A 144,179-nucleotide genomic window follows, 5' to 3' on the forward strand; every position below is an offset into this window, starting at 1 on the left:
CTAAGACCAGGAAACTGAGGACAATTTTTGACTTTTCTTTCTACCTTATTCTCCTATACTTAATTAATCACGGAGTCCTGTTGACTGTACCTCCTAGACCATCATGATTAAAATAGTGTCTTACCAAATCCCCTGGCTACCATTTTGGCTTTCTCTAATTCACTCACTGAATGGTGCCAGCATGATCTTCCTGAAATTAAAATATGGCCATGACACTTTTCTGACTCAAATCCCCTAGGCTGCCTAAGATTGCACATATACTCACAGAATTTGTGAGACTTTTCTGCACTTGATCAGTGGTTTTCTCTTTACACTGTTCTCTGGACATTACTCTTCCTTCTGCCAAACTGTAAGCATAGAGAACTCAATCAGCTCTTCAGCTGTGTCAGCTCTGTCTCACTGCTGTGTCTTCCAACAGGCAATCCCTTTGTATGCCCAGAATATTTTTTGCTCTCCCTCTCCCTTCTTCCCATTCACTGGCTTAACTCTATGTTAAACATCTGTCTGTATGTATGTCAATTCCTCTAGAAGACTTGCTATGGCTTCTCCTAAAACCTCCTCTTCAAGTTCATGCAGAGGTCCCTTCATATAGAGCTCCCATTGAAATTCTTCTCAATACCCATCATATTTTACTGAAACTATTTCTTTAGTTGTTTACAAAATTAACTGTTATAGGTCACTCCCACTAGATTGTAATCTCCATTCAAAACTTTGTCAATCTTTTTTTTTAAGATTTTATTTATTTGAGAGAGCACAAGGGAGAGAGAGCACAAGAAGAGCACAAGCAGGGGGAGGGGCAGAGGGAGAGGGAGAAACAGAGTCCCTGCTGAGTCTGATGCAAGGCTTAGTCCCAGGTCCCTGAGATCATGACCTGAGCCGAAGGCAAACGCTTAGCTGACTGAGCCACACAGGCACCCCTGTCACTCTTTTTTTTAATATTATGTCTCCTTTGCCTAGGACAATGATCACATAGAGATGCTCAGTGAATATTTACTGAGTATATGAATGGTTGGATATTGGAATAGTGAATTTGGCTGATTATAATTGATGAACAGTTTTGCTAGAAACTGTTTATATATCCTGATACTTGCTTCTTTCTCAATTCTAAACAAAGTCTAATGAATTAAAATCAATTCAGAAATATTACATTTAAATATAACATGATTTTGATATTATGATTAAAAATATATTTAGGACCTAGCTGAAAACTTGCTACACAAATGCTAATAGATATCTTGTCAAATTGACCAAATAACATTATTTAAGTTCATTTATAGTTGAAAATTTGTTTAGTATGGTGACATATTCTTTTCTTTTTTTAAATTTAGGGCACATACCTCAGTGTCTTATATTTATTCCAAACATGATCATTCTTTTCTTATCAAGTTTTATTTGGGTGGGACAGTATTACCATTTACAACATCATAAGCAAAGAATGAAATTAATCAATTGGCTATTTTTCACAAAGCTCCAATTATTGAAGATTACCATTTTGCTTTTGTTAAAAACATTTCTCTCTGATGAATTTGCTCAGAGTAACAATTTTATATGGGATGATACAAATATATATTACCTACATTACTTATTTTCCTTTTACAAATTAAAAAAACCCTTTATTTTTGGGAGATGTCCAATTCTATCTTAGAAAGAGACTAATCTATGTTCATAAAATAAGTTCCAAGAAAGCAATGACAGCTTGAAAAATTGCTGCAAGAATTGTCCAAATGGAATTAGGTTTTGGGAGTGTTGGCATGTGTGTGTTAGAAAATGTTAGACAAGTTCTCATAATTTAACATTTCACACATATATAGGATATTTTCACCAAAGAGCTTTTTTCATCTTCCCTGAGGAACTAATGCATTAATTATCAAGATACTTCTAGACTGGAAGCAACCAGTGTAAAAATTAACTGCTGGTATGATGATATTTATTTTTGTCATGATATGAATAAGAAAGAATATACAAAGGAAAATGCAGGGTACTGTAATAATCTTGGCATTATGAAGTTCCAAACCCCAACTCAACCTTAATATTTACTGTTACTTTTATTTGTTTAAGTTTTTATTTTTCTCAGAATTCTTCCTTAACATGACCATTGGCAACCCACTGTCATTAATTTTCTAAACAACTAATTGTCTTATTTATATCTATTGCATGTGTCATTCATAAAGTTTATTTTTTTGAAGATGATATGGCCATTTATTTTATTTTTTTTTTAAAGATTTTATTTATTTATTTGACAGAGAGAGACACAGCGAGAGAGGGAACACAAGCAGGGGGAGTGGGAGAGGGAGAAGCAGGCTCCCCGCAGAGCAGGGAGCCTGATGTGGGACTTGATCCCAGGACCCTGGGATCATGACCTGAGCCGAAGGCAGTTGCTTAACCGACTGAGCCCCCCAGGGGCCCGATATGGCCATTTAAATTGAAAACTATGAAACAGGAAGATGAACAATCTATTAAAAAAATAATATATTTGGCTAAGTTAACAAAACACAATCAACATTTATTTTAAAAAAAGTAAGGAATTTTCCTTTACATTAATAATAAACTATTTAGTATTCAGTGTTTAGGAATTATCAAGGAATGCCACTAATCTACTGGGAAATACTTTAAAACTCTGTTAAAGGATGTAATAAAAAGGGGCGCCTCAGTGACTCAGTCTGCCTTCAGCTCAGGTCATGATTCCAGGATCTTGGGATCAAGCCCAGCATCAGTCTCCGTGCTCAGCAGAGGCCTGCTTCTCCCTCTCCCTCTGCCTGCCTATCTGCCTACTTGTAATCTCTCTCACTCTCTCTGTCAAATAAATAAATAAAATCTAAAAAAAAAATTAAAAAATAATATAATAAAAAGCATAAATATATGAGAAACTTGATAAAGTCCATGATAATAGTCATGAATGTAAAGACATTAATTTCCTTTTGACGAAAATATGAAATAAAAAAGGATACATGTATTTTACATATATTAAGATAGATTACAAAGCTATAGTTATTAAAAGTGTGACATTGATACCCAAATGCTCTAACAGACAAATAGAAGATTGAGCCTATATTTAGTGTACTGATGTAACCCCACAAATTTATATTAAAAAGTAGCTTATTTAGATGATTGCATTGAGAAAGTTAATTCACCATATGGGAAAAACTTCAGAATTTTTACATCACATATGCATATGTTAAAATAAAAATTCAGGTTATTTAATACCTAACTATAAAATGTTACAAACAATAAATCTAATAGAAGAAAATATAAGGGGTATCATCATGATTTTTAAACACCCCAAAAAGCCCATCTATAGGCACAAAAGGAAAGTAAATTGTCAAATTGGCAGGGGATATTTACAACATCAACAACTGCAAAAGATCAACAGGTAAAATATAGAAAAAAAAAACCCTTCTGCTAATCTGTTAAAAATTTAAAAAGTCAAATTGATATAAATATTAGCAAAAAATACGAACATCAGTTCACAAGAATGGAAACCTAAATGGCAAATATGCACATGGGAAAGATATATGTCTTTTATTTATTTATTCATTTTTTTGGAAAGATATACATCTTAACTAGTAATCACAAGAGCACAAGTTAATTCAGTGAAATATCATCTTATATCTTTATTTTTTAAATTTTTTAAATTTTATTATGTTATGTTAGTCATCATACAGTACATCATTAGTTTTTGATGTAGTGATCCATGATTCACTGTTTTCATATAACACCCAGTGCTCCATGCGGTACGTGCCCTCTTTAATACACATCACTGGGCTAACCCATCCCCCACCGCCCTCCCCTCTAAAACCCTCAGTTTGTTTCTCGGGGTCCATAGTCTCTCATGGTTCATCTCTCCCTCCGATCCCCCCCTTCATTTTTCTCTTCCTTCTCTTAATGTCCTCCATGCTATTCCTTATGTTCCACAAATAAGTGAAACCATATGATAATTAAATTTCTCTGCTTGACTTATTTCACTTAGCATAATCTCCTCCAGTCCCATCCATGTTGATGTAAAAGTTGGGTATTCATTTTTTCTGATGGCTGAGTAATGTTCCATTGCATATATGGACTACATCTTCTTTATGCCTTCGTCTGTTGAAGGGCATCTCGGCTCTTTCCACAGTTTGGCTATTGCAGACATTGCTGCTATGAACGTTGGGGTGCATATGGCCCTTCTTTCCACTACATCTGTGTCTTTGGGGTAAATACCCAGTAGTGCAATTGCTGGGTCATAGGGTAGCTCTATTTTTAATTTTTTGAGGCACCTCCACACTGCTTTCCAAACTGGCTGTATCAACTTGCATTCCCACCAATAGTATAAGAGGGTTCCCCTTTCTCTACAACCTCTCTAACATTTGTTGTTTCTTGCCTTGTCAATTTTTGCCATTCTAAGGTGGTGTAAAGTGGTATCTCAATGTGGTTTTGATTTGAATTTCCCTGATGGCTAATGATGATGAACATTTTTTCATGTGTCTGTTAGCCATTTGTATGTCTTCTTTGGAGAAGTGTCTGTTCCTTTCTTCTGTCCATTTTTTGACTTGATTATTTGTTTTTTGGGTATTGAGTTTGAGAAGTTCTTTATAGACCTTGGGTATCAGCCCTTTGTCTGCAATGTCATTTGCAAATATCTTCTCCCATTCCGTGGGTTGCCTCTTTGTCTTGTTGACTGTTTCCTTTGCTGTGCAGAAGCTTTTTATCTTGATGATGTCCCAAAAGTTCATTTTTCTTTTGTGTCACTTGCCTTTGGAGATGTATCTTGAAAGAAGTTGCCATGGCTGATGTCGAAGAGGTTACTGCCTATGTTCTCCTCTAGGATTTGGATGGATTCCTGTCTCACATTGAGGTCTTTCATCCATTTTGAGTTTATCTTTGTGAATGGTGTTAGAGAATGCTCGAGTTTCATTCTGTATATAGCTGTCCAGTTTTCCCAGCACCATTTATTGAAGAGACTGTCTTTTTTCCATTGCATAGTTTTTCCTGCTTTGTCAAAGATTATTTGACCATAGAGTTGAGGGTCCATATCTGGGCTCTATATTCTGTTCCATTGGTCTATATGTCTGTTTTTGTGCCAGTACCATGCTGTCTTGGTGATCACTGCTTTGTAATAGAGCTTGAAATCAGGCAACGTGATGCCCCCAGCTTTGTTTTTCTTTTTCAACATTTCCTTGGCAATTCAGGGTCTTTTCTGATTTCATACAAATTTTAGGATTGTTTGTTCCAGCACTTTGAAAAATGTCATTGGAATTTTGATCGGGATGGCATTAAAGGTATAGATTGCTCTGGGTAGCATAGACATTTTAACAATGTTTATTCTTCCAATCCATGAGCATGGGCTATTTTTCCATCTTTTTGTGTCTTCTTCAGTTTCTTTCATGAGTGTTCTGTAGTTCCTAGAGTATAGATCCTTTACCTCTTTGGTTAGGTTTATTCCGAGGTTTGGTGCTATTGTAAATGGAATCAATTCTCTAATTTCTCTTTCTATATTTGCATTGTTAGTATATAAGAAAGCAACTGATTTCTGTGCATTGATTTTGTATCCTGCCACATTGCTGAATTGCTGTATGAGTTCTAGTAATTTGGGGGTGGGGTCTTTTGGATTTTCCACATAAAGTATCATGTCATCTGTGAAGAAAGTTTGACTTCAAAAAATAGAAACAGAAGGAAAGCTTCCAGATTCATTCTATGAGGCTAACATTACCTTAATCCCCAAACCAGGCAAAGACCCTGTCAAAAAGGAGAATTTCAGACCCATATCCCTGATGAATATGGATTCCAAAATTCTCAACAAAATCCTAGCTAATAAGATCCAACAATACATTAAAATGATCATCCACCACCACCAAGTGGAATTTATCTCTGGGATGCAAGCGTGGTTCAACATTCACAAATCAATCATTGTGATAGAACACATTAATAAGAGGAGAGAGAAGAACCATATGGTCCTCTCAATTGATGCAGAAAAAAACATTTGACAAAATACAGCATCCTTTCCTGATTAAAACTCTTCAGAGTATAGGGATAGAGGGAACATTCCTCAAGTTCATAAAATCCATCTATGAAAAACCCACAGCGAATATCATCCTCAATGGAAAAAGCTAAGAGCCTTTCCCTTAAGATCAGGAACACGACAAGGATGCCCACTCTCGCCACTATTGTTCAACATAGTACTAGAAGTCCTAGCAACAGCAATCATACAACAAAAAGAAATAAAAAAATATTCAGATTGGCAAAGAAGAAGTCAAATTCTCTCTCTTCACTTTTTATCTTTAATTTGACCAAGTTAGAAAGTCAGATAGCATTAAGAGTTATAAGGATATGGGAATATATACTCATGTGAAATATATTTATAATATGTATGGTATATATGAAATGTATAATACATGTATAGTATATACAAAATATGAAATATATGAATATGAAATATATATAATGTGTATTACACACACACACATATATTTTAGTGTATGCTAATACATATTATAATATAAATTAGTATATATTACAGTATAATATAATATGTGTATTATCAACAATTCTATTCTGGATATATAGCCCAGAGAAATGTTCACACTGGTCTCCAAAGAGACATGAATGATATTATTCTAAACTGAACAGTTTTTGAAAGCAAAGAATTAGAGACAGCCCAAGTGTCACTAAGGATAACTATATTTAATGTATTATAAATTTACAATATGCACTAATACAAAGCAATCAAAAGAACTGTGTAAACAAGAGCAACAAGACTAAATATAAAAAAGAATGTTGAGGTAAAACATGAAAGAGAATATTATTTGTAATGCTATACCAGTTATGAAAATTTCATAGACACAAAGCATGTATTATTTGTTCTGGAATAACAACTATGAAAATAAATGACAGGCAGATAAATTGCAAGATGTGCATTAAATTCACTAAAGTTGGTGCCCTGGGACTCCTGGGTGGCTCAGTCAGTTGAGCGTCTGCCTTCTGCTCAGGGTCCTGGGATCGAGTGATCCCAGAATCCTGGGATTGAGTCCCACATTGGGCTCCTTGCTCGGCTGAGAGTCTGCTTCTCCCTCTACCTGCCGCTCCCCTCCACTTGTGCTTGGGCGCACGCTCTCTCTCTGACAAATAAATAAATAAAATCTTTAAAAAAAATTAAAAAATAAAGTTGGTGCCTCTTGGGAGAAAGAGAAGAAAATGGAATCAAGAGATAAAAGTGAACACATAGATTTGTGTAGGAATCAATGATAAGAACATAGCATGGGCTGAGGAATGTGATCAGTATGGTCCTCTGTACTTAGGATCTTAATTAAATGAATAACAGATAGAAAACCTATTTTTTTTAAATTTTAGGCTATATACTGGAAAGTTATTTTCATTCTTATTATTTACTAAATATTTCTACTAGGAAATAAAGCAAATGACCATATTTGGAGAAATTCAAATATAAAGATTTAATGCAATCAAATCAAAATAAAGAATTATACCTAGTCAAACACTAGTGCTTCTGGTAACAATACTTAGGTATCTTTGGCTGAGTAATATCTCTCTGATGAAAATATTAACTGTCTTTTATTAAACAACTTCTAATACTAATTACAATCATTATTAGAACAGAAAGTTTCGATTTATAGAAAGATAACAAGAATGCACTAAATAATAAAGCTTCAAAATGTAAAAAAGCTAAAGTTTACATAAATTCTATGGAGAAACTTGGAAATATCCATTGAAGTGGGAGATGTTAACACATATCTTACAATTTTTGATAGTTCAGTTAAAATTAGCAAAGTTTTTAAGAGATTTGAAATATGTACAAAGCTTGATTTATTGGAGATTATGTTCTTATAAAAATATCACTTACCAAAACGAATTAAAAAAGAAATAACATGACACCTAGGCCTAAACACAACTAAGCATGTATATATAAAAAAGTATAAAATTTTATTAAAACACATTATAATGTCTTAAGTGAGAAAATTCCATATCACATAGATGGCATTCTCTCCAATGATCAATAGATTTAATGTAATTCAAATGGGATTTTTGAGGATTAATAATACAGATACTCCTGAAAAAAGAAAAATAAGAATATGTTACAAAGTTCATTGAGGCCATGTGGCACTGGAACAGGAATAGACAAGTACTGATAGAATGAAAAAGATATATCAGAAACAAACCCCAGTTGTACATATAAGACAGGTGACTTTGAAGAGCACTTGGGAATAAATGTACCTGTAAATAAATGGAGCTTATTTATTATACACCATACATCAAAATTATTTCTTCATGAATGAAAATCTTTAATGGTTACATTAAAATGGAAAATTTTTAAAAAGGGAGCAAATTATTTGAAACAGTATTCCACGGAAGAAGCAATAGAAATGATCCAGACACATATGAAAGATATTAAACTTCATTAAGAATCAGTGAAGTAGTAAATATCACATTATACATTACTTAGCACACACTAGTTGGGCAAAATTTAAAAAGTCTGATAATTTCCAATATAGGATCAATGGAGACTCTTAGGCAATTCTGATGTGAGTTTAATTCGGCATAAAATTGATAACATCTTGAAAATATGGATCTTCCTATTATAATCTACAGCGATTTCACTACAAAGTGTGTACAAGAGATTCTAGAGCATGCACTAAAGAACATATGTAAGAATGACCATTGCTTATTGTACATAATAGCAAAATCTGAAAGCCCTAAATTTCCTCAATGGGAGATGGATAAATAACATTGTGTCTTTTTGAAGAATAAAATATTATAGAACAATGAGAGTAGATATATGCACCCATGTTAAAACTCTTAAAGAAAAAGGAGGAGAAAAACAATAAGGATCAGTAGAAAAGAAAGGGAATAAAAAAGAAAAGTTCAAATAGTAGTTACATCTTGAGAGGAAGCAGAGGGGATGGAATTGGGAATGAACTGTAGATTTTGGTAATTTTGATGGTATTCTGGTTCTTGGGTTGGATGGTAGGTTCAGAGGTTGTCCTTTTATTGTGAACTTTATAGTTTAGACATATAAGCTGTGCACTTTCCTTTGTATAAACAGACATTATTATGCAATGTGAACAATCTAAAAATAATGCAAAATGTAATTCACCTTCATATTTCCAACTCATAGACAGTACCAGCACATAACAGGTCCTTCATACATATTTGATAAACCAAAGCATGAACCATTAATTAAATTCACATTTTAAATATTTACAGTGGAAGGAGAAAGACTTCAAAATACATATGAAAAGAAGGAGGGCAAAGGAGTACAGAACAATGAAGCATTTTGATAGAGAATAAAGCCCAAGTTCGGACACAAAAGAAAGTCTATGACTGAGAGGCATTTCTTAAAACACTGAATCCAATTAACCAGATGTCATTTCACTTACAGTAAAAAGAGCTGTGGAGCCCTTTGTATTTATAATCTTAAAATCTTCTTCTTAGGGCCAGAAGACTAAGGCCAAACAGAAATAAGTATCATCAAAATCTAAGACGCAGAATTTATTTGTAAAACATGTTACAGGAAATTCAATTCATAAAACAACCTTTTCAGGTAGAGGTTATCAGAATTTTAAGATTCTTGACATTTATCAAATACCCTTTCAAGTTACTAAAGTGCTAAACTTGCTTTTAGGTAGAATGAAATTCTCAGTATCAAGATATCAATTACTCCACTTTTATGTTAGGTGGACAAAGGGAAATTAAAACTAATTACTGTGTTTGTGTGAGTGGTATGATTTGTTGAAGGTTTGTGAACAAATAACGTTCAACTGATAATTCAGAGAAAAAAAGTCTTTATCAAATGGATATATTTCTTCGGGTGGGTTAGCAAATATGTGATTGTTTTACACAAAACTTTTGGCTAAGCCACAGAAAGAGCTGTATTACAATCTAAAAATATAATTCTATGGCAAGGCTTTCTCATCATCACCCAGCAAGCCTTTGCTACATAATTTAGTGGTTAAGAGCCCTGCTTCAGAGCCAGGCTACCGTGGTCAAAATCTTGGCTCTAGAAGAACTAACAATCTGAATGATTTTGGGCAAATTTCTTAATTTTGCTTGTGCGTTCCTATCCTCATCTGAAAGTGGGAAATGATAATCACACTTAATTCATACGTATTTATGAGAATTGATGCATGACATATGGTAGAAAAATCAATAAATAATTTGTTCCTTAAATAGTTTCATGGTGTTATGTAAGTGATAATTTGTCAAATAGCATCATAGATCATCTTTGAGTCTTTATTCATATTGCCAGACACAGTGCTTGGTATATAGTGGACACTTAGTAAAGAACTACAGAATAAATATCTTGGGGGATGCTTTTCATCAATTTTTCAATGAAAGTCTTTCTTGACAAGCGACTAGCATTGATTATAAAGAAATAGCAGCATTGATTATAAAGAAATAGCAGCACTGAGAAATGGCTGGTCCTGGGAGTAGGGCGGAAGTCTAAGTGGAGGTGTACAGCGGAAGTGTTGCAAATATCCCCCCCTTTCTATCCTACTCTCATCTCTACATTTCACACTGATGAAAGCTAACAGGCTATTGAGAAGTTCACTCAAGTCTTGATTCATTCAAATAACATTGATCAAGAAAGTTCTAGACAACAGTCATTATACTGTGGTCAATGAACAAAATGTTCCACTTCTGGTGGAGTTGTTGAAGACGCAGGTGGGAAAATATGCAATCACAACAGTATTATTTTTTAATAATTTTTCTGAAAAATCAAAAAATTTTCATCCCCTGAAAGCAGGAAAGGAGCTGTTTATTTTTCTTCTATTACATGATATCTGGGCAGAGAAGCAAGTTACCTTATCTCAAAATTTATTTGTAATAGAGTGGCATGTGGTGGTGAGTCCAAGGGAAAATCCTTTCCTGGTAGAACTCTCGCTGCCAACATTTAGGACTTTCCTGGTAAAAGATATAATTCCTTTTTATCCTTTCTCTTTTTTCTAATTAGAAGTTATTCTCAGTTATTAGGACCAGGGACACTAGATTATAGAGCTTTAAGGTGTTTCTAGAAAAATGGCATCTTTTATGCCATCATAAAGGTTAATTTATTGGGGCACCTGGGTGGCTCATTTGGTTAAGTGTCGGACTCTTGATTTCACTCAGGTCATGATCTCGGGTTGTGAGATCAAGCTTTGTATTGGGCTCTGCGTGGAGCCTGCTTAGGATTCTCTCTCTCCTTCTCCCTGTTTCCCTCCCCCTGCTCTGTCTCAAATAAATAAATAAATCTTTGAAAAAAAAAGGTTAATTTGTTGAAGGAAGCTCTGTGAGAATTGGAAGTCACATAAACTCACTTTCTCTTCCACTTAGCGTGTACTATATAGGATGTGTACAAAATTAAACCTATGTGATATTCAAAATTAGTATGTGTATACACATCCACACTATATGGCTATTCATGGTATTGACTTTAATGGTGCACTTGGATGGATTAATTTTAGTGCAATGTGAATTTAATAGCTATGATTGCTTATGCTATTTCCTGAGGTTGAGCTAGTTTCTTTTGAGAGGGTCTGGCCACTGCAGATATTGAAATCAATGTTTGTTCACTTAATCAAGGTTTTATTACCTAGTCTTTAAAAAGCTATTCCACATGAAAATATCATTCCCTTTTCCCTTCTCAGCAGCCTCCAACCCAGGAAAAGGGGGATTTAAAGCTGTTTCCAGAAAAACACACAAAATATTATGATACAGCATGGTCTGGCTTTCGCATCTTAAAAGCTGAAACATGCTTTTGCTAACTTGCAGTAGGCCATGAAATAATTACGTTGTGTGCTAAATGGCACTTTTCACTTTTCATTTGTGCTTCAACACTCAGTTTTCAGTACATCATTCAGAGAGGATCAGCATTCTTTGGAAACTAAAAACACACCACAGGTCAGGGCTGCACCGCCTGATGGGAAAAGAATGCGGTCCACAAAGGTGGTCTTTGTGAGACATGACGACACGCCAGTATCTGTTACAGAATTGGCAGGCTCACCGCTTTCCCTAGTGTCTGCTTCTGAAACACTAAACTCATCTGGGTTTCAAGGCAAGACTCTAGAAAACAAGTAGGCTTTTAAGGCACCCAACCCTTTGCTCCAGAACAAGGATTAATTTCACACATTTAGGTGAAATCCTTCAGCAAAGGAGCTTGATGTTGTGCAGTGGTTTTTGGTAAAGGACCATTCAGTTTGTTGATTTTTTTTTTTTTTAATGGCACTCAGCTCCTAAGGTTCAAAGTGATCATTGGAATAATGGGAACATTGACAATTTCTAGAAATGTATTGAGTATCCTTATTGCCTTATTCTTTTCAAAGAGTCTTGAGCTGTTGTATCAACAGAGATAGCAACAACAATTACTAACATTTGATGCTGGGGGTTTTTTCTTCAGGGCTGTTTTGAAAATGAGGCACTTGGAAGTTCTATAAGCTACATTAAAAGTGACTTGATTAGTATATGAAAATATTTTCTATTTGAAAAAAATCTTTGGTGTTTATACTTTATCTGTGTACCAAATTGAATTCTCTTTTCCACTTCTAGCTCATGGAATCATCAGTCTGCCAACGATAGCACTGAAGTGATCTAAACTGTCACATCTGATTTTAAATAAGAGCCCAATTCCAATGGCTAGATAACCTGGCTTTCTAGTTCTTTTTCTTTTTAATTCAATGCTTGTGTCATTTGATTCTTTTTGTCATTTTAATATATTTTTTCTCTCAATTTATATTTACCACATTTTCAACCATGGTGGAATCTTTAGAAATTTTCTGTGTCAGATTTATGAGGAAGCACCTTATTTTTGAGACAATTCAAAGAGTTTAAAAGCACTGACTTATTATGCCATTACTATAAGAAAGACAGTATCATTTTTATTGACAGAAAGAATGAATTAAAGTTTTCTATAATTACATTATTAGTTGGAGACAATGCACATCACTTTGCTCTATAATTCCAAAGAAAACTTTGGCATTTTCTGAAATAATAATCCCAGTTATTTTCCCTTTTCCTCCATCTTTCATCATTACATGTAGTTTTTGTTTTGTTTTGTTTTAGTTTTTATTTAAATGCATGCCAATACTATTACATCTATCTTACTCTATACTCAATTTTTTAAATCTTTCTTTAATAATGATGTACTCTACAGTCAACATGTGTGTAGGACTTCATACTTCACAATTCTTTCAAGTGTATTATCACATTTGTTCCTCATTATCCCTTTAGGTAGTGAAGGACTTACCTAAGGTCACACCACTTCATGGCAGAATGGAGACCAGAATCAGGACTGCTGATTTTAAAGTTGCGTCCCTTTCCTCTTTCCATGACTTCCTTTTGTATGGAAAAACAAAGTCTTACTTTTCATGTATATATTTTTCCATCCCTAAAAAGGTGCATATTATTATTTTATGTTAGTTGGAAGGATATCCAAAATGTCCTTCCCAAAGGCACATATGCCCACAAAGGACAAATTTTTCTGCTCTTCTTTGTCATGAAGCCATTGATTATCAAAATTGATTGTAAATAGATGTATATCAAACCTTGTAAAGGGAGTATATATATTTTCAGGTTGAATGAGTTCAATGGAAATCCCAAAAGTGAGAAAAAGCAATAAGAATCCCAGCTAATATGACTGACAGTATAAAAGCTTTAACGTGGTTAAAATAAAAAGATATCACCTTATAACTGACTGGAAGTTGTTCTCCAATACTAACATCGTATGACTTTATATGGGTAGATTATATTCTATTTTTTCCTGTGGTTTTCTTCTCCTGTTTTCCCAATAACTAATGTAATAGAATTATAGAAAATTATAATGGAATATTATGTCAGCCTTTAATTATACTGTTAATACAATTTCCCTTTTTCTAAACTATATTCCATAGTTTTATTTGTGTTTACATTTTTGAAAACATTATGTATATTCTATTTGTCATCCTACCATTATTGCTTATTATATAGAAAAGACTATTCTGGTTAATAGCAAGTGGTTATATTTAATTTAATTTTATTTTATTTCTTGATATCATGTCCAGTTATTGTTTTCATACACTTTTCATACATTTGTTGTTTACTATATGAGTAGATTAAGAGCAAAAACCCAGTGTTTTTGTAGCTAGCAGCCCACTGTTGCTTTTGCAAAGAGCTACTATCTATGGCTACATTCTTTTTTTTTAGTTTATTTGGTTTGAGGATGAAATGGATGCTACTCATCTCTGGAAGGCCATAGGTTTCAAATGGTAGGACCATATAAATTATCTCCCACATAGGAATATTTTTGGTACTGAAAGAAGACACTAGAAGTAAATCATTCTGGGCAATAAGTTTTTTGAAGATTTATTTATTTGGGAGAAAGAGAGAGAGAGAGAAGGGGAGGGGCAGAGGGAGACGGAGAGAGAGAGTCCCAAGCAGACTCCACTCTGAGACTGATCGGGGACTTGAGGCGGGGCTCAGCTGCACACAGAAGAAAAGCCACATGAGGACACAAGGGGAAGGCCCAGCTATCTGCAAGCCAGGATGAGCTCTGCCAGACACTAATCCTGATGGTACTTTGGTCTTGAACATCTAGGCCCCAGAACTGTGGGAAAATAAATGTCTGCTGTTTAAGCTACCTTGTTATGACTGTCTAAATTAACTAAAACATCCCCCTTGTACTTCTCTGTATTGGGAGTTATAGTTAAAAGTTTACTCGTTATCAATCTATTTCTCCCCATTTCCAAATCCACCCATCATGACCTTGCTTATGATACTGGAACATATTTTCTCTTACAAGTGGGCATGATGTTTAGTTGTATCAGTAGAGGTTGCCAAAAGGATTCCAGAGGAGGAAAGGAATTCTGCCTCCTGGCTTGGTGTGCTTTTTTGGCTGTCTTCTGCAGTGCAAGAGACCTCCTGAGGATGACTTCCCTGCCAGCCCTTTGGGCATTTATTGCAGTAAGTTCCAGAATACAGCACCTTCTTGTGGGAAGAATTTCTCAACCACCCCACAGAGTGGTTTTCCAGTGAGTTCCTTTGGTGTGGAGTTTCCTCTTGGACAACTTCTCCTGGGACTCTAGAGGGAAGATTATCAGTAAACCCCTCCATGTGGCACCTCAGTAAATCTGCTCAGTGTCTTGGCCACACCCTCTCCTGTGAGATCTAGATCTCATCCCTGGTTGGTGGTCTCTGATTTCAAGATTCCTCTCTTGAGTGTTCTGTTTCAGCCTTTGGGCCAGTGGCTACTCTCTTTATCTGCCTCTCCTATATTATTCAGAATTCTCTCTACTCCATACTATCCAATCCCTTATTACACCAATCCTGAAGAATAGTTAAACTTTTCTTGTCCAAATTACTATATGGTTTCTGTCTCTTGGTTAGACCCAGACTGATATAAAAGACTTGATAGATCCAAATTCAGTTTTTGTGTTTGTTAAACTTTTGTAAGGCTACTTTATAGGCATTTATATATTCATCAGTAGATACATGATGCCTGGATTTCTGTCTCTGATATTAGCAGTCGTTGATGATTATCCATTTCATTAATTCATTGTAGTTTACAAAAGGTTTGAAAAATTGATATTTTTCTTATCTTTATTGAGATATAATTGACAAATAAAATGTAAGATATTTGAAGTGTACAACATAATGATTCAATATATATATTCTGAAAGGATTCCCACCATTGAATTAACACATCCATCACCTCACATATTTACCTTTTTGTGTTGTGTGTGAGAACATTTAAGTTCTTACTCTCTACCCTCAGCAAATTTCAGTTACACAATGCAGTGTTATCGAGATATTCTAATTTTACTATTCCTTTTTCTAACAAGTAACTGGAAAACTTCTATAAAATAGAAGCATCCCTTCATCAACTATTTTGTTACTCTGAGATACAAGTGATAAAGGAAAGATACAATAAATGCATAATTATGTCTGACTTTTCTTTCCCCTTTAACTTTTCAAATCATGGTTCATTTCATTTTCAAAGTAATAATTTTCACTTACTAGTATCTATCAATGTGTATTTTGGGGGGTCATTGCTGTGAACTCATGGAAATAAATATATTTGATATGATCACTGTGTTGTAGTTAGTATTCTAATTGTCCCAATTTTGTTTTTTTGTGTCTTTTCAAGGTGGTTTCCAAGCCCTTATTTTCTACCATTATGAGATAGTCCATGTTTATCTTTCCTCCATTAAGTCTAGAATCCACCATTTCTCTAATGAACATTTTTATCTTTGTTAGGGAATGATATTGAGATCCTCAAATATGGGTTCTTGGGATGCTTATTGCTTTAAGATTAGTCTAGATATGTTCAGGGTTCAGAAATAAGAAATAGGTATTTTTTAAGAGAAAACATATCAAATTTACACTGATATTTCCAGTTCAAAATGAAGATTAAAATTTTTACATTTTTAGAGTTATATGTATATCCCTCTTCTTTTACACTAAAGTCTTAAATCCTAAAGGACATGCATGCTTATTCTACTTTCTATACACTCCCCCCATTCATTCTCATTTGTTGATGGTTGTATTTTGTCTACCTTTCTAGGACATTTAACAATTTCTATTTTCCAGAGTGTTTTTTTTTAGGAATGGGTGTTGAATTTGGGCCAAGTTTTTTCAGCATCCATGGCATATACATATAATTTGTCTTTGTAGATTTATTATTATTATGTATTATATTAATGGATTTCCTAATATTGAACCAATTGTGCATTCTTGGAATGTCTGACTTATTATTTTGTTAATGTGCTATTGGATTCTTTTTTTTTTTTTTTAAAGATTTTATTTATTTATTTGAGACAGAGAGAATGAGAGAGACAGAGAGCACATGAGAGGGCGGAGGGTCAGAGGGAGAAGCAGGCTCCCCGCCGAGCAGGGAGCCTGATGCGGGACTCGATCCCGGGACTCCACGATCATGACCTGAGCGGAAGGCAGTCCCTTAACCAACTGAGCCACCCAGGCGCCCGTGCTATTGGATTCTGTTCATTATTTCACTTAGTACTTTTTAATTGATATTCATAAGTGGTATTAGTTTTTAATTTAATTTTTATACTATATCAGAATTATATATCAATGTTACACTTGCTCTACAAAAAGAATTTGAAAGTTTTCCTTCCTTTCTTATGCTTTGGAAGATTTCATGTAACATTGGGACCTTTGATATTTTTTTAGAATTCTACTGTGAAACCATCTGGACCTAGCTCTTTTTGGAGGGTCAGTTACACTGGTGTGCTTGAGCTTGCTCAAACCAGCTTTCAAGAGCAGATTGTTAAATTTTCAGGAATTTTATAAGCTCGTTGTTGAATACATCCATTATTAAATAATGTAGAATCAAACAATGTTTCAATCTCTGCAACTATGCAAAAAGATAAAGGAACGGTTAGCAAGAATGTAGTGAGTAGTAAATATACCCATCAAAAGTTTGTGTCTCTTTGTTATTCCTCCTTCCTTTCCCTCCCTATCCCCTATCTCCATATCTAGACAACCATGGCAGTATAATTTTTTTAGTATAATTATTTTGAGATTTGTCTATGTTGTTGCATGCACCAATAGTTCATTACTATTTATTGTTATATATTATCCATTCTATGGATATGCCCCAGTGTGTTTATCCACTTATATTTCAATAGGCATTAGGGTCATTTCTGGTTTTTGGCTGTTGCTGAATATTTTTCCATGAGCTTATTTGCCATCTGTATATCTTATTTGTTGGAGTATCTATTCAAATTTTTGGCTGTTTTTGATTGGGTTGTTTTTCATTGCAGAGTTTGACAGTTCCTTATATATTCTGGATGCATATTCTTTACCAGACATTTGCTTCACAAAATTGTTCTTATATTGTTCTTTTCATTTTTCTAATTGTGTTGGTGAAGTTCAATTTATCAAATTGTTTTATGGACTGCATTTTTACTGCAATATTTAAGAAATTTTGCCTAGGGCGCCTGGGTGGCTCAGTTGGTTAAGCAACTGCCTTCGGCTCAGGTCATGATCCTGGAGTCCCAGGATCGAGTCCCACATCGGGCTCCCTGCTCAGCAGGGGGTCTGCTTCTCCCTCTGCCCTCTTCCCTCCCGTGCTCTCTGTCTCTCATTCTCTCTCTCTCAAATAAATAAATAAAATCTTAAAAAAAAAAGAAATTTTGCCTAACCCAGGATCATAAAGATGTTATCTTCTGTTTTTTCTACAAGTTTTATATTTTTAATTTTTTTAGTTTCATATTTAGATCTATGATTATTTTGATTAAGTTTCTGTATATGGTGTAAAGTATGTGTCAAAGTTCATTTTTCTGCATGTGGGTTTCCAATTTTTCCAGCATCATTTGTTGAAAATGCTATCCTTTCTCCACTGAATTGCCTTTGCACCATTGTCAAAAGTCAGTTGTCCATTATATCATGATATATCTCTATGCTCTTTATTCTGTTGATCTATTTATGCCAATACCATATTGTCTTGATTACTCTTCGCCTTCCAGTTTTGTTCCTTTTCAAAGTTATTTTACCTATTCTAGGCCCTGTGCATTTCCAAATGAATTTTAGACATAGTGTTCAATTTCTGTAAGAAAACCTACTTAAATTTTTATCCCAGTTGTGTTGAACCTATGGAACAATTTGTGGAAAATTTGATGTTTTAACAATATTGAACTTTCCATCTCATAAACATGAATGTCTATCTCCATTTATTTAGCTCTTTATTTTTTCTCAGTGCCTTATAGTTTTCAATGCAAATGTTCTATACTTTTGCCTAAGAGCTTCATATATTGATGCAATTCAAAATGACACTGTTTCATTTATTTCAATTTCTGGTTGTTAGTTGTTATACAGAAATACACTTGACATTTGTGTGTGTGTGTGTGTGTGCACGCGTGCAAACACGTGCACATGTTCTACAATCTGTATAAACTTTCTTGTTAGTTCTGGTAGCTTTTTTTGTAGATTACATCAGATATCCTACATAGATGAGCATGTCATCTGTAAATATAAGCAGTTTATCCCTTTTTATAATAGGGACAACTTTTATTTCTCTCTCTTTTTAACTTCTTGGACCATGTTGTATATAAATGGCCAGAGCAGATATCCTTGACTTTCTTGATCTTAGGAGGAAACAGTGTGCATTTTCTTATCATTATATATGATGCTAACATACTAAACACTAGGTGTTTCACAGATACCCTTTATCAGGTCGATCAGGTGAGGACATTTCTCTTTTATCCATAGTTTGCTGAGAATTTTATCCAGAATGTATGTTAGGTTTGTCAAGTGCTTCTACTGAAATTTTTGTATGGTTCTCTTTCTTAATTTGTTAATATGGTGAGTTACATTGATTGATTTTCAAGTGTTAAAACACCTTGCATGCCTGGAAGAAACCCTTCTTTTTTGTATTGTTGGATTCAATTTGGCTAAAGTTTTGTTCAGAATTTTTGTGTTTTTGTTCATGAGGAATGTTGAGCTGTAGTTTTCAAATTTTTCTTGTAATGTCTTTGTATGGTTTTGGTTTCAAAGTAATCCTGAGCTCAATGAATACGTTGAAAAGTATTCTCTCCTCTTAAAGTTTCTGGAGGATTTCCTATTGAATTGGTAATATTTATTCCTTAAATGTTTGCTACAATTCAACAAGTTTTTGTTGTGAGAAGGTTTTTAATCACAAGTTCAATGTCTTCTTTAATAGAGAGCCATCCACATTATCTATTTCTCCTTGAGTTTGTTTTTATAATTGATATATCAAGGAATTTGTACATTTCAGGTCATTTTTTTAAATAGAAATTTTTGTATTCATTCTGACATTACTTTTCTCTTTGGGGATTGCTATTTTTTTTTTTTAAGATTTTATTTATTTATTTGAGAGAGAGAGAGAATGAGAAACAGAGAGCATGAGAGGAAGGAGGGCCAAAGGGAGAAACAGACTCCCTGCTGAGCAGGGAGCCCAAAGCAGGACTCGATCTTGGGACTCAAGGATCATGACCTGAGCAGAAGGCAGTTGCTTAACCAACTGAGCCACCCAGGCACCCCGTGAAAATATTTTTTAATTGAACTCTTTCTCCTTCTTTTTCTTCTTCTTCTTTTTTTTTTTTTTAAGAATCGTCATCCTTCTCCTATGATATTATCCATGGTATGTAGTTACTCTTATATTTCCTCTAGTTTGAGCATTTCTGACAGAATATTTTTCTTTTTTAAAAAAAAATTTGTCCCAGGGGCACCTGGGTGGCTCAGTCAGTTAAGCATCTGCCTTCAGCTCAGGTCATTATCCTGGGGTCCTGGGATCGAGTCCTGCATTGGGCTTCCTGCTCATCAGGGAGTCTACTTCTCCCTCTCCCTCTGCCCCTCCACCCTGACCATGCCCTCTCTCTCTTTCAAATAAATAAAATCTTAAAAATCAAAACAAATAAGAAAAATTTATCCTGATATCTGTGAGCTCCTTTTTCAAATCTACTTTTATTATAATTGTCTCATTCCTAAATTTTTCTGCTTCTGATCTATGCTTTTCTTTCATATTTTATATAACTGTCTTAATTTCCGTTAGCCCCTCTTAATTATCTTTTAGCTCTTCTTAAAATACAAGGTTTTAGGGTTTTTTCTCTTTTGTGGGCATGTCTTTCTGACTAATCATCCTTTTCTGTAGAGATAGTTTTTAAAATTATGATAGCACTTTTTATTATAATAGCTTCATATGTGATATAAATTACAATCCTGTGTTGCATATATTTAAGATGTGTTTTCCAGGTCTCTTAAAAAAGATAATAGACCAGAATATCTTTTCTAGTTATAGAACTTAGACTTATTAAGTATCTTAAAGGATAAGTAAGATAGGGGCACCTGGCTGGCTTAGTCCGTAGAGCATGTGCCTCTTGATCTCAGGGTCCTGAGTTCAAGCCCCACATTAGGCATAGAGCTTACTAAAAATAAAAAAAAAAAAAAAGTAGGTAGGATACACTCAAACAGATAAAGGTTTGTATTTATATCTCCTACCTCCCTTTCTGTCTATACCCTCTTCTTACTTGTAAGGGTCCCATTTCTATCTTCATGGTTCATATTATAATCTCTAACCCAGCCTTTTTTTAATGATTCATCAGACTCAAGATTTTGAATTCAACTTCTTATCAGTGTATGGAAATAGGAACCCTAGTGCTACGGTTGTTTTTTCAGTTGTTAGACCGGCCTCTTTGAACTTATCTTTAAATTTCCCCTCTTACAATAGTTCCCTGGGGGAGCTTCTCTTTCTCTTGTCTCTAGAATGTCTTCTGGCTCAGTTTAGATTTTATTCCCTGAAGTTTTTCTTCAGAGAGACTTTGTTCTGAAGAGGATTGTATTTTTCAGGATTCTCCAGAACTAAAAGATTTATGTATCTATCATCTATCATCTAGCTAAAGAGAGATATTGTAAGGAATTGGCTTACATTACTGTGGAGGCTGACAAATCCCAAGATCTACAGGGTGAATTGGCAAGCTGGAAACCCAAAAGAACTGATGGTGTGGTTCTAGTCTGCCACTGGTAAACTGGAGATCCAGGAAGAGCCATTGTTTCAGTTCAAGTCCAAAGGCAGAAAAAAGTTGATGTCCCAGATTGAAGCAGGCAGGAGGAACATTCTCTTCTTCAGGGGAAGGTCAGCCTTTTTGTTCTATTTGGGTCTTCAAGTATTGGGATGAGGCCCACTCACATTAGGGAGAGCAATTTGCTTTATTCAGTCTCCTGATTTAAATGTTAATCTCATCCAAAAACACCTTAACAGAAACACTCAGAATAATATTTGACCAAATATCTGGGCACCTCATGGTCCAGTCACATTGACACATAGAATTGACTATCATAGGTTCTTTGATTATTTTCTAGTGTTCTTTTAGGTCAGAACAACCTAGCTTTCCTGATGTCTCCTTTACCCTTATATCAGAGCCTGAGGTGTCCCCTCCTAATTTTGGCTCTGTTCTCATATTGGTTGACCAGACTTTGCACATAGAGTAAATAAGTAAGGAACAAGTATCTTATGGCAGTTTCTGGGTTCTCTGGCTTTCAGGGCTGCAGAAGTCCCTTTGCCTTCCCTTGGTTTCTTTCAGCAGTTGCTGATACCAGACAGATCTGTGCCAGCATAGGGCTACTCATATTTTGAAGATGGTAGGGGGATCACTTTTTACCCTACAAGTAACCTCCAAGTGCTGTATATACTGTGTGTGGACTTATGTTTTGCTATCTCATCTTGCTGTCCTGTTTTTATGGATTGAAACAGGGAAAAATCAAAGGTTATGCCTTTGCTTCTGGCCTATTTCTTCCTCTTGCCTGTAAATATATTGAGCACCAGCTTTCTGCTGTTCTTAGTGCTGGGGGAGCAGTGAAGGACAAGTGTCCTTATGAGCCAAATATCCTAGTGGGAAGAGAGGATAATTTGGTAGAAAATTAAATAAATAATAGCATTTCAGTTTCCACTCAGTGCTATGTGAAAAAGTAAAGTAAATAAGAAGAACAGAGAATCCAGGGAGAGGTTATGCTGGCTAAAGTAGGCAGATGGGGCTTCTCTGAACGCGCCCGATCTCGTCTGATCTTGGAAGCTAAGCAGGGTCGGGCCTGGTTAGTACTTGGATGGGAGACAGTGATATTTCAGCTGCGACCAAATCAAACAGAGATCTGAAGATTGAGCATTTCAGACATAGGGAGGATCTAGTTTAAAAGCTGTGAGATAGGATTATATTTGGCAGAACAAAGTCTAGAGTGCCTAGAGCATAGAAAAGGAGACTAAATATAACTCTTAAGTCTCTTATGAATTGGATTCACATGAACCAGTCCAAGGGAGACTGATTATCTCAGAATGTACTTACCGAATTGAGTTTCTAAATGTCTTAAGTAGAGAACTAGACCTTAGTTTTGGTGTTATCCAATTAAAGTATTACCCCTAGAAGACCCTGACTAAGCAGCTAGCCAAACGTCTGTAAACACATTCTTTCCTTGAGTCCATTTCAGGGACCCTGACTAAAAGCAACAGTAATGTTTTCATGGATTTTAAACTCTACATATAGACATGTAGCCATGTTATAAAACATTAGGCCTGTTGTATCCTAGAATTCCCTTGGAAGGAAATATTGGCTCTCTTTGGTGAAGAAAGGCTGGAGCCAAAACTAAAAAAGAGTATTTTCTATATAGATTATAACTTGGCTCTGATTTCTTCTGATAAAATGCTTGATCTTCAGAGTGAAAGATTATTAGAAATCTTGAACTTACTATCCAGCCCCCCAAGAATCAGTGCTAATTCAAACCAAGTTTAACTCTATTTTTCAAATTCAGAATGGGGTAAAAAATTCCTTATATATGCTTGGATAAGATTCCATTTGAAAGATAATTTGTCTATAATGTCTACTTTTTTTTCTTGATAACACACACTCACTTCCTTTCACACATATCTTTGTGGTTGTTCCATATGGTCTTTCTCAGAGAAAGATAATATCAGGTTTCAAAAAAAATAATCATGCAAGTGTATAATTCCTTTCCTAGTTCATCTATGAAAGAAGAAAAATACATTGTCAGAATTGGCAAATCTCTTTGGCTTATCATTCATGAACTTTTCCCCTTGAAATATGCTGACAGAGAGAATTAAAAACATTGATTCAATGGAAATCTCACTTTACATGCCAATTTAAGATTGTCCACAAGAGCAATCAAGGTAGTTTTATGTATAGAGTTGAATTTACTGTACTTGTGTCAGTTTAATTCATTATATTATATATGCTTTTGAAAATGTAATTCCTGGATTAAGCATTTTAAAACACCCCAGAAAATAACTTACTTTAATTCTGCCAAGACAACTAAATTTTATCTGTCTATAAAGGCCAAAGAGATTAAAATGGGAATAGAAAGTAATTTAAGAACCTGAGAAATGAAGAGAATTTTGATTGCCTGACATAAAAATTGAGATAATCTTTTCCTTGCCAAAAGAGGGATAATAAATAAACTTGATTTACAGTATTTTGAGTCTACTATGGTGATTGGGAACTTTGGAGATATATATATATTTATTTATTATTATTTTTTCTTTCTTCATGACCTTCTCCCCTCTCTGACTATAGATTGTAACATGCAACCCACAGAGGGCTTAGAGAATGGAAGAAGTTCAGAGCTACTTCTTTCAAGAACCCTGCTAAAGGAATTTACATTTTAATTAATTTATTTATAAATTCCACCACTACTTTTGTGAAAGTGAATCTGAAAACACAGAAAACTTTTATTTCCATCCTTTAATAATTTAACACTGATTCCTGGAACAGAAGCTAGTTTTGAAAATTGATTAAGAGAAAGCTGCCAACGACAGAAAATTCAATTGATCTGTGGGATAATTCAAGGCAATAAATATCTTCACACATAGGTGGGCTTGCTGATGTTCCACTCAGAATATTTTAGCTGTACATCAGAATTATGTCTGTGGTCCTTAGACGTAGGAAGGTTGCACAAGGCCAGTCCCATGCCTCTCTCTATTTTTCATTCCCCTCCCCCTGTCTATTTGTACTTTTAAAGGAACTTCTTGTTCCCATCAAATGAGTCAGACCAGATGGGAACACTAATTTATTTTTAATGAATGTGTGTCAATCCAAAACCGAAGGGGTTCTGCCATTCTGGAGAACATATATCCTAACAGGCTTAGCATTTTGGCAGGAAGCCCTCTGTCTTCAGACATTCCTAGTACCTAGTTTCCGATTTATTAGATTATTTTATTAAGGAACAGTGTCTTTTCAATCCACCACTGGAAATAAAGTCTAAAATCCAAATGTCCCTGGAACTATCAACATGCTAAGTTTAATAAACATAAGTAACCAAAATAACCAAAGTTGGTGCTTTCCTTCAGCTCAGATTTCAAAAGAGTAAGATAAGGGCACTCAAAATTTAACAGACACCTTCAGGATGCTAAACAAACCCAATGCTTCCCTCTTAGAGGTGACTTGAGATTTGTTCAACCCTAGCTGTTTGGGCAAGAAAGAAGTAAATTTTCATCTCCTGTATGCTATAAATAAAGATAGCCCATAGGGTCCTATCCAAGGTTCATGTTGATGAAGTTAGATGGAAAAAAACTAGACAAAGAGCCAGAAATTCTGTATTCTAGATTCAGTGTCTCCCTCTCCTTACCTTAATACCATTGGTAGTTGCTTAAGATTTCAGTGTTCCTCACCTATAGAATGAGTCTCAATTCTAACCTTTAGGCATGCAAGCAGTGAAACAAAACAGGGTCAACTTGCAGTTAATATTTGAAATTGCATATAGCTTGCAGTCTGTTATATCTATGGGACAATCTTAGTGAACTAATTTACAGATATAGCGTGTCACATAGATCAGATGCCCCATCTCCAGGTATGAGGCAGAAGAATGATGGGATCTACTCACTCTTTGCTTAGAATCAAATAAGAAATTACCAAGATTTTGTACCATAATTGAGTAAAGTAAACCATAATCGTGAAAATAATTCTTTGTTCTGTTTTCCCCCAATTGCTTCCGTGTGTTTCTTATATAAAATATTTTCTTCTAATTGACTTTTCCTTTAATTTTAACTAAGCATGTGTTGAATCCATGTAGAATTCTGTCCTTGTGTGCATTATGTGAATGTCCACTAGATAATAGATATGAAGCTAGGACGAAGTTTGGATGAAGCAATTATTTTTTTTAAATACAATTATGTAGACATTATAAATGCACAAGAGTGGTTGGAAAAAATTTCCCTTGGAAAGATTCTGTAACATTGAGAGGTTAAACTTGGATTCATCTTGAAAAACTGAATCCAAACAGTGCTGAGTACAGGATATAAAAAAAGTCCATCTGGCCACACTGAGGAGAAAAAAAAACAAAACAAAAAACACACAACTAAACAGTCTGGGAGGGAGTGAAGGAGAAGCCGGACTTCAGGCTCCATCATATTTTGGAAAGACGGCCATGACCTGACCTTCGAGCCTTCAGCCTGCCAAGCAGTAAAAAGGAGGAAAGAGAGCCAGATTTACTTAGACATGGTTCAGTTGGAGACAGCTTGACCTATTGTTTGTGTTAAAGCAAAGAAAAGCTGAGGGCCATTCTAAACTGCTTCAGTCTGGATAAAGTTTTCAAAGATTATTTAAATATATATTATTGATCTTAAATATATGAAGACTGATTGGAATAGAAGTTAAATAGAGGGAAACCTCATTTTGGGAAGAAGAAAATAAAAGGGAAATGTATAAGTCATCTATAAAATATATTACAGTTGTGAAGGGATGAACCATAATTGGCCAGCCCAGCAGGTTGTCAGGGGTTCTTTATTTCATGTGTTTTTAATGGGGTCATTTGAATATGGGCCCCACTGATTCATAGAGAAGGGAAAAAAAAAGAATCAAAGTAATATAACTGCCTCTGGAGAAATGGGGTTTGAGTCCTTGAGAAATGAGTGTATATTTTTCTCCAACTATGAAAAGAGCTTAAAAAAAAAAAAGAGTAACTGTATTGACCATCTCCAATGCCTACTACCTTCAGTGCCCGCCCCCCATACTGGCTTATGCCTCATAAGAAATCAAATTTTGTATCCATAAATAGATATGGCACCAGCCCCAGAGGCAATTCACCTACAGGCGGGCTAGGGAATATGGAATGGCCTGGTATGAGAACTCTACCCAAAGAGTGTGCTCTGCTCTAAGTAGTGATCAGTTAAGCCAATCAAATCACCTATTGAGAGATATGTCATTAATTAACAAATAGAGACAAATGGTTTAGTGTCCCATAAGTTACAAGACATAGAGAAATCAATAAGCAGAAGCTAACATGAATGAGAAGTTGGAAGACAACAGGAATAATGAGTAAGGAGAAATTATGAAGAAGAGAGGAGAAAGCAGAAAGCTCTTAGCAGTAGCAGTAGTATTCTGCTGAAATATATTAAATACCTGCTTTTATGGGTATAATACGGTAAAATATCAACAATTTTATATGATTTAATCTTAAACTACTTCTAATCAGAAAATAGTTGGATCACTGTAGTGGTTGAAAGTCCCGGCAAGATTGCTTCTAGAGTTGCCAAGGTACCACCCAAACTCCCAATACTGGGTTGTATCTGGTATTTTTATCCAAGACAGAGTAAAAGATGGCATTCTCTCCATTTGAGTGTCTTTGTCTAGCATAGTCATCTGAAGTAAATATGAAATCTGTTAATATTATCATGCCCCCACTACAATCAACAGAAAATAATCACTAAAGCAAAGAACATACCATTCCTTCAAGGTATACAATAGCCCTCTAATACCTTGAGTGTGGCACAGGTGGTATCCTAGACATAACAAGATTTCAAGAACCCAAGAAGAATTGGAAGAGAGTCCTGTTAACTCAGGATATATCTTCCAGCAATCAAAGAAGTAAATTGTATGAGGTCGTTCACAGTTCTCAAAGGTGAAATTTATTTGCCTGCAAGAGACCCAAATTCTGCAGCTAGGGATCATATGAGGACAGCATACTTTAGCCAAAGGAATCACCACAGTAATAACCTGTAAAGTCACTGAGAGCAGTGTTCCTGGGAAGAAAAGGCTCTGGGAGTGGAAATGTGAGTCAAGGCATACAGCGAAACACCAGGAACCAAGAGACAAAGGTGTAAAGAATTTTTTTTTCAAATTTTTATTTAAAATCTAGTTAGTTAACATAGAGTGTAATATTGGTTTCAGGAGTAGAATTTAGTGATTCATCACTTACATATAACACCCAGGGGTCAACACAACAAGTGCCATCCTTAATGCCCATCACCGATTTAGCCCATCCCCCACCTACCGCTCCTCCAGCAACCCTCCGTCTGTTCTCTATAGCTATGAGTCTCATGGTTAAAGGTATAAGGAATGGTATCTTGTTAATGGTATCTTGAGAAAGAAGGATGCTTGCCTGCAAGGGTCCTTTAATTTTACATATCAACTAGGGACAAAAGTACATTTTTTGACTTAAGTCATGGATGCTTGCTCCTGAGAAAGTACCACACTTTCAGGTGGATGTAAGAAATATATTTCCTATTATTTGTCAATGTTGAAATCGTAATCCAATGACATGTTCTTAGTCTTCTTTATAGCACCTGATACTTGTTTAATCATATTTGAAATGTTCTTATCCCTTTGGTTATATAAAACAGTGCCCTCTTGGATCTGCATCTATTGCTTGGCCTTTTTTATCTCTTGCTTTCAGTGCAAGGTGTGCACAAGGCTCTTTCCTTAAACCAAGGCATTATTAATTAGTGGGTGGAAAATCATAGACTTGATAGCATAAGCCTTTCTTCAAATTTCAGCTCTGCCTCTTTGTACTTGTGACACCTAGGATAATTCAATTTTACAGGTCATTTATGTGTAATAATTATTTCATAGGATTACCAGCCAAGCTTTTAAAGAGTACACAACAGCTTCAATCCCACCTGTTGACCTGTTGTCAAGGCCACTTTTTTCTGTCAAAGGCACATGGGGCATAGCCTACAAGTTTAGGTTTGGCTTGTAAGTTGCTGTTCTGGATTCACAGCTGCTGTTCTGGTGTCTCTGTTCCACTAGTTATGTTATACCTGGATGCTCCGCCTAGTTCACAATGGCATGATCGTTCCTGAATGCACTCACAGACTTTTTGTTGGTTTATAACCTCCTTGGGAGCTTCCCAAGTGTAGTCTGAAACTGGCCCCCATACGCAGAGGGCAGGGAGAGACAAAAGAAATAGGCAGAAAGTCAATTGGTCATATATGTCAGCACCTCTTTCTACATTCTATTCTATTCCATTGATTTATCATTCCACCTATATCACTGTATTGATTACTGAAGCTTCATAGGAAGACCTTAGTTAAAGTAGTGTAAGAATTCTATTGTGTTTTAAAATTGCTTCATCTATTCTAGAACATTTGCCTTTCCATATAAATTTTAGAATCAGTTTGTCAATTTATACCAAATGCTAGAATTTTTATTGGAATTGATTTGATTTTAAAATACATTTGGAAAAAAAATCAAACTCTAAAAGTATTGTTTGCCCCTCCAAGAAAAGAGAGAGACTGAGAGAGAAAAAGAGAGGAAAGGCAAACCAAGAAACAGACTCTGAACTCTAGAGAACAAAGTGAGGGTTATCAGAAGGGAGGTGGGTAGGGGGATGGGTTAAATAGGTGAAGGGGATTGTAATGAGCACTGGGTGATATATGGGAGTGTTGAATCACTATATTGTACACCTGAAACTAATATTACACTGTATGTTAACTAACTGGAATTTAAGTAAAAACAAAAAAATACTGTTTTCCAGTCTATAACATATTTCTCCATGTATTTGCATCTTTAGTTTTTCCCAGCAATGTTTTCAGTGTGAAGGTTTTGCATGTATTTTTAAGCACTTGCTAAATTTATTCCTAAGTATTTTGTTTGTGGCTTTATTATAAATGGGACTTCTAACCATTTAATTTATAAATATTTACTGCTAGAAAATAAAAATGCAATTGCTTTTTTGAAATTTTAAGCTTATTTCCTATGACCTCACTAAGTTCAGTTTTACCACTTCTTTTCTAATCAGTATGTCAGTTATGTTTTTTCTTGTCTTATCATAAATGTCTAGAACCGCCAGGACAATGTTTAATAGAAAAGAAGTGAGTGTGTAGACACCCTTGTCTTCTTCCCAAGCTTAAGAGGGAAGGGTATATTATTCCACATTTATGTATGCTGTTAGCCATAGTTTTTTCCATAAAGGTCTATTTTTAGGTTGAAAAAGTTTGTTTCTATTCCTAGTTTGTTGAGACATTTATTATAAATGGATATTGAGTTTTGTCAAATCCTTTTTCTGCATCTATTGAGATGATCATACAGTTTTTCCCCTATTCTGTTAATACAGAGAATTATATCAATTGATTTTGAATGAGAAGCTAATCTTGCAGGCCTGGAATAACTCCTGTCATTATGTGTTACTATTTTTATATACTGAATTTAATCTTCTGATGTTTTAAAAGGATTTTTGCTTCTCTATTTATGAAGTATATTGGTCTGTAATTTTATCTTCTCATAATGTCTCTATCTGGTTACAGTATCAGAATCATGGTCTCCTATTGAGTTGAGAAGGATTTCTACTTCTCCTGTTTTCTTTTTTCTTCTTTTTAAGATTTCATTTTTTTTATTTTTTATTATTATGGGGTTTTTTGTTTGTTTTTTAAGAGAGGGAAAGGGGGGGCAGGCAGGGATAGAGGGAAAGGGAAGAGAGAATCTTAAGCAGGTTCCACATCCAGTGTGGAATCTGACATGGGGTTTAATCTCATGATCCTGAGATTATGACCTGAGCTGAAATCAAGAGTTGGCTACTTAACTGACTGAGCCCTCCAGGTGCCCCTAATATTTTATTTTTAAGTAATGTCTACACCAAATGTGGGGCTTGAACTCACAATCTGGAGATCAAGAATCATATGCTCTACTGACTGAACCAGCTAGGTTCTGCTACTTCTCTTGTTTTCTAGAAGAGTTTGTGTGTAATAAATACTACCATATCTACCTTAAATATTTGGTAGAGTTTACTAGTAAAGTCATTTTAGCTCAGAGTTTTATTTGCAGGAGGATTTTTAATATATAAAATATAACGTCTTGTTTCTTCTCTTTATTTTTTAAGAGAAAAATATTTACTAAGTACATAATGTGTATATAATAAACTCCAAAATAGAATGGTCACTTGGATCACATGACTTCATCAGAACGTCCAGGTTGGTAACTGTATCTGGTCTCAATCAGCAGCCAGAAATGTTCATCTTTGTGAAGAATGCTTTGTTTCCTCCGAAGTTTAGATAAATTTTACTTACTGCAGAGTGGTACAATGTGTGAGCTTGGATCAGACAGCCCTCTCAACTGCCCCCAATACCAGCTATATTTGACTTTGTAAGCTTGTAATTTTTGAGCCTCAATTTCCTCTCTACAAATTGTAAGTAATGAAATATATACCGTACTGTTTTTTTTTTTTTATTTTAAGATTTATTTATTTAAGAAAAAGAGACAGTATGGGGAGGAGGCAGAGGGAGAGGGAATACTCAAGCAGACTCCACACTGAGCATTGAGCCCAATGTGGGGCTCCATCTCACAAGCCTAAGATTACAACCTGAGCTGCAATCAAGAGTCAGACTCTTTAAGAACTGTGCCACCCAGGCACCCCCTTACTGGGTTTTTATAAGGAATAGACAATAAAGGATATTCCTGGCACAATTCCTGGGGATATAAATTCAAAAAACAGTCATTTCTTTTACAATTTAAGTCATTTTGTTATATGGGAAGGGGATAGTACTGAAGTCTTAATGTACCTTAGATACTAAAATGTAAAGCTAAAACAGATGAAACTGTTTTGTGTGGGATTTATTGAGCATCAGTTGTCCTAGGATTGCTACAATATACAATGTTCTATGGTACTACTTTTTGCTACTTTCTCCTTGGAAAATAGAAAATAGAAAACTCCCTAACAGATGAAACATTGTCTTCTTGTTCATGCCCTCACTCATAGTGCTGGGCACCCAAACTTAGGGGATCACCTGAGGACCTGTCAAAATACTCTCACCAGGAGCAGAGCTCAGACGGGATGTCTTGAACCTTGTCTTTGCAGAATAGAATTTCCCACACTGTACCAAATTGCCTAATCTGGTTTCTACCAACTCCCCAACCAGACCTTCAGGGCTCCTGGCTCTCCGAACCCTTGTGATCTTCATATAGACCCTTCACAGGGTCAGACCTTTGTATTCTCACTCACTACAGGACCTTATGAAAGTCACTGAGTAATCGAAATTGGTTGATTGAACATATATTTCTTCTTCTCAAGTGTATTTTAGCATCACATGTAACTTCAGGAATTTTTTTCATTTATTTTATGCTGTTGAATTTGTTGGCATAAGGTTGTTAATAACTTCGTCTTATTCATCTTTTAATCTCTGTAATATTTGTGGTGATAGATTCTTTTATTTGTGATATTGGTGTTTTATGTCTTCCTTTCTTTATCTCGTCCATCTAGGGGGAGATTTATTGAATTTGTTGATCTTTCCAAAGAATTAGATTTTGGTTTATTTTCTCTATTATCTGTCTGTGTTCTGTTTTGTTGATCTGGGCTCTTAATTTTCCTTCTACTTGCGTTTGATTTGTTCTTCTTTTCTAGCTACTTGTAGGGGACTCATGATCACTGTTGTAGATTTCTATTCTTTTCTAATAAAAACATTTAAAGCTATCAGTTTTCCTCTAAGTGCAGCAGTTGAATATGTTGTGCTGTCATTTACACTCACTAACAATATTTTCTAGTTTCCTTGCCCTACACATGCATTATTTAGGTGTGTGGGGTTTTTTTATTTTTAATTTGCACATCTGTGTAGTTTTAAATATCTTACTGTTATTAGCTTCTAAATCAATTCTAATTTCTAATTTTGTGGTTATTGAACATGCTTTGTATGATTTTAATCCTTTTAAATTAATCAAGACTGTTTTTTTTTAATTGCCCAGTATATGGTTGATCATGTTAAATGCACTATGCTCATTTGAAAGGATGTGTATTTTGCAGTTGTTGGGAGTATGCTTTATAAATATCTCACTTAAGTTTAGTAAAAAATGATATTCAAATCTTCTGTGTCTTATTGCTTTGGTTCTAGTTTTATAAATTGATGAGTGAAAAGTATTAACAGCTACTACCATGATTATGGAAGTATCTGTTTTCTGTTATAATTCTTTCAAATATTGTTTCATGCATTTCAATGCCCTATAATCAGATGTGTACTTATTTATGATTTTTATGTCCTCCTGATAAAGTTTTCCCTTTATCATTATGAAATGCTTCATTATCTTTGGTAATACTCCTTGTATTGAAGTCTTTTTTATATGATTCATATAGCATCTCTGGCTTTCATTTGCTTGTTGTTTGAATAGAACATACTTTTCCATTCTTCTACTTTTATCTATCTGTGTCTGTATATTTAAAATATTTCCCTTGTGGGTGAAATATAGTTGGGTTTTGCTTATTTTATCTATTCTGATTATCTCTGACTTTTAATTAGAGCACACTGTCTTAATATTGAATGCAAGTTGGTATCTTCCAGTTCTATAGTTAGAAGTCTTTCATGGTTCTCACTGGCTAAAATTAAGTTGTTGGTAGGGTTGTGTTCCTTTTGGGAGTCTATAAGGGAGAATCCATTTAACTTGCCTTTTCTAGTTGCTAGAGGCTCTTCCATCTTCAAAACCAGCAACATAGCAACTCTCTGACCCAGATTCCATAGTCACATATCGTTCTCTGATTCTCTTCTTCCTCCCTCTTTCACTTTGAAGGAACCTGGTAAATTACATTGGGCCTACTCTGATAATCCAGGATCATCTCTTCATCATAAAGTCAGTTAGTTAGCAACTTTAATCTCAACTGCAGTTTCATTTCCTCTTTCCCATGTAGCCTATTATATCCACAAATTCTAGAGATCTGGACTTGGACATCTTTGGAAGGGGCCACTGGATAATTGCCTACTGCAGATCCTAAGGGGCAGAGTTTGCTGAGGCCTTACATCTGTTGGGATTAATGATCCCATAATCTACCCTTCTTTTTTCCTATTAGTAAAAGTCTTGTAATATAGTTAATTGTATCATGACAAAATTATATCTTATTATAGTGGAGGGAAACTTGGTTTCAGATTATTCTACTAATTCAAAGAGGATGTCTTCACTGCTAAGAGAAACAATGAGCTATGCTATTCACATTCCCAAGTTTATTGGACTTTTCTCTGGCATCCATCTCTACATCACTCATAGCTAAAAGAGGGAGCAATTGGGGAACACCAGCACCTTTTACCTATATTTATCAGTTCATAGAGAACTTATTGGTTTTTCTCCCTCAGAAAATTTTATTTTTCATATTTTGTTCTACCATATGTCTCTGAAGAAAGAAAAAAACAATGGAAAATAGTATGGAAAAATTTCTTCTAGATACTAATATCAAAATATAATTATCTTTTTTGGACTCTGCCTATATTATATTTTTTTATTAACTTTATTATGTCATGTTAGTCACCATACATTACATCATTAGTTTTTGATGTAGTGTTCCATGATTCATTGTTTGTGAATAACACCCAGTGCTCCATGCAATACGTGCCCTCCTTAATACCCATCATTGGGCTAAACCATCCCCCTACCCCCTCCCCTCTAAAACCCTCAGTTTGTTTCTCAGAGTCCATAGTCTCTCATGATTCATCTCCCCCTCCGAATATATTCAAAATGTAATTATCTTTAGATTGGCATGTATGCATTAAGAAAGTTTTTTAAGGATTTAACCTTTCATTTTTCACCTGAATACTCACTGGTTGGCTTAGAATTTTGAGAGATTTTAGTTAGAAACTGTAAAACCAAGCTGTGGAAAACTGTATAAAGCCAAATTTTATAAAACCAAAAACAACTAGGCCCTTTGGTTTAATTATTACTATTAATCATTGCTTCATTTAGCTTATTTTGTTATTATTGAGTTGGTATGTTGATTTTATATGGATACATTTTTAATTTCATTTAATTTAATTAGGTCATGTTTTAGATCTCATTCTACACTTTCTTTTATCAATCAACATTACATTTTTTTAATAGATTTTATTTATTTGACAGAGAAAGAGAGCACAAGCAGGGGGAGTGGCAGGTGAAGGGAAAAGCAGGGAGTCCAATGTGGGGCTTGATCCCAGGACCCTGGGATCATGACCTGAGCCTAAGGCAGACACTTAACTGACTGAGCCACCCAGGTGCCCCTCAACATTACATTTTAAAATGATACATCCGTATTTTTTATTTTTTTGATTACATGTAGTTCATTGATATAAACTGCTTCATAATTCTCCATGTTGCATCCATGACACCTTACTTATATAGCCCTCTGATGATGGGGAGAAGACTGGTTGTCTCCAAATCCTTGACATTAAATATGATGTAGCAGTGAACATTCTAGCGTGTGTCTCCTTAAGTACCTGTTTAAGAATTTGTTTGAGTCTATACCCAGGAGCAGAATATCTGAGTTATATGGTATGTACATTTTCAACTAAGTTCCCAAAGAGTGCTCTCCAGAATGGTCACACAAGCCTGTATTCCCAACAGCAGTGCATCATGGCTCCTATAGTCTACAGTTCTGCCAACAGCAAGTCATTATTCTAGGAAATTCCTAAACAAAAGGGAACTATTTAAACACAATGAGAGTATATAAATCAGAAATATAGATTGCATTTACTTTAGTTCACAAATCTTTTTTTTAATTTGAAGCAATTAATACTTGAAAATACCTTTTAAAAGATAAGTTCAGTAACTGCAAGTTAACTTATGAATTTCTATCAGTTCAAAATATATCATGTATTCTAGGTATTGAAGGGCAGATGTGATCATTTGTTTTTGAATGTCTGGTGTAGAGGAGTGGGGAAATGTAAACAAGGTGACATAGAGAAGATCCTAGAGTTATAGTACAGCAGTAAGAAATATTTTGACAGTGATGATTATTCAAAGTTATATTGTTAAACTGCATCACGTTCTGTGAACCAAGTAGTCTTATCTTTGTCTTTAAAAATGTTGTTTTATAACATAAGATGTTATATTTACTACTACATTTGGTAATTATTTTCTTTGCTTGTCCTCTTGGACAAGTTTAGGTTTGTATCAGTCTATAATTTATTGGATAATTTATTAGATAATTGGAAATTATCTAATAAGATCTGAAAGATTTTTTTTAAATGGTACTATAATTCAAAATACATTTTAATAAAAAAATTAGAAAAATATTTAGTATGTTGAGTGGTTTGGGGGCAATCTGCACATTAGTGGATTGACTGAAAACATTGAATTATAAAACAAGTAGACTTTGGCTTGATAACATCAGTTTAACTTTATTAACTGTGGTTCTAAGAAACATCAGCTCAGAGAAACTGCCTGTAAGATTAAAAGATTTTGACTTTTCTTTTTGTTTAATTAAAAGTTTCTTGGGTTAGTGTAAAATGGGGAAATCAGACATTGTGACCACTATTGGCTAAGTCAGAAATGAGGATATGTTGTTCTTTTAAGTTATTAAATCTCCTGAGAAGCACATCAATATGAAATATATGTGAATGATGAAGAAAACAATATGCCATTAATATCATTTAATATTTTGGCTTTTAAGGAAATGGCTTACTACATTTAAAAATTTATTTTCATTATTTTATTTTATTTTTTATCTTTAATTTATTTTTAATTTTAGCCATTTTGTAGGTATGAAATGGTATCACATGTGTGTTAATTTCCCTGATGAATAAAGGTGAACTTTGGCTTATTGGTTATTTGCATCTGTTATTTTATTAAATGTCTGTTCAAACTCTTTGCCCAATTAAAAACTGTGGTTGTACTAATTCAAAAAGGTATATGCACCCTTATGTTTATTGCAGCTTTATTTGTAATAGTCAAGATAGAGAAGCTACCCAAGTATATACAGAAGTTGTGGTATATATGTTAAAAAGGATCGTATGGTAGCTCTATTTTCAACTTTTTGAGGAACCTCCATACTGTTTTCCAGAGTGGCTGCACCAGCTTGCATTCCCACCAACGGAGCTACCATACGATCTAGCAATTCCACTACTGGGTATTTACCCCAAAGATACAAAAGTAGGGATCCGAAGGGGTACGTGCATCCCGATGTTTATAGCAGCAATGTCCACAATAGCCAAACTGTGGAAAGAGCCAAGATGTCCATCGGCAGATGAATGGATAAAGAAGATGTGGTATATATATACAATGGAATATTATGCAGCCATCAAAAGGAATGAGATCTTGCCATTTGCAACGACATGGAGGGAACTGGAGGGTATTATGCTGAGCGAAATAAGTCAAACAGAGAAGGACATGTATCATATGACCTCACTGATATGAGGAATTCTTAATCTCAGGAAACAAACTGAGGGTTGCTGGAGTGGGGGGTGGGGTGGGAGGGATGGGCTGACTGGGTGATAGACACTGGGGAGGGTATGTGCTCTGGTAAGTGCTGTGAATTGTGCAAGACTGTTGAATCCCAGATCTGTACCTCTGAAACAAATAATGCAATATATGTTAAGAGAGAAAAAAAAAAGAAGAAGGTAGCAGGAGGGGAAGAATAAAGGGGGGGAAATCGGAGGGGTAGACAAACCATGAGAGATGATGGACTCTGAAAAACAAACTGAGGGTTCTAGATGCGGGGGTGGGAGGATGGGTTAGCCTGGTGATGGGTATTGAGGAGGGCACATTCTGCATGGAGCACTGGGTGTTATGCACAAACAATGAATCATGAAACACTAAAACTAATGATGTAATGTATGGGGATTAACATAACAATAAAAAAATTTAAAAAAAATCCAGTGGAAAAAAGGACAGGTACCTCAATAATAATTAAAGATATGTAAATTAAACAATGAAATTTCCATATTGATAAAATTTTTTAAATTGATGTTATCCAATATGAAGAAATTTTAAAAAAAGGAATATTACTCAGTCATAAAAAAAGAATGAAATCTTGCCATTTGCAACAACATGGATGTTTCTAGAGGGTCTCATGCTAAGTAAAGTCAGTCAGAGAAAGACAAATACAACATAATTTCACTCATGTGGAATTAAAAAAAATGAAACAAACAAATGAAAAAGAGATAAAAAAGACTCTTAAATATAGAGAAGAAACTGGTGGTTGCTAGAGGGGAGGTGGGTGGGAGGATGGGTAAAATAGGTGAAGGGGATTAAGAGTACATTTATCATGATGAGTACTGAGTCATGCATAGAATTGTTAAATCATTGTATTGTACACCCAAAATTAAAGATAAAAAATAAAATAAAATAATGAAAATAAATTTTTAAATGTAGTTGTTTTCTTTTTGGTATTGATTTGTTGGAGTTTTTTCTATATTCCGGATCAAACTTTTTGTTAGATATATGTGTTGTAAATATTTTCTTCTAAATTTTTTTTTTAAGATTTTATTTATTTGACAGAGAGAGACACAGCAAGAGAGGGAACACAAGCAGGGGGAGTGGGAGAGGGAGAAGCAGGCTTCCCATGGAGCAGGGAGCCCGATGCGGGGCTCGATCCCAGGACCCTGGGATCATGAACTGAGCCGAAGGCAGACACTCAATGACTGAGCCACCCAGGCGCCCCAAATATTTTCTTCTAGGCTGTGACTTGCTTTTTCATCTTCTTAATGGTGACTTTCGATTGGCAGTTTAACATCCTTTTATTCATCTACATTTACTTTCAATTGCTGCTGTAGCAAATTGCCTAAATTTAGCAGTTTCAGCAACACAAATTTACAATCTTAAAGTTCTGTAAATCTCACATGGGTCTCAAGGAGCTAAAACCAAGAGGTCAGCAGGCTACATTCCTTGCTGGGGGCTCCAAGGGAGAGATCTTATCCTTGTTCATTAGCATTGTTGGCAGAATTCAGTTCCTTGCAATTGTAAAGACTGAGATCCTATTCTTTTGCTGGCTGCCCACCAAAGGTTGTTCCCAGATTCCAGAGGTTTCCTGAATTCTTTGGCTCATGACTCCTTCCTTCATCTTCAGAGCCAGAAATGATGGACTGAGTCCCTCTAATATTTTGAATCTGTCTTTCCTCATTCTTCTGTCTCACTTCTTTATGACCCAGTTGCTTTTAAGGATTCATGTGGTTAGATTGGGACTACCAGATAATCTCCCTACTCAAGGTCCATACTCTTTATCACATCTGCAAAGTACCTTTTCACATGTAAGGTAACATATTCACAGATTCTGGAGATTAAGGCATGGACCATTATTATGCCTACAAATCATCAATTTTGTTATTTCATGATTAGTGCCTTTTATGTTCTGAGAACTGTTTGCTTTCTTTATTAGCACAGTTTTTTTTATGATACCTTCAATAAGCTTTATAGTTTTAGCTTTGTTTATGATCCATCTCAAACTAACTTCGGTGTGTGGTGAGAGGTTTGAAGTTGAGATTCATTTTTCATTCATTTATCCACTTGTAACAGTGCCATTTGTTAAATTCGGAGTCACTGGTTCTGAATTTACAGATAATTCTGATTTCCAGGACCTTTTTTCTCTACTTATGCCTAAAATGTTTACTCTGTCCTGAATTGTTACCATGCATCTTAAAAAACAAGTTTTAACTTCTTCTTATTAATTTGCCTTTTTCTTTGAATATTTGAGGGTTTTTCTCTGAATATAAAATATGTATATGCAGATGATCATAGTGCATGTCATTGACTTAATGTTAAATGTTTTAAATTGTTTTTTAAAAAGCTGTGTTTTTGTGTGTGTGTATATATGTATATGTATATATACATATATAAAACAAACTAGCAGATGAAAAAAAAGATATTTCCCCCCACTTCTTAAAAGGAAAGCAGATTAGACTTCATATTCCTGAGTTGCAGGGCTACATTTGTTTAGATGTACTAATAGCACTTCTTTTTAGATGTGTATTTTGGCCAAGTAGGGAAAGATTGTCCTAGAGAATAACCTCCTGCACACATACAGACCCAGAACATGGGTTTGTTCTGAAAACTTCCTGTCCCCCAAAGGATTTGGTCAGATTTCCTGGAAGAAGAGGTGATTTGATGGTATTGTTTCAAGAGGACAGAGGAATTGACTCATTGCTGGAGAATAACTTCCCCAGGATTGGGACTGACAGACTAGACTTTCCGATTTCTTGGAAAGGTAGAGACTCTGCCCTATTCACACAGAGTAGCATGGACAGGGCCGCTGTATTGTATCAACCCAGGGGTTTCTATTTACATAGCAAAGAAAAGTGAAAATGCCCCCTGTAGTTTTGTATCTCAGTGTCTGGCACATGAAGCGGGCAAAACCTTGTAAGAAGGTGGTTACAGAAATGCCTGTACAAATTTGCTACTAAGACTATGGCCTTAACAGAAATGGAGAGAGTTGAAAGGCTAATCTGCAGTCAGATGAATGAAGATCATCTACATAGCCTGTCTAGACAACATTATCAGATACAGTAATTGACAGTGTCATTATTTAGCAAAAATACTGATAATGGTCAGAACGTTTTGACTGTAAGAGACTCTTCTTGCAATCAAGGTGTTTAGCCTTAGATTATGAACCAAGGAAGGGGGAAGGAGCCATGCAAAACAGGTAATCTAGAACTTACTGCTTTCATAGGAAGTGAGAACTAGAATTAGATTGATTTAATTAATAAAAAGCTATTGATGTCAAATATATATGTATTTACATCATATGATTCATATTGTAGGGGGTTTTTAATTTTGCTTTGTCCTTAATTCTATATTGTTAGTTTTTTTTCCTATTCATTAAATTTTCTTAAAACCATGATCTGAAATTCTAAAGCATATTCCATAATATGGATGTACCATATTTATTTTATCATTTCTGATTAATTTTTAAAAGTTGTCAAATTATCTCTAAGAAAGAGTTTATCAGATTATTCTCATTCATCAGTGTTTGGCTGTGGTGCCTATATTATATCGCTCAGAGCTGAGTTCATCTTGTGTCTGTTTAATAGGTAAAAATGTCAATGATTGCTTTTCCCTTTATTTTTTTAAGAAAACTTTTAGAAAACTTTTTTCCTAGAAAACTATTTGTCCAAATCATTGGAATCATTTTGCATAGTTTTTCCAAATATTTATTAAAAATCTCAATTCAAATGAGAGCTTATTAAGATACTTATAGAATATCAACTGTTATTAGCAGTAACCCACTTACAAATACTCTATAAACATTGTTTTGGCTTAAAGACCTGAGAATCCAGCAGATTTATTCTCATTTTAGATTATTTTATTAATTTATATTCTATGAATAATTTAGAATTCAATTATTTCAATCCATTAAGCACAAATAGATTTTGCCCAAAGTGCATTTTCATATCATCCTGCTTATCTATCTGGAGTAATCTGTACTAGGTTTTGAAGTCAACAGATGATGATGATATGCCTAGTTCCTAGGTATTCCAAGTATCTTGACTATAGCCTTAGCCTGGACTGAAGTTTCCTGAATGTTTTCTTTTTCTTTTTTTAAAGTATTTTATTTGTTTATTTGACAGAGAGAGACACAGCGAGAGAGGGAACACAAGCAGAGGGAGTGGGAGAGAGAGAAGCAGGCCTTACGCTGAGCAGGGAGTCCAATGCGGGGCTTGATCCCAGGACCCTGGGATCATGACCTGAGCTGAAGGCAGATGCTTAATGACTGAGCCACCCAGGCGCCCCCTGAATATTTTTCTTGTTCTATAAACTTGTATGTAAGATAACCCGTAAAAGTTTGGGTCTGCTTCATGTAATGTTGAAGCCAGGCTTAGTATAAGTTACACTGAATGCAATTCAAATACAACAATCAAAATAAACTGGAAAGAAATGTAAAATTTACTTAAAATCTCTTAATGCTAAAAAGGATGTTCCATTCAAAACACACATCAAATATTTTTGCAATCACTTTCTTGTGCCTGTTCTCTCTCTAATGACAGCTAGCTCCAGAATCTTTCTCCATCTCTGGTCTACCTCCCTTTAAATTGTCTTAAACTTAGATGTTCAAGCTGTGTATCAGTTATCTATTGTTATGATAATATTGCCAAGCAATACACAGCAAACCCCAGGCATAAACAAATATTTTTTAGCTCACAAAACTGAAGGGTTCATTTGATTTATGCTGGGCTCACATATGTATCTATCCTCAACTCCAGGCCAGTTAGGCAGCTCTACTGATCTTGGCCAGGTTTATTCACATACTGGAATTAGCTGCCTATTGATTGATCTAGAATGATCTGGATTGGGATGGTTGAGGGCATTTGGGCTTGTTGCTTGTGTCTCATCCTTTAGCGGTTTCACTCAGACATGTTCTTTGAGAGAGCTTGTTTGGAGGTTCTAGCAGGGGAGCGCAGCTACTCGTATACCCTTGACCGAAGAACGGTCCTCCTCTATCGGGGAAGGTCGTCCTCTTCGACCGAGCGCGCAGCTTCGGGAGGGACGCACATGGAGCGGTGAGGGAGGAAGGGGACACCCGCCTAGCCAGCCAGATCAGCCGAATCAACCCTGGCGATCAATGGGGTGACAGATGTCGCAGCCACATCGCCCTCACATCCCAGACATGTTCTTTGAATGGTGATGTCAGAAGGCAACGAGCATCAAGCCAATTGCCCACGTGCTTTTCAAGTCTCTGCTTTCATTACATACACTAACACCTTATTGGCCAGAATATGTCACATGGCAGAACAAAATCCAGAGTGGAAATTAAGAGTTAAATATAATGAGCCTCAATGCAGTGTAGGTAGTAGAGAAGAATCAGGGCCATTAATGCAAGGCAGTTTTGTTTCTCTCATTGTGTGTGCGTGTGTGTGTATGTATGTGTTTCTCTACCCTTTTCCAATACAACTTTAGGTAGCCCCTTAGGCTACCTCAATTTTGCCCTCCAAATTTACTTTGGATTGTATAATTAAAATGAAGGAATAAAGTAGAACTAACATCAGTGTGGTTCTGTGAATTAAGCGTAAGTGGAGGGGAAATAAAATGTGTAATGTTTGGGAAAAGAGAAAGAGGCTGTGAATTTTTCAAGTTAGTGTTTTTATCTTGTTACCAAAAAGAGTAAAGTTCGAAAAGAATATGTCCTAAGAGCATGTTCTTCCACTGCAGAAGCTACCCCCCAGAGAAAACCTCAGACTTTGCTCTTAGCTATTAGGGAATCATTGCTCTTTGGCCTGCTCATCTGAATGCAATATTATTCAAAATCAGATATCCCACTGGAGCCATACTATGGCCCAGATGGTCAAATTATAACATCAACTATTCCATTTTTTCCGGCTCAAATAATTTCTCTCAAGATTAATGGTGAATAACTGTGGGGGTGAAAACTAATATTTTATCAAGTGCTTAAATAGATCCAAATTTTCCTCAGAGGTACTTCAGTGGTCCATGACATTTGTAAAACTGGCATATGGGGAATAAGACAAGTCAAATTCTCAATTTTTAAAATAAAATGTATTTTCCCTCAGGAGTGTCTGATATTCAAAGTATGAATCATGAACTATGGGTTATAGAAACAGAGAGAAATGATTTTGTTTTCTGTCCCCACTTCTTACTAATTTTATATTCTTTGGAATTTTAATGAGTAGCATTATGTTTCAATTTCCTTCTCAGTATAATGGAGGCAGTAAGATTTTTTTTAAATAAATGTACTAAAATGAAAACATTTAATGCAATACCTTGTGACATTGTATAAGAGTATCAGTACTCGGCTCCTTGGTTCCTATCAAAAGTCCAACCAATGTATACTCTGGAGAAAATGACTAAAAGGAATGATATCCATTTTTTCCACTATGACAATGATTCTCAGCCTTGGCTGCATATTAAAATTGCCTGGGGAGTTCATGAAAAACTGTATGTCTGGGATCTACTATGGATGAATTAAGTCAGTATCTGTAAAGGGATGGAGCTTAGGTATTAATGTTTTTTGGCAAAATTCCCTAGGTGATTATGATGAACAGTGAGCATTCAGAACTATTGCTCTCAGCTAGTGGTTCTCAGTGGGCCTCCCAGAGGATCCACGGCAGCAGGGGCAGCCCCTGGAGCTTGTCCAAAATGCAAATTCTCAGGCTCTTCCCCAGATCTGATTAATCAGAAATGGTGGGGGTGGAGAACAGCAGGGTTGTGTCTTAATAAGCCCTCCAGGTGATTCTGATGCACAATAAAGTTTGAGAACCACTGATGTAATCAACGGTGATCAAATTTAACAGATAAAAACTCATCTAAAGTACTTGCTCAACATGTGGATTTTGTCAATACTCTCAGAACTTTCTACTAAAAACAGTTAATTTTACTGTTGTTTACTATAATTTAATCTGAAAATGACGCCAAAGGGTCAATTTGAGTTCTATCCTTAGAGATTTGGAATAATGTGTTGGGGTTGGAGTTTAGCAAACTACACTTTTAAAGATTATTTATTTATTTATTTATTTGAGAGAGAGAGAATGAGAGAGAGAGCACATGAGAGGGGGGAGGGTCAGAGGGAGGAGCAGACTCCCTGCAGAGCAGGGAGCCCGATGCGGGACTCGATCCCGGGACTCCAGGATCATGACCTGAGTCGAAGGCAGTCGCTTAACCAACTGAGCCACCCAGGCGCCCGAGCAAACTACACTTTTAAAGCATCCGGAAGATCCTGTTCCAGAGGACCAACCTCTGATCTGGGTAGTATGATCTGTAGTCCTCTATCACTGTAGAACACAGAATATGTGTATATGTCCATGTCTATGTCCATGTCAGTACTTTTAAGCAATAACCCATCTGCTCTTTCCCCATATCCTTACAGAAATGCTTTCATGAAAATATACTTTCAGGCTACTTTTGGCATAATATTCTTAAGGATTAAAACAAGAAATGGCTTCATGTCAAAATGTTCTGCGTGTTCTCCATAAATGTTTTCACTGTTCAGTAGTTCTCTTTATAAAACCAGTATAATGTATTGTAATAATATACTATACTTTATATATACAAATGTATATTTATATATATACTATATATAGTTATATATAAAAACTATATTTTATAAGGATAAAGTTCATTTCCAAGTAAATTATCTTCTATATTGATTACTGAAACAAATTTTCTTATTCAAACAATTAAAATAGTATTTATATTTCATTTTTGCTATAGCTGCCAGATAATTTATAGCCACATTTAGTATCGATTACAATAACTATGCTGACTTAAGTGTTTGATATTTTTTCCCTTGTAGTATTTTTTGTATTGACAATTTTCTTGAATGTATCCTTTATTATGTCACCTTAAACTCTTGATGAATGTAGTAACAAGATGAGAAATACTGCAATAAATATTAACCTTCAAGGTAATTTAAACCCCATTTAGGACATTTAATTATCCTGAGATAGTGAATGTAATCCCCTGGTTTAAAAACTTCTAAGAAGAGGAATATCAAGTACTGGGCAGTTTTTAAAAAGACAGCTGGAAATAATTTTTAATACAAAAATATGTTAGTTTAGTTAAAACTCATAGCACATCTGTCAATTGTCTAAATGCATTAGACTATATAGATAAGACTGTTCTGAGAACTCAATTTCTGGGTTTTGGTGAGAAAAAAATGTATTCTATAGCTTATATAAATCTATATGGAGAAATACATGACCTGTTCACCTGAATGCTCCTGAGCCCAAACCTATGGCTCTGAAAAACTCTCGCTGTGTGGCTCACACCTACAGATTTTGCAAGTCTGGTTGTTTTTCTGTCTTTGAGTGGAATTGTTCTCAACACATCCCTGTGGCCTAACAATCAAATTTTAAATCTCCATTTGGAATTTGCAATGTAAATATCAGAATACCCACAGTTCTTAATAGGTGAATTGGGCTCACAGCCATGGTGTACCTAAAAAAAAAAAAAAAGTAAAGACAAAAGCAGTTAACTTGGGAATATATCAAACTATAGACTTATAAAAGGATTTCATTTTGTTTTTAAAGGCAGTCAAGTTTATGAATACTTCCTTAGAAATTCTCTAAGAGATAGTAAATCAACATATTTTACATATTTTCCACACTGCACTAGGCTTTTATTAAACCAAAGATTCCAATAGTGCATGTAAAACTTCATATTTCTTTATCCATAGAAGTCCATGGACTAGTCTCTTCATGTATAATAATGAAAAAAAATACCACTGAACAGACAGATGTTTATGATTATCTTTTTCTAGAGAACGTGTGCCTCTGAGTGTGCCACATGCAAGGGAGAGTCTCAGCACACAAAGTGGCCTGATTTCTATGTCTAAGCAAGGAATTTTATTTTCAAAATATTAGAAATATTTTTTAAATTTAAACACATTATAAATTTTGTTTTAAAAAAAATTAACTATGTCTTATCAGGCAAAGAGTTTTTGCAATGCTAACCACTGAAAAGTTGCTGAATTTTTAGCCTAACTAACCCTTTTTAAGCAGTATGTACACATTTTACATATTTTTAAAAATTTTTATTTATTTATTTGACAGAGAGAGACACAGCGAGAGAGGGAACACAAGCAGGGGGAGTGGGAGAGAGAGAAGCAGGCTTCCCACTGAGCAGGGAGCCCCATGCGGGTCTCGATCCCAGGACCCTGGGATCATGACTGGACCCAAAGGCAGACACCTAAAGACTGAGCCACCCAGGCACCCCACATTTTACATTTTTTTTTTAAAGATTTTATTTATTTATTTGAGACAGAGAGAATGAGAGAGAGAGAGCACATGAGAGCGGGGAGGGTCAGAGGCAGAAGCAGGCTCCCTGCTGAGCAGGGAGCCCGATGCGGGACTCGATCCAGGGACTCCAGGATCATGACCTGAGCCGAAGGCAGTCGCTTAACCAACTGAGCCACCCAGGCGCCCCCACATTTTACATTTTTAAACGTTCAAGTTTAACAAGTAAATTCAAGCATGGGATACCTTAAACAAATTGCTTAATGAATCAGCTATATTGCCATTTTTTTCTTAATAAAAAGCATGATGTGAATAAATCATTAGGTTGCTAAAGGGCCTGAGCGTTCAGCAACACTCTCATGAATAAATTTCAACCACCTCAAGAAGAACAGTCTAGAAGGTGGCTGGTTTGGCACTGATGAAGCAAAGTCCCTGGTCTGTAAGCTTGTAATAAAGAGTCTGACTCCATTTTTGATGTTTGGCTGCTGACAGCTTTCAAGGGCCACCACTCCCCCTTCTCCTATTGCCCCATATCTGAGCAAGCCAAGAAAGTCCAAGTGCTCCCTCCTTTGGCACACGTGGGAAGTTCAGACTTTGCAGTGCTGGTTCACATGGGAATTCTCATTCTAACCTCACCCCTTAACTACCATAAAACCCCAAACAAGTTTTTCCTTTCTGCCCTCTTAGTCATTTTCAAGCCTGATGGAGAGACAAGCACACTCTCCCCAGGAATCCCCATCTTGTGAGTAATAAACCTTTTAGTACCCTCTTGGCTCATGTGTGGCTTCATCAGTCTGAAAAGCTGAACCAGGTTTGTGAATGAGGGTCCACTCCTCCTCTGTGGGGTGATTCCAACAATGTTGAATTACATATTAAGTCCCTGATTTGGAAACTAAATTTTATAGCTTAAATGAATTTCGTCTTTGTTTTAAGAGAAAACTGATGCTCAGGCAGCTTGGCTAACAGCACACACGTGATTTACAGAAGGACTTAGATGAGATCTAGATTCCACCATGGTGACATTTTTCTAACTCACATCCTTTACTTGAACAGAATGCTTAAAAGTGAATGTACAAATGTTAATGGTATAGAAGGAGTATTAACACGTTATAAAAGGAATTTAGTTTGCATGCACATTTTAATATCACTGTCCTCACCTTTAAGTAACTTCTATTCCTCCTGTGAACCTCAAACTCCCATCATGTTATTGATCAATTTATTAAATTTGTTGGCTATTTTTTCAGGTAGTTCATCCTCCTCACTTTAAATTGTTACATTTATAGTTATTATTATAGCTTTTCCTGCAATCTTCTCTTTCTTATTTAAGATACTAAATCTATATTAATTCAGGAGTCATTAGACTAATAGTTCTTTGAGGGCACAGCAATTCTGTCTTCTTTGATCATTGTTATCTCCAGTGCCAAGAAAAATAAAAGGGATTATCATGTATAAATATTCAATAAAGATTTTGAATGTATGGATGAATGCATCAATAAAAACATCTCTGAAAAAGCATAATACAGCCTTCACAAACTTGAAGACTCACATTTTGCAGTAGCAACTTAAAGTCATTCAAGTCAAATTATTTGCTGCTTTTATCAATGACACCAATTGCTGATTAAGCACTTATCTTTCCCAGCACTGGGCTAATTTCTTTGATTGCATTATTTAACTTACTTTCCTCAAGAATCAGTAGAGTAGGTTTTATTTCCATTTTACAGCTACAAAATATCTCTTCTAGAGGATAATTAACGTGCCAAATATTTTGCTCATTTCTTCCTTTTTGTATAGCTTGGTGAACAAGACTAGTAGAGATTTGGACTCTGCCCCTTTCTGAATGGTGGAACAGTAGTTAACAGTAAAGTTGGAGCATTTCTGGTAATCCCAGATTTTAGTTGAGACTGGGGAAGAACTAAAACATACCAGCTGACCTGGAATCTAGGTCCTTCCTGTTCAAATTGTCTTGAAGAAGTAAGGCATTTTCATCCACAGTCCTTCCCTGCATGATTTAGTTGTATACATTGTTTCATTCATGTGTTATTCACACATAGTTATTAGGTTCCTACTCTATGCCAGATACCATAGTATTCAATGGCAACCAGTTATGATCCCTCTGTATGTGCAACTTCAACCTAGTGGGGAGGAGGGAAGAAACAGATAAGGATCAGGTTAAAAAGAGTAAAATAGTTTATTCTAAATGAAAAAGAGTTTATATTATATAAACAAAATTTATTCTATGACCCCCCGCCCCCACGCACATACACAGACAAGGAGTTGTCATAAAGAAAGAGTGAATGCAGTGTGGGCTACTTGATAAGAAAAGTTGACCAGGCTAAACCCTTTCCCAGAACATTCTGCCTCAGAGGACTGTACTGAGCTGAGATTCTTCAAAGGGAAGCTATGTTATGAAGAACAGTAATACTTTCAAATCCCAGCCCTAAGATGGTCATAGGAGCATCCATGAACCATGCACCTGCAAGTACAGGTCAGCTCAGTCGACTGCTAGTTATAGTACTCAATGTCCTATATTCGAGGAACTCCTTCAGTTCCAGGCAAAACCTTAGGTAGATCATTTTAGTTGGATTATTAGTGTTTTTCATTGTTAGAAAGTTTCCTAAATTGCAGATACAAGTAGTGTTCTCCAGTATCAGCCTTCATCTTTAATGAAGCTAATTGGCTCCTCATCTGTTTGTGTTAGCTTTCAACTGGCTTTAAAGTCAGGAATAGAAGAATAGTGATATTTATTGGATTCCCCTAGATTTCCAATCATCACATTCACCATCAAAGTTTTAAACCCAGCTGGTCTGCTTTTCATCCTAGGCATTTCTTTTTTTATTCTCCCTCTCACTCTTTTAAACCTGTGTTGTTTTAAACCTATGTTCTAGCACATAACACATAGGCAAAAGTCTTTTTTAGTGATCTTGAGTTTTTGGATCATACAGTCTGAGGAAAATTATGGCAGGGAACGAAGCTATTTGGTTTACTTTTGTATTCCTAGGAATTAGAACTTTACCTAAACAGTTACTAAGCAATAAAAATATTTCTTGACTGTTAAATTCTCTTCTCTTGAGCCACATGCTTTTTAAAGAGGCCTCATAGTTATCCTCTATCAATTCATTTTACAATTATTTGTCTGATTTCTTAGATTTGTCCATGACCAGGATTATGTCACAGATAGGTGTGAACTCAACTCAAATCCTAGGAAGTACAATGACAGAGGCCTGTTTGTATGCATTCCTGTTTACTTTCTGCTCAAAATGTGCCCCTCACAAAGATGTTCATGTATTTTTCTTCATGATATTTTAAAATCTCATATAAACAACATATCTAACTAACATTTATATCTAAATATGTGAATTATTCTTACTCTCACAGTGATATTTGGTCCATTTGCAAGACACTGAGATGTCTAACATAGTGTTGCTTATGCTATTATCATTTGCCTTTTTATATGTATATAATTGAGTAAGATTAACAATATATTTTATTTTACTTTATTTTTAGAGAGAGAACAAGAAAGCACACAATTCAGGATCGGGGGAGAGAGAGAATCTCAATCTCTGACATGGGGCTTGATCTCACAACCCTGAGATCATGACCTGAGCTGAAATCAAGAGTTGGATTCGTAACTGACTAAGCCACCCAGGCACCCCATGTAAGATTAACAATATAAACTACTGTGAGTCCCAAAGGCTGTTATTCTTGTGTGCCCACCACTGAAAATACCTCTCTTGAACTAATTCTTAGAAATAGAGTTCAAGTATAGTTTTATATCACCTAACTTAAAAAAGGTTTTATTTCATAAAATTGACATATATGCCATTGAATAGAGATTTTGCTTTATTACTTTTAACAATATGAAATATGGGTCTTTTGTATATCAGATGTATATTACCTCCAGGAAATTTCAACTTTTGTGCTATATGAATCACTAACTTAACTAACTAGTACTTTTTAAGCTCTTCTTATGTGCCAGAAATTATACAGGCTCTTCAGATGTTTACACAATGCAGTTTATGGTCTCCAAGTACATGTGCACATGTTGTCTAGCAGCAAAGACCAACATATAAATAAATAATTATACAATGGAGGTATGCAGGGAGGAAAGAGAAATATCTGGTATTTATTTATAGACATGTCTTGTAGGAAGTTTTATTAAATATCAGTTCATTAGATCAGAACCATTTTCTCTTTCAACAGATAAGGAGACTAAGTATCAGAGAGGTCATCCCACTTGTCCAAGGTCACAGTGATTTGAGAACACATATTGAGGCTGATTCAACTCTTGCTAGTATATTTTCATTTTTATTCAGCTTCTTAGAAGGAATATCTATAAAAAAAACAAGATAACAACTCATTCTTTTCCTCTAATTTTTTATCCTCAATGGTGACTTTTTTTTAGAGTTATGTCTTTCTTTTTTTTTTTTTTAAAGATTTTATTTATTTATTTGACAGAGAGATACACAGCGAGAGAGGGAACACAAGCAGGGGGAGTGGGAGAGGGAGAAGCAGGCTTCCCGCCGAGCAGGGAGCCCGATGTGGGACTCGATCCCAGGACCCTGGGATCATGACCTGAGCCGAAGGCAGACGCTTAACGACTGAGCCACCCAGGCGCCCCTTAGAGTTATGTCTTTCTATGGAGATGTAGTTACTTTGCAAGTGAAAATACATCTTTCAAAATAAATCTAAAACCATAACTATGGGCTTGGGATCTCAGAGAATCTCCCATTCTAACTTAGCTCATAGTTGTTGCAGCCTTTAGTTAAAGCTTACTTACTTGTAAAAGTGATGAGTTACTCTCTGTTTCTTGACTTTATATATACCATTTCTCTTGCCTCACTTGTTAGTAACCTACTTTAGAACAGTGATTGGATATTTCTTTGGTTTAGTCTGTCCATTTGGTATGTGAGTCAAATGTTAATATGTTAATATATTATGTACATTATTTGAAAGAAATGGTATTTTGATGATTTCAAATATATTTCCTTATATATTCTATCATACTCCCAACTTTTACGAAGAGAGTAGTAGCTAGTTTATTCTTCCTTTCCACACCCATGCCTACCATTAATCTTTCTAGTGTTTATATAAAGTAAGAAAACTAAATTAGAAAATTAGCAATATTGCTCCTACGGAAGAATGCTAAACTTGGCATCAAGAATGACATTACAAGTTTCATAAAAATATAACTCTAATTTTTTTTTAAGATTTTATTTATTTATTTATTGGAGAGCGAGCGAGAGAGAAACAGCATGAGAGAGGAGAGGGTCAGAGGGAGAAGCAGGCTCCCTGCCGAGCTGGGAGCCCGATGCGGGACTTGATCCCGGGACTCCAGGATCATGACCTGAGCCGAAGGCAGTCGCTTAACCAACTGAGCCACCCAGGCGCCCCTATAACTCTAATTTTTAATATAATTTTTTCAAGGGCAAATTTGGCATTTTGTCATATGTTAGAGCAGACCAATATGACTGTATCATTTTGGGATGATGCACTCAGATATAATTATCTCATATTATAACATAGCAAATCATCCAAAGAGTTATTTATCTATAATTATGACAAGTTAATTTGTTCCCCTTTGAATTTATAGGACATGAAATATTTCCAAAGGTTTGTGTGTGTTTCCAACACAGTGCCAGAAACATCAACTGGTGTCTCTTGACAAAATTTGCATTAGAAAACAATACACAAATATGCTAAACAGTTGATGATTGGGTTATCCTTGAACCGCAATAATGACTATCCTTGAGGAAATCCTAAGCAGTCATTTTCCAGCATATTATGGTGTGGGAGGGTAAGAGGGGGAGGTAGGATTAAGCTGATCTGGTCAGGGCACAGCTGAATGGTTGATATCTTTCTTTAAGTTTTGTTCCATAAGAAGTACAATGGAAGTTCCTATTTAAGACATCATGGGGCAGCGAGGAGCACGGCATGAGGCAGTCAAATCAGAGTCTTTGGGGAAAATCCAGAAGTTAAGAAGTTTGATGTTATGGCTGAGAAGTGGGGATGAGAAAAGAACAGATCAGGAACAAATGTGAAAGATTTTGAGTAATCCTTGTAAATAAAGTTTTGCAGTTTGGGCTGGTGGCTGCAAGGCTGTTCATTGGTTTGGAATGGCTAGAATTGTAAATGGATACAAGTTGTATTGTAATAGTGTAGCTTTTGGATAAGGCTACCTAAATCTAGATGTGTCTTCTGCTACCAAGACACTTGGGCCCTTTATCTGTTGCTAGGAGACCACCTGAGTCCCCCCTCCCCCTCCCATCACCCCTATATTGAAATGCAAGGCTCCCTCCCTCCAAAAACGAGAAATGCAAGACTCCAAACAAAGACTAAGAGAGCTTATTGTGCATGGTGTTCCACTACTGCTAAACCTTAGGATGATAGGGGCGCCTGGGTGGCTCAGTTGGTTAAGCGACTGCCTTCGGCTCAGGTCATGATTCCGGGGTCCTGGGATCGAGTCCCGCATTGGGCTCCCTGCTCTGCGGGGAGCCTGCTTCTCCCCTCTCCCACTCGCCCTGCTTGTGTTCCCTCTCTCGCTGTGTCTCTCTCTGTCAAATAAATAAATAAAATCTTTAAAAAAAATTAAAAAAAAAAAACCTTAGGATGATAAACACCGCTTTCAACCTTTGGGCATGTATAATCTCTAATGTAGTCATGATGTCTGTTTGTATTAGTTGATTACTGACCTCTTTTCTCTCACATAATCATCATTACAGAATTCATATAGAAAACTGCCAATAATTGGAAATGCTTTTCCTATGGCTAATTTTTGCCCCTTCTTGTGCATTTCTATATTTAAATCCACTCCTGTTTTTTATTTTCTCTTTCCTGCTGGAAACTTCACATTCACCTCGAGAATACTATAAAAGTTTAGTGACATCAACTTCACATTTTAATCATAATATGGTTATGAAATTGGTGTAGAAATGAACTGAGATTATAATAATTTCTGTTTTGTTCAAATTTGTACATAGTGTCTGATAAGGACAACACACAAAATTTTAAGTAGTTTGTCTTAATCAAGTAAAATAAATGAGAATAGTTGAATATATTCTTATAAAAATATTCTGTCAAAGTCAAATTTTCATGATTCAAAAATGACTGAATAACTACTTCAGATGTTTTTACTACTCTGAAGTTTTTCCCTGAAGTACATGAAATATTACAAAATAATTTATAATATTTTACATAGAAGAAAAAACATAAATCACTATTACATAAATGTAAAGTTGGAGAAACTACCTTTGGGTACCATAAAAGCCCTTGAAATATGGAAGGACTCCTCTGGATATATTTGTTAGAAAGTGCCAGAGCTTTCATATGGCAGGTCTGGTGGGAACATCAATGGAATGCTACTCAGAAGAAATCCAGGAAACACCCCAAACAGTGCCTGCTGTAAGAATAACTGCACCTAGATCCCATTTCTTCATAAACTTTTGGGATGATTCATCATTAAGTTCCTAAAATATGATGAGAATGGCAAAACCAGCCAGTGGTAAATTTATTAAGCAAGGGAAAGTTGCCTGTATTCTTCCAGTTGATTTTGGATATTGAAGTGAATTTGCAAGCTCTCAATTTCCCACTACATGGCTTTTAAGGACCAATCCCTCTGTAGATCATTCTGTTAATGTCTTTCTCAGTGACAGTCATCTGATATCAGAAACGTGGAAAGTGCTAAATGTATCTAGTTGCCTCCTCATTAGAGAGTAAATGTCCGAACTCTTCCTACAATTTCAAGCCATCTTATGGGGATCCACGGGTTCAAGTTCATCAGGGACCTGTACACAGGGTCTCCTGGAATTTGAGCCTCACAAAGATCGATGCTTGACTCTACTGGAAGATTCTATGGGATAGTAAGGATGGAACTGGCACTGATAGAAAGTGTTGAGAATGTTTCATTGGAAGTGCCTGTATTTTAGAATATGGTAGGACAAAGGTGTCAAATTTTCCTTGGAATTAAATGGGTACCTCAGAAGGCAGAGAACTCTACAAATAGAACTTCCTATTAGAGTATCTCTTAGGGTTAATTTCACCTTTGACTAAGAGAAAACTCAGGACTACATTAGCTTAAACAATGTAATTGATGTCTCTGTTTGGCAAATAAGTAGCCCAGGGTGGAAATAGCACTCTATAGTGTCAACAAGCCAGGCTCCACCTTTTTGTTCCATCATGCATGGTCTCAAGGCAACTTGTCCAAGATGGCTGCTTTTAAACTTTATAGGTCTATACAGAGGCAGCAGGGGTCAGACTGCAGAAGGAGGAAAACAGAAACAAAACAAAACAAAACTTTTTTTAAAGGACACTTGCTAGAAATTAATTATACCAAATATGTATACACCATTGGCCAGAATCAAATTACATGGTCATACAAAATCGCAAGGTAGCTAGACGATCGTTTTGGAAGGAATATACTGTCAATTATAAATGAAGGAATCAGGCTGAATCTGATATCTCATACATGAAGCCCCAGCTTAATTATGAGATGACTAAAACTATATTATGCCTCATATACAAGTTAGATTTAATTTCACATAGTACTGCTTGAGTATTTGCTACTGTCTTTGTATTACTACAGAGGAAGTTATTTGCTACTCCCTCTATAGGCCACCACACCTCGTTTCCATGCTTCTGTATTCCGAACAGCTGGATGCAGCACAACTTCTATTTTGTCGTAGGGAAAAAACATACTGTGGGGAGAATACCGTGGTCAGGAATAGACTATTTAACTTACTAGACCACATGTTCCTTCCACAGAGTTGAACCTCAGATTAAGGTATCTGGCCTTGTTTTTTATTTTTTAATTTTTTTCCTCTAAGAATGTAAGATTCTGTCCTAAATTAAAGTTTTCAAGTTGCCAAACACAAAGCCTTTGGAAACTGATTTCAAAGGAACGGTTTTGTTCTGAGATAAGGCCCTGCTCATTGTTGTGTGATAAATGGAATCCATGGACTACATGGTTAGACTCTGGCCAAAGTGCCTTTCCCATCCCCACTTAAGGTTTGTTATCAGAAGTTCCAACCTGGACCCGGTTGGCATAGAATCTGGATCTGGTAACATAATACGTCTTAATTTGTTTTTGAGACAGACCTTTTTCTAAGACTGGGGAATGCATATAAGAGCAATGCAATCACAAGCTATCCACTATTTGGTCAATTAATTTATTTATAGGATTTATACTCAGACTACTTCCAAAAGACTTTGAGGTAGTTCAATATCCAGAACTCTATTCTACCTCTGCCAAGGGTGGTTTCTAGTTGGGTCTCAAGGACAGTTTCACATCTCAGAAAGAGTTCATTGTGGATACATTGAAGGTATTACTCTAGTGATGTGACCTCCCTTGATATAAAAATAAAAACATCACCCCATTCCCATGACAACATATGGCTCTCCCCCAACATGAACATGACAAGTAAAGTAATTATAACCCATCAGCAAAGAGGTCTCTGATAGTGAAGAACATGCAGATTCTTTATGCGTAAATGCTCCATGCAAGGGACAGTAAATAAATCCCAGTGTGGCATTTTTATAGTGAATAGCTGTTTTTATTTCTCTTTAGTTCCTTAAGGATGGGATATCCGTCTTATTCATTTTGATATCTTGCCTGATGTACAAACACATCCAGTCATCTGTCTTTTATTTTTTCATAGCCAAAGAAACTATATATACTTTCTCTTCCCTGGTCCAAATTCCTGTCTCTCACAAATCATTACACGCATCCTATGAGATACTTGTTCCATGGAAAACATACATCTTATCCTCATCATCTATACCAAACACTCCATCTTTGCCTTACCCAAAAGCTGGCTCCCCTAGGGGATTCCACTGCTCTTTGACATCCTGTTTTTTTCTATCACACCCAACTAACCTTAGAATTCAGTCTGAAGACCAACAATGCCATTTATAGACTACCATGCTCTTGTCTTCCTTCAACAACCCCTGCGCCTTCATCTACAATGCACTATACCCTTCCTTTTAGCTGTGGATTTCTGACTTCCCAGTCACTAACTTGTGTTTTAGCAACTGTACCACACCCATTCTCAACCTAAAGCTATGCCACCATTCTGACTGACCCTAATACCCTGAGTGCTAGCATTCCTCTGGCCCCTCAGTCCTTGACCTTCTTATTCTCAGTAACTTTCATTCCTATGCCATCTTAACCACCCACTCCTGATGGCCCAGAAATGCTCCAACTATTAGTTAATTAATTCCAAAACACCACTGATATAACTCCAATCGTTATTAATTATTTCCATTTCATATTTTGAGTAGATTTCCAAGGCATGTATGGTTACCTCTCCAAATTCCCCGACTCCATTCCCCTTTCAATTCCTTTTCACCCAGCTTGTATCTCCCATCTAGTATCTCACTGACTCTCATTTTGCAATTCTGAGTCATCCTTTAATCCTTACTTTTCATCACCTCCCACATCCATATACACAGCAGGTCTACTGGCTCAGCAACAAACTGTATCTTGAATCTATTCAGTATTCTTCATTTCTACTATTACTACCCATAGTCCATGTTGCCATCCTTTCCTTCCCGAATAACTATACTTAACTGCTGATAGAACTTCTTTTTTGTATTCTTGTCTCCCCTTCCCATCCTGCAGTCCATTCCCCATCCAACAGTCTGAATTCTTTTAACTTAATTTTTAAATTATATCTTTTATTTTGAGATAATCATAGATTCACATAGCTTTGTAAGAACTACTACAGAAAGGTCTTGTGTACCCCTTACCCAGTTTTCCTCACTGATGACATGTCAAAAATTTATAGCACGATATCACAATCAGGATATTGACATTGATATGGTGAAGACACAGAACACTTCAATCACCACTAGGATTCCTCTTGTTTCCTTTATAACCACACATACTTTCCGCTGGAACCACAGATCTGGTATCCATTTCTGTAATTTTGTCATTGAAAGCATGATATGTACATGGAAAAATACCTTTGGGTTTGGCTTTTTCGACCAGCATAATTATGGGGAGATTCATTCAGGTTGTGCATATATCAGTAATTCATTCTTTTAAAAAAAAATTTTTTTATTGCTGACTAGTATTCAATGGTATGGATGAACTACATTTTGTTTAATCACTCACTGTGTGGAAAATATGTGTTTACAGATTTTGTGTCCTTGCCAGTATATAGTGTTTTTGCTATTTTTATTTTAGCTATTCTGATAGCTATCTAGTGATATCTCATTGTGGTTTACCTTATATTTTCCCAATGGCTAATAATATTAAACATAATTTAATGTGTTTATTTGCCATCTGTATATCTTCTTTGGGAAATGTCTGGTCATGTATTTGCCCATTTTCTAGTTTTTTTGTTTTACTTATATTGAGTCTCGAGAATTCTTGCTTTTGTTCTAGATATTTATCTTGGTATCTTTTACTATAATGAGTCTTCTAATTCATGCACATGGTAGATTTCTCCATTTATTTAGATCTTTGATTTTTTTCATTAGCATTATATTGTTTTCAGCATATAAGTCTCGTATATGTTTTATTACATTCACCCTTAAGTATTTCTATTTTTGAGTAATTGTAAATGGTGTTGCAGTTTTGATTTATTGTCTGCGTGCCCTGTTGATAGTCTATAGAAAGATAACTTCTTATGTTTATCATGTGTCCTAGCAGTGCAATTTCTGAGTTTAAGGTCATGCATATTTATTATTTTTAAGAAACTGCCAAGTGGTTTTCCAGAGTGTCTGTACTATTTTACAGTCCCATTAGCAATGTATGAATGATCCATTTTCTTTGCATCTTCACGAGCATATAGTGTTTTTGCTATTTTTTTTTAAAGATTTTGTTTATTTGACAGAGAGAGACACAGCAAGAGAGGGGACACAAGCAGGGGCAGAGGGAGAGGGAGAAGCAGGCTCCCCACTGAGCAGGGAGCCCGATGCGGGGCTTGATCCCAGGACCTTGGGATCATGACCTGAGCTGAAGGCAGACGCCCAACAACTGAGCCACCCAGGCACTCTCGCTATTTTTATTTTAGCTATTCTGATAGCTATCTAGTGATATCTCATTGTGGTTTACCTTGTATTTTCCCAATGGCTAATAATATTAAATATAATTTAATGTGTCCTTTGACTTTGAGGTATTTATTTATTAATTATAGGAATTTTTCTTAATAGATTCATTGAGGTTATTTACATGGATGATCATGGAATCTGCATATAGGGACAGTTTTATTTCTTCCTTTCAGATGTTCATGTCTTCAATTTCCTTTTATTGTGTTATTGCACTAACTAGAATGTCTATAACTATGTTGTATGGGGGTGGTGAGAGCAGATATTTCTTGTCTTGTTCCTACCTCAGAGAATATATAGTCTTTCACTATTAAGTATAATGTTAAGTTGTAGTTTTGTTTTGTTTTGTTTTGTAGTCATCTTTATTAAGTTGAGGAAATCTTTCTGCTTCTATTTTTCCAAAAGTTTTGTCAAAAATAAGTTTTGAGGATTCCTAGTTTCAGTTCTGACATGTAAAGAGTTTGGAAGTCATTAGTCTCATGTTACAACAAGAAAAAGTGCTGAACAAACAGAAAGTCAATTACTTTTTTTTGAACCCATTGGAGAATTGAGTTCTTGGAGCAAAACAACACTCCAAATCTTAAGATGAATATAGAAAATCATAGTTGAAATCAGCTTATCAGGAAATGAATCTGCTGGAGCCAGAAGCTGTTAGATAAACTTAGGTGATTATTTTGTTAAATTGATGGAAGCAGAATGTACACTAGTGTGAGAGTAGGAAACTCTTAAGGGCTTCAGTCTTAAAGGGTCCCAAGACTTTCATGAGTTGTGCTTCTGCAAACCTCACCAAGTTTTCATGGTGAAGAAATAAAAAAAAAATCCTTGTGTTTTTGTAAGGGGGAAGATAAAACTGACCTTTTTGAAATATGCCCAAAGAATTTACCATAAGAAAAGCCAATATTCTAAGAGAAATATGTTTAAAATAGCTTTATTTATTTTGTTGGGGGGGGCAGAATTTAGCCATCTCTAGCTTCTTCCATTCTTCCTGTCTCGCCTAAGGAGGTAACAGAAGATAAGAAACAATTGTGATGATCACAGCCCAGAGACATAGGCCCACTAAACACTGAGAATTGTAGAAATATAGAATGCTTCCTCCTCACCCACATAGCTTCCCACCACATCAATAGGGCTTAAGTGTGGTAATAATGGATTACAGCTGAAAGTATTGCAAGGGGCAGTCTTTACTTAAGGAGGAATTAATAGGAAAACCCAAAGACAGCAAAGCAGACAAAAATCAAGAATACTAGAGGCATTTGAACCTCTGGCAACTATAGCTTCAGGAAACATTAAACACAGCTGAACTCCTAGTCAGATTTACATAAAACCTCACACTAAAAGCCTATTTAACTCTAGCCCTTTTTTTCAATATATGTGTATGGCTGTGTGTGTGTGTGTGTATGTGTTTATTACTTTGAATAAAAAATTACAATCCATAATAAAAGACAAGAAAAACACAGGCTGAAAAGACAAAACAAGTATTACAATCAGATCCAAATATGGCAGAGATGTTGAAATCATCAGACTAGAAATTTAAAACAGCTATGATAAATACATTAAGGCCTCCATGGAAAAAGAGAGAAACTCTAAAAAAAAAAATCAAAGGGAAAGCTAGGAGTCAAAACTGTAACAGAAATTTAAAAATGCCCTTGATGGGTTCATCAATAGACTGAACACTGCTGAAGAAAGAATCAATGAGCTTGAAGATATGTCAATATAAGCTTCCAAAACTCAAATGCAAAGAGAAAAAAAGAATGAAAACATACACAAAAAACAGAATATCCATGAACTGTGGGATAATTTCAAAACATGTAACATATGCATTATTAGAATAATGGAGGGAGAAGAAAGACATAAGGGAGAAAAATGAACATTTCAAGTAATAATGACCAAGAATTTCCCAAAATTCGTTCTATCACTTATTGGAGAGAGAGATGTTGAAGTTTTTAACTATAATCATGGATTTGTCAATTTATTATTTCATTATATCATTTTCTGTGTCACATATTTTGCAACTCCTGATTCTACCATCTTGCTGACATCATTCCCCTCTCACAGTATTTAGGATTGCCATGTTTTCTTTGTGGATTGTGTCTTTTACCAAAGTATAATGTCTTTCTCTGCCTCTGATAATTTTCTTTGTTCTAAAATCTATATCATGTGATGTTAATATAGGCATTCCTACTTTCCTTCAATTAATATTGGCATTATATATAGTTTTTTTTATCATTTTACTTTCAATTTACCTATATCATTATATTTGAAATGAGTTTCTTATAGATAACATATAGTTGAGTCATATTTTTAAAATCACTGTGTTGATCTGCCTTTTAATTGGTGTATTTAGACTTATTCCATAGAACTTACAAAATGATGGGTGATCAATAACTGCATTTTGGATTAAATTTGCATCTTTATTTGAAGTTTTCTACATAAAGATTTTTGCTATGTGATGTTTAACCAATAAGGACTAATTAAATATATCTCAAAATATTATTTCACCTTTGTGGTGGGGGTTTCCTGCTTTCTCCCAATCTCACTCCCTCTATCTTCTGTATTATATGGTTTTAGAGTTTTAACGAATTAATCACTTAGAATATTTCTGTGGCTAATCAGGGTACCTATAGGAAGAAGTAGTAAAGCTTGAAAAATCTGGAATTTAATTGTACTCTTAAGATTCAAAAATTTAGGGATGTCTGGGTGGCTCAGATGGTTAAGAGTCTGCCTTCGGCTTGGGTCATAATCCCAGAGTCCTGGGATCGAGTCCCACATTGGGATATTTGCTCAGTGGGGAGTCTGTTTCTCCTTCTGCTTGCTGCTCCCTGTGCTTGTGCTCTCTCCCTCTCTCTCTCTCTGACAAATAAATAAATAAAATCTTTTTTAAAAATTCAAAAATTTTATTTGATCAAATTTGATAAAATTCAGTTTGGGTGGAGATTACTTTTACTAATGTGCTTTTGTTTCTGTTTTTGATATTTTTAGTTTTATGTCTTTAAAATGACAATGTTATTTCTGCACATTAAAGTTTGTGAAGCAATTTAGGATGGCTGATACAATACTTCCACTCTAAAATTTCTTAACGTTTGATATTTTAATTACAAGAAGAGCAAAGATACTAAACTGGAAGCATAACAACAAATAGAGAAGTGACATTGAACTTTCTTGCCACAAAATAATTAAGTACAAAGTTTATAAAATTTATATATAACATCCCGATAAAATATAAAAATTTATATATAACCTTCAAACAAAATATAAATATATGCTAGCAGGAAAAATTAAAATGAATTACTAGGTTTTTGCCAAAGCTCATTTTTATTTTTGTTTAAAAAAAATATCAAGCAACCATTTGATAACATCAATAGAGAAGATAAGAAAGTATAGTAATTAATCATTTTGACATATGGAAAAGGTTAAAAAGCATGTGTTTTTAACATTAGATTGACCTCTCTTTGTCTTAAAAAAGATCACTGGACATAGTGAGTCTTATTTATTCTATTTTCTCTCAAATTAACAATGATGATTGGCAAACTGTTAAACTATTTGCTAAGCCTTTTGAATGCTGAATGAATGAATCAGGTTTGAAAGAGAACAGGGTAAGTGAGAGCTGCTAAGAAGGTCTACTTTGTATGTGATTATTTCATTCATCATACTATTGTAAATTTGGTGGTAATCATCCAGAGACTTGAATGAATACAAAATTTAACTCATGTGGAGCTTAAGACAATGGAAGATATAAAATAGATATTGTTTCTTCTAGGTTTTCCATTCCAGGATTCCCTGGTTCCAGTTCTGACATTCTAGTAAATGAGAATTGAATGTCTAGAATAGAATAAAAACTTTTTTATTAAAAAATAATCCTTTTTAAAAACTCCTTTTCTTTACTTGAATCATTTGAAAAATTAAAAAAAAAAGGTTAAATTGACTTTAAGGTGCTTCATAAACTATAAAACCCTAGTCAAACATATGGCATACTATAAGCCACATGCATTTCCTCTTGCCAAAGACTCAGTTTTTTCATCTTTATTTGCCAAAGTCTTCTATGATGAAAAAATTATATACCTTTGTGAAAAAAGGAAAACATCTAAGGGACATTCACCTATCCTTTTCCCCAGAATTTAAACAATAACAATACTGAAAGCAAAATAGAGATAATTATAGGCTAATCTTTAAATAAAATTAATTTGAAGTATACATAAATATTTGTACATGCTATGACATAAAAATAAGAATAACACTACTTCAGTACTCAGTTTAAGAAGTAGAACATTAAAAAAAAAAAAAAGAAAGAAAGAAAGAAAGAAAGAAAGAAGTAGAACACTACCAGTACTTGAGAAGTTCCCAGGGTGCCTTTTCCAATCACATTCCCTCATCCTTACAGAGGTAACTACTGTTACACATTTTGTCCTAATCATTTTCTTTCTTACTTTAGTAGTTTGTAGACCCTAAATAATATTCTGTAGTTTTGTCAGTATTTTGAGGTATATTCAACATATAACAGAATGTACAGGTCTTGAATGTATAGTTTGATGAGTTCTAAAAATGGAATACACATATGTAAAACCATGACCAAAAAAAAATAGAGAGCATTCTCATCAACCAAGGAAGTCCCCACATACCTTCCTCACACAAAATTCCCACCACCAACCCAGAGGTAAACATTCTTCTGATTTATTCCACCACCGACTAATTTTGCCTGTTCATATGAATTGAATCATATAGTATGTGTTATTTCATGATTGGCTTATTTCACTTAGCCAAGTTTATCAGAAATACGTTCAAAACTTAAAGTGAAAAGTGGTCATAATGAATGCACAGATGTGGAAAAATCCTAACAGAAATGGAAACAAAAGTTTCTAATCTAATGGGAATTCTAAAATTTAAAAGCACAATACATGATATGACAAGTTCACTGCATGGGTATGAATACATATTGGAAACAGAAGAAAAGAGTTGGTAAGCTTAAAGAGAGATCAATAGAAATTGTCTAATTTGAAGAAAAGACAAAAAATACAGGGAAAAAATGAGAATAAAATACCATGAACAAAGTTATTGTACATGGTGGGACAGTAGTGAGTGGTGCATCATCTGTGTAATCACTGAAAGGGAGGTTAAAGTATTAAAAATATTTGAATAAATAGTGGATAAAAATTTACCAAACTAAGTCAATATCAGTGTCCTAGATATAAGAAGAACCACAGCAAGGGGCATCAAAGTCCAATGGCTAATATACAAAAATCAACTCAAAATGGATGAATCAACCTAAATATTATGGCTAAAATCACAAAGTTCTTAGAAGAAGACATAGAAATAAATCTTTATGATCTTGGGTCTGGTAGTGGATCCTTACTTATGAGAGCAAAAGCATGAACAACAAAATAAGAAAATAGGTAAATTCAACCTTGTTAAAATTGAAAACTTTTGTTCATCAGAGAATATTATCAAGAAAGTGAAAAGACAACCTACATAATGGGAGCAAATGTTTGGAAATCACATACTTAATAAGGGCATAGTAAACAGAATATACGAACTCTCACAGTTCAACAAAAAGACAACCCAAATTACAGATGGGCAAAAGACTTGAATAGACATTTCTCCAATGAAAACATACAAATGGCCACAAGCACAGAAATGCTTAATGTCATTAGTTACCAGAAAAAGTGCAAATCAATGCCATAATGGAGTACCACTTCACACCTTCTATTATGGCTATAATAAGAAGAAGTAAATAGTAAGTGTTGGAGAGACTATGGAGAAATCAAACCCATGTATATTGGTGGTGGAATGTAAAATGGTTCTGTCACTCTGGGGAATAATTTGCCAGTTCCTCAAAAAGTTATACAGTTCCCATATGAACCAGTAATTCCACTCCTAGGTATATACCTCCCACTAAGTTAAACCAGGTACTCAAACAAATACATGCACAAGTGTGTTCATAGCAGCACTGTTCACAGTAGCCAAAGGTAGAAACAGCTTAAATATCCATCATTGGATGAATGGATACATAAACTGTGGTATATACAGTTATGAAAAGGAATGAAGTGCTGTTACTTGCTACAGTGTACATGCATATTTTGCTAAGTGAAAGAAGCTAGGTCACATGTGATATAATTTCATTTTTTGAAATGTCCAGGATAGGTAAATCCATACAGACAAAATGTAGATTGATGATTGATAAGGAAGGAGGAATGGGGGAATAACTGCTTAATTGGTATGGTGTTTTCTTTTGGAGTGATGAAAGTTTTGGAACTAGATGAAGGTGGTGGTTGCACAGAATGTACTAACTGCTACTGAATTGTTCACCTTAAAATGTGTAATTTTTTATTATGAGAACTTTACCTGAATAAAAGAAAAAGTATTATAAAAGGAAAGTCAATGGCTAAAAAAACAAACATAAAAACAAAACTTTAATAGAAGCTAGGGATAAAAAAATACTATGTAGGGAACAAAAATACTAATTATGGTAAATTTTTCATTAGAAACAGTGGAGGCCAATGAAAATAGAAACATTTTTAAGTGCTGAAAACAAACAAATGACCAAACAAATAAATAACAAATATAGTATCAATCTGTCAACCAGAATTCTGTATCCAGCAAACAAGATCTTCCAAAACCAAGGGTGAAATAAAGGTATATTTAGAAAAATAAAAGGTGAGAGAATTACTTGCCAGCACACCTGCACAATAAGTAATGCTAAAGCTAGTTCTTTGGGTTGAAGGGAACTGTCACTAGATGACAATTTAAGTCAATGGAAATAAATAGCCCAGCGAGTGGCAAATATATTAGTAAATATAAAAGATTATTTTTTTCTATCTTAATCTATTAAATAAGTAGAATTGTTGGGGTTCCTGGGTGGCTCAGTTGGTTATGTGTCTGACTCTTGATTTTGGCTTGGGTCATAATCTCAGGGTTGTGAGATTGAGCCCAATGTTGGGCTCCACACTCAGGGGGAGTCTGCTTGAGTTTCTCTCTCTCCCTCTCCTTCTCCCTCTGCCCAACCCTCCCCCCAACCTGTGCAAGCACATGCTCTCTCTCTCAAATAAATAAATCTAAAAAAAAAAAATAAGTAGAATTGTCTCACTAAGCAAAAGATTAAAAAATAAAATTGTGTTAGGATGCCTGGGTGGCTCATTTAGTTGGTCGAGTGTCTGACTCTTGGTTTTGGCTCAGGTCATGATCTCAGGGTCTGTGAGATCAAGCCCCATGTGGGGCTTCTCACTCAGTAGGGAGTCTGCTAGAGATTCTCTCTCCCTCTTCCTCTGCCCTGTCCCCATCACTCTCTCTCTAATAAATAAATAAATCTTTAAAACTTAAGTAAAATTGTATCTTGGAGATTGTAATATGTGTTGATGTGCAATATATGTAAATATAACCCAACTGATGGAGAGACAGGCCAATTGAATTATACTTATATGTTTACTTATATAACCTGAAGTAATATAATAATAAATACAAGTAGGCATATCAAAAGAGTCAATAGAGAAATTAAAATGGAAAATTCAGAAGTAGTCCACTAAACAAATAAAAAGCATAAAAGGAAAAAATAAAAAACTTTTTTAGCATCAAGACTGTAGACTTAAATACAATAATACTCTTAGTTGCATAAAATATAAATGGTTTAAATTCATTTGTGAATAGAAAGTTGTAATGAATAGTAGTGAATAGAAACTGTAAGACTAGATTAAAACAGTACATATCCATTTGCCATTTATAAAAAATACTCTACACATATCAAAATATAATAGGCTAAAAAGTAAGAGAGTAGAAAAAGATATACCATCCAAACACTAAGTATAAGAAAATTCTTTAACTATATTAATATCAGGAAAAGCAGACTTTAAAACAAGAATTATAATGCATAAAGAAGACATTTAAAAATGAAAAAAGACTCAATTAATTATGAAGACACAGTAATCTTAAATGTATATGTGCTTAATAACAGAGCATCAAAGTAAAATTTGACCAAACTAAAGGAATAAATAGATAAACACAAAGTAAAAGAGAATATAATATCCTTCTCTCAGTATGTGATATAGCAACCAGACAGAAAAAACTAAAAACTCAGAAGACCTGAATAATACCATCATCCAACTTCACCTAAATTATATTTATAGACTTCATTCATATTTTTGGAACAATACACCCAACCACTGGATACACACTCTTCTCATGTGCACAAAGAATATTTAACAACATGGATCATATACTGGTTCATTAAAAATGTGTCAATAAATTCTGAGGGATTTAAGCTTACAAAATATGTTCTCTAGGAAAACAGAATTAAATTAAAATGTAATATAATAATTATATTACATTAAATATAAATATAAATTATTACATTAAATGTAATATTAATAATATATTTTAAAATTGCCAATAATTTGGAGATTAAACAACACACTCCAGTCCCAGATATTTCCCCTTAGTTGATTCTATCAAATACTTCAAGAAGTTACAACCATTAGATGCAAATTCTTCCAGAAAATAGAAAAGGAAGGAAGACTCCTCTTCTTGTTTTGAGGTCAGTATAATACTGATATCAAAGCCCAACAAAAACATTACAAGAAAATTACAGATCAATATCTGTCCATGTCCACATAATGGAATACTACTCAGTAACATAAAAGAATGAGCTATAAATACATGCAAAAGCACATAATTGTGAAAACTGTAAATTTGCCAAAGGAAATCAACACAAAGGATATATTTCTTTTTTTTTTTAAAGATTTTATTTATTATTTGACAGAGAGAGACAGTGAGAGAGGGAACACAAGTCGGGGGGCAGTGGGAAAGGGAGAAGCAGGCCTCCTGCTGAGCAGGGAGCTGATGCAGGGCTCGATCCCAGGACCCCGGATCATGATCTGAGCCCAAGGCAGATGCTTAACGACTGAGCCACCCAGGTGCCCCCAAAGGATATATTTCATGATTCCATTTAAACAAAGTTTAAGGGGCACCTGGGTGGCTCAGTCAGTTAAGTATCAGACTCTTCGGCTCAGGTCTTGAACTCATGGGTCAGGAGATAAGAGCCCTGTGTTGGGCTCCATGCTTAGTGGGGAGTCTGCTTGAAGATTCTCTCCCTCTGCCCCTCCCCCTGCTCATGTGTGTGCTCTCTCACTTTCTCTCTCTCTAAAATAAATAAATAAATATTTAAAAAAATTAAGTTTAAGAACAGGAGAAATTTATCTATTTTTGGTAGAAACTACAACAGAGAGGGAATGGGACTTAGTGGATTTAGTGCCTGAGGGAACTTTCTGGGTAGATTTAGAAATGTCCTATACCTTGCTTCAGTATAAGATTTATTTTGAAAACTCATTTAATTGAACATTTAAGACCTGTGCATTGTTCCATAAGCATATTTTAAAACTTAGTTACAAAAAAATTAAATTTGATGATTTTCATTGGTTGGTTTGGTGTTCTGAGAGAGATTAAGTCTATGAAATAAAGAATCTTTTTCATTATATATAAAATTCATCTGAAGAAAATTGAGATTCTCCTCCTTAGCAAATAACTCTTGGAATCTTGATTGTTACCCTCCTGGATTATTTTCTACTATGGATTTAGCAAATCAAAGTAAAATGTAATCAGTCTACTCCTGTTGAGCACTCAAATTCATTAAGTACTGTAGCAGATCAAAGAAATTTGTTTCTTCCCTATGAGTTTATTATATAGTTGTGGAAATAAATAAGCAATTCTGAAAAACACTATAATGACATAATTATGTAAGAATTCAAGGAAACAGTGATAAAGATTTGGCTCTCCTTTGATTAATTCGGCTCTCTTTAATCTCCTATGAGTAATTGCAATGTATTAGTAAAATAGTTTTTCAGGGGATGATGAATTGACTTTAGGCTTTGGTGTTAAGGGAAGCCTTCATGGAAACATTAAAAGTGGTACTAAATATTATGCAATGTATAAGGTTTAAACAAGTAGGGAGGGGTTAAGGTATTCCCTTTGAAAGTGAGAATGAAAAAATTAAGATATATTCAGGGAGTGGTAAAACAAAACGGACTCAATATACCTCCTCAAGATAAGCCATTACATTTAAACACTAGAATGATTACAGTTTCTTTCTCCTCCATATCTATAGATTGATCTTTCAAGATCACTGCCTCAGAGGAGCACAAAAATTAAAATTAAGACTGAAGGCTTGAAGAACTGACATCTAGTGTTGAAATTCTAAATTTTTAGTTAATCTTGGAGGAAGAGAGAAGGCAGTTAATTTGTGAATAAAGTACTTTTCTTTAAATGCTTTTCTTTAAATGAATTATAAGGAGGTTAAGAGAAAGCTTGCATAAATGAGTGGATGAATGCTTGAAAAGTGGATAAACATTGTAACTTGACAGATTCAAGAAGATATATGACATTGGCTATCACTGAGAATTAAAACATAAAAATAGGACTTGGAAAAAGATGAATAAGAAGTTATAATATGCAGAAAAATATGATGTTAGCAAAGGGTGGATGAGAGAGTTGGAGAAAGAGCAAATGACATGGATTCAGAGGACATAAATTTACTTACAAATGTGATCTCGACAAGCCATTTCCTTCTCTCTTCTTTGCTTTCTTCACTTCTTAGACCTCCGTAGCTTTTTCACAGTCTGTATGGTAAACCAACTTAATAATGAATGCAAAATTCCATAACAGTTTTTAGTTGGATTTAGGTAGGACTCAGATCACAGAGATTAAGATTAAATAATTGGTGAATGATATCAAGATGATTGTGGAATTTTGCTGAAGAATTTAAATTTGGAAGGAAAGCAAAGCACAGGATTTGGTTAAGAAAATAGGATCAAGTGAAGTATTTTAGGGTTTGTTTATTTTTGGTTGGTTTTTAAAGTTTGTCTCCTATAAACTAGAGTGCATTATCACAACGGAAGATTTGTGACTGGTAGTTTTGTGAGAGAAAGAAGGCTTAGAAGAGTGATTTGGGGAGAAGATTTCCTGAATTTATGATCGTAATCATTGCCAATTAGCAGTAAAATTAATTTCATTATGGATTTTAACAAAAGTATGTAAATATAAGTAATACACAGTTTCGTGTGTATGTATGTACTTTGAGAGTCTGATAAAAATACCAAGGGTCTTTACTGGATATCATATATATATATACACACACACACATGCATATATAAAATTATATAATTTCAGGTGTTTACAAACCCCTCAAAGTGCATTTAATGAGGGGGTACAGGTGCCCCTGGTTAAGAGTCCCCACTCTGTAGCGACTGGTGATTATTGTGTCTTTCTATGATCACAAAAGTAATTGTTACATTATTCCAGTGCAACAAAAATATAAATATTTTCATCACTATTTTTGAATTGAAGTTGAATCACACACATATTTCTCTCCAGGATAATAAAACTGTCATGTCAAATATGTTTAGAAGGCTGTTCTATTTTAGACTACAGTGGATTAGAAAGACATTTCAGTAGTGTTGAAACTAAATGATTACAGAGTAGAGCAAGACAGACGCGGAGAGCTCAACTTAGAAATTTAGAACAATGATATGGCTTATATTAGTAGGCACAAGTGAAGAATGAAGGCATGTGCGAGTGAATGAGTGAGTGAGTGAATGAAATGCAAAGGCTTTCCAAGCCAGCAAGAGAAATGGCACCAACACAATAACACGGAGGCGGCAAGGATGTTACGGATTTTTTATTTTATTTTTTTTTTATGTCCAGGCAGCTCTAAGCCCAGAGACAAGCTGTGACTTCAGAGTAATCCAACTTTTAGCTTCTGATATAAGCTGAAAATATTGGTGCCTTTATATGCCTTTGTGCAGCTGAAGACTTTTTTTCTAATAAAACATACATTCTCCTCAACAAATGAACTCCTACACCCCATCCCACCTTCCCCCAGTGTTACCTTCCTAATCAGACTCAACTTGGCCAGTTGGAAGGGGAAAAAGTCTCTCTTCTCTGAAACTGTGTCTGCAAAGACTGGCTTTTGCCCAAGCCACAGGAACTTTAAACAGTCTGCTAGTTCTGTTGGCACAGACAGGTTCAAGCACAAAGTGGGATAAAAAGTTGCTACCAGGCTTTTAATCTTGCAGGTTGCAGAGACCCTTGATGTTTCATTTCTTCTTCTATTGAAGATGGTTTATAAATGTATGACAGCAAAGTAAAAAACTGTTAAATTTTTTGGTATGTATATCAAAATAGGGGAATGTGGAAAGAAAACCAGGTAAGTTATTCTGAATATGAGTATTTATTCAGATTCGGATGACTATTCAGATGATCAGACTGCTTAATAGTCAAAATTCTGATTTTGCATTTAATTCATCTCCAAAATTTTTCAAAAACCACTCTTATTTTCCTTGTATAAGAGAGAAGAATGAGACTAGCTCTGGCACTGGCTTTGACAGTCAGTGCCTATGTGATTTCTGAGTCCCTTAGTATCTCTGAGCATCCATATCTTCATCTATAAAATAGGATAATTATTATTTATATCTGTTGAATGTGTGAAGGAAGCACCAGGGACACACAGAGAAGCTGTTCAGTAATTAGTCCTCTTTCTTACTATCAATAACTATGTCATTTTAGTTGGCATTTTACACCTACTGACGACTGGACACCTTACCTTTTAAAATATTTAATTGGATATGTAAAATGTAATTTGACTTCCACGAGAACTTACACTTGATACACAATTTTAGAAAGAACTGATCTACATTTGTCACACTGGTGAGATTTCTAGCTCAAATATTCAATTCACTAACTACTTCTAAAATGTTCTGATCATTTTTAAGTTTAGTCTTTATAGAGAACAGGTGTCAAGTGTCATTTTTGGAGGGAGTAAAGATTTTCCTTTCTCTAGAAGCTTAAAATAAGATGCAGAAAAGAAATACAATGTGGCATTGGGGACCCTGATTCATTCTGATAACAAAGTATATCATCCTGCGAGAAGGCCATCTTCATACCTTGTTTCAAAACACTTACTTTTTAAGATTAGATTATTTCTTTTCTTTTAGATATATCTTATTGACCAATTGTCTTTCTCTGGATTTGTCTCATCCTATTACTGAGACAAAAATAGAAATCAAATCACCCCCAAAATTTACTGATGTTCATTATCCTCTCATTAATCATTTAGCCCTGGCCACTAGCAGGCTGACCTGTCAGGTCATGTGAAGGACTCACCCCACTTTTATTTTTTTAAGTCTAAAAAATAGAATGAAACAAATCTCAGAAGTTATACTTATGCACAGATGAAATTTTACAGAAGTAAAGTCTTATACAAATGGCCAACAGACACATGAAAAAATGTTCTACATCACTGGGGGCATCAGGGAAATACAAATCAAATTAGTATTTAATTTGTCAGAATGGCTAAAATTAACAAGACAGGAAACAACAAATATTGGTGAGGATGCAGAGAAAGGGGAACCCTCTTACACTGTTGGTGGGAATGCAAGCTGGTTCAGCCACTCTGGAAAACAGTATGGAGGTTCCTCAAAAAGTTGAAAATAGAGCTACCCTATGACCCAGCAATTGCACTACTGGGTATTTACCTGAAAGATACAAATGTAGTGATCTGAAGGGGCCCTTACACCCCAACATTCACCGCAGCAATGTCCACAATAGCCAAACTATTGTGACTATGGAAAGAGCCTAGATGTCCATCAACAGATGAATGGATAAAGAAGATGTGATATATATATATATATATATATATATATATATATATATATCTCCACAATGGAATATTATGCAGCCATCAGAAAGGATGAATACTTACCATTTACATTGATGTGGATGGAACTGGAGGGTATTATGCTGAGCAAAATAAGTCAATCAGAGAAAGACAATTATCATACCATTTCACTCATATGTGGAATATAAGAACAGCACAGAGGATCATGGGGGAAGGGAAGGAAAACTGAATGGGAAGTCATCAGAGAGGGAGAAAAACCATGAGAGACTCTTAACTATAGGAAACAAACTGAGGGCTGCTGGAGGGGAGGTGATGGGGGGATGGGGTAGATGGGTGATGGGAATTAAGGAGGGCATGTGATGGGATGAGCACTGGGTGTTATACACAACTGATGAATCAATGAACATTACATCTGAAACTAATGATGTACTATATGTTGGCTAATTGAATCTAAATTTTAAAAAAGTAAGAATATTTTGGAAAAAAAAGAATTTTTTGGAATGATACTATAATAAATCATCTCCTAGAGAGTTTTGAAAATAAATGATTAGGTGACATTATTTAAATGTAATATTTGAACATAAATAGACTGAATTGCTTCAAATATATGTCTGGGAAAAACTTATCGGAAGAAGTATATAAGAATAGAAGTAGGTAAGATAGAATTTAGAAGGTGATTTGTAAATTGTCCTCTGAGAGGATAAAGGTCTTTAAAATAATCTGGAGACAGTCATAACAGTATAATTACCTTATAATCTATGTGTCCATTCTTCTGTATTGTACTCAGTTTCTGTACTTCTCACTTTCAGTTCCCTTTCTAACTCACTATCTTTAAAGACTGCATTCACACTTCTTTTTTGTGTGTTAGATCTGAATATATCGATCACAAAATAAAATGACACTTATTTCTGTAGGTTGCTCCAAGCAGTAGTGGGTGTAGTTAAAAACTGTACTGAAATATTGGTAAGTCTGAACAGGATCTGTGAATATTTTATGCAAATACTCTTTGCAGATACAGAGATCTGTGAATTTGTATTATAAACTTTGAACTCCTCAAATTGAGTCACATTAAGTTCATTTGTCAGAAGTTGGAAAAGATGATGTTTTTAAAACAAGAATGTAACCAGCAGGTATTTATATTAATGGCAAAGAGCTTTGCCTTCTTCTCATTGAGTTAGATTTAATTCACCTGGTTCCTGGGACAGCTGACAAGATGTGATGGGAACTAGTCACGGTCCATCCCTCCAAAAGCCTAGCTTCGTTTCATTTTATAATGGTTCATCTCATTTTCCCCTGAACCATTCAGTAATAGTAACAAATGATATAAACTTCTCGGGAACAAGCATCATCATCTTATCACCTTCTCACATCCACCCCACTCACACAGCTGTCCCCTTTTCCTCTTTGCAGGCTGCGGGGATTTGTAGCAAGAGTGACTGAAGCCTTCAGAAGCAGTGATGAAGACTTGGGAACCACAGTGGTTACCAAAAGGAAAAGAAAGAGAAATTTGGTCACTGTACACACTTACCCAATTGTTTTTATGGTTAGAACAGGGAAAATGATGCTCACGGCCGCATTCCAGTGTGTGTGTGTGTGTGTGTGTGTGTGTGTGTGTGTGTGTGTGGTGAGTGGGAAAGCTGAGAAGAGAAGGCAGGCAGGGTGCTCCAGTGACCTGGATAAAATTACTCGATTACAGCACTTCATTTTTCTCTAAGTCACTGTCAAGTGAAACAATAATCCAAAATCAGGAGAAGGGAATGGAAAAGCTTCATAGTTTCCGACTCTCTGAGATAGTGTGAAGCAAATTCGTAAAGAGATGGCGTCATCATTAGCTCTAAAAGGATCCGTAACAATGCTATTTATTTTGTTTTGAAATATAAAAGAATAAGTGGGATTTGAAACATGTCTTATTTGAGTACTCTTTAACAGTTCTTGTGGCACACACCCTCGAGTTATGCACAATGACTGTTCTGAAATTTGAAGCTATAAAGAAATATTCAACACCCAGAGATGAGATGATTCACTTTCTGCACACACAGCAAAAGCCAACATTCAGCACAAAGGTAGTAAGGAACTCACGGTAATAATCCAAGATTACCCGGAGGGGAGGAAAAAAAAACCTAAAATAATATTTTTGTTTTTCAAAATGTGGATTTTCTTTCCTTCTCTGAGTCTGCCTTCTCATCAATGAACAGGAGGGGAAAACATCAGTGTCTACAAGAACACCACAAGATTAATTAATGAATTTTATGAAGGGTTTATGTAAACACTTGCAGGTTTTTATAAGGGAAATAATATTGATTCGTGTTATATCCTATGCCCAATAATGTGAAATGACTTCTCCTTGGTTATGGTGTTAAAGGAATTGGAAAATCCAAAACTTTTCAGTGAAAATAAGGCTGCTTTCTGAGGCAAAGGTTGGCTTTGTTTTAAAACATGCTTCCTTTGGTGGATGAGCTAATGCAATGATAATAAGGCAACAAAGTTAAAAAAGTAGTAACAAGTTCAAATTCAGAAACCCTGACACAGGCTTTAGGCATTCATTAATTTACAATATGCTTGATAGCCTGTCTTTTTGTAGGAAGGGGTAGTTACATACATCATAAAGCCTGGATTGGAGGTTGAATGTCAGTATATTTAATTAGGTGAATGAAAATCCCTATAAATTATTCAGTATTTTAAATGTGTCCATACTGATAAAAAAATATTATCTTAACTCCTTGTTTCCTAAGATCTCAAAGTAGTTAACATATAAATTATCTCATATATTGTGAACATATTCCTGTGAAGTAGGATAGTACTTCTGGTATTTGACTTTTAAAAACTGAAGGATCACAAATTAATGCAAAAGTTCCCTGAAATTAAAGCAGATATTTGAAAGAAGTTAACTGGGTATGATCTTCCTTTGGCGTTGAGGCATATAAAGAGGAGAGTTTAATTTTTTTTTCCAAAATGAACTTTTTCCTGATTTAACTTTTGCTTTCCTTCCTAATCATTTGGCTTGTATCTATGGGGTTAGAGTTAAAAGAACAGTAATTAATTTGTCCCTTTCATTTACTAATGTCATAAAATAACCTGAAAAGTACTCTGCGCTCATACTGCTGTTTGACTCAGTTAAAACAGTACCAGTTCTTAGATGTTTTTATAGCCAGTCCCTAAGACCTTCCAAACCAAGTGAATAAATCCTCAATAAATTGTCTGACATTTTCAAGTGCTAAAATAGTTCAAATAGTTTCCTATATCCTGTGCCCCTCCTCATTTTATTTTTTACATCTGTGTTTGCCACTAATTAATACCATCTCTTTTTTTATTATTCTTCAAATATAGAGGCTTTAGAAAATATTTCCCTCTAAGAAATATCTGTTGTACAATTATTTTCATTTATTGCTATGCAGGTTAATTTGGCTGCCTTGTGTTGTTGTTTTTTTTTTTTTTCTAGAGCAAGAAAATTTTGAGTTCCTCCTTTCAGAAACTAGCATGGAGTGAAGTTGTGTTTATATTTAGAGCAAAGTAACAGACAATTGTCTAATTTGCTTAGGTATAAATATGTTTTTTTTAAAAATTATGATTATGCCTCCTTTTGAATTTTGTACACATTCAACCCCAAATGCTAAATCAAAAATCAAGCAACAAGTTTAATTTAAAAATTGTTTCTTTTGACTTTTTATGAGTCTTATAATACCACCACCAAACCTTTCCTCCCTTTTTTTCTCTCAGTAAAATACTTCAGTAGGTACTGCAAAGAAACAGTTATTCAGTTTACTGACCTCTCTTTTATTGGGTGTGTATGTGTGTGTGTGTGTGTGTGTTCAAGGACTTCACACTTATTTTCAGAAATGCTGAAGAAGGATTATATTGTGAATATGTGTGATGCCATTTATTCTGCTTTTCCTCCTATGCAACTTATTTTCACATGCCTAATAAAGCTTGTTTATAACAGGAGCCCCTATAAAGAATCCCTCATGACACTTATGGAATATATTGCATGTGTATATCACATACACAGACAATATACATCTTTAAAAAAACCCAGTTTCACTAATAACTGTACAATCCTAAACATTGGCAGTGGATGTCCTACACAGAGGTACTGAAGATAGAGGCCCACACTAAGAGATTCAAGATTATGAATCAAAGCTCCAAAAATATAAAAGAAAACAAAGATGGAGGCAAAAAAAAAAAAGTGAAAGGACAAGCAAATTTGAATAGTTTCCTTTTATATTTACATAGTGTCTGCTTTTCAAATGCATATGGGACAAAATAGGGCACCCAAGCAATATCTCTTCCTTCTGTTTCCTTTCTACCCTCAAACATTTTGCAAGTCTGAGTGAGCCAACAATTGGACATGAAAGTCATGCAAGAATTGTAATAGTAATAGGAAAAAAGAGTATGTATTTTTGCAAAACACCGCTTTTCATTCCAGCAGGAGAAAATATGCATGGCTGTTTATCTTGGTTTTGCTGCTTCTTTGCACTGTCCAATATGGGCTGGCTGGCTGTCTGCAAGGCTTTCCACAGCCGATTACAAGAGCTTCACTATTCGTTAGGGCAATAAGGAGATGCTGTTGAGTGTGTTGAGTTAAAAGCTCCATTTAGTCTTTCTTTCACTCAATCTGCTTATGTAACTTAAATATTTTTAGTGCCCAGGAGTTCAAAGCGACTAATGTGTTGTGTTTCAGAATGACAAATAGAACACACTAAAAACAGCATTAGAATGTTTTGCTAAGCAAGTTTCAGGGAAATGTGTGGTGCTCTGAATGGAACTCCACATAGCATTTTGGCCATAGAGCATTTCCTTCCTTGTGCTCAGGCCTGAATGAGTCATTGTGCCCGGCCTTCCCTGCTCTCCAATAGGCCTGGGCCTGACCACGAACAAGCAGTAAGCACAAGCCGAATTCATCTGTGGCTCCCAAGTGACAGAAAGGAAATATTCCTTCTGGTAATTTATTGATGAGCTAAGTCCAGATGTAGATGCCTGTTTCACCGAGCACAGCTTGACTCCCATTTTGAATGGCAGCCAAGGAATTCCTACCAGGAGTTACCAAGAAAACACACTCTTTCTTACTGAGGGTTGAGATATGAATAGTCTTGTAGAATTAATCCAATCTGGGGAACATATTAAGAGGAAATTTCTGCTATAGACTGGCTGTTACCAGAAAGCTCTTTGAGATATTGTAATATCTCAATAGCACTCTAGCCATATTTCGTTTCCAGAGGCGTTTGATTAACAAAAATCCTATTAGTGGGAAATATCAACAGTCTTTCCTCACTTGCTGATGTGATCAGTTGTGACACAAGAGGTCCTCTGTGGAGAAAGAAAGACATTTTTATTAGTTCACTGCATTTGGCAGATGCTGCCTTAAAAGTAAGGAATATTTTTTTAAATACTGAATTTCATTCAGGATATTGTAGTGTCTTTGTGAGAATAAAAGAGTCCCAAAACACAATTGCAAAGCCACTTTTATCACCAGAAATGCAAAGAATACCTTTCACACAAATTTCAGACTACATGGAAGGTCCACTGAGGAAGACTGTCCATGAGAGAACACTGAAAGACCTTGGTGTTCACGCATTAGGCCATTTTCCTTACGAAAGTACCCTAAAATATAGTCCTATGCAGAGACTAAATTCTCCATGGATTTTAATGCTTAAAGTTCCAAACCCTAACCATGGGTTTAGTTTGATTTGGTCAAACAACTGATACATATTGAGAACATGTAGATTTATCCCACAAGAATATACCTAACTATAAAATTGCTAACCAAATATTTAGGACCTGTTTTGAAAGCATATGCCTCTTCTCAAGAAATGTATGTTCTGTATGTTTTAATTATTTAATACATTCACCTTTAGTTTCCTTACTCTTCTTTTCACTCTGTCTTCCCCTGTCTTCTGCTCCTAGAACTTCCTGCCTCAGACTTCTCTGCACGTCGACACAAGGGTGTAGCTCATATTTACAACTCATTTTTCCCTTTCCATATTTTCCTCCAAATTTGGATTCAGATTAGCCAAGATAGGGGCGATTTGATTATTAATTACAAAATGGGATTATTTAATACACTTTTCATCATCTACTTTTCTTCATTTTATCTTCTCCTAGGAATGCACTGTGAAAATCTTTTCAAGTTAGTTTGTATGCACTGATTTATTTTTTTAATAAATGCAAAATGTTTCATGGAGTAGCTGTGCCTTAATTTATTATTCCTTTCTTTTTCTTTTTAAAGATTTTATTTATTTATTTGACAGAGAGAGACACAGCGAGAGAGGGAACACAAGCAGGGGGAGTGGGAGAGGGAGAAGCATGCTTCCTGTGGAGCAGGGAGCCCTATGTGGGGCTCGATCCCAGGACCCTGGGAGCATGACCTGAGCCGAAGGCAGTTGCTTAACAACTGAGTCACCCAGGCGCCCCTATTATTCCTTTCTATACCGAACTGCATTCACCTTTTTTCCTAATTTGTCGTCATCCACTACAAGGTAAGCATACTTGTATAAAGCGTTTTTGCTGTTTTTTAAAAATTTTTAATTAATTAATTAATTATATTTATTGATGCTTTTGTTTCCATGTGATTGAATTCCTAGGAATAGATTTTTGTGTCAAAACCTTAAGTTATTTTTAATATTAGGAGATATTGTCATACTGCTTTCCAAAAAAGACCATAACACTTTACATTTCCATCAGCCATATGTGAAACTACCCTTTCCCCACAAGCCTCTCCACCCCCAATCATGACATAGATATTATAGCTCTTCCTAAATGCTACTAATCTGATGACTATAGAAGATTAGAGTATAATTTTATTTTATTTTTGTCAATTAGCAAAAAGAAAATTAAAATAGCTATTACGGTTTTTTCCTACTTGGATTTAGTTTTTTAGATTTTGGACTTACTCTTTCATAAATTAATTATACTTATATATTTGCTGCCAGTTTTTATTTGTGTTGGCTGTTTATACTGTTCAATCCTTAAGAACTTTTTTTATTTCATTTGGGTTTACAAGTGTTTTTTTCCAAACCTATTTCATTCTGTTGAAATTATTTGTAATATTTTATCATAAAAAGCCTTAATTTATAATAAATCATTAAATTCTAGTTGTTGTTTTTTAAGCTTCTAGGTTTCCAGTCTTGGTTAATAATTCTTCCACGTCCTTGAATTTGTAACACTTTCCTGTTTAATGTTGATATGTAAATTCTTTGTCCATCTTAGGTAGATTTATGAATAAGGTGCCCATACGACAGGCCTACTCCATAAGATGGTGTGGGGTTTGTACTGTACAATACTAGGAGGTACTATTCACAAGACAGATGTATTAACTTTATATATTTATTTTGACAATTTCCGGTAGATGACAACAAGTTTGGGTGAAGTGATTAGCAGCTAATAATTGTTTATTATTGTAATAAATTATTTTAAAGATTTTGATTCCATGATCATAAATGAAATTCCCCCATAGTTTTCATTTATATTGCTTTGAGTTGTAGGATGACAGTTATTGTGGCATTACACAATAAACTGGAGACTTTTTTATTATTTTCCGTGGTGGGAGATTCTTTAAATAGTACTGAATTTTTTAAAAATGTTAAAGTGCAGCTCTGACCTTCATCTAATCTGTGCCCTTTCGGATTAAAGAATTTTAATCAATTTTGTAATCTCTTCTGTAATTAGGGAACTGTTCAAGTCTCCATTTAATGTTGGAAATTTTTATTAATTATATCTCCTAGGATAATCTTGTATTTCCCAAAGGTTTTCAAATGTGTAACTATGGACTAGTATTTAATAATCATCTCCAAAATTCTGTAAGGTTTCTTATGGCTATAGCTGTAAATCCTTCCTTTATACTAATTTTGTATAGTTTTTCTTTACTTAGTTTTATATTCTCCATTTTCCATAAGCAGGCTTATGAGGTGTTAATTTTATTGGTCTTCTCAAACTAGCTTTTGGACTTATTTATCCTGTTAAATTTGTGTGTGTGTGTGTGTGTGTGTGTGTGTGTGTGTAGTTATCAGTTCATTAATTTTAGATTATAACCCTAATTAATCTCTGGTCCACTTTGTTTTTCTTATTTTTAATTTTTTCGTTATGACTTTGTGCCTTTAAAATTTTTTCCTTCTATAATAATTAAGAATTTAAAGTTATACTTTTTTTTCCCACTGAATCCTGAATTGTCTACAGTCACTAGGTTTTAATGTAAATCGTTCCCATGTTGTGCATGATTTTCTCTCTTGATTTCCTAGTTGATTTAAGGGTTGTTTAGTGGTGTGTTTCTTAATTTGTATGTGTGATACATTTTGGTCCACACTATTTATTTCTAGTTGTTTTGGCTCTTAACTAGAAAATGCAGGCTATAAGACTATTGTTAATGTTCTTTGTGGCCAAGTAGCTAATTAAATTTGTGTAAATGTTCCAGGGTGTAAGAATAGATATACTTTCTTTTTGAAAGAAGCAATGTCTTACATACATACATACATATATATATATTATATATATATATAATATATATATATACATTTGTTGAATGATTATTCACTTTCTTATATCCTCATTTGTATCTTGGCTGCTAGATTATCTAATTAGCTGAAGTCTTTCTATATAACCATATGTTTTAGAAAAAAAGAACTATATGTTTTACTTGTTCTTTGTGCATTTATACTAGTGTTTACTTTGTGTATTTAGTTGTATTTTTATGTTACAGAGTTTTACTGTGATGCCTTCCATATAGAATCATATCAGTACATAATGATATCCTGTTTAAATTCTCCCTTGTTTGGTATTAATGAGACTACTGCTGCTTCTTCCACTTTAGGAGCATTTCCTCATTTCTCTTAGCTCATTCTTTTATTTTAATCTATTTAGGTACATTATCTTTAGTGTTTCTGTAAGTAGCACAAATGACTGGTTTTTCAATCCAATCTTGCCATCTCTAACTTCTAATGATAAAATCTACTTGCTTTTAGTATGAGCAATATTTACTTGATTTTAGTTGTTTTGTTTTTCCTTTATCATGTTTACATATCTTTGCATTATTACTTGTTCGATCATTCTATTTTTTCCATTGTAAATTTAGGAGTTTGTTTACTTTCCCTTCCTCAGAATTTATAATAAAACATATCTTACTCTATTTTAAATCAAAACAAGATGCCAACTTTTTATCTAATACTAATTCCTCTTATTGCTTTCCCTCACGACCTAGTTAGAAGAAACCGTTCAAGTAATCTCCATTTCACACCTTCCTCCCCTCTTCTCACTTGTTAGAATTTAAGAACATATTTATTAATGATTTATCCAACTCTAAGGCATAAGGTTTTCTGATATTTTATCTATTCTATAGTCACGATTTTTCACATTACCAGCAGAAAATCTAGTATTCTCCATTTATATGCGATTACATTTATATAGACTAAATGAGATACACCATACATAATCATCTCTTCATCTATCAAATAATTATGGAATGGTCATTGCGCATGACTGTCCTAGGCACTGGGCTGCAGCCATGAACAAAACAAATACCCGTAACCTCATGGAGTCTGCGTTCTAATGAACTTGCTACCATTTCTTTCTACGTCTTGCTTTTCTCCATCTTGAATTCTCTGTTCTGGCTGACTAGTATTACATTACAGAACTTTGTCAAATATTTTCTTTTGATGGAATAAGTGGAAAATAATTTTCTTGAATTCTTTCAATCAGTTTCTTAAATGCTATCTCAGGGCACAGGTTTTTATTTTGGTGAGAAGTCTGTTGATGTTATTGACTATATTCTAGCTTCTGATGTTACATATGAAAAATCAGAGGCCAATCTTGGCATTTTTTACTTGTAGATAACTTTAAGACGTACATAGGCAGCAGAAACAAAAGGACTTGGCAGTTAATAGGGTAAGGACGTGGAAGACATGAATAAATGACACCCATATATGTGGACATATCTGGCTGAGGCAAATGATTAGCTTCTGGCATAACTGAATGAAGGAGGAACCACAACTGGGGCAGCAAGATTCAGTAGCGATGATGAATTCAAATCAGAATTGTAATAATTAAACTACCCACAATATATTATTAAATGTAACATCTAAAAGGAAAATAAATATTGTCCAGGCAGAGCACAAATATCCACATATGCATCACAACTCCATTAGTTTCCTTGGTGGGTAGGTGAGATTTCTGATGGTATTCTATCTCTAGCAGCCACCGCTCCTCCATTTCCACCAGAGCTTTCCAAACCCATCCTTCTCTGTTACTTTAAATACACTCTAAGTACACTATGGCTGGATTTTTCTTCATGAATACACCTCTGAGCACATCATACAAAAACTCTCAACAGCTATTTGTTCTTTATAACTTTAGATTTAAATTCCTTAGTGAGGATTTCAGTACCCTAAATACTGCCCTCTCATTATTTTCTCTACTGCTAACTTAATGTATATTATGCTTTTTACAAATTAAAATATAGGTATACCTTTCACTTCCAAGACGTTAAATTTGTTCCTTTACTCATGCCACTTCCTTTTCTGGGAGCTTCTTTTCCTACCTATTCACAAGTCCAACTTGTACTAATGCTGCAAGCTTCAGAATAAGTGACACCTTCTCCATCAAACATGCCTTGATTCTTGCGATGGAAGTTCTCTTTCTCTTCTTTGGAATACTGTTTTATTTACGGAGAGCAAAAGAAAAGCCATTCATATTTATTGAATCCATAATATGTGTTAGAACTGTATTAGGGATTTCACCTACAGTACCTCATTAACAAAACAAATAAAGAATATAATCACTTTCAGATTTTACAGCTGAAGAAACTCCAAGTTTATCTATCTCATAAATTGGGGACGTGATCAAGCTGGTTAAAGGGCAGGATCTTACAATCTTGTATATTAAGCTCCAGAGACTTATATCTGTGCAAGATTTGTTAAGTATAGATGAAGTTTAGGAATGGATGTGGTAGGTTTAGAGAAAACACTAATGTGGTTAAATTCATAAAAAGAGATGTACAAAAGATAAAGAGAAATTCTGTGCTGAGTAATAAGGAGGATCAACAAAACAGGAGAATAAGAAGAGGATAGGCGGCCCTATTCTACTTTCTTTACTCTTCAGAAGAGTGAGTTTTCCCTCCAGGTAGTGATGATTTTAACAGTGAAGCTTCAGGCTTGGTTGATTTGCATTCCATTGAAATCCTGAATCTGGCATTCAAGCTACTATCTGCGCAAATGATTTTCATTACATTATTTCTAACTTTCTGAAAATGTCCAACTACCAATCTATAAGGTATCTTTAAAGCAGTATCCATACCTGACTTTAATCCTTCATGTCATATAAGAACTTCAAAAATGTTTGAGCTATGGAGCACGTGGGTGGCTCAGTCAGTTGAGCATCTGCCTTCTGCTCAGGTCCTGATCCCAGGGTCTTGGGATCGAGCCCCACATCAGGCTCCCTGCTCAGCCAGGACCTGCTCCTCCCTCTCCTCCTGCTCTCTCGCACTATCTCTCTCTCACAAATAAGTAAATAAAATCTTAAAAAAAACATGTTTGAGCTACTGGTGCTGTCAGGGATCTTTAGTTAAGCTTGGAAACAGTGTTAATAACCTCCAAATAACTGTGACCCAAATCTGATGGTAACATAACGTTCTGTAGAAGAATAGGCAGAAGCTGACTGTTCTATCATTCCATCAATGTTAGTCAAGAAGAAGAATAAGCAGAAAGCCAATCTTTCATTTGTGTTCAGAATAACACTTAGCTTAGTAGTCTATTAGGGGTGGACAATCTAACTAACTCCCATTAAGCAATCTTGAATGGATTTCAGAAAAATTCTTCAAAAACCACATTATCTTATTTCCCTATAATACCTTTCCAATTACAAAAGTAAAAATGTGTTCTTTCATTTTATATGTCTATTTATCTTATTGTACTTAAGTTTTTATTTATATATTAAAATATTTTACAATTAATTTATAGTTAGCAGATAAAAACATATTACCCAGACATTTCTATAAAACATGTCAGCAGTATCTGGAATTATAGTGGAACACACTGTCTTTTCAAGTTTATCAAGTGAAATTACAGGCTTGGATGGTGCTGGTCATATAAGGCTTTTCCTGATGTTATTCCTCCTCCATTTCTTCCCCCACAGTTGATAAGATGAAGAAGAACAGATAGAAACCCATGCAAGGAAAACGAGAAGATGCCAAATACAGCCTTTTGCCATTTCAGTTATCTATAAAACTGACAGAAAAAAAAAGAGTATATTTAAGTGAATTTTCAAGATTTGATTATTAATGAAACTGAGTATCTGAATTTTTTGAACCAGTACTATCTTATACATAAAGACATTTTATGGCCTAAGGGACAGCAAAGACTTCATGGAATCTGTCCAGATTTTCATGCAGGGGATAAACTAATGCCATAAAGTAAATTAAAATTAAAATTAAAATTAAGTTATAGCTGATTTCTATTATATCAATGAATACTTCTGGTTCATTATTGCAATTTCAAAGGCACATTAGGAGAAAATAATTTTTAAATGCTTTCCATAAACAGTTTGTCTGCACTTAACAATGGATTCTCAACCAGTATGTGAGGACTCTTTTACAAGAGTAATGCCCCTTTTCCATTGTAATTATTGGGAGACCCACTACTCGCATTCATTTTGGAATATTTTCAGAAATATAATAACATGCTTTCTGAAGTCTATGATTATTTTCCGAGTTAATATAAGCTTCCTTTCTAATGAACGCTGACAAGGTAAACCCTAATGTGCCAGAAACAATAGAACATAGTTTCAATTCTGAAACTCATTTGCAATTCATTTTGCTCCATATTAACACTAAACGTCACTTTGGTCATATTGAAGTTATACTATCTAACAAATAGGACTATTTTTGGTTAATTTTAGAGTAATCATCATTTTCCCAGGATAAATGAACTTAAAAAGAGAGAGCTTGATTTTACATTGTTATTTTCTTTTGTTAACAAAATCCAACTTCTACTTTCAAGACTTTTTTAAAAAAATTTTTGTAGTGTAGTAAAGGCAAATGTGCAACTAAGTAGCGCTGAGATACATAACGTGCACATTGCATATCTCTGTCATATTTAATAGGCTTTGGTAAAACACTGCTTCGTAATGCACAATACACCTTATTGTAGCAGTGTGCGCCATGATCAGGAATCGGCATAAAGAGGAAATTTTCTTGGTTATCACCTAAGGAAATTTAGTTACTGGAGGACCAAAGAACCTTGTTAATAAGACCTATAAGGCAAACAACCTGGACTCTGAGGATAGGGATATTGGAAGTCTTTGCTATGAGGATACAGTGGTCTCTCAGTTTATCCTTTACTTCTGAATTGCTGGCCTTTGGGACCCAATTTAAAGTTAACAGCTGATATTCCTCTACCCAATTTATTTTTTTTCCAAAATACCTGTTCTGAAATTATTTTTTTCTATTGTATTTGGAAAATTCTATTGAAGACAATAATATTCTATGTTTACTTATTTGAAAATAACACATGGTCAGTTGAGCATAAAATAACATAAATAGGACAAGAGGACAGAGATGAGTTTTCTATAACTCTGGTTTATCTGATGTGTAAGCTCAGCACTGCCATCACGCTGAATCAGTAATACGACAGAGGTTCATCATTAAGCCTCATGAAGAGGTTAGAACTATTGAGAATTTTTTTTTAAATGAATGACCTGTTAAAAAAAGAGAGAGAAAATTTTGAGAAGGTTGTACTCTTTATATGCCGTAATAAGGATATCTAAAATAGAATTTAGTGGGAAGAACGTGAACTGGAACAGATAAAGGAAAAAACGGCAAGGTTTACTTGCTTGATGACTTTGGGGGATGAGAAAAGAATAATTCTGAGGAGTCAAAAATTCTGAAGTTCAGAAGCAAGTGTAATTTTGTGTACTGCTGAGAAAGAATAATCAACTTGGGAGTAATATAAAAATGGAAGGTATTAATGAGATATTCATATATAGACTTTGCAGAAGAAGTAGAGATTATTCTAAAGAAGAAAGCATAATAGTCTGAAGATCATCTAAGACTATCAATATGAAGATACTAACTAGAACCTGGAGTTGTAATCATGTTCCATGGAAAATGATGAATGTATTTATGCTTTATGGAGAATGATAAACTTCCTCATATTCATTTAATTTTCACTGGAAATGGAAGGTGGGCATTTCACCATCTTATTAGAGTCCATGCACTGGCAGCCAGTTCGATAATCTTTGTCACTTCATGACAAAACACGTTCCATTCTTCTGTTTTCCCTTCAGTGGCCCTGACATTTAAGCCACTAGAACAGGAAAAAGGTTGTTTCTATCTTATTTCTCTCATTCTTAATTTTCTACTATGGCAACTTATTTTCTGAATTTTTTTGACTTGTCTTTGCCAGTATGATCTGTTATGATACAATAGTTTTCACAGCATTTTAAATTTTCAGCCAACTTAATTTCGAATAGGCAATATGAGACCATAGTTAACAACCCCAAGATATAAAGTGAAAATCTCTCTTCTATTCCCATTCCCCATGAACCCAGCTGGTTCCTTAATACTGCCCGGGGTAAACAGTTACTAATTCCTCCCTTCCCTTTTATTTATTTCCAGAGTGTCTTTATGGATGTACATACAAATATAAATATAGATCATTTCCCATCATTTTACAAGAAAACTCAGTCTATTATACACATCATTTTGTATCTTGCTTTTCATCACTTAACAATATACCTATATGTAGAAGATGTCCTAGTTCTTTTGTATATCTGTCTTTTTTACTTTTTGCTGTAATTTATTTAACTAATCCTCAAATGATGGACATTTGGTTTATTTCCAAGTGTTGCCATTACAAATAATGCCACAATGAATAAACATATATTATCATTTCCTATTTCTGCAAATAAATCTGTAGTTTAAACTCCAAGATTAGAGATAGTTGTTCTCGTTTTTCATTTCTACAGACCAAAAACAGAGTCAATCTAAAATGTTTTACATTTATAAGTGTTTTTATATGAATTATATCAATATACTACTCCAATAATATAATTTTTAAAAATCTCCCAGACTCCCATCAGGGTATTTTTATGTATACATATACACAAATTTTACATGCATCATATAACCTATCATCCAAACTGGGCCAATTTTGTAAGGGAAAGGGAACAGGAGAAACTATGATCACTCTGAGCAAACTGAGAGGAACTGTCATCCAACATAGTGTAATTCTTTGTTGTCTATGTTGTCTATGTCTTTGTTACTATAAAAGTAAATGGAACTGGAAATTCTACTATGTTTTCTTGCAGTGCAATGACTAGTCTTGCATACTCCCCAGGGTTTTTTACCCTAGTTGGGAGACAACAGATATAGATGACTTCTTGAATAAGTTTTGTTGTAGTTGAAGGAAATAGCTTGAAGAAGGAAAAAGATTTTAAACATTTGTTAGAAAAGCACAGATGAGTGGAAATATTTTACTTTAGGTGTGGCAATGGGGTCATGCGAAGACAGAGGAACTTAAACACATGGGTTCCATCCCCAGATCAGCCAGTAACTCACAGGATGATCTCCATGACTTCAATTAACCCTGGTGGTCTGTTTGCTTATTTGTAAAGTAAGAGTTCAACTGGTGATCTTTAAATTTACTTCGTTGATTTTTGCATAGAGTAATTACTTTTAATACTGCAACTTTTTTAAAGTTCCAACAACTTAGAAATATAGCTGTTATTTGGTAAACGCACTACCTGCCAAAACTTGACAAAACTTTAGCTGTGTCAAAAATATTAAAGACAGTATAAAGGGAGACTTGTAAAAGTTTTTCATACTCTTCTATCATCCTTCTGATAATTTATACATTATTTAGTCTTTTCTCCATTACTATTTTTTACATTCCTCCTTGTGCTTATGTTTGCTCACAAATTCCTATTATGGGTGAAGATGTCTCTGACTCCTACCCTTTTTTATTATATGAACTAATATAAATTAGTTCTCTAGATGGGAAATGGTCTGCATTTAGAAATTTTTTTTAAATACTCAAGTTTCTATCACATCTTAAAAGTCTCATTTAATTAAGTTCTAGGTTTTTTGGTAGAATCCTCACAACTAAATCATATGTTATAGACATGGAAAATAATGATAGCTTGCATTTTCAAAGATACGTTCTTCTGTTGTAAAGTTCTATTAAAATATCCAATAAATAAAGGCTATGATTGTTCCTATTATGTTTCTATGTAATGTCACAAAAATACGCTATAAAAATGAAAAATTCAATTAAAAGTTATCTGGTCTTCAAAATATGATATAATTAATCTGATTTCCTTTATTTATTTATTTATTTATTTATTTATTTATTTATTTATTTTTATGTTTTTGACAGAGAGGGTGAGAGAGCACAAGCAGGGGGAACAGTAGAGGGAGAAAGAGAAGCAAGCTCCCCGCTGAGCAGGGAGCCCAATGTGGGGCTTGATCCCAGGTCCCTGGGATCATGACCTGAGCAGAAGGCAGATGCTTAATCATCTGAGCCACCCAGATGCCCCTGATTAGTTTCTTTAACAAATCAAATTCACTTATTTTTTTGTGTTGATATCATGTAGAAAACTAAGCATAAATGTTGGACGTGTTTACTTGCAGAGAAAGAGATGCAAGTAATAATTTCACATCATTCATTTTGTAAAAGTGACACTCGCTTTCACTCGGAAGTTAAATAGTAAAAACAGTTTGTCGTGATTCATAGCAATAAAGAAAAGTTTACACCAACTTCATTGTATGTTCCTGGAGACTAATTTGGACATCCATATTCAGGAGAGATGGGGTGAAAAGGAGCAAAGTGGAGAATCTCTACATTCCATGTTATTTGAAACTTTCCCCCCACAAGACAGCTTTCAGAAGATGTGATTTTGAAAGCAGATATAACTATAACAAACATTTAAATTTGCTATATTGTTCACAAAGTGTGTGTACAAGTCAGATTTCTATATGTATAATTCTCAAATGGCAAATCATGATTAATATATATAGCATTAATTAAAATTTTGCATTTAGTTATGGAAATAAATATTAACACTATTATACTTACATGCATTATGCACTCATTTGTGAAATACACACTATTATTCCTTTTATGGCCATTTTCTCATAAAATCATCATGACAACCTCATGGGGAAAGTGTTATTAAAATTATGCCAAGTCAAATAAGTCAGACAGAGAAAGACAAATACCATATGACTGACTTCATGTATATTTATAATCTAAAAAACAAAACAAATGAACAAATAAAAGCAGAAACAGACCCATAAATACATATGATAAACTGATGGTTGCCAGAAGGGAGGGGGTAGGGAAGTAGGCAAAATAGGTGAAGAGGAGTGGGAGGTATTGGCTTCCAGTTATGGAATGCGTAAGTCACGAGATGAAAGGTACAGCATAGGGACTACAGTCAATGGTATTGTAATAGCGTTTGTAGGTGACAGATGGTAGCCACACTCATGGTGAACATAGTGTAATGTATAGAGTTGTCAAATCCCTATGTTATACACCTGAAGCTAATGTAACACTGTGTGTCAAATATACTTCATTAAAAAAACTAAAAAAAAAGTAACTATTTTACATTTAAAGAAACTGAGGCTTTGAGAAGTTAAATAACTTGCCAAAATTGATAGCCAGACAATAGCAGAACCAAAATTCAATTCCAAATCAGTCTGTATGCAAACCACATGCATCTATCACCATCCTCCATCCTAAGATTATTCACATTTTATATTATTAGAGATTCTAATTAAATATCACTCTCTACTTTGAAATGGAGAATGAAGAAATAATACTATTAAGGCATCGATTGTAACTGTTTTTTCACCAGCACCTAGTTAGATTCTTGGCACAAAACTTTAAGACAGTAACAGCTCATGATTATGGAGATATTTCCACATGTGAGGGAGGGTGCCATACACTATGTGATTTGATCTTTATCAAACCCTGTGTGGAAGAAATTATTATTATCTTTGTTTTAAAAATGAGGAAACCAAAATTTAGAATGGTAAAAGGTCTTGCACCAGCCAGTAAGAAGTGGAGCCAAGACAGGAGTACAGATGTGCTTTTAACTAATATTTTGTAGTAAGCACTCAGGAAATTATTTAACTAATTTGAAGTGTTTTATTTGATCACTAAGAGAAATACTGCTTATAATACTTCAGCAATTAAGTAAATATGATAGATGCATTTTCTTTAATAAATGCAATTTAATAATTTAATTCAGTGATGACATATTGACAACTACAATATCCAGACAAGAAACAGAGATGAAGGTAAATCCTACTGAAAAATAATCAAAACGCATCTAGGAACTCAGAAGAAATAAGGGGAAAAAAAGTCTCTGAGAAAAACAACAATTGTCTACTACAATTCTAGTAGACAGGGATTTTAAAAAGGAGCCTAAATGGGTGAAAATAAGAATTATAGCTATAACAGTAGACAACAAGGCAAGAGAAAAAAATATCGATGTAATGGTGATCTGTGAGTATATTCATGACAAACTTTCCTACACATTTCAACTGCACCTGAAATGTTATGCTTGCTATTGAGTAAATCAACTAGGTTTTGTTAAATAAAGATTATCAGCAATAGCTGAGAGAATATTTAGTATACATGATCTGTTTAAGATAGAAAGTAAATGAGCACTGCATTTAGGAAGATTTCCACCAAAAATTAATGAACTAATTTTCAGTAAGTTGAAAAGTAACCTTTGGTTTTCTAAAATTATTCATTTTTTGAAATAGCTTATTGCTTGGTCTTACCAGATTAAAGATTGCTATCACACATGTTGGTAAGTATATTGTTTAGGGGCACCTGGGTGGCTCAGTCAGTTAAGCATCAGACTCTTGATTTCAGCTCAGGTCATGATCTCAGGGTCACAATCTTGGGGTGGAGAGATGGAGCCCCATATGGGGCTCCATCTTCAGCCAGGAGTCTGCTTGAGATTCTTTCTCTCTGTCCCTCCCCTCACTCCTGCTCTCTCTCTCTTTCAAATAAATAAATAAATAAATAAATAAATAAATAAATAAATAAATCTTTAAAAAATCTTGTTTATCAAAGGCTCCAGTCTGGAGCTAATTTATTTGTTCAAATAAAGGTAAAAGGAAAAACAGAAAAATACCATATTAACAAGAGATATGAAAAAATAATTGAACATCTTGTAATAGTTATGTTAATAAAGTAAATTTAAAAGTAGTTGAATAAACCTGCAGTTAAATGTGGCAGGTTGAAGGCATACATTCATGTCTTCTCCCTTATTAAGGCCATTCAAATGAGAAAGAGTTATAATTGTACAAGAACAAAGAGGAAAAGTGGACAGATAATAAAGGAAAAGATACATCACTAATTTGGTAGCAATAAAAAGCTGGTGGTGAGGTTTTTAACCCAACTGAGCAAACAGAATTCCAAATGACTGTGTAGGGGGATATTAACAAGCAGCAAGCCTATTTATGCTGCAGAACCACATAGATTTAAAAATTGAAGATGCTTATTTCCTCAGAAAAATGTGGTATATGAGATGGAAAGAGATTGATGGAAATCCCATGGAAGAGAGTATTATCAGATCACACCATTATGAAATATCCAAAGAGTCAGAAAAAATGGGTGAACAAAACAGGTCTTATACAGAAGTCAGGCACCAAAACGGCATTATGATTCTCAATAGCAAATGCCCTCAGAATTTAGAGTAAACCTGGTTTCCAACCTAGATTCTATTACCAGGCAAACAATTAAGCACAAAAAGACTATTTCATATGTGGACAGTCTACAGAAGTTTTTCTCTTATGTACCTTTTCCTGATAACATGTTCCACCAAAATAATGGAACAAAACAAGGAAGAGAAAAATATATGATATCCAACATACAGGCACTGGAAACAAAAAAGATGAATAATTCTTAGGATAATAGTGAAAGAAAATCCCAGGATCTCATAGCTATGAAGCAAATCAAATCTGAGCAAAAGGATAGAGAACTATCTGAAATGAAACTGATCAATTATCCGAGAAATTCCACTACTGAGCAATTGTATGAGAGGTTACCAAAGTAAATAGTATGGTTCTAATTAAAAATACAACTAAGCAAATTAAAATAAGTATGTATCAAATCCATGAAGAACACACAAAAATGAAAAAGGATGAAAACATCACAAGACAGTGCATGGTTAACAGTACACAGTATTTACATAATGCAAAAACTGATAGATAATGTTTAAATTTATGGATCAAAAATAACATTGTACACATTTTATGGATAGAAATTCTAGAATAAACAGCTAGAAGATTTGAAACTGTTTCTTCTAAGGGACTGGTTTTAGGAATAAAAAAAGTGACATTGAACATTGTTGAACATTGAACAAGTGACATTGTTTTTCATTATGCATTTGAAGTACTCTTTCACTTTTAAATTACTTACATGTGCTACTTTGATAGTTTTTCAAGTATTTGAAAAGATAATTAAATTGGAGAAAAACTTTCATAGATGTAAAAAGTTGAATTTTTAACTTATATAAAAATTGATTTTTATATAATATTATAGCTTACATTTTTTCACTATTTGATCAAGTCCACACTTAATTACAGATAAGAAAGTGCACATAAATTATACCAGTTTTGTAAAAATGGTAATATATTATATGCCTGAAAAAAATATCCTTTGTTAAATCAGTATTATCTTTTTGTGCATAATTTAAATCTAAGAGCAACAATGAACTTAGTGTTTATTTCTTGACTGAAAATATGAGTATATACAAAATATTATCTGAATTGTCTTTGTGTTATAAAATATAAAATGTGTAAAATTAAAATACTGTAAAATTTAGTTCTGGTGTTTCTCATTAAAAGTTATTAATAAAAGTTTCACAATCAAATCTTAATTTTTAAGTAAAGAAAACTGTGATTAGTTTAAAATATAATCAACATTAATTTCGGGGCTTTTTTTTTTTTTCTATTATTATCTTGACAATTTTGAGAAGTACTGGTTATACATTCTGTAGAATTTCCCTCAGTAGTCTCATTATTAGGTTGAGGTGATAGGTTTTTAGGAGGAAGACCACAGAGTTAAAGTTCCTCTCTTATCACATTACCTCAAGAATACACACATCTACATGACTTATCACTGTTGATGCTGACCTTGATCACCTGGCTGAGGTAGTGTTTGTCAGGTTTTCCCATGATAAAGTTACTCTTTACTCCCCTTTCCATATCACCGTTTTTGAAGTGAGTCACTATGTGTAGGCACCCTTCAGGTGTGTGGTTGCTAGGTTTCCTTGTTGCTAATGAGGCCCTCTTTAGCTGACAGAGCAAGGAAATATCTGCATATATATTGTGTCTATACACATATGCATAAATACTTCTATATGTCACCACCTATTTTAAGCTAAAACATGATTTCATACTGATGTCTCCAACTTTACTCCATAACCATGTGGATCATTCTAGCCTTCTCTTTTTGCTTATCTAAAATCTCCCAGCAGCAGGAGAAAACCTAGCTCCAATCATCTCTTATTCATTTACTTAAGTGTTCAATTCCAATATACATATACAGTGGTTTCAGAAATGGTTAACATGTTCCTCCATGGGGAGTGACTTTATCAACTAGAGTGAAATGTTTATGTAGAGATACTTCTGTCTTTAAAGTCTCCACTCATTGGCAATGTTACTTAGGTCAATGCTTTTCCCCCACATCTCCTTCAATAAGGTTATTTCGTCTATTGACCTCCTAGTTGCTTATTTTTTTTAAATTTTGCATATGTTTAGGTCCACTTCATGCCATACAGTTCAATGGGTTTTGACACATGCCTAGTGTTGTGAACTAGTACAGTACCATTCAGAATAATTTCGCAGCTTTAAAAAAGCCATTCTGCTTTACTTATTCAACACTACTGCCACTGAACCCCTTAACAACGACTGATTTATTTACCATCTACAGAGTTTTACCTTCCCCAAAATGTCATGTAAATTAAATCATATTCGTATGTAGCCTTTTCTGACTGGCTTCTTTCATTTGGCAACATGCATTAAGATTCATCCATATTGCTGCCTGGCTTGATAGCTCATTCTTTTTATTACTGAATACTATTTCATTGTATGAATGTATCACGGGTTATTTATGTATTTGCTTACTGAAGGGCAACTTCATTGTTTCCAGTTTTTGGCAATTACGAATAAAGCTGCTATAAACTTTTTTGTGCAAGATTTGGTGTAGAGATAAATTTTCATGTAAGTTAAGTAAATACCTAGAAGGATGATTACTAGATCATAAGATGAGATTATGGGGGGCGCTTGGGTGGCTCAGTCGTTAGGCGTCTGCCTTCTGCTCAGGTCATGATTCCAGGGTCCTGGGATCAATCCCCGCATTGGGCTCCCAGCTAGGCGGGAAGCCTGCTTTTCCCTCTCCCACTCCCCTTGCTTATGCTCCCTCTCTTGCTGTCTCTCTCTCTGTCAAATAAATAAATAAAATAAAATCTTTAAAAAAAATAAGATTATGCTAACTTTATAAGAAACTTCCAACTGTCTTCCAAGATGGCTATATCATTTTGCACTCCCACTAGCATTAAATGAGAGGTGTTGCTCCTCAACACGATTAGCAATCAGTACTATCAGGTTTTGGATTTTAGACATTCTAATAGGTGTGGAGTCATATCTTGTTGCTTTAATTTCCATCCCCTACTGACAAATGATGAGATTGTATCATATGATTATTTTTCACCTGTATATTTTTCTAGATGAAGTGTCTGTTCAGATCCTTTGCCTGTGTTCTTTGTTTACTTTATTTTCTTATTTTACAGATGTTTTGTATATTTTGAATGCAAGTCCTTTCAGATACATATTTTGCAAATGGTTTTTCCCTGTCTGTGGCTTGACTATTCATTCTCTAATTAGTATCTTTCACAGAGAATTTTGAATTTTATTAAGTCCAACATGTGTTTTTTCTTTTATGGATTGTGTTTTTTGTGTAGTATCTAAAAACTCATCACCAGAAACCTAGGTAATATGGATTTCTATCCATGTTTTCTTCTAGAGGTCTTACAGTTTTGCATTTTGCACTTATATCTACAATTTTGAGTTAATTTTTGTGTAAGGTGTATAGTCTATGTTTAGATTCAGTTTTCACATACAAATTTCCAACATGCTAGCACCATTTGTTGAAAAGATGATTCTTTCTCCATTGACTTGTCCCTGAGCTTTTGTTAAAAAAAAAAACAAACAAAAAACTGTTGACAATATTTGTGTGGATCTATAACTGAGCTTCCAATTCTGTTCATAGATCTGTGTGTCTATTTTTTATTTTATCAATACCACACTGTTTGTTTACTGTAGATATTCCAGTTGTCTATTTATTGTGGTGAGAATTTTGATAGTTGTGCTTGTCAAAGAATTGGTTCATTTTCATCTCATTTATCAAATTTGTAGGCATTATGTTATTGATAATATTCCTTTATTATCTTTTTAATGTTCATAGACTCAGCAGTAATGATCCCTCTAACATTTTTGATATGGGTAATTTGTGTCCTCTCTCTCTCTCTTTTTTTTTTCCTGGATTAGTGTGGTTAGAGATTTATCAATGTTATTGATCTTTTCAAAGAACTAACTTATAGTTTTTTTTTTTTTTTTTTTTTTAATCTATTGAGTCCTGTTTTTGGTTTACTTGTTTTCTGCTTTAGTTTTTATTATTTCTTTTTCTCTTGCTTTAGGCTTAATTTTCTCTTCATCCTTTATCTTCCAAAGATGGAAACTTCAGTTTTTGATTTTAGAACTTTCTTATTTTTTAAATATATGCACAATACTATAAATTTCCTTCTAAGAACTGATTTCACAGTATCTCAACATTTCATTTTTGTTTAATTGAAAATATTTTTCAAACTTCCCTTGTAATTTCTTCTTTGATCTATGCATTATTTGGAAATATTTTTTAATGCCCAAATATTTGGAGATTTTCCAGCTATCTTTTCATTATAGATTTCTAGTTCAATTCTCTTGAGATCCGTGAACATATTTTAAATTCTAATTAAAAAAAAAAATTTTTAAGGTGTGTTTTATGGTCCAAAAATGTGGTCTTTCTTGGTGAATATTCCATGACAACTTGAAAAGAATTTGTATTCCACTGTTGTTGGATGGAGTATTGTAGAAATGTTAATTGATGGTTCAGGTTACTGGTGTCCTTAATTGATTTTCATTGTACCGTATCCAACAGACAACTTTTGGAGGCTCCAACTGTATTAGTGGGTTTGTCTATTTCTCCTTGCAATTCTATCAGATTTTGCTTCACATGAGTTAATCATGTAAAATACTTAAAAATCATCAAAATATTTAAAAAAAATACCTTGATCTATTAGCATCTCATAAATAGTATGTGAGTGCTCAGCTACTGTGGTTGAAAATTGTGCTTTTAATTTATAGTTTTGTTACTTTAAAAATCATAATGGGAAGATATAATTTCTTAAAGTTATCTTGTTGATAAAAAAATCTGAAACATAGTTTATATGTTTTCTCTATTATAAAATCTTCACATCCTTAAATATATTCAAAATTCAGAATTTTCTATTAGAAATGATTATTCCAAATCAAAAAGAAAACATGATAGTAGACTTTTTGAGCAGGAGTTCTGAGATGCCACACAGATATTTACAGACAAATTGCTTTCAGAAGGAAAATGAGTCCATATAGATATTGTGGAAGAGCAGATTCATACCTTTTGTGTTGAGATATAATGATGGGAAATGTAAAATGACATGCTTAAGAGAAGAAAAGGATAATGAAAGTATTCAAAATTAAGTGGTAAATGCCAATCTGACATTTTCTTTTCCATTCCTTTATCTTTCTTAAGTTTGTAAAGATGTTTTTATAAAGCTTCTGTCTTTTTATCATCTGCACAGGTAACAGTTCACCAGTCCAAATGCAAATTTATCCCATGATCTGCTCCATGGCCTGAAAATATGACCTTCAAATATCACTAATCTTCTAAAGAACAAGATAATAGGAAAATAGAATATCACCAGAAATGATATTTTGATAAAAATATCATTTACAAGTTAGTATCTTCAAATGAAATGTCATCAGTACTAAAATGAGCTCCAACTTTCAAGGATGACTGATTTATAGCCAAAAAAAGAACAAATCTTTAAAAAAACTCCTAGTAAATTGGCTGTTTGCACATTTGCAAAATAAAATATAAGTCTGAGCTCTCTGATAAAATTATCAATAACATGCTTTTTCTTTTTTAATTGAAATGAATAGATCTACAACCAGAATGCAATTCCTTATATTAGTCTTTCTCCAATGTTGGTCCTGTTTTGCATCTTAATCCCTTATACCTAAGGAAGTAGGATTGCATTTTTTATGAGGCATAATTAGTAACAAAACAGTCTTAAAGATATCTCACATGAAAAATCCTTTTAATATTATTCACATTATAAATGTATAATTATAATAGCATTAAGTCAACTTTATGCTGAAAGTTACAATTCTGAAAAGCTCCCACTGAACAAAAAGTATAATCACTTATCTAAGAGTAGTTTCCTAACCTAAAATGAGAGTTGATTCTAAATTGTTTTTTTTCTTATATTTTCAAGATTTTATTTAAATTCCAGTTAGTTGACATACAGTGTAATATTAGTTTCAGGGGTAGAATTTCATGATTCATCACTTACATATAATACCCAGTGCTCATCACAACAAGTGCCTTCATAATACCTATCACCCATTTATCTCCCACCCACCTCCCCTCCATCAACACTCAGTTTGTTCTCTATAGTCTTGCAAATTTTAGTTTGTTTGTTTGTTTTGATGGTCTAGATGCTCTATAGTAGGTTTGTTTGAAGAATGAATTGTTCCAGAAGATAATTTACTATCATGTTCATGCTGTAGGGTTGGGGGAAAGAAGAATAGACTTTCTCATTGTTATTTAATAATGCGATGTTCCTGAAAAATTCATTGATGGAAAACATGCATGGAGTTGTCCATACCTGCTTCCAGGTATTGCAAAATGAAAAGAAGATCCTCATTTCATGAACTTTCCTATTATATCAGCTGTAAAAAAATTAACTTTAAATTGGAGGAAGAGGTAAAGGAACAAACCCTGGAAGTCAAGATGAGAATCTGGAGGGCCAGATGAAAGTTGACTCTGAGTGAAGGGTCATATAGGTAATGATCTCTGGCAGATGTTCTGTTTTCAAAACCCACTTGTGATTTTGAGTTATGTTTTAACAACTATCTTTCCTGTAATGTCATCCATCAATCCATCTTGAATGTTTATAATTCTGTCATTCATGACTTTTTCTATAAAATCTCTTAAAAACCTGGGTGCAGAAGAAACATTCCTCCACATGATAAGGCCATATACGACAAGCATACAGCTAACATCATAGTCAATGGTAAAAAGCCTTATGATTTTCCTCTAAGATCAGGAACAAGACAAGAATACCCATGCTCACTATTCCTGTTCAACATAGTACTAGAAGTCCTAGCCAGAGCCATCAAGCAAGAAAAAGAAATTAAAAGTATCCAAATGGGAAAGGAAGAAGTAAAATTGTCTCTGTCTGCAAATGACATGATATTATATATATGCAAAACCCCAAAGATTCCACCAAAATCTGTTAGATTAATGAAGAAAATTTGCTAGATTAATAAATACACAAATTCAGTAAAGTCGCAGGATATAAAATAAACATACAAAAATCAGTCGCATTTCTATATACTAACAACAAACTATCCAAAAAGAAATTAGAAGACAGTATCATTTAAAATAGCATCAGAAACAGTAAAATACTTAGGAATAAATTTAACCAAGTGGGTAAAAGATCCATGCACTGAAAACTATAAGATATTGATAAAAGAAATGGAAGAAAAAACACAAAGACATAGAGAGATCCATGTTTGTGAATTGAAAGAATTAATATTGTTATAATGTCCATACTACCAAAAGCCATCTAGAGATTCAATGCAATCCCTATCAAAATTACAATGGCATTTTTCCTAGAAATAGAATAGACAATCCTAAAATTCATATGGAACCACAAAAGACCCTGAATAGACAAAGCAATCTTCAGAAAGAAGAGCAAAGCAGGAGGCATTATTCTTCTTGTTGTCAAACTATATTATAAAGCTCTAGTAATCAAAACAGTATGGTACTGGCATTGAAACAGGCAGGTAGACCAACGGAAGAGAATAGAGACCCCAGAAATAAACCCATCCATATACAGTCAACTAATATTTGACAAAGGAGCTAACAATACTGAAAGGAGAAATTATAGTCTCTTCAATAGTATTGAGAAAACTGGATATTTACATTCAAAAGAAAAAAAAAACAACTGGACCCCTGTATTACATCTCTAGAAAAAATTAAAATGGATTAAAGACTTAAATGTAAATTCTGAAATCCTAAAACTCCTAGAAGAAAACAAATATAAGAAAAAAAATCCTTTACATTGGTCTTTGCAAAGATTTTTTTGGATATGACAACAAAGGCACAAGCAACAAAAACAAAATAAGCAAATGGAATAGCATCGAACTAAAAGGCTTCCACACAGCAAAAGAAACAATCAACAGAATAAATAAGCAGCCTATAGAATGGGGGAACATATTTGGAAATCACATATAAGATAAGGGGTTAATGTCCAAAATATATAAGGAACTTATACAATGTCCATAACGGACATGGGAACTCATACCCACAATGGAACATATGGAACTCATACAACTCAATAACCAAAAAACAAAACAAAACAAAACAAAAACTCCAGATAATCCAATCAAAAATGAGCAAAGGACCTGAATAGACATTTTTCCAACAAGGACATACAAATGGTTAATAGGTACATGAAAACGTACTAATCACCAGGGAAATGCAAATCAAAACCACAATGAGATATCACCTCACACCTGCTAGAATGGCTATTATGAAGAAGACAAGAGAGAACATTCTCCACATCCTCACCAGAACTTGTTATCTCTTATATCTAAATGAAGTGAAATCACAATATCGAAGAGGTATCTGTATTAGCAGATATATTGCATCAGTATTTACAATAGTGAAGAAATGGAAACAAATTAATGTCTAAGTGTCCATCTATAGATGAATAAAGAAAATGTGATATATATGTATCATATATATATATATATATCCTATATCACATATATGTGAATTTGTTCAGCTATTAAGAAAGAATTCTTGCCATTTGCAACTACATGAATGGACATTGAGGGTCTTATGCCAAGTGACATAAATCAGACAGACAAATACCATAGGATCTCACTTGCATTTGGAATCTAAAAAGAAGCCAAAATCATAGATACAGTAGAATGGGGGTTGCTAGGGGCTATGGTGATGGAGAAGGGAGGAAATGGAGAGATTCTGATCAAAGGGTACAAACTTTCTGTTATAAGCTAAGTTTCTTCTGGGTATTTAATATTCAACATGGTGACTATAGTTAACAATACTGTATTATATACTTGAAAGTTGCTAAGACAGTATATCTTAAGGGTTTTCACCATTCACACACAAAAAAGTGATTATGTGAAGTGATGGATGTGTTAACTAAATTTATTGTGGTAGTCATTTTACAATATATATATGTATTGAATCCTTATGTTGTACTCCTTAACTTTTTACAATGTTATATCAATTGTATCTCAATAAAGCAAGAAAAAAATCTATTTTACTTCAAGGTACAGAGGTGGAACTGTTTAATTTTTAACTGCTAGCCCCTGGACTTGCTTACCCTGACGACTATAAGGCTGGCAACTTCCAAGAATAGCTCTCTAGGTCATTACACTCTCCTTTAACATGATTGGTCATTTTAAATTTGCTACATTTTATTTCAATTAGTGTAGTAAATCCTATAGGAATTTTTTTTTTCATTTCTGTATAGTTTTTTGGTAGCTAACTGAGGAAAATATCTGCTCAAAACCAAAAAATCACTGAAACACTAAATGATTGCTGCTCATATCATCTCTCTTTGAAAACTGCAGTGATCGTAAATGAGAATCATGATTTTTCAGAATTCACAGCTGGAGCACTGTACAACACTCCGGTAGAAATCAAAGCAAAGCTCCAGGGTAGCCCACAGCCCCTTTGTTACATAGAAGTAAAAACCTGACTTGCATTTAGATAGCTGCCTTGGCCAGGCGAAAATACAAGACATCATGGTAAACTCCTTCAGCATTCCACCTAGAGCTCAGATTGCACTTGCTAACCAAGATATCTCACCAGAGGAGCAGGTCAAAGGTGAAGAAGTGATATGTTAAATTTGAGTAGGATCATGTTATTGCCCAATGACCTGCCAACTCTTGTAGTTTTCATTATTTTTAAAGATTTATTTATTTATTTGAGAAAGACAGAGCATGCGGGAGCCTGAGGGGGAGGCAAAGGGAGAGGGACAGAGTCTTAAGCAGACTCTATGCTGAGCATGGAGCCCCACATGGGGCTTGATCCCACAACCTGAACCAAAACCAAGAGTCAGATGCTTAACTGACTGCACCACCCAGGTGCCCCTCTAGTTTTCATTTTTTAATAAACATAATTTAGATAGAAAATATACCATTAGTGTTTATGAATTTTCAAGTTTTGGAAAAAGCATAGTCTTGTAACCAACACGAAAGGAAATAAAGTATTACTAGCCCTCAAATTTTCCCACTGCCCATAGTAATCAACCCCTCGCCTAACCCCAACCTAAGACAAGCACTAATCTGTTTTCCGTACCTACACACTTTGCCTTTCCAGAATGTCATATAAAAGGAACCAAATAGTATATAGGATACAGTAATTTATCAGATACATAGTTTGAAAACATTCTCCCACTTTGTAGCTTGTCTTCATCCTCTTAATGTCTTTTGTAAAGAATTCTTCATTTTGATGAGTCCTGTTGCCTCATTTTTTATGAATCATTTTTTAGTGTTGTATCTAAGAAATATTTGTTTAATTCATGATCATAATGTTTCTCCTCAAAGTTTTATAGTTTGAGATTTTATATTTCGCTCCATAATCAATTTGGAGTTAATTTTCACATATGATGCAAATTATAGTCAAGGTTTATTTTTTGCAGATGGATAACCAGTTGTTCCAACACCATTTCTGAAAAGATTGTCTTTCTCCAATGACTTGCTTTTAGAAACTTTGCAGCCACTCTGGAAAACAGTATGGAGGTTCCTCAAAAAGTTGAAAATAGAGCTACCCTATGACCCAGCAATTGCACTACTGGGTATTTACCCCAAAGATACAAATGTAGTGATCTGAAGGGGCACATGCACCCCAATGTTTATAGCAACAATGTCCACAATAGCCAAACTATGGAAAGAGCCTAGATGTCCATCAACAGGTGAATGGATAAAGAAGATGTGGTATATATATATATATATATATATATATATATATATATATATAATGGAATATCATGCAGCCAACAAAAAAATGAAATCTTGCCATTTGCAACGAGTGGATGGAACTAGAGGGTATTATGCTAAACAAAATAAGTCAATCAGAGAAAGACAATTATCATATGATCTCACTGATACGAGGAATTTGAAAATCAAGACAGAGGATCACAGGGGAAGAGAGGGAAAAATGAAACAAGACGAAACCAGAGAGGGATACAAACCATAAGATACTCTTAACCTCAGGAAACAAACTGAGGGCTGCTGGAGTGAAGAGGAGTGGGAGGGATGGAGTGGCTGGGTGATGGACACTGGGGAGGGTACGTGCTATGGTGAGTGCTGTGAATTGTGTAAGACTGATGAATCACAGACCTGGACCCCTGAAACAAATAATACATTATATGTTAATAAAAAATAAAAAAGAAAGAAACTTTGTCAAAAATCAAATGACCATACATATATTGGTCGATTTCTGGACTCTTTTGTTCCGTTGACTTTTGTGTCTCTCCTTTCACCAATGCCACACAATCTTGATTACTGTAGCTTTATAGTAAGTCTTAAAATCAGGGTTGTGAGGCCTCCAAGTTTGTTCTATTTTTCCAGGACATGTTGGTAATTCTGGTTCCTTTGTCTTTCCATATAAATATCAGAATCATCTTTTTCAGTTTCTATTTAAAAATTTTCAGATTTTCATTGAGTTTGCATTGTATCTACAGTTCAGTTTAGGGATAATTGGCATCTTAACAATATTGAGCCTTCCAGTCCTTGAACATGAGATATATCTCTTTTCAATTAGCTCTTCTTTCACCTTTCATCAGTGTTTTGCAATTTTCAGCATATAGATCTCACACATATTTTGTTACATTTACATCAAGTATTGTATGTTCTCTGGTGATTTGTAAATTGCACTGTTTTTATTTTAATTTCCAATTATTTATTGCTATATGAAGAAATACAGTTGACTTTTGTATGTTAGTCTTGTATCCCGTGACCCTAATAAAGAAGTGTGGAATTCTGAGACCTTAGAAAAAAAGGCTTCGCTAGAGAATCCTGAGAATCTTCCACCCACAGATTCCCAGGATTTTCTTGACCAAGAAAAGCAGCTTTTATTCCTTTCTAGAGAAGTTCTGGCTTGCCTGAATACCCTGCAAACCACTTACTTAAGGAATAATGCTTGGCCTCCTCAAGATCATCTTTGCAACCCCCATTACCTCCAGGTCAGGTCATATCTCAGTGCAGCCCAAGTGTTAGAAATACAGTTCTGTTTCCACAAAGAAATAGATTGCATATTTAAGGGCTTTTATAACTAATATGTCCAGTTCATAGTCCAATGGGTCATCAGATCTACCCTATATTCATTTTCCTCATCCCAAGTGTATGTATTTTGTAACTGGCAGAAAACTAATGTTTATTCTTTTACCTGTATTCTGAGAGCCTCTTCCCAACCTTCAGTTAAGACAAAATAAAATTGTAGGAGGAATTACTAAAATCTTAAAGAATACAGAGAGGATGATCCTCACCATTTCTCAGTTAAGTTCACCAACATGTTTTCTGCAAAACCAGTTGATCGAGATGATTGATGGTAGACTATCACGAGCCTATATAACGAGCCTAGCCCTAGTTGCAGTTGCCATACTAATAAGGTGTCTTTACTGGGATGATAGGCACAGCTTTGACACTTTGTTTGCAGTTATTGATCTGGGAAATGGGGCACCAGTATATATCAATAAAGAAAATCAAAAGCGGGCGCCTGGGTGGCTCAGATGGTTAAGCGTCTGCCTTCGGCTCAGGTCATGATCCCAGGGTCCTGGGATCGAGTCCCACATCGGGCTTCCCGCTCCTTGGGAGCCTGCTTCTCCCTCTGTTTCTCTCTGTCTCTCACGAATAAATAAATAAAATCTTTAAAAAAAAAAGAAAATCAAAAGCAGTTCAGTTTTACATGGGAATGACAGAAACATACATTCATCACCTTAATACAAGACCATGTAAAATCTCCTGTTCTTTGTCAAAATAAAGTCTACAGGGATTTTAAAAGGTTTTGACATTCTGCAGAATGTTGTAATGGTCCACTATATGGATGACACTGTGTGTATATGGTGGTATAGTGAATAAATAGTGAAATAGATATACTATAAAGTGTAATATCTTTCCCCCATGACAATGTGTTTCAGAATAAATTCACACATTTAAATGCAACCTAAGAATGCTACACATTCAGCCTAGTTGGAGTCTAGACATTTCTTAAATCTTTACAAATCCTTTATATTTCCTTGAAGTTGGAAATCAAATACATTAAAAGTTTTAAAGGGAAATCCTTCTTAAAATGTAATGGCTTCATGAGTAAAGAGTACATTTAACTTTTTACATACTCAAACCAAATTTCTTTTTTTCTTTTCTACTGGAAAGTGGCTAAATACACTAAGAGTAACATAAAATATTCCTTTTGTCAAAATCCCTAGGATTTGTATTTTAAAGTCCAGGATTTTAAAAAATTTGAAAAAGACATGTTTATCACTGATTGTAATGACCCTTCCATTTGTGAACTTTGAATTTCATGTAATTGTAAGGTTTGCGTCACAGATATGACCTTTCTGTCATCTGGCAGAAACCTGATTATTTTTAGCTGTTTCAAATATCAAGAGCTTCATGGTTTTCTTTTCAAATCCAAATAACAATAACATACCTTTAAAAGAAAAAAAAAAAAACTAACTCATATGTATATGACTAATAGCAATTAAGGTGCTCCACTATATCTTTCAGTGTGTTAAAGCTTTTTAAAAAGTCCACCTTAAACAACGACAAACAAATTACTGGAATTTTTGTTTGACATTCTGCCAGGAGGAACTAGTGGTCTATTTTAAGTTCCTTCCCTTCAATTTCATGCCATCTCAGTGAAAATTCCTTCTCTTACATCACTGAAAGATCTGAAATCAAAGGGCTTTTAAAGGACATATTTAAGGTAATGAGCTTTATTGGTGGCTCCTTGCCCTTTGTCTACTTTATCTAGTAAAGCATTCAGAGTTGGGACATTTTTCTCAGCAGTCCTAAGGCACATGTCTTCTTCATTGATTACAGATTTATTTCCATTAATTTCCCCCTCGGATTTCTGGAAGTGGGTAACCCTACCGTGTCACTTGGATCTGATCTTAATCCCCACACTTGGCTAAGTTTATTTTTTAAATCAAAAGCCATTATTGATTGAATAATTTATGTTAGAAATGCCCTCATAGAGAAAACAGTCTAATAGTTAATTATTTTCTCTTGGTTCCACATTAGTTTATTGCTTATATCTGTTTCGCTTGTATGTTTTTTGGGGGAAGCATCACACATCGAGGGATAGAGCCCTGATTTTACTCTGAGACTTTAAGTTACTTAAACAACTTATACCTTAATATATTCATTTATAAAGTAAGGGTATCAATAATATTTATTTTTTACAGTTATTGTGCAATATAAAATTAAAAAAACATCTCAATGGTTGTGCCTAGCTTAATGACCAGTATACTAGGTCTTCACAAAGTACTAATTTCTATTATTATAATCATTATAATTATTATATATATTAACAACAGCTTTCCAGTTACAATGGTTCTCAGACCTCATTTGGTAGAGCATTGAGCATTAAATTCTGAGAAGGACCTAGTGACCCAAGCTGAATCATGGAGGTACTTGTCCCTTTCTGGAATCCCTAGAAATCACTAGCATCACTATTTGCCATTGGATAGTGAGGGACAGAAGCATAAGATCAAGGTTTCACAGATCTGAAACTACCAGCCAGATTTCTCGTAATTAATATCTGAATGAGAATGAGAATTTACTATGTATTTTACAGATTGTTTTTAACTTTTTAAAAAATGAATTCCAAAGTGCTGGGAATGGCCAGCAATCCCTGTACCCACGGATGAAAGATTTTGCCGTGAAAGAGGCGAAGGCAACGGGGTCAACGCTCAGAGAAGACCCTTTGCTCTTCTTTACTCCCGCCTTTATTGGTCCTTCAGGATAATCACAAATCCTTATCACTGTTTCTCAGGCACGTGATGTGTGACAAGGGGTCATACTGGAAGGAGGAGGATCTGTTTATGGGAAAGATACGATGTGCTAATCTGCATGTTCTATGAGTTCTGCTAAGCATAGCCTAAGGGACAATGCAGACATCTCTTAGATCCCAGGCGGCTGTTTGCGCTAGGAAAGCTTGGGGAAGGCAACTCCCCGCAGCATTCCCGTGGCAGAGTGCTCACACATGCCTCGGCGTTCCAAAGGTCCACGCCCTTCTCCGAGACCGAAACCTTCCCTTGCCCCCAGCGGCTGCTGTGTGACATTGTAGCAAGCCAGGGATTACGGCTGATTTCATGCTCTGCGTTAACCCCAACACCAAAGATGTATATGCTGTACTTCATCTAATCTAAGATGCCATTGATTTTAAGATGATCATTATTTTATGTAACACCAAGAAGGAAAGAAGAAATACCACCAAATAAATGATGACACAATATTAAGACATCATGTATTGTTTGGCTCATTTTGATTTCAAAGATGTTAAAATGAGAAAAAAAAATGTGTCTCTCAATGATGACTTGTCATTGTTAGTAAAGATTAGAAAGATTAGCCCGGGTAATATATGTATTAAATAATAATTGTATTTAAAGTTTTCTTTTTAGATTTTTGAGATGTTTAAGTATATAAATTAAGCTTCGTGTTAAAAAAAAACGCTAAAAACAATAAGCTCCAGTAATTTGTTGACTCAATTAATCAACTGATAAATAAACAATATACATTGGACAGACACCAGTTTGTCACCATTGATCTCTGAACCAATCATCTTTCTCAGGCAACTTTATATCAATGCTGCTTTAAGAATCAAGCCAGTTCACATCAAAAGCCCCTTTTTAAAAAAATTTTGCCAATAACTTTTCATCATGCCCATGAGAGGTCTTTTCACAACTTCACCCAGTTGAGTAAAGCCTAGTTGACCTTTCAAGCACCCCTTGGCTTTGTCTCATCTTTGCTCAAAGGCTGTCAATACTCAAAAGCTAAGGTAAAGAAAGTTCCTGGGACAATTTATTTTTGCCTAATCTTTTCTATTTTTCTTTCACTTATAAAATTATAGAGCTAAGTAGGTTTTAGATGCCTTGTGTTCTAATATCCTCCTTTTAGTAAACCAAAACATAGCAACAAAAGCTCTAATCCTGAAAGATGCTAAAATTTGCCATGTGAATGATTTACCAGTTAATAATAGAACAAGAATTGGAACACAAATCCTCCAAGTCTGACTGTAATAATCTTTCATCTGGGCTATATATATATATTTTTTATATATAAAAATATATTTTTATATATAAAAATATATATTTTTTCAGGGAGCATATATAAAAAATACATATTTTTTCAGGGAGATCTCAGTTCTCTACCTTCTCATGAGATATTGATCTTGTGTCTATAGATTCTGATCTTCTTATCAACATTGACAGAATCAAAAGGAGGCTTACACATGGCTTAGCTGCCACCTTATCTTTATCCATATGTTTATATGAACAGCTGAAGTTTCATCAATCTTATGTAAAATACTTCTAACGTATTGGTTCTACACTGTTTTGATAACTAAAGCTTTATGCTATGTTTTCATATATTGTAAAACAAGCTCTTAAGAACATATACAATGTAGATCTAAGAACTGGAAATTACTTTCTCTGGCTATGTATTTTATACCTCACAATTATTAAATGCTATTTTATCCCTAATATAGACAACTGACTTTTGTAAAATATGTGAATGTCTCCAAATGTTTCAATCTTAAAGTCCAGCCTGTCTAAATTCTACAAAATGCACATAGAATTATGATGCACTTTGGTGATTAATGACATAGCTTCTCTTTGTAAATGTCATTGTTATAATCAGTTTGTAAAAGTGAGGAAAATGGACAAAATTTTAATTGACCTGCTGAATTGGTACCACTAAGCTTAAATTCTATAAATGCCAAGATCATCTTCCCCACAATTTTGGGGAAGATAAAGATAGATAAAATATCTGGCACCATTAAAATATGATCAGACTGAAAACACTCTACATACCTCTTTTTCTGTTGATGGGGAGAACAAGATCCTACAAAGCAATAATCTGCCTAAAAAGCATTTCTGAGAATGACATTTATTTTATTTATTTATTTTTAAAGACTTATTTTACGTATTTATTGGAGAATGAGAGAACGCATGCAGAGGGAGAGGCAGAGGGAAAGGATCCCAAGCAGACTCCACGGTTAGCATGGAGCCTGTCACAGGGCTGAATCCTACGACCCTGAGATCATGAGCTGAGCTGAAATCAAGAGTCAGATGCTCAACCAACTGAGCCATCCAGGCACCCCTGAGAATGACATTTTAAAAATCAAGTGTTTTCATTTTCTGAGTAAATTCCATTATGAAAATCTGTGAAGTCAAGTGCTAAAGTCAAGTGAATAAATTTTTAGGCAAATTCAAATATTCTATATCAAACAACTATTTCCAACAATTTTTTACTGATTTCTCTACATTTTAGCAATAGAAAAGCTGGATTAAAGGTAAGCAAAATCATGGTGATTCAAATATGTAACAAATACATCCCATTTTATTGGTAGCAAATATCCCAAGTCCAGCTCTATCCTTTTTAAAGGCAACTTTGTATTTTTTTCTTGCAAAAACAAGAAAATAAGGCAAGATTTGGGCCGATCTTGCATTGAGTGACAAAAGCATGGAGAGTATAAGGCAGCAAACCTGAAAAGTGTGGTCTGGAGACCCCTGAGGGTTCACAAAATCCTCTCAGGATTCAAAAGCTCTTCATCATAATAATAACATGGTATTTATCATTTTTACTCTCATTCCTTCACACAAGGATAGTTTTTTCAAGGTTTCATGGTATGCGATCTCTCAGTGAGTCAAATGCAGAACAGGTTTGAGAATCCAGCTTTCTTTGATTATACCAGACATTAAATAAATATGCAAAAATGTAAAGTAAGGAGGCTAGAATGATCCATGTAATAATGGATTAGTTGGAACCATCAGTCTGAAGACATTTTTAGCTTAATATATCAATATAGATGGTTACATATAGAAACTTTTATGGATATGTGTATATATACACAGGTTAGTATACACACATATAATTCTTTGCTATGTTAACTGAGAAAGCCTGGAAACAATCAAGGCAACAAGCATATTAGTTTCTAATACCATTCTCCAACAGAAGGAACCAAAGCTTATTGTGGAAATGGATGATTCTAGAACTGGGGCAAAAAATACACAAAATGATCCTGGAGCACCCTGGTTCCAAAAAGTGATAAAGTGCTAAAAAATAAGGAATATGTCAAAGTCACACAGGATCCAACTGAAAGAATCTCCAATAGCTAAAGCTGAAACATTTGCACAATATCAAAAAATTAAGTAGTATTGGATTATAACCAATGCATAAACAAATATTCATGAGTCTATATTGATAGAAATAAATTATTACATAATAAATAAGTGTGAGAGAACACACAAATGTCCCATGTAAAAAAAAAATCAAATAATTTATCTAGATACTCTACCCTTATTTAAGTTGAGCATAATTTCCCACTCCGTAAGTTCTTACTCCTGCAGTAGGGAAGAGGGGAAGGAGAGTTATATTACAGTGGAGAAACCTGACAAACACTACCTCAGCCAGGTGATGAGGATTAATATGAATTGTGATGGCATGTTGATAGAATGCACTTTGATATGATGTGATAAAATGGCACTTTGCCTCTGTGGTCTTCCTTCCCAAAATGCATAACTCTAATCATGAGAAAAGCATCTGAAATATACAAATTAAAGAATAAAATACCTAACCAGTATTCCTCAAAACTGTCAAGGTCATCAAAACAAAGGAAGTCTCAGAAACTATCACACAAGTCTAAAGGAGCCTGAAAAGATGTGACAACTAGATGTAATGTGGTATTCTGAATGCGATCCTGAGACAGAAAAAAACATTAAGTAAAAAAAGGAAATCTGAATAAAATGTCTACTTGGGTTAGTAATCATGTATCAATACTGGTGCAATTAATTATAAAAAAGTACCATACAGATGTAATATTAATAATAGGTGAATTGAATGCAAAGTATATTGACACTCTCTATATTGTCTCTTCAATTTTTCTGTAAGTCTAAAACTGTGTTAAAATAAAGGATTTATTTTTTTAAATATATATATAAAAAACAACCCACTCCTATAGAATGTTTGGGTCCACCTCAAATCCCCAATGTGATGGTATTTGGAGGTGGGGTCTTTAGGATGTGATTATGAAGGTGGAACCCTCATGAATGGGATGGGAGTCCTTACAAAAGAGACTCCAGAGGGATCCACTCACCCTTTTGCCAAGTGAAGTTACAGTGAGAAGACAGGTATCTATGAATCAGGAAGCAGGCCCTCACCAGACACTGGATCTGCCAGTGTCTTCATTTTGTACTTCCCAACCTCTGTAACTGTGAGAAATAAGTGTTTGTTGTTTGAGCTACCCAATCTAAGGTTTTGTTTTTGTTTTTGTTTTTGTTTTTGTTTTAGAGCAAGCTGAATGAACTGAGAGGAAAATTGGTACTGAGGAGTGGATTGCTGCTATAACAAATACTTAAACATGTGGAAGCAGCTACGGAACTGGGTAATGGAATTGGAGGCTGGAAGAGCTCTGAGGTGCATGCTGGAAAAGCTTAGATTGCCATGAACAGAATCTTAAAGGTGATTTTAGTTAGGGCTCAGAATAAAAAGAGGAGAACTGTAGAGGAGAAAGAGAAGAGGAGAAAACTGGAGGAGAGGCAGTCCTTCTTAGAAAGTAGCAAGAGCTTGGTTGAATTATGTTGTGTTCCAGTAGTTTGTAGAAGGTAGAACTTACAAGTGATGACATTGATTCTTTAGCTAAAGCTATTTCTAAACAAAATATTGAAGTATGCCTTGGCTCCTCCTGATTGCCTATAGTAAAATGTAAGAAGAGGAAAATGATTTAAAGACAGAGTTGTTAAGCGAAAAGGAATTGGAACTTAAAGATTTAGAAAATTCTTAGTTTATCCCTAGGACCAAAAAAATGAGAATACTAACTATGTGGCCAAGTGACTATTTGATAAGGAGACTACTATGGCTCAGTAATCTCAGTAGAAGCCAGGAGCTCTTCTCTCTACAGTGCCATTTCTGCAGGCATGCAGAATGCAAGGACCCAGGGCACAGAGCAATCTCAAAGGGTGGTGTTACCTCCCCAGTTCAGGTGGGCCAGAATGCCCCCTCCCAGTTCCTCAGGGGTGGGGCTGCCTCAAAGAGCTTTGGCATGGCCTGGGTCCTGTGGAACCACCTCTGGGACAGGACCCAGGCCTAGGGCCACTACACGGACATCCCTCTGAGCCTGTGAGGTGATATTGCTACCCCAATGGCCTGGAAGACAGAACATGGAGCCAAAGAGGACTATTCTCAAGCCTTTTAAGGTCTAAAGGAATTTGCCCTGTTAAGTTTTTAGTCTTAGCTGGGACCTGTCACTCCTTTCTTTCCTATTTTTCCCTTTTAGAATGGAAATGTCTGAGCCATGCTTGTCCTACCATTGTATTTTGGAAGCACATAACTTGTTTGGTTTTACAGGCTCACATTTGGAGAGGAATTTGCCTCAGGATGAATCATCCCTCAAGTCTCACCTGTATCTAATTTAGATGATAGCTAGAGGAGACTTTGGACTTAGACTTTCGAATTGACACTGGGATATGTTAAGACTTTGGTGACTGTTGGGATGGTATTCTATTACAGCAGCCTGAATAGACTAACATAGCCACTGTTTTCCCTATTTTTTTTGTTTAGAAGAACAGTTATTTTTCATAAACTGCATTATTTATATTAACATGTAATTAGCTTATTAGTGTTACTTTTAGTGAATTGATAAATAAATTTTAACAAACTTTTTAAAAGTGTATGGTATGCTTTGCCCTCCTAGATCAGCAGATTATGGTTCATGTCTAATACATTTGTTTTATTTACCTATTTGTCTCCAGCAAGTAAAACAAATTCCTTAGCATATAGTAAAACCTCAAGATACACTTTCTGATAGAGTTATTGAAAGTACAGTACCCCTGATAAGACCAATCCAGTTTGGTATTATATAGAAAACCTTATTTCTGAGAAGCAATAACATTTAAGCAGTGATTTTAAGGTAGGGGGAATAATGAGTCCAACCTGAAACACAGGTGTTTAGCCAAGAAAGAGTTGATGCTTTGGTCTAGAGAAGAATAGCCTGATTTGAAAATCTTGAAATTTCTTTGAACACTACATCAAAAACTAATGATGTGACTAACGTAACATAATAAAAAATAAATTAATTAATAAGAAAATATTGAACTTGAATATGATTTTAGTCTACATGAAGACTGGTAAGTTATGGAAATAGACCTAAAAAAATAAAACAAATTTGATATGAACAAATGAAAGCATCAGGATAAAAAAGAAAAAAGAAACCTCGTAGTCTTGTCTTTAAGATCAAGAGGTTTATGGAAGCTGGGCAGACTTTGAAGAGATGTTAAAGAAAAGCCTACAGGCCTTCTAGGAATGTGTCAATGGAGCCCTAAGGAGATTTGAGGAGGCTGGGGTGGGATAGGAAAGGAAAAAAAAGAGAAATGGTGCAGGTAGAAAGTTTAGCAACACTGTTTGGGCAGTAAAATGGAAAGAAGGAAAATAACTAATTCAGTAATCTAGCTAAGGAGAATTCCAGGCAGAAGAATATGGTGACATCTGGCTTCATTTTGCTACTTATGATTAAAGCCCAAGAGAGATGAACTAAATAATAAACTGTTAATATAAAGAGACTGGAAGCTTTTGAGTTCAAAAGTGAAACTGTTTCTCATTCTCAGCCATTCTATATGACAATCATCCTCAAATTAAGAATTGTTTTCAGAGAAAGATCAAGCCCAGACTATAAAATTCTCTGTTATCAGAAATTGCTAAGGCAATACCTCACAGAGACTTCCAGACGTTTAAAAGCCCCTCTAAGAAGCCGCAATATGTCTTATAGATTCTATTTAATAACGAGATTTTTAAGAATCCTAAGCATGTTGTTAGACAGCAATTTCACAGGGAGACTAAGATATAGAAGAGATTTGTAGGTGTGACTTTTTTCTAATGGAGAGAATTATAAATTGATAGAAAAGAAACAGATTTTAAAATAAGTATTCCAATCTGGATGGTACAGAGAGAATACAAAATTTCCGTTGGAATGAAGCACTGTGAAAAACTCAGCTACAGAGAAGACCTACTTTGCATGGAGGAGGAAGGATGACTCAGGATGGCAACAAGAACCGAGTGCAGAGCTGAACATGGAGAACAATCCTTAGATAGTAGGACTGAGCCATTTTCAAGAAGGTGGCAACATATTACCAGCTGGATTTCAGAACTGCAATGCCCAATGTCTGCTGTGCGCACAGACTGTGCGCGTATCATTTTTTCTGTTTTTGGAATGGACATGAGTAAAGCAGTTATTCGTGATTTCACACCATTGTAAAAAGGGTGTTTGAAGAGTAAATAACGTGTCTCATTGAGTTATAGATTTTCAGATTAAGAATGCAATCCAAGGAGCTGTGCCTGAGAATTACCATCTGCAACAAATCCTGATTTATATAATGACACATTCAACTTTTAGTTGATGCAATTATGGGATGAGACTTTGAGATTCTTGAGAGAGAGAGAGAGATAACTGTTCTTTTTTATTTTTATTTTTTGCATATAGAAGGGGTGTAAAATGTGTGGACAAAGAGCAGAGTGTGTATTTTCCAAAGGTAGATGACATTTTCCATCCCATATGTTCTCACAGTTTGACACTGACACTGCTCCCATCAAATGATGGGATCCATGCTACCACATATGTGGGACTAACCAGGAAAAACTTTTCATATGTTTGTGTACTTTAGGATATCTTTTTAAAAAATCTCCAGCAATTATTGCAGTCAGAGAATTACCAAAATCTCCATTTTGTGGAGCTAATGAGTTCTCCGAAGGTATAACTAGAAAACCAATTTCATTGATTTTACATTGTTCAAGTTACAGTGGGTTAGTTGATCTACATGGAGATTAGGAGAAGTAGAATTTATATGCACTTGGGTCCTTGTAAGAAGGGCTTTTGTCAAGTCCTTGAGGTCATACATAGAATGAGTGTAAATAAAATGGGGAAGGAGCAGCAGCTTGTGAACATGAATTTTGGAGCTGGAATTAGCTGGAATCACTGGAATCCATTCTACTTATCTGAATCATATAAATATATAGCACTTCTAGAATTATTTCCAGATTCTGAGAGGTTTAAAGATAAGTGCCACATTTTTGGCAATAAATTATGCATCGTTTGTTTCTACAGGCAAAATGAAAAAACGGTACGATTATTTGAGTCTAGTCATTCAGAAATGTTTATTCGGGTTCATTCTAGCAAGTAGAAAATCATGTGTTTGAAGTAACATACAACTTGTTGTAGTGGTTTGACATCTTATTTTCTTCAAAGTAAATGAAAAGACACTGGAGGAAATAAAAAGCCTTCTTCATTAGAGAATCACAGTACTGAAAGGCTATCATTTTCCCATTTCAGGTAAATCTAGCTCTCTTAATCATATTAATTCAGTGTCCCAATTGTTTTGAAAAGTTTATTATTTTTTGCCTTCAATACTATGCCCTTACAATACAGGAAATGGCAAAGTTGAACAGAGCTTTAAAGAAAATGACACTTTCAATCATTCAACAGTCTATAAGAAACACTCTGCTTGCTAAGTTAACAAAACAAACATAGCCCCTCTCCTAATTAGACCTTAGAATATAAGTTAGATATTAATAAAATAGCCACAAGAAACAAAGATAAAACTTAAGCATAACAACAGCTTAGGCGAAAGGTACACAGCAACTCTTGGCGGGGGGCAGTCAAGGAAGACTTTCGTGAGGAAAAGAAACAACCTGAGATGTACAAGATGAGCAGGTATTAGAGGAATGCAAGATGTAGTAGACAGGGTCAGCAGAGATGCGTCAAAAACAATCTGGAGAGCACTGCCTGGCAAAGTCCGGTGGCAAAAGGTAGCATTAGATATTCTAGGACCTGAAAGGAACCCAATGTGGCTGGCGTGAAAGCAGCACGAGGAGAATGTCATAGGTGCAAAAGGGGTCAGACCAAGGGGATTGTTGACTATGATAAAGAATTTAGTATCAATACAAAGGGCAAAGGGAAGTCACGGAAGGGTGTAGGTATGATTAGATTTCAGCTTTTTCAGCTCATGTTGGCTACCTACTAAAGAAATGATGGGATAGGGCAGGAAAGGATGCAAGAACAATAAGAAGGATATTGTATGTCTTTATAACAGGTCATAAGAGAAGTTGCTAAGAAAGGTTGTGAAGATGGAGAAAATAATATTTGGGGAAAATTTAGCAAATATAAGACCCTAGTAATATGAGGGGTATGTGCAGAGTAGGTGGTAAGACGGAGCTCTGCTTTTCTAGCTCTTGACACTTGAGTGATTCCTGAGGTAGGGATTCACGGGGAAAGAACTGTTTGCATGAGTATAGCTTCAACAACATAGGAAGAGACCCACTGGCACAGAAAATGATGATGGGTTTAAGTGGAAGGAATATTTGCTTGGGTACTAATTTCATATTCACCCACTCATAATCAAATATGTTCATGAAATAATGAGTTGTGTTTCCCAGTCTTAGAATTGCATGATTGCATGCACTCAGATAATTCATACCCAGATCCAACCTGTGTATACTATTCTATAGATTAACTTATTAAGCATATGACCTGTTTTTCCAATTAAGTTGAAAATTTCTGGTTGCTAAAGTAAAGACCATGCCAAACATGTATTTTTATAAATTTTAGCAACTAGTATAGTGCCTTCTGATGGTATACTGCACATGCAGAGTGTTTTTCTTTTTTTCTGTTTCATCCTTAAGACTCTTCTGTCCGTATGCTCCATCCTAGAGTCTATCCCTTTTCTGGTACTCTTTATCCTTAGGCTGCTTTTATTTTCTTCAAAGGACTTTTAACTATCTCAAATTATATTTATTTATTGTATTGCATTTGCTTACTGTTTATCATGCCTACAAGATTATAAATGCCAGTCTCCCCGACAAGACTGTAATCTCCATGAGATCAGGACCTTTCTCTTGTTTACCAGTGTATCCTCATTTCCTCATTGAATATTTGTTGAATGAATAAATGAATGACTATAGTACTTCCTCAATAATTACTTCATGAATGAATGAATGATAATGCATATTTATAGCTTTATTTGTGCTCGTGTGCATTGAACCTGATTTTTTTTAAAGATTTTATTTATTTATTTGACAGAGAGATAGCGAGATCAGGAACACAAGCAGGGGGAGTGGGAGAGGGAGAAGCAGGCTTCCAGCTGAGCGGGGAGCCCGATGTGGGGCTCGATCCCAGGACCCTGGGATCATGACTTGAGCCGAAGGCAGACGCTTAACGACTGAGCCACCCAGGCGCCCCAGACCTGATTTTTTTTTTTTAAATCCATCAAGTGAAGGGGCACCTGGGTGGCTCAGTCAGTTAAGCATCTGACTCTTGGTTTTGGCTCAAGTCATAATCTCTGGGTCCTGTGATTGAGTTCTGAATCAGGCTCTGCGATCAGTGGGGAGTCGGCTCAGGATTCTCTCTCTCCCTCTCCCTCTGCTCCTCCCGTAACTCATGCATGCTCTCTCTCTTTCTCTAAAATAAATAAATAAATCTTAAAAAAATAAAAAAAATAAAATCCACCAAGTGAAAATAATTCAATATATCAAAAAATATTCCCCCTTTACTCCTCATCAGCAATGAGAATTCTTTAAGAACAAAAGTTAGAGAAAAAGAAATATGAACAATGGGACTGTCAAAGATGACTGGGATACCCAAATGATGCTCACAGCTCTGCCTTTACTTTGGTGGGCAATTCCTACGGATAAAATATAAAAAGAAGACTTATAACAGTAAAAATTACCATGGACTAAGCATATTGTGATATTCTTCATCTATCAAAGCCTTCCTCGATCCTTCTAGCTGGAGGTATGTTTCATTGTTCTTTGAACTGCAATTGCCCATATTTCTCCAAATGCCCTTTTGGGAAAAATTTCTACGTTTTAAGATTATATCTCTGATTATGCAACAAATACTTACTCAATTATAAATAAATGGATGGTGAATTGATTTTTCCCAGCAAACAAAGCATTGACTTACTTGTTTGTAAGACATTTTTTTTTTTTTAGAAAGGAATTTGGTAAAGAATGACTCATCATAGTGGGTTTTGTTTTAAAATCACTCTTTTCTCCAATGATTTTATTCTTTCCTGTATATTTTCAGGTTTGTTTGCTTTCATAGATAATAACTACCAGAGACTAAAAATGTGAAAACAATTTATGGTTTTCTAAAATTTCTTGGTGTTCACACTAACATGCACCATTATACTTTGCGGAGGAGTTAATATCCCTCAATAAACAGCAAATCAACAGATTTTGCCCTTAGTGATACATCTGTCTGCAAGCAACTCCACAACCTTAGTGCTTTTTTGTGTATGAAAATGAAAAAAAAATAATCCCAGAGAAATATTTTTACAGTTTGAACAAATGCAATCTTGATGTGTAATAAGTCTAACTCATAGAGACTGTTGACAGTTTTGTCTGCTCAGTACTCTTGCTTCTCATGGCAACAGCATCTCCTTCTGTTTGGAAATTATTTTTCCCTGTCTGTTCCAGACCTAGTTTTCTGACCTAATGTTTGGATAGTTATGAGCCAACTTGGGCTTATCAATGCCCTTTCTTGGGATATTTCTAAATGAAACTGAGAGGTAGTTTTTTCCTACCATGGACCATGTCTCAGTCACATGGAGGTGCCAGGCTGAATGACAAAGCTGAAACGCAAAGGAAAATAGAAATGACAGACCAAGAAAGAGTCCTGATGGCATTCAAACTCCTTGTTTCTACTTCCCCAAGACCAGGAACTCTTTGTTCTTGTAATGGTTTGGTGAACTGAACCAAAAAATTACTTTATTATTTGCATTACTTTTAATTGTATTTCTACTGTTCCAATCAAAGTAGAGTTAAATGCTAGAGGATAGAGGATATTCATCTTAGTCATTTTGGGTCTAGCAATAGCAAATATAACCAAAGCTATGAATAGACTATTGGCTGAATATTCCTAGTGAGAATGCATTTCTTCAGCCAAGTATGAATAGCCACTATACATGACTGCAAAGTGAGAATTTGGGCATTTTCTCTTTTATGTTCACCTGGCATTAAAAAAAAAATCATAAAAACTGAAAGGAGGTACATTTTCATGTGGGGCAAAATGGATTAAAGGTAGTAGTTAATATAACAAGGAAAAAAATAGTATTTTTCTGGAAATATTAAATAGGCATATTTTAATCCTGGTATCTAAAAAATAGTGGTGCAAGTTAGTAGATGTGTTAGCTTGTCCTCATAAATTGTCTACATGAATTTCTCACTTGGTTTAAATGTCATGGTGTTTTAGATGACTTCCTCCTGTGGTATTTTGAGTGTGGAAGATAGCAAAGGTCATGACCATTTGTGGTCAATAAACAGTTTTGTTCCACCCTCTCCCAGAGCAAGAAGATTTAGGCTGGTTATTAATTCAGGTGGCCTGGCTAAAATCCATCTTCAGTAATTACATTTCTGTCTACCTAAAATTGATAATGCAGTTTCAGCGAGAGAACTATTCATGGTTGTCATCAGTTAAAAAAAAAAAAAAACCACACAGAAATGCAGTATCAACAAACACTGTATTATGCTCTAAAAAGAACAAAGGTTTCATTTTGCTCCAATGTGAATGCTCTTAAAGACTAAAATAACTAAACAGATAACATTTACTATTTGTCACCAGCTAGTGCACTTTAAGCAACAAGAAATCTCTCAGACCATTAAACATTCTGTTAAGTAATTTATATGAAAATATCTTAGAAAGTCTACTCTAATCTCTCTCTTATCCATTTACCTTTCTGCTCCCAATCCCTGTTCAACTTTCTCTTGTTCTCTGAAGCCTTTGGTGCCCCACCTCCCATCTGCTAAGTTAGATTAGGCCCCCTTTTCCACCGTCTTGGAACACTTCAATTATAGTGCATGTTGTGCTATCCCTGCTTTTTGTTGGACTGTTAGGTCATGGAAATAGTAACCCATATATTACCCTTCTTTGTATTCCCCAATTCAGCACCATGCTTTATATATGCTCTATTCAAGCATGCAATAAAGGTTTGTTGAACACATGAATATAAAATCAACATTTTCTGCACATTTAAATGTAGGTTAAATAATCCTCTTGAAGAACAAATCTAGTACTATACAATAATATATAAAGGGATTAAGACTTTGCATCCAGGAAGAAAAGATGAAAATGGAGCATTTGGAGAGTTATGGTACCCAGTGTCCTAAAAAGACACCATAGTGCTATTTGTCAAACGCTGAGCCTAGGGTATGTTGCAGCTGGAACACCACTTCGAGTTGGTGTGCATGCTTTTGTCACATCCACAGAGATGGCTTTAACTTAAGAGAGGATGCATCTTCTGAGAAAAAGAAATGCACAGAATATCAAAGCCTGGTCAAATGGACTGGGGTTACAGATGGGGCTCTTGTCCCATGCAGGGCAGGAAATCAGGTGATTAATGAGGAGACAACAGAATGAGGTCATGTCAGTACCTAGCCTTGGTGTCCCAAGCAACACCAGGAATACAGATTCTAAGGGTTACAAAGTATTAGATATACTATCCCATTGTATGCCTTTATAGCAATCCATCCAAAGCAGTCCCATACTGATAGATATTTAGGCTGCATCCGGTATTTTCTATTGCTACAATGAGAAACTGATGTATAAATGTGTATATGTTTGCTACTCCCAGAGAGAATTGCTGGGTCAAAGTGTTAATGAATTTGTAATTTTGATAGTTATTTCCATATTACTGTACACATGATTTGTACCTATTCATATTCTCACCAAAAATATATGAGTGTCTTTTTCATACACTTTTATCAATCCACATTATTATTCCTTTTTGGTCTTTGCCAATCTGTTAGGAGAGAAAAATTTTTGATATAGTTTTAATCTGCATTTCTCTAAGAGTGATATTTGCATCATTTCAGATTTAGGACCTGTGTTTCTTTTTTATGTACAGAATATTTATATCTATTAGTTATTTTCCATTGAATGTCTGATATTTCTCTTATTGACTTAAAAATACCCCATATATTAAGGAAATAAAACTCCATTGTGAGCTGCAAATATTTGCTCACGATTTATTGTTTTCTTTAAACTTCTACTAACTTTGTTTCTTATTATACAAACCTTTTTTTTTTAGTCTTATGTAAACAAATGTACAATCTTCTCTTTTCTAGCATTAAGTTTTTATGTACCACTTGGAAAAGGCTTTCTCAATCAAAAATTATAAAAGCTTGCTGTGTTCAAATCCTAGTTTTCCTCTAACTACCTGGATAAATCACTTAATTGATCTGGGCCTATTCTTTTCTCTATGAGATGGAATAATGATACCGCCTAATTCATAGGGTTGCTGTGAGGACTACATAAGATAATAGTTATAATGTAATAATTAACATAATGTTTGGCTTATATTAACAAGGTAATAACAAGAGTAATAATAATAAATAGTTGTTTTGTTGTTGTTGAATGAAATGAGTGCTGAACAAATTACCTTTTTTTTTTTTCCTAAAGAACCCATTTTTTTTCCCCTAGTTCTTACATTGGTAAATGGAGACAATATTGAGCCAGTCCTCCTATGTGGAAAATTAACCTCATCAGTCCTCTCTAAAATCTTTATTGAACATGGACAAAGTCAAATCTAAAATGAAGCTTTATGAGTTGACATAGAAGTGAATGTTACTGAACAACTTACTCTGTTACTGTAAACAAGCTTGCCTAGAACCAAACTACTGATGGACACTGAAACTCTCCAGATTTTGTTGAACATATCTGTTTGTGTGGGCAGCTGCTGTGTTGATTTCAAAGTAGTTAGATTTATTTATGATTGCCATAGAAACGACATGAAGATGCATTTTCCACCAAACACACCTAGCAACTCTGTGGATGTCTGTATATTCAATTTATCCATGGTTACCCTGGGGATTGCTCAGAATATGAATGTCCCTACCATTTCTTCAAGCTCACAATTGTAAACTAACATCTTGATGATTTTGTTTCCCTGCCAAAAAGAGAAGGTGCTTCCCATGGTTACATCGCACTACTACTGGAATAGACTCGAAAACAAATGTCTATCTAAAATAAATGACATAATTCAGAACCCCTTGTATTGTTATATTGTATGTGGGGAAACACTTTGTTCCAAATTAAGTTGTAATATTTATTGAAGATTTCAATACCTCACATATGTTGCATATAAAAACTTTCATATTCCATTTTTTGCTCTTAAATATGTATTCCATTTTTCTGCTCTTAAATAAATTGTTCTCCAAATACCACAAAATCACATGAGCTCATTATAGTCAGTAAGCCAGTGCAAATCATCATCACCATCATCATCTTCTAATACACTAACTCCCTCCTGCAAAATTGAATTATGGTAAAAAAAAAAAAAGTTTGTTAAATTAATCTCTGGTTAAATTATAACAGATTCATTTTACTGCAACATTTGTTTCATGAACAATCCCTCCTCCTCCACTGGTGCTTTACAAAGAGAAAATATTAAATTGTAAAGCAGGGTAGGTCATATTGTAGAGAGTTGAAATAATATAATTCTAGACTTTGGAACTTAGGAAGACTTTTTTTTAAATTTTTTATTATGGAACTTAGGAAGACTTTAAAAATGAATTGGTCTTCCTTTCATTTGGAAGTTAAGTTGACTAGGATCACCCAATTAGCAGGAACAGAGTTGGTCTAAATTCAAGGACACTAAACTGATATTCACTCAACAAACATTTACTTAACAACTAGTATAGACTTGACAAGTCTTGGGTCCCGGTAACATAAAGATATATAGACATAGCTTTTGTCCTCAAGAAATTCACAACATTGTAAAGAAAAGGTGAGACTTTTAGGTTTTCTAGTCCCTTTCCTCCTCTTTAGGTTGATCCACGTACTTTGTTTTCTAATTATCTAAATCAGGGGTAGAACTTGGGTTTAGGTATTATTAGCAAGTACAACTTGGATGTAGGTAAATTAACAAAAGCATACAAAGTAACTGGAAGGAAGAGTCTGAATGAACTAGTGAATACAGTTGAAAAAGAAAGATCCCAGAAAAGAAGACAGTAGATACATTTGATTACACAGATTTTGACATGACAAGGTATATATCTTTTCTTTGTGGCACAAGGAAAGAAAAGCTGATGATACCTCTGGCAGGGTATGAATTGGCTAAAGAAAAAATGTTATGACCCTAACCTGAAATGAGGAAACAGAAAGGGGAAGAAGGAACAGTGTAAATTATTTCAATCAGAGTTGGACTAGAAAAAGAACTTTCAATAAGCAACCATTCAATAATCATTTATTTGTTACCTAATATGTGCATTTAAACTCAGGAATATGGTGTTGTAGAAAGAACCAGAGAGGTCAGATTCTGTTTTACAAGTGCATATTGAGTGTCCAGCTATGTAACAAGCACTCTGGTAGGTGCTAGGGATATGGAATTAAACAAGCTTTGCCCAGCTTCTGTCCCAGGAACTTTATCAGAGGGTACAGGCAAAAACAAAACAAAACATAACAAAGCAAACAACAACGACAAAAAACAAAACAAAACAGGTAATTCTACAATGCAATATGTGCTTTGGGAGGAGAAGGCCAGTTTTCTGTGGGTCACTGAGGAAAACTTACTCCACACAGAAAAAAAGTTTATAAAGCTTCAGAGGTAAAGGGGTATATTATATACCTTAGAAATGAAAAATTAAAAGTTGATTCTAGACTATAAAGAGAAGGTAATGTGAGAGGAAGCTGCCTGAATCACAGCATTCAGGACTTTGTAAACACTGAAAAAGAGTTGGGATTATTTCAGAGGTCAGTGGGAGACATTTAGAGGTTTCAGTTGGGGGAGTGATGGGAATAGATGTGCTCTTTAGAATCACTCTGGATTCAGTGTGAATATCTGAAGAAGGGCAATACTAGATGCCTAAAAACCAGCCAAGGGCTTTATCTAGAATTCTGGCAGGAAATTACAATCACTTGTACTAGTGAATGGTTATAGAGATGAAGAGCAATTTCTCACTTGGATAATTGGTTAGAGTGTGATACCATTCCCTGAGGGCAAAGAACAAAAAATCAGCTTTGCTCAAGCAGATACTAAGTTTTGGAGAGACTGAACTGAAATGTTCTTTGTCTCCCAGATAGAGATCTAGAAGTAGAATGCACAGGTTTTATATAGGTTGAGGATTTGGGAATAGTCTCCATTTAAATGCTTATTAAAGCCTTGAAAGAAGGGGTGCCTGGGTGGCTCAGTTGGTTAAGCGACTGCCTTTGGCTCAGGTCATGATCCTGGAGTCCCAGGATCGAGCCCCGCATCGGGCTCCCTGCTGAGTAGGGAGTCTGCTTCTCCTTCTGACCCTCCCCCCACCTTGTGTGCTCTCTCTCTCAAATAAATAAATTAAATCTTAAAATAAATAAATAAATAAATAAATAAATAAATAAAGCCCTGAAACAAGAGATCACATAAGCAAAGAGTATGGAGTGGAGAGAAAGAAAGGAACCAAGATAGCACTCCAAGAATGCTTATGTTTAGGATACTGAGAGGACTGAGTAGAATACCAAAGAAAGATGATAAAGGTGAGAGTTGGGGAATCAGAGAATGTAGAAATGTAGCTCTCAGTGGAGGAGAAAGTTGACATTAGCTGGAGGAGGAATGTGAGAATGAAAAATAAGGGATATTTTCAAAAAGATAATTATCCTTCTATACTCAAGAGAGGGATCCATTACAACAAAGACTCTGGAGAAAGAGGAGTGGTGGGTGGTAGAATTGGTGATTGATTGCATTAACTTACCCAAATAGATGGAGAAGTTGGGAGCCAGAGCACAGGGGAGCTCAATTTGTACAAGAGAATTCATGCTACTTTCCTTGCAAAATTCCCGAAGAGAAGTAAAAAAGGTAGATAGGTAGAGGTAATTTGTGGTTGTAACTGCAAGAAGTTGAGAGAATTCTAGTCTTATGTCTACTACAGTCCCTTTCTATTAAGGGGCAAGGGGCTATGAGTAAAATGGAAGTGGTGGGCTCAGAGGTTGGGGAAGAATGGGAGATCTGAAATTGTCACTAGGGAAAACTGAGAAAGACTTCACTAAGAAAATATAAATTATTGCTGACCAGTACTGAGGGCCCAGTCAAAGTTGGAAGCCAACTATTTTCAGTGGCTCAAATATGCCTAGTTGAGTGAATTCCTCAGCAGCATTCAGAATTACAGGATAATCAGATGGATGTAGGTTTGTAATTTTGCCAGGCAAATATCACAGATGTACTATAATGTAAGTTAGTGAAGCAAATATCTTGACCCAAGTGTGTTTAAAGTGATGGACTATTAAATCTAAGTTCTTTACAGATGGAAATGAATCCAAGAAGACATTGATAACTTTAGGGAGAAAAGTAGGACTTAGAGACCCTGTGAGGAGAAAGAACAGGTATAGAGAAAGAGATGGGGGTGCCTGGGTGGCTCAGTCGGTTGAGTGTCTGACTCTTGATTTAAGCTCAAGTCATCATCTTGGGATCCTGGGATCGAACTCTGCATTGGGCTGCATGCTCAATGGAGAATCTGCTTGAGATTCTCTCTCCTCTCCCTCCGCCCCTTCCCTCACTTGGATGCATGTACTCTCTCTCTGTCTCTCAAATAAATAGATCTTTTTTAAAAAAAGAAAAGGAGATGTAGTGAACAGGCAGAAAGGCTATGGGTTCTGTTGATTAAACAAACAAACAAAAAAACTCAAACAAAAACAAATTAAAAATACCTGATTATATCTATGTAAATGGTGGCATATTACACAGTTAGGAATATTTGACTTTATATCCAAAGATGTTATAGAGATTGTCATCTATGGGAGAGATACGAATAGATCAGAAGTATAAATAAATGTATTTACATGGAAAAATTTACTTAATAATGGTTTTCTTTGTAATTTACTTAAAAAAAGTTTGAGGTTTCCTCAAAACAGAGGATCATAGGGGAAGAGAGGAAAAAATAAAAGAAGATGAAACTAGAGAGGGAGACAAACCATAAGAGACTCTTAATCATAGGAAAGAAACTGAGGGTTGCTGGAGAGGAGGGGGTGGGGGGATGGGGTAAGTTTGTGATGGACATTAAGGAGGGCATGTGATGTAATGAGCACTGGGTATTATATAAGACTGATGAGTCACAGACCTGTACCTCTGAAACCAATAATATATTATATGTTAATTAATTGAATTTATATTAAAAAACAAAACATAAAACAAAACAACAACAACAAGTCTGAGGTTTCCTGCTGAAAAATTGCATTACAAACAGTCCATAATCCTTTGAAAATTTTCCCAAGTTTTTAAATTGTCTTCATCTTTTACTTAAGTGTCATACTTAGAAGGAGGTGTTATGGCAAGGGGTAGAAGGAAAATCAGTGACTATGAGGAGGAAGAAGACTTCCTTGAGTCATTTCTCAACATGTGGATCCCTTCATGAATGTGAAAAGAGAATCAGAACACTAACAAGAATTTGGGCACCTTACAAGCCCTTGAAAAGTGTGGTAACACCTAACCAATTGCTTTTACTTTTTTTCTATGTATTTCACAAAATCCAATTTGTTTGTAATGATTTTCCGTATAGTGGAAGATTGCTATTGCTACTGACATCTATCAGTATCTGCTTATTTGACACTAATGGAAAAAGAATGAGGACTTTAAATATAGGACAATTTATTTATCCATTTTACCACTGTGGACATTCGGTGTGTTTCAGGTGGGGGCTGTTAAACTACAATGTGGCTATGGACATCATTTTCTATGTCTTCCTTATTCATACAAGCAAGATTTTCCCTAGGGTAAATTTTTTTTTTTTTTTAAAGATTTTATTTATTTATTTGAGAGAGAGAGAATGAGAGACAGCATGAGAGGGAGGAGGGTCAGAGGGAGAAGCAGACTCCCTGCCAAGCAGGGAGCCTGATGCGGGACTCGATCCCAGGACTCCAGGATCATGACCTGAGCCGAAGGCAGTCGCTTAACCAACTGAGCCACCCAGGCGCCCCTAGGGTAAATTTTTAAGAGAGATGATACTCCATTTTGGGGTATAAACATGATCAGCTTTTTAGTTAATGTCAAGCAGTTTTCCCAAATGGTTGTATGAATGTATACTCCCCTCAACAGTGAATGAAGGCTCCTGTTGCTCCATACTCTTGGGAATCCAGGGTTTTAATTCAAGACATGAGTCTGAACTTCCATCCTCTTAGAGCTGAAGATGTTATATCTTATCACTTCTTTGTAGTTGACAATTTAAAACACAGCTTCTGGTCTGTAGAGTTGGCTGATGCCTCAAGCAAAAGCAGATTATAACACTGGTTTACCTCTTTGGTATCATGCTTTCTTGCAAATTTTGGCCTCCTGTTGTTTCTATTACTTACTGGCAGCCCAGGCAGGCTTTTTAGTGTTGCTTGTTTGTTTTTAATACAGAGTTTTAGGTGTTCTAGATGAGGAAATAAATAAATAAAATAACAATGAACAGAAATACAAAGGATCATGAGAGACTACTATGAATAACTGTGTGTCTATAGACTGGACAACTTAGGAGAAATGAATATATTCCTAGAAAAATACAACTTACCAAAACTGAATCATGAAGAAATAGAAAATCTAAACAGACCAAAGTGAGTAAGGAGATTGAATCAGTAATCAAAAACCTCCCAACAAGGAAAAGCCCAAGACCAGATGGTTTCACGGATGAATCTTATTAAACATTTGAAGAAGAATTCATGCCAATCCTTCTCAAACTCTTCCAAAAAATCTAAGAGGAAGGAACACTCCCAAACTCATTTTATGAAGCCAGGATTTTTCTGATGCCAAAGGCAGATAAGGACACTACAAGAAAAACAAACAAAAAAACTCAAATAACTATAGGCCAATATCCATGATTAATATAGATGCAAAAATTTTCAATCAAATACTAGCAAGCCGAATTCAACAGCATATTAAAAGGATCAGACACCATGATCAAGTGGGATTCATCATGGGAATGCACGAATGGTTCAACTTATGCAAATCAATAAATGGGATTCATAACATTAATAGAATAAGAAATAAAAATTATATGATCATCTTAATAGATGCAGAAAAGGCATTTGATAAAATTCAATATCCATTCATGATAAAACCTCTCAACAAATTGAGTATAGAAGAAACATAACAACATAATAAAGGCTGTAAATGACAAGCTCATACAGCTAACATCATACTCAATGGTGAAATGTTGAAAGCTTTTTCTCTAAGATCAAGAACAAAACAAGGGTGCCCACAATCACCACTCCTATTTAACACAGTATTGGAAGCCCTAGTCAGAGCAATCAAGCAAGAAAAAGAAATAAAAGTCACCTGAATTGTGAAGGAAGAAGTAAAACTGTCCTGTTGGCAGATAAAATGATTTTATACAGAGAAAATCCTAAAGACTCCACCAAAATAGTGTTAGATCTAGTCAACATATTCTGTAAAGTTGTAAGATACAAAATCAACATACAAAAATCAATTGAGTTTCTATGTACTAACAATGAATTATCTGGAGAAGAAATTTTTTAAAAAGATTTATTTATTTATTTTAGAGAGAAAGAGAGAATAAGTGGGAGGGTTAGAGGGAGAGGAAGAGAGAATCACAGCAGACTCTGTGCTGAGCATGGTGCCCATTGCAGGGCTTGACCTCATGACCTTGAGATCACGACCTGAGCCAAAACCAAGAGTTGGATGCTTAACCAACTGTGCCACCCAGGCACCCCTGGAAAAGAAATTTTTAAAAATCATTTATAATAGCATCAAAAACAAAAACTTAAAAATATATTTAACCAAGGAGATGAAAGATCTGTACACTGAAAACTATAAAATATTCATGAAAGAAATTGAAGAAGATGCAAATAAATGGAAAGATATCCTGTGTTCATGGAACAGAAGAATTAATATTGTAAAATGTCCATACTACTTAAAGTCATCTATACATTCAGTGCAATTGCTATCAAAATTCCAATGACATTTTTTTACAGAAATAGAAAAAGCAATCCTAAGTTCATTTGAACTTCAAAAGACCCTGAGTGGACAAAGCAATTCTGAGGATGAACAAGTCTAAAGGCATAACACTAGCTGACTTCAAACTATATTACAAAGCTAGAGTAATCAAAACAGTATGGTACTGGCATAAATTTAAGTCAGACATACTGTATAATCTCACTTCTGTGTGGAATATAAATAAACCAACAGAAACAGATGGGTGGATGCCAGAGGCAGGCATAGGAGGTAGGGGAAATGGGTGAAGGTCGTCAAAAGGTATAAACTTCCAGTTATAAGATAAGCAAGTTCTGGGCATTTGACATAGAGCATGACTACTATAGTTAACAATAATGCATTGTATATTTGAAAGTTGCCAAGAGAGCAGATCTTAAAAGTTCTCATCACAAGGAAAAAACTATAATTATGTAACATGAGAGATATTAATTCAACTTTTTCTTGTAATAATTTTATAATATATATCTTTAAAAGCATTATGTTCTATACCTTAAACTTATACAATGTTATATGTCAATTATATTTCAATAAAACTGGAAAAAAAATAAAAATTTGCCAGGTAACTTTCAGTTCAGTCAAGATTGAGAACCACATTCAATGTCTGTGACCATTTCATCCTACTTTATTGTTCTCCAATGCATCTGGCATTATGCTTTATTTACCTCTATCTAAAATATTTTATATTTATTCATTTGTGCATTTATTTTCTATTTCTGCCCCTTGTAATACATGATACATGAGAGAGAGTTCTTATTTCATTATTCATTTCTTTTATCCCCAGTGCCTGGGGCAATAAATGGCATGGTAGGTACTCAATGAATATTTGTTGAATGAAGGAATGGGGAAATAGAGTATATGTTAATCAATATTTCATGAATAAATAAGTGAATAAATGAATTTCCCTTTTGTCACCAAACAACTAACTCATGCTATTTCCTCTGTAGGCCTTCTGGATCTTGCTATTTAAAATTAATCTCTTTCTGGGGCGCCTGGGTGGCTCAGTTGGTTAAGCGACTGCCTTCTGCTCAGGTCATGATCCCAGAGTCCTGGGATCGAGTCCCACGTCGGGCTCCCAGCTCGGTGGGGAGCCTGCTTCTCCTTCTGACCCTATCCCCTCTCATGCTGTTTCTCTCTCTCTCTCTCTCTCTCTCTCTCTCTCTCAAATAAATAAATAAATAAATAAAATCTTGGAAAAAATAAAAATAAAAAAATAAAATTAATCTATTTCTGTACTACTATTCTTTGACACTATTTTTTTTCTTATTATTCCTCAAGAGGTGATTCAATTAGTACTATATCTTTCAAAATATCTATCTATTGTGTGTTTTACAAAGTAGTCAACATGTTGTTTTGAATTTAATTGTATGTTACATTCAACTTAACAGGTATCTCGCAAAATGAATTTGGAAATTCAAATTAAATATTAATGTAGTTCTAAAACTTACAGATAGTGCTAAAGATAACACAGGACCAAAAATATTCTCAAGCTAAATGTGACTAGACTACAATACATGAACCAGGGAAATCTAATGTATTTAACATAGCTTAAGAAAAAGACATTGAAGAAGAGAAGCTTTCCATTATTATATAATTTGATTATATTGGATTCATGAACTGGATTTATGATACTTCTCTAGGAGCTATGTTGTTTCATTTCAGAGAAACTGTAGGACTCTGGAGAATATTACAGTTGGGTGATAGAACCATGCAGTAATAGCAGCATGTGATGTGTACAAACTGAATGACCATGGGAAAAATCACTCAATTTTTACCTAATCCAGTCTCCTTAGTGGTTTGTCTCATGGGATTTTTGAAGAGTAACATAAATTAATGCATGTGTGTGAAAATGCTTGTAACTGCTAAGGTGTTGTGTTTAAAGTATTAATGAAACTGTAAGGTAAAAAATAAAGATGTATTTCATATCTTCAAATATATGTTGATGATTCTTTTAGATGAGGTCTTATTTCAAGAATATTTATAGAATTTATTATAATATCAATGTATAAAAGTAATGCATGCTACACATGACACCAAACAAGATTAGATAATATACAACCTTATTCACTCAATCCTGTGATGTAGTTAACATTGTAGTTATAATAGTGGATCACATTTTATAGAAGACACTGAAGTTTAGAAAACTGCAATGACTCAACTAAAGACATTCAGTTAGATTTGATTCTGGATCTGCCTGGTAAATCTGCAGTGCCACAGACAAAACCCAAAGGAAGGCTTAGTAGTGAAATTTTAAAACAGAGCTCACTAGTATTTGATGGTACTGTTTCAATAAGAGCATTTTTAATTGATATATGATTTACAAAGATACTTTAAGTAACGATGATAAACGAGAAGTCATCATAAATATTGATATAATCATAAGTTTCTCCAAAAGTACAAACTAAACTCAGTATAACACAAAATAAACTCAAATCAAGAGTAATTTGTTAATGCATTGTGATTCATCATAGATATTCTATTTTATTAGATAAATTTATACAAATTATATTCGGTACTGTCCTATACAAGATTATCGTGGCAAAAACCAAACTCAGACAATTCTGATTCATTAAGGGTGTCCTGGTTTGTTCTCATCCCTGTGTACAGCCTGTGCCCTTGAAGAGGGTCTGGTGAGTTTAGGAGACTCCTGGTGGCATCTTCCAGGCATGGTGACGTGTGATGACAATTTCATTAAAAGTAGCTTGATTATTTATCCACTGAAGACTCTCCCAGGTCAAGTGATGTCTAATGCTACTTCACATTAATGTTTGTAAAAGTAGTCCTCATAAACCTCAGTGTTTCATCATTTTTTTTTTGTAAACTGCCTTTAATTGGGGTGAGTAACCACAAGGATAATATTGATTACTTCGATTACAGACTTGAGTTCCATAAAATCAGATTTTTCAGACAACATGTAGCATGTTTACTATTTTGTTATTTTCTATAATAAAAATGTTCTCACTTAAAAACCAATGGTAAGGGGCACCTGGGTGGCTCAGTTGTTAAGCGTCTGCCTTCGGCTGAGGTCATGATCCCAGGGTCCTAGGATCGAGCCCCACATCTGGCTCCTTGCTCGGCGGGAAGCCTGCTTCTCCCTCTCCCACTCCCTCTGCTTGTATTCCCTCTCTCGCTGTGTCTCTCTCTGTCAAATAAATAAAATCTTAAAAAAAAAAAAAGGTAAATGTTATATGAAATAAATACAAATTTAAAGCACAGATTAATTTATGGTAATATTACATACAATACACATAACCTAATCTTGCAATATCCTGAGGTTTGTGTTGATTTAGCAGGGTCTAAATCTTCTGAGTGAGAAACCTCCCCTAGGCAACTGTTACTCTAGGATCCCAATCCATTTTTGTATCTAGAACCAAAGGGCAGTTTTACTCTTTCCTTATTAGCCACATTGCTTTGCTTAAGCTGGTATCAAATGATGAGAAATAACATATTCTCTCTTCAGTATCAACATAACAGTGGTGTACCTAACATCTCTTTATTTTTTTTAAAGATTTTATTTATTTGATAGAGAGAAATGTAGCGAGAGAGGGAACACAAGCAGGGGGACGGGGAGAGGGAGAAGCAGGCTTCCTGCCGAGCAGGGAGCCCGATGCAGGGCTCAATCCCAGGACTCTGGGATCATGACCTGAGCCCAAGGCAGATTCTTAATGACTGAGCCACCCAGGCGCCCCCTTAACCTCTCTTTAATATGGACATCACCTTTCTCTCCCCCATACCTCTGCTCTAGTCCCCTTAAGAGCTGAAAGTGACCATCTTGAGGTTATGTGGAGAGAGCCTGTTTGGAAATGCAGCCCTTCAGTGGAAAGCAGAATCCAATTTTTTTTTTTTAATTTTGCAAATGTGAGCTGTGTTTATACCACTGTTAAAAGGAATAATTCTAATGAGAATTCCTAACATTCTTCATCAGCTATAAATTTCTCTTTGGATCCTTGTAATATCATTTTCTCTTAGGGCAAAACAGAAAGAGAAGCAATGGTAGAGTTGAATGATAACGCTACTCCGCGAGTAAGTCCACCCTCGACTGTTTTCTACTGTTAGGCTTTACAGTTACCTAATCTGGTCTGTCAGAAAGATTGGTGACCCAAAGATGTGTTATAGATGGGCCAATATACTGCTCCTTCCAGCCTGGGTGCACCTGGTTGTAAGCTGCAGCTCCTGGAGGTGCTCCAGCCCTATCTCCAAGTGTGCTGTATTAATATGATAACTTTCTGTGTGAGCTATGACGTGAGAAAAAGGTTGTGCACATAGAGCTAGACCTTATGTCATTCTTAACTTACTTAGAAGGCTGAACAAATTTTACAAATTAAACACAGGTTCCTGGGGATATTGATTCAGTAGGTCTGAGGTTGGATAAAGTGTATTTTAAAAGAGCTCCCCAGATGATTCTGATTACCTTTCAGGTTTAAGAAACATTAGACTAAATAACCCTTCCAAATTATAAAATTAAATTATTCTAAGCCTGTTTCAATTCTTCTATGGGGTTACATCACATGGGAACATCACATTTTAGAAAGAGTTTATTAGAAGCTGCCAAGGTTGTTAAGAAGATGTGGTCATGGTGATTCCTCCTTACTTAACACCCACAAAAGAGCATCCCTGGTAGCCATGTGGAAATGTGACTATGGGGATGGCACTGTATTTGACATTGTGTGCATTACAAGAAGCACGCAGCAGTGAGTGGCTTCCCAATATGGCTTAACTTAATGCCCTTCCTTCAATGTGGTGTATTAGCAAGGAGGATGATGGAAGCAAGCAAAAGATAAATAAAAAAAAATAAGTAAGAGTTGCTGGCTATTTTTACTTAGAAACCTCAGGAAAAAGCATTCCAGTTATGATATTTTTATTTTTTTGTCAAAGCATAAAGACAGAATTTATCATATTTTACTAACAAATGAGTCCTTCTTAGAGTTCCAGTCTTTACTAAAAGAGAAAAATATAACTCTGAAAAAATATTAGTTTCTTATACTATTTGGAAATTTTGATTTCTGAGATCAAGAAAATTGTGTCAGTATTGAAGAGGTAGATTCAGTCTGACACATGAAATGTACAATGGCAAGCAGCCTGAATGAAAGATAGCCATCTTGGCAAAAGAATTACTGTGATGCAAGATTAAACACCAAAGCTCTTAGGGATGCCTTCCTTTTTTTTTTTTTTTTTTTTTTGGAGTAACTCCTTTTGTACAAATGGGTACTCCTAATGAAATACTGCCAAACGAGGTTATCTAAGGCAACATGGTATTGGAATGAGGTTGCAAGTACTCTTAAAGGGCTATCTTTTATCAAAACTTCAAGTTATCAGATTCAAGTGAATGTAATTCAGTTAGACTAAGTACAAGTCAAAATATAACACCGATGAGAGATAATTAATTTCCCAGGGCAAGTACTTCAGAAGATGTCAAAGCATTTGTATTTGAACTCTATAAAAAGAAGACAATAATTCTTGGTGTTTTCAATGCCTATGTTAATTGTTAATCAGAATCTCACAGTTTAATGTAATGTTATTAATTAATTGCTCAATGTTTATTGCAACATTAACAAAAACAACTTACTTGTTTGTGTATATTCTGCATATTATATTTATGAAAACATATTATTAGTGAGCTGAGAATCCTAATGTGTCATAACTGCAGCAACGGTCAAGATATTAGCCCTTTAGTGATGTTTGATTTTATTGGATTAGTAGAAATAATAATGCAAATAGATGACCTTGAAGGTCATGTTTTCTGCTATAATAGCAAGTAAAAACATATAAAAAATACTGAAAAAGGAAGGAAAAGCACACAAATAATGAATTCTGAAAATACTGAAAAAGGAAGGAAAAGCACACAAATAATGAATTCCAAATTTCAGATTATATTAAGCCTTGGTATAAATGAGGTGAGGATTCAAAAAATTAGTCTTGAGACACTAAAAATAGGATATTTCACTATGTAACCAATATTTTTAATTTTTAATATTTACAGAATATAAAAATGAAATGTGTAGACAATCTGGTAGGTGCTGTCCAACAAATTTAAAATCCAGATATATTTAACTGCTTAATAAACGGGCTGTTGTCAATTAGACATCACCTTAACTAGGGGATTGATTTAATATAACATCACCAATGATGGGTTAGGTTGATATCTGTGCTTCCTGAATTAATGCACTGAGAAAGATGGTGACACCACTTTGGTAGTGTTCCTGCCAAAAAGGTTTAACCTGATGCTAATCATGAGGAAAAACTCAGACAAATCCAAACAGCAAAACAAGTGCCTTAAAATCTTCAAAAATCTCAATGTCATGAAGGACTTAAAAAAAAAAAAGTAGAATTCTGCTAGATGCAAGAGTACTAAAGAGAGATGATAACCAAAGTCATTTTAATCCTTGATTAGATCCTGAATTGGAAGGAAAAAGAAATAGATATAAGATATATTACTAGAATAAAAGTGATATTTGAATATAGATGGTAAATAGATAATAGTATTAATTTTTATTGCATAAATGTAATAACTATGTTATGGTAATGTTGGAGAATTTGGGAAGAGGGGGGAGGAGGATACACAATAAAGTATTTAGAGGTGCATTTTCATGATGTCTAAAACTTTCTCAGGGTCAGAGACAATATATTATATGTATATATACTTTTGAATATATAGATGTATATATACATAAGTGTGTATGTATACATATATGTATATGTCTCATATATGTGTACATATATGTATGTAGAGAGGAAAAGGGTAAAGGGAGAGGGACAGAAGGAAGGAAGAAAGGAAGGAAGGAGGGAAATGCAAAGAAATATTAAGAATTGATGACCCTAGGTAAAAGGTGTGTGTATGTTTATTGTATACTTCTTACATTTTTACTGTAAGTTAAAATTTTTCAAAAAAAAACTGGGGGGCAAAGTGAGTTATTTTCTGATTTACTTAATTCATACATTCAACAACATACTTTTTTTCCTTTTTTTTATTATGTTATGTTAATCACCATACATTACATCATTAGTTTTTTGGGCGTTTTTTTTGTTTTTAAAGATTTTATTTATTTATTTATTTATTTGAGAGAGAGAGAGAGAAACAGCATGAGAGGGGATAGGGTCAGAGGGAGAAGCAGGCTCCCCACTGAGCCAGGAGCCCGACGTGGGACTCGATCCCAGGACTCCGGGATCATGACCTGAGCCGAAGGCAGTCGCTTAACCAACTGAGCCACCCAGGCGCCCAACATCATTAGTTTTTGATAAACATTTTTTAAATTAAAAAATGTTTCATTAAAAATAACGGACATACAACACTGTATTATTTTCAGTTTCAGGTGTACAATATAGTGAGTTGATATTTATATACATTATGAAGTGGTCAACATAGTAAGTCTAGTTGCCATCTGTCACCACAAAAATTTTGTTATGATGTTACTGATGATATTCCCTATGCTGTACACATCCTGTGTTTTATTTATTTTATAACTGGAAGATTGTACGTCTTAATTATTGTCACCTATTTTGTCCATCCTCACCACCCCTCCCCTCTGGCAAGCATCAGTTGGTTCTCTGTATCTATGAGTCTGTTTCTGTTTTGTTTGGTTTGTCTGTTTGTTCTGTTTTTGTAGATTCCACCTTATAAGTGAAGTCAGATTGTATTTGTCTTTCTCTGTCTTATTTATTTCACTTAGCAGAATACCCTCTAAGTTCACCCATATTGTCTCAAATGGCTGGGTAATATTCTTTGTGTATATATGTATATGTGTGTATATACATATAACACATACAATCCAGCAATTGCACTTCTAAGTATTTAACTGACGAAAATGAAAACACTAATTTGAGAAGACATATGCACCCCTATGTTCACTGCATTAGCCAAGATATGGAAGCAACAACAAACCTTTATAGCATAAAAGATTTGACAGTGAGACCAGGACCTGAGCTGCAAGAAGGGCAAGGGGTTTGAAGAGGATTGTAACAGTGTAACTTGACAGTCCAAGTTCAAGTTCCAGGTGAGCACTGGCCAACTGGGAGGTTATGGCTACTTATTTCATCTTTCTGACCATCCGCTTGCTCATGTCTAACATGATGGAGTTGGATAAAAATGAGTTCAGAAGTTACATATAATTCAGATTTAGGGATTCTCAGGCAGACTGACAGGAAAAAGACAATTCTATAAAGGACTTGAAAGTAATCAGCAAGCTATGTAAGATACTAGAAAATGTTATAACCCAGGAAATGGGCAGGACTGTCTGGTGCTTAATCAGCTGGAAAACTGCAACATTTCTATTCTCCATGATGATTCCTCAAAGAAAAAGCAAAAACTGGAGTGGAACATCACCAATCTCACTAAATTATCACTACTAGCATCTGGTAGAGTACCTGGTGCTGCTGGGATTTCTACAGATATCTGAAAACAGAAAAACTCACAAATTACTTAATAATTGATGTATTCAACCATCCACATATGGCTTGGCAAAGCACATCAGTTGGACATTTGCACAAATAAAAGATGAACTGTGCTACTTGAAAGCCATTGAGGCAGTTTTTTTTTTTTTTTTTTTAATTCATTGTGGGAAAGATTTTCAACATAGAATGGACTATGTTCAACAGATCACATATATGAATCACTGGCCGAGGATTCTTAATTTGAAAAGTATGACAATTTCTTTATGTCCATTTCTTTCTGTTTATCAAATCCATTTTTGGAAAATTTGAAAAGACTTTTTTTTATTATGTTATGTTAATCACCATACATTACATCATTAGTTTTTGATGTAGTGTTCCATGATTCATTATTTACGTATAACACCCAGTGTTCTAGCTTAAAGCATTCTGAAACGCTGTAATTACCATAAGGAAATGTGGACATGAGATCTAGAAAAAGGGGAGATACTGACTGACCTGAAATCTATCAAAAAAGATAATTCTAATACTGTTCTTTCCATATGAAAGGAGTCTTAATGTACATAGTAAAGCCCAAGCTTCTTTCCTGGTACTTGAATCTCTGACAGTCTAGTCTTACTCTTTATACTGTATGTTAAGCATATACATTATACTTCTTGCCCAAAGTCATTCACATGACACTCTGAGCTTATTATACTGTTAGCATTTCCTGGACAAACACTGCTCTCTCATACTCATGACTTTGGAGAATATCCTTATCCTCATCTTTACCTCATGTGAGGTTATAATTACACCATCTCCATGAAACTTTCCCCTAGGAGGCAGTATAGTGCAGTGTTTAAGAGGACCTTTTAAAGTCAGAAAAATCTTGAGAGTGAGCTTTCCAGGTGGAGAAGTGTTACTTAACCCCACTGAGCCTCATTTTAAAAGGTTTTTCATTTAAAAAAATGACGTAATAATAGTGCTTATAGCATAAAATTATTAATAAAATTAAATGAAATAATGTGTATAAAATGTTTAGCACAGAGACTGCCCCAAAGCAAAAGAATTCTCTGCTCTCTCTCCACAATTTCTCTCCTACCTCTACTTTTACTACTGTTTGTGATTCCAAACATTTTATTTGCTCTCTTATGGCACTTATCACATTCTGCCTATCACTCAATAAGCCAAGCATTCTGTCCCCATCGTTAGATTGAGAACACAAAGAGTACATTTCCCATCTTTGTTTATCTATAGAATAAAAAACAGTGGTTTATATAACACAGGTGCTTAACAAATATTCACTTAAATTGATTGAATTATTGAATTTTTTAACATGAACACTTTTTCTTTTGATGTTAACATTGAATCTACTAAATCTATCATACTAACACTGAATATTCAAAAGAGAATATCCAAGTTACAGCAAATTGACATAAAAGAAATTACTTTTTGAGATTATTTAAAAATATGTCTTCAATATTGTATGTCTTATTTCAAGTCACAACAAATTACAACTTTGTTAACTCTGTGTCCCAATAACTAGAGCCTAAAGAGCTATCTTTAAATTTCCTTTGAGACTTCCATTCTTTCATCCACTCACTACACATTCTATCAAAATATTGGGGGGAAAAAAGCCTACTAGGAAAGCCCTGCCTCCGCATCATTTACTGATTTAATGATTCATTTTAGGACATTCTGATGAGTCAGATTCATTTTGTGAAACATCTTGTGAAATCATTGAAAATAAAACTCCAGTGTTCCAGAATGCAGAACCAGTTAAAAATGGCAATGACAAAAGACATCAAAAGATGTCTGCTCAAGAAGAAAAGATTAAATTTTTTTCCAATAAGATCACTCCTAAATATTACAGTTTTCATAAATAGAAAGTTTGAAAATAGTAAATATAATAAAGGAGTTACCCCTTTGCTTCTATGAACTGTTTTTTTTTTTTTGTCAAAAAGTTTGTGAAACACACAATCCAGCCTCTGTACACATTTTCAGTTATATACTATAGTATCTCACTTTCCTTTCCTTGATGGGTCCTCTACAATCAGCCAAGATTATTTTTTTTCTCTAAACATATTCTTTCTCTCTCTCTCTCTCCTTTTGCTCAAGCTAAACTCCCTCATCTGACTATTATTTCCTTTATTCTAGGCTTTTTTTCCCACCACTATATGTCCTTTAAGACCTAGCTGAGGTCCAAATGGTCTCTCAGTATTCCCAGGTTCTGTTGCACTTCTTTCTACATTTTGCACCTTATGTATTACTTGGTATTAATATTTGCTTGTTCATTTCAATATGTTCTGTTCCTGCTGTAAGTGTGTGTTCAAATAAGCACTTCCCCCCCCAACTCCTAACTGGGGGCCATGAGCATAGTCAGTATGAAATATATTTCTAGTACAAGCACATAGAGAGAAGGCAGAGTGTGTGAACATTGGGTTGGAGGAGTACTCTGTGGATTCTGGTCTAGGTTAGATTAGAGTTATAGATACAGGCTAAGAGTTTTAATAGAAATAGAGCAATGTAGGAAACTGAGCAAGCATTTGTTGACTTTACCTTCTGTTCATATGTTTCTGATGATGATTATTGTTTTTTAAAGGTAAGAGTCTGAGATGACAAAACACAATATAAATATCATCAAAGTCATGACTTCGTAGCTTTATGTGGAGGGAAATAAAGAATACCTGCATTTACAAAACAAGGGAAATAAGTTAAAGACCAAAGGTAATGTTATGTGGCAAAAAAAGTCCTGCATTTATTGGATGAAGCTTCCTCCAGTGTTTGATATTTTTTATTTTATTTTTTTAAGATTTTATTTATTTATTTGAGACAGAGAGAATGAGAGAGACAGAGAGCACATGAGAGGGGGGAGGGTCAGAGGGAGAAGCAGGTTCCCTGCCGAGCAGGGAGCCCGATGCGGGACTCGATCCCAGGACTCCAGGATCATGACCTGAGCCAAAGGCAGTCGCTTAACCAACTGAGCCACCCAGGCGCCCTGATATTTTTTAACAAAAATAATTTTTTGTCTTGGTTAAATATTTAACATCAGACTAAAAGGGAAACACATTCAAAGCTCATTTTGTACAACTATTTGATTCTTCCTAATAATTTATGTTACTTCTTTTGAATTTCTTAGAATTCTGTTTTAGTTGCCACAATTTATTTAATAATTTGTTTTCTACAATGAAAAGATATATTTTTAAAAGTCTCTACCCAAAAACACTTAATAAAGGGGATACAAAACCTTTCAGTATTTTGCATTATAATTTCACTTTTTTATAATTAGTTACAAGATAACTATTTTGTAACTAAAACTCCTCTTGCTAAAAAATGAGGCCAATGGATATATAATACAATTTATTTATTTTATTTGAATTTACCATATTTAGATTATACTTATTTGAATATTTTACATTAGTGTCATGATAAAATACTTCCAATAGTAGGCAGAAACTTGAGAGGATTGTACTTTTGAAAGAAGAGAACTGTCCTGGGTGAATTCCACATTTACAGAACTTTTCTCCTGAGTACAACCCACAGTCCAGGTACTACAGTTTGGCTAGAACTCAAAAAGAGAGCCATGGCTTTCTGGCTCAAACCATCAGAAAATGGATTTTAGAGCTTCCAGTAAAACCTGAAATAGAGGGGGAATAACCAGGAAAGAAGACAGCCATAGAGTGGGAGACCTCAATATTGCAACTTAACTCCCATGAAAGCCTTGACTGAAATGAAAGTATGGTTGTGGGTATGGAGGGAACTTTGAGGAACATAGTGAATAGCAAAAGTTAAAGGGTGACAAGGCAGAATAAAGATTAGAGTTTAGAGTTTGAAACCTGCATTGTTAGCCTTGATAAATAACTGTGACTTCCTATTAAAGCCCCAGAATGGCTACATTGTGGGAATAAAACATATTGGAACTAAGGGATTTATCCTAAAAGTAAGAAAAAAACCAACAGATCTATCCTTCATGAGTTTAAGGTAATCAGGCAGTAATTTATCTGTTTGCTAGAACAAAAATCAACACTCTTCATAAGAAGAAAATCAAAGCTGGAGGCATCACACTTCCTGGACTTCAAGGTATATTACAAAGCTGTAGACATCAAGACAGTATGGTACTAGCACAAAAACAGACACATAGATCAGTGGAGCAGAATAGAAAATCCAGAAATGGGCCCACAACTACATGTTTTTTCCCAATGGAAAAAAGACAGGCTCTTCAACAAATGGTATTAGAAAAACTGAAGAGCAATATGCAGAAGAATGAAACTGGAAGACCTTCTTACACCATACACAAAAATAAATTCAAAATGGATGAGAGACCTAAATGTGAGACAGGAAATCATCAAAATCCTAGAGGAGAAAGTAGGCAGCAACCTCTTTGACCTTGGCCATAGCAACTTCTTATTAGACATGTCTCCAAGAGACAAGGGAAACAAAAGCAAAAGTGAACTATTGGGACTTTGTCAGGATAAAAAGCTTCTGAGCATGGAAGGCAACAGTCAGCAAAACTAAAAGGCAAATTCAGAATGGGAGAAGATATTTGCAAATGACATATCAGAGAAAGGGCTAGTATCCAAACTTACTCCCAAAATAAATAATCTAATAATGGTCAGAAGATATGAACAGACATTTCTCCAAAGAAGACATACAAATGGCCAACAGACACATGAAAAAATGATCATCACTCATCATCAGGGAAATACAAATCAAACTACAATAAGATACTACCCCATACCTGTCAGAATGGCTAAAATTAACAACTCAGGAAGCAACAGCTGTTGGCAAGGATGCGGAGAAAAGGGAACCCTCTTACACTGTTTGTGGGAATGAAACTGGTGCAGTCACTCTGGAGAACGGTATTGAGGTTCCTCAAAAAGTTAAAAATAGAACTACCTTATGACCTAGCAAATGCACTGCTAAGTATTTACCCAAAGGATACAAAAATACTGATTTGAAGGGACACATGTACTCTGATGTTTATAGCAGCATTATCAACAATAGCCAAATTATGAAAAGAGCCCAAATGTCTATTGCTGATGAATGGATAAAGATATATATATTGGACTATTACTCAGCCGTCAAAAAGAATGAAATCTTGCTGGATGTGGATAGAGCTAGAGTGTATTATGCTAACCAAAGAAGTCAGTCAAAGACAAGTACCAGAGCACCTGGGTTGCTCAGTTGGTTAAATGTCCAACTCTTGATTTCAACTGAGGTCATGATCTCAGGGTCCTTGAATCAAGCCCCACACTGGGCTCTGTGCTCAGTGGGGAGTCTGCTTGAGATTCTCTCCCTCCATCCTCCCTATGCCTCTACCACCCATTCTCTCTCTCTCTCAAATAAATAAATAAATCTTAAAAAAAAAGACAAATACCATATGATTTCACTCATATGTGGAATTTGAGAAACAAAACAGATGAATGTAGGGAAAGGAAAAAAAAAATAGAGAGGGAAGCAAACCATAAGAGAGACTCTTAACTACAGAGAACAAACTGAGGGTTGATGGAGGGAAGTGGGTGGGGGATGGGTTAAATGGGTGATGGACATTAAGGGGAGCAGTTGTTGTGATGAGCACTGGGTGTTATATGTAAGTGATGAATTACTAAATTCTATTCCTGAAACTAATATTACACTATACGTTAACTAACTAGAATTTAAATAAAAACTTGAAATACAAAAAAATTATAATGTATCATATCATGATCTAGTGAGATTTATCTACTCCTCATTGGAAGGTTTTTAAAATATTAGCAATTTAGCATATAACAAAAAAAGTAGAATAATATTTGATCATCTAAATAGAAACATAAAAAGCATTTGATAAAATTAAACTTTCATTTATAATTAAAAATAATGTTCTTTGGCAAACTAGGGTTAGAAAGAAATGTTCTCAATATGAAATTACCCATGAGAAACTGCAGCCAACATGAAATTTAATAAAGAAATGTAAGAACAAAGCAAAAATTTCTTTTCTGCACACTTCCACTCAACATATACTAGTAAATCAAATAAAATAAGAAAAAGAGAATGGAGTAAACATTGGAATTAAATAAATAAAATTGTATTTATTCATAGATTATGTAATTATTCATATAAAAAAGCTGAATATATGAAAAATAAACTCTAGAATCAACCAATTTGGCAGTTACTAGATAAAGGTAAATGTACAAAAACAATTATATTTGTAGATGGCAGCAGCAAACAATTGGAAAATCAAAAAAATGAAAATTAATTTAAAATTTCCATTTACAATAACATCAGAAACCTAAAATATTTAGGGATAAATTTAACAGAAGACATGCAAGTTCTTTATTCTAAAAACTTAAGAAAAAGAGAGAAAAATTAAGGAAGACTTAAATAAATTGAGAAATAAGTCATGTTAATGACTTAGAAGAAGCCTTCTGATTCTGGTATCAATTTTCTCCAAATTGATCTTAAGACCAATACAATCCAATCTAAATCCAAAACATTTTTTTTTTAACAAATTGACAAGGTGATTTCAAAATGTATGTGGAAATGCGAAAGATTTATAATAGTTAAAGCGATATTGAAAAATGAGTAGAGAGAATGCACATTACCTTATTTAAAGACTTATTATGCTATAGTAATTATGGCATTTTTATAAATATAGACAAACATCCCTATGACTGATTCATCCCATTACTGAAAGCCTATTATCTCCCTCTCCCCATCACCCATTTTGCCCAACCTTTTCCTCTGGCAACTATCAGTTTTTTCTCTGTATTTATAGGTTTGATTCTGATTTTTATTTGTTTATTCATTTGTTTTGTTTTTTAGATTCTATTTATGAGTGAAATCATATGGTATTTATCTTTCTCAGTCTGACTTATTTCACTTAGTTTTATACCCTCTAAGTCCATCCATGTTTTCACAAATGGCAAGATTCCGCAAAGGGAATCTAGTCAATGATATTGTAATAGCGCTGCATGGTGACAGATGTTAGCTACACTAGTGGTGAGCACAGCATAAGGTATAGAAAAGTCGAATTACTATGTTGTACATCTGAAATTAATGTAACATTGTGTGTCAACTATACTAGAAAAGTTTTAAAGAAAGATATAGACAAACAGATGAAGAAAACCAATTAAACTGCTCAAATAATTCAAAACATCTATGAGTACTTAATGTTTGAAAAAGGCACCAAGACTATCCAATGAGGAAAAGAAGTCTTTTCAATGAAGCGTGCTGGAACAATTGGAGAGAAACATGAAAAAATACGAACCTTGATTTCTACTTCTCTCTATATTCAAAAAACTATTTTGGAGCAGGTGATAGGCCTAAATGTAAAAGCCAGAAACAAAGTTTTTAGAGTAAAATGTAGGGTAACACCTTCACAGCTTCAATGTAAACAAGGAATTCTTGAACAAGATACAATAGCATAAACCATGAAAGACAAAATGATGATTGACAATCATAATAATTAAGTTTTTTTATTCACCATAGGACACAGATGAGAAAATAAAAATTAGGGTGCCTGGGTGGCTCAGTTGGTTAAGCGAC

The 144,179-nt window shown here is 34.7% G+C and overlaps 1 long non-coding RNA gene across 1 annotated transcript; it reads left to right on the top strand.

Annotated features, from left to right (window-relative positions):
- The first annotated feature begins 49,542 nt into the window (after nt 1–49,542).
- LOC129045517 (uncharacterized) lies at nt 49,543–111,987 on the top strand. The gene is made up of 3 exons (XR_008505338.2): nt 49,543–49,685; nt 110,644–110,814; nt 111,700–111,987. It is a non-coding gene; the product is annotated as an uncharacterized LOC129045517 (long non-coding RNA).
- Nucleotides 111,988–144,179: the final 32,192 nt, after the last annotated feature.

The sequence above is a fragment of the Mirounga angustirostris genome, unplaced genomic scaffold (genome assembly GCF_029215605.1).
Source record: "Mirounga angustirostris isolate CCGP_5_RB_7025 unplaced genomic scaffold, mMirAng1.0.hap1 SCAF_8, whole genome shotgun sequence".
Classification (NCBI taxonomy): domain Eukaryota; kingdom Metazoa; phylum Chordata; class Mammalia; order Carnivora; family Phocidae; genus Mirounga; species Mirounga angustirostris.